Source organism: Phoenix dactylifera, chromosome 2, assembly GCF_009389715.1.
Source record: "Phoenix dactylifera cultivar Barhee BC4 chromosome 2, palm_55x_up_171113_PBpolish2nd_filt_p, whole genome shotgun sequence".
NCBI lineage: Eukaryota > Viridiplantae > Streptophyta > Magnoliopsida > Arecales > Arecaceae > Phoenix > Phoenix dactylifera.
The window spans coordinates 26,907,851-27,029,491 of record NC_052393.1 but is presented as its reverse complement, the minus strand read 5'-3'; the positions used below and the strand labels follow the sequence as shown (position 1 = coordinate 27,029,491).

Genomic DNA, 121,641 nt, shown 5'->3' with positions numbered 1-121,641 from the left:
TCATATCATGTGGTCCACTTTACTCTCTGAATCTTACTTTTGTCTTGTTAGATGTATGAATATGGCATGTATAGTGTAGATTTTAATGGCAAGTCCTGATAATGATCAGAAAGATAGTTTCTTCTTTCATCTTTTAGCAAATGGTGCAATTTTAATGAGGTTCTGCTAGATATTCTGGTTGGCATCTTGAGGCCTTATGACTTGATTGTGACATGGTTGATTGAACATGTATGATATCTGGTCATATTTCTGATCAAGCGCCACACATGCTTTTTTCTTCTGAATCTTGTGTACTTGGATTTCAGTATTGCTGTTGATTATTGTTCATCTTGGTTTTTCCTAGTCTTCTCCTTGTATCTTTTTATTGTTATTTGGTATGGTTCTTGATAATTAAACTCAAACTTGCTGAAAATTGTCATTTGAATTGCATTATCTTTTTAAATCCTTCTTGGATTTGGTTGCTAAGAGCACTATTTTGCTAACTAGTTATATATCATGGAGTAATGCTTAGTTTCTACTTTGTACTCTTCTTTCTATCTGCTAATCACAGCTGCATGCAGTAGAAGGAAGAGGTACTGGTGCCATGGACCTAGAGTTGTTAAAGGTAATGCTGGCCTCATGTTCTGTTTAGTCTCAGCTGCACAGTTATTTTCATTTTGGCAACAATGATTAATAGCTTTAATGGATTATTGATCAACTCACAGAATGATCAGTACTTACTATCTCATCATAATGCAACCGTCTTTAGGAAAGAGTGGATATCTGATTGGATTTATGGGCAGTGATGAGGCTCTTGCCACACGTTACATGGGAACTTGGTTTATAGATATAATTAAGGGTCATATCATCATTTTCTAGATGGTTATTTTAATTCCTCCCTTTTCCTGATGGGAAAATATTAGTGATTTGTAGGTCTGATATGGAGATTGGTTAAAGAGATAGGCCCAAGTAATTTCTTGCTCTTCAGTGGTTAAAGGACATTTACCAGGCTGAATCTTGGTTGAAGTTGTCCGGGTTGGGAAGCCATTTCAGGTATTTAGGTCAAACCATTTCAAAAATCTTGAGCAATGTTGGATATAACCTGCAAAATTCTTAGAAATTCTTAATTGGATTTAATGACATGATCGTATGTCTCTGTTGATAGTATTATGAGCAAAGAGAAAGAAAATAGAAAAGTAGGAAAAGAAGGGATATTTGATCATTTCGAGGGGGCTGGGAACTCCAGAATCTTTTAGGCCAATTTCATTAAATCGTCACTGGGACGTTACATTAATTAGTTTTCCTACATTGATTACTCCTTAACTAATTAGCCAACCTATGGCTCATGAACTTACTGGAAAAGGAAAAATAAAACAGGAAACATGAGATAACCCATCTTCAATGGATTTGGAATCTTGAAAAACTTCTACCACAAATGAACCCTAAATTAGGAGACCATAACAAAAGACATTCATTCCTCCTCCCTCTAAAACAACTTTGTTCTTGAGGACGAACCTTTTCCTAGTGCATCTCAACCAAGGTGTGCAAAACTGACCGGAATCGTCCTGTTCGAGGCATATTATTCGATCCAGTATGGAGCTGGGTCGGTTTCACGTGTCTCTTTGAGGCAACACAAAAACATGCCAAAACCAACCTGAAGTGGAGCCGCGTAGTTCTGCACATTTTGGGTGGTATTGTCCCGGGTTGGCTAGGTTGAACCTATCATGGCTTATAAAACCCTCTTGTCCCATGTCAATCTCCCCTTTCTCTCCTCTCTTCTCTTTCTCTTTCTCGCTCTCATCGCTAGTTTTCTCATCATTGGCTTTCGCCTCTAGACTTTGCGCAGATTACTCCGCCTTTGAACTTCTCACTGATGACCTTGGAGACTTTCTTGCAGCGTTCTACTCTTACTTTGCTACTAATCTGCCTTGAGACCCCCATTTGACAGCTCACATTTGATGCTCGTGGGCTCATGGCCACCATGGGCTCCACCATATCCACCACCACCATCTCCAGTTGCCACCAGTAGGATGCAGGAGCCTTTCCCTCCCTCCCTTTCTCTCTCTAGATATAGGGCAAAACCTTAGATTGGGTGCCTTGGCATTTGGTTGATATTGGCATGATATGGCATCTCACCGACTTGGTACTAGATCAGTATGGATCAGGGTACTAGTTTTGTGAACCTTGATCCCAATCATCATTCTAATTAAAGGCGTACTCTGTTAGTCTTGCAGCTGAAACTGTCACCATCCTAGCACAAGATTTACGAGTCTTTACTTCATGATGGATATCATGATGACATTTTGTTACAAACATGTTTACCATAAATTCTATCATTTAGTGAATATTAGCTAATTTGCTATGCACATATTTATACTGTAGAACTCAAATTGAACAATAAGATCCTCAAATCACCACCTTTGTGTTAATTCACACATATGTGCATGAGATCCTTTTACTATTCTTATGATGCTATTGTTTTAGGTTCCTTCTTATCGGGGTTTTGGTCTTGCAGATCTTCCTTTTATCCTTCAAGTTGCTTTTTAATAGTAGTGATTAATGTTGAAGCTGGTTTCTAGCAATCCTTGAGAATTGCTCAAAGCCTCGAATAACTGTGGCACGAAGAGTTGACAGAAGGGTGTCCTTAAATTGATTGAGCTTTTGATCAAACTCTGCCTTAGGTCTTGCTTCAAGTCTAGCATCAAGCTGTGATTGCGGATCATCCATAATTTGGTGAGTATTTTTATACTTGTGGTGTAGACTTGAGATGTGCATAGGGACTACCAGCTTAACAAGACCTTAGGTCCCTATTAGTAGTATTATGAATAAAAAGAAAGAAAATAGAACAAATAGAAAAAGAAGGGATAATCAATCATTTCAAGGGGATTAGGACCTCCAAAATCCTTTAAACCAATTTCATTGAATTGATTGCTTGGATAGGTGATTCGTATCACGCTATATATTTATATACTCATAAAGACATGTACCACAGGAACAAAGAAAATCGAATAGCCAGTCAATTACTCATATACTAGTTAGGCAACCCATGACTTGTAAACTTACTAGAAAAGGAAAAAGAAAATAGGAAACATGCCACAGCCAACTCCTAATGGATTTGCACTCCTTTTCAACCCAACTTCTATGGCATCAACCCTAAATTGGGAAACCAGAATAAGATATGTATTATTTAATTTCTTTCATCCTGAATGGCTGCTTTAAAAACAGGTGTAGTTCTGCAAATGGTCCTGATTGTGGGTGTACAATCTAATTTGTACAGGTATAGATGAGGGTTTAGCTTGACCTGACCTATTTGCATTGCCTAATTATTCAGTGTTTTGAATTAATTCTATGGCAAGTCTGTCTATTATTTAGCATTTGTGATTAATGCTTTTCTTTTTTAAACATGTGACTTTTGCATCATCAATGCCGCTTCTGAGCTTGAGTGGATTTAAGGTCTGCAAAGTACATAGGATTGCAACTCTAGCCCTCAGGACTGCCCCCAAATTTCAAGATATATAGACAGAGAAGCTAGCAACCATATTTGCCTTTTTAATCTTAAACTTTTTTCTTCGCTACTTCAAATAATAAATCCACCCTCTCAACGTCACCTTGTTCTTCGGTTCTTCAAATGATTCTCTTTTGCTCCTCAGTGGTAGTCTTGCTGTTGCTTGCTCTTTGTATTTTGCATATTGGCATTAGCCTCTGCCCGAAGATTGTTAGTTCAATTTCCAATTTGAGGCATGCAAAATTTTTATTGTTCATTTTCTGAATTTTTCTGTTTGGATGATTTTGCATTCATGTTAGCTTTTGCAATCACTACATCTAAGGTCTATTTCTTTAAAGCAACTCTCTGCATGTAGAAGAATTTAAAGTGATTACCAAGATTTTCATTTCGTTTTTATAATAATTTTAAGTTAAGATGAACTGGAGTTCTCTTTCTGGATGTGATAGAGGATGGGTTTTCAGTGCATACGTGATTATTTTTTGGATAAGGTATTGCACCATGATTGCCATAGAGACAGGTTTTGTGTTTAGATGCCACATAGTGGAAGTATTTAGCTTGATGTTTCATCATGATGTTTGACTGTTTGGAATTCTGGTTTCCTGTGTTCTCTTTATGTCTGTATGTTGCAGTGTTTTGGAGCATCATCTATTTTCCATTTGTCTCAACTGGCAACCTTTGGCTGCTGTAATTAGATCTAATAAAGGCATATGAAAGAACAGTAAATGCTGTGATCAGGCTTAGAAAGGTGAACAAATAGCTAGCTGTTTGAAAACTTTTTATAACCTGAGTTTGATGGCCAAAAGATTTGAATTATCCCCAGGAGGGAGGTGTTGAAAGAGAATGAAACCCAGAACCGCCAAGAGTTTCTGCAGAGTTACAAGACAGTTGCATTAGGAGTGAAAGCTCCCGTTGGATCCTAGTACTATGTTGTTTTGCCTGTTTGGAAACTTGTTCCCTGTGTGATTTCTTCATTTGTATATGCTACAGTATCTTGGAGCATGGTCTATCTTGTCATTGCTCATAACCTTTGACCGCTGTACATGCACTTTTAAGACAAAGTGAGCATTAGATCTAATGAAAGCACATGCAAGAATAACAGTAAAAGTTATGTGAATATAGTGTTTGCATTTGGCAGTGTTCCTGTTTGCATTAACGTTGGAACTATTATGCTAGATGGCCATATTGAAGTCTAATTTGGAAATTAAAATCTTACCTGCTTTTCTCAGTGTAATTAGAATAACATGCATTCTCAAATGAACTTCCTCTGGAATTGTTGTCTTTCTTTTTTTCTATTTGGCTTCAGGTCATCTTGATTGTATACTTTCTAGATAATAGTATTTCAGCTCACTGTCACCATGCTGATTAGAGGACAATGATGTCCTCGAGATGAAATGAGATGGTATAAAGGAACAAAGAGAAAGGTGAACAATGGTCATCCAGGAGGCACAAAGTAACAGCTCAACAGCCTACCATAGCAAATGTACAAACGTGGGACTGTGACCATCCATCCCACAACAAAGCCTGGTAAAGCATATTCAAGAACAGGGGAAAGCAACAGTGACCACCTCCCCCTCCCAGAGGTGGTCAATACTCACTAACCATTTAATGGATCTTCCACCAAGAAAGAAAAAAGCCATTTACTGGACCTGTTAAGTCATTATTATCAGGCATTGCCTTATTCAACATGTAGTAGGAGTAAGTTCCTCCCAACTAAAACTAAAGTTTACCAAGGTTTTGTATTGTTGCAATGTCCATTACTGTGGTTTTAGATGACCTATTTTCTTGGCTATGTACGTAAGGGGTCTTTGATGATGCTTGTTATGTAGTTGCCATTCTTTCAGAGACAATATCAACAGAAGCCATCATTTGACATTGAATTTTCATATATTTAATATACGGTTTTTTTTAATGGAATATCTTCATGTAATAATGATTTATCATGTAAATAATGGTTTATCAAATAGCACCCTTACACTGTTACTTTATCATTATTTTCTTCTCTAATAGCTGCTAATGCCCAGGATTTTGGAAACAATCAAGCCAACTAAACAGGTCAACCTTTGTGGAGGGGTCTGGATGGGGATATTGGTGTCACTTAACCTTTTTTAGGAATGGTAATTCAAATCGTGCCATATGAACCAATATAGAAGTGATCGAACCATCTTGAACTGATAAGTTACTCAGTATTTTATGCACATAGGGGTGTTATTGTGTCTAGTCAAGTCAGGGTTAAAGTAAACACATACCAAACCTCTTGGGATTTCAGGTCTACATTTTATTCCATACCACTTCCATTAAAGGCTTAGGCCAGCTTTGGGTCAGATAATGAGAATAGCATAAAACCTATTAAGTCATCATTTAGGGCACGATCATTGTCAAAACTAGGTTCCTACTAGTACTAAACTCGAACAAATTTATCAATCTCATATTCGACGAGTTCATGAATAAAACATCCAATTATATTCTCCAATATTAAATCATGAACAGCAAGTACTTGATAATTAATTATGAAAAATAAAACAAATATTTATCTCAAAGTCACACTACAAACACCCAAACTCATTCTAGCATGCGTGTATTTTTTTTTCTTTTTACCCCATTAAATTATAGAATAAAGTTTTATACGGCAAGAGTTTTATAATTGAAGGATATATAAAAAAAAACTAATCAGTCAGGAAAGAGCAATCTATTAGCAATTTAACTGGTTGAACAGTGTATTAACTAACCATGAAACGCTGAAAATATATATTAGATATCAAGTTTTATAATACAAAATCAATATATATCCTTTGGTGCTTGTTCTATGCATAATAGAAAATCAATAAATATTAGATATCAAGTTTTGTAGCAACGGACATGCTAATTCAGCAAAGGAGAATACCAAGTTTTATGCCATCACCAGCCCTAGTCCTTAGATCGAACAGTTACTTGAACATGATAGCAGTAAGAAGGAGCGACTTATTATTTTTTCAGATCTTACCATGCAAAACAGATCAAGGCCGAAGACAACCTAAAAGACATTGGATTCATCGGAAGAAGCCATGCCCGAAACTCAAGCCGCCGCCAAAAGAAGGATGCATGGCTTCCTCATTCTTAATGGCAAAGGCCCCGGGAAGACCGACGGCGCCGCCGCCCATCGGATACTGCTGCTGCTGCTTGCGAACCAAGGCCTCATGCAGCAGCTGATCAGCAGTCTTTGCGACATTGTTCCTCAGCTCCAGCAGCTTCTTCTCGTACTCCTCCAGCTCCTCCAGGCCGAGGGAGTCCACGTTGTTGTCCCACCAGCAGGGCCGGCCGCCCTGCTCCCCCTTCATGGCCTCCTCGAGGGCGTCGCGCCGCTTCCTCTCGGCATCCACCAGGCCATGCAGCTCCATGTACTGGCGGTTAAGCTCGCGCACGACCGCCCCGCGGCGCGACTCCGCCGCGGGCCCGCCGCTGCTGCCATGGTGGGGGTTGCCGGTGAGGAAGCGGTCGAAGACCACGTCGACGGAGGGGTGGCCGAAGGAGAAGGCCTTCCCGGCGGGGGAGAATACGACCACGCCGATCTCGGCGCCGCAGAGGATCGAGAGCTCGCTAGCCTTCTTGAAGAGACCGGTGCGGCGTTTGGAGAAGCACACTTGGCGGGCCTCTTCGTTCTGGATCCGCTTGATCTCGATCTTCTGGCGGCCCATGCTCGGCTTCCTCCTCACCATTGATGCGTTCAAGCAGCAACACCGCGCTCTTCTCTGCGGCGTGGTCGCGTGGAGGAGTTGGAACTTATAGAATGGTATTCTTTGGAAGGCCTTTCCATCTTTGGAAGGGGAATCGACCTGTAATTCAAATCACGTTTAACGTAAATCATATTAATAGTTTCCCTTTTTATTTATAAATTCTTCTGATGTTTCCTTTTTAAGGTGATATACTCGTTTTGGACCCAAACCTAACTGTGTATGAATTGTTGCTGCCTCCAGTTTTCATTGCTGAATTTTGTATTCCCATATATAATTTTACTTTCTGAATCAGATCAATTTTCCTTGCCTTATGTGCTTCCTGTGCTGAATAATTGACTATCAAATTAAAAGGGCAGACTCCACCAAGGTTGACATAAGCCCAATCTTTCTCTCTCTGATTTTAATGCGATTGAAATCCTTGTCTCTCTGATTTTGTGGATGCCTCCAGCAATTTGGGTGGTAGGATATCCTTGTCTTGCAGGCAAATAAGACTATCATGCATGATTCCCAAACGTACGACGTTTCTCATGGGTGCTCTGGGTTGGGTCTGGGTTTACTGAATTCAGACCAGATTCGACCCATTTGAAATTTGGGTAATTTTGGGTTTTCAATTTTATAACCTAACCCGACCTGAATCTGTAAAATTATTTGGACTTATGGGCTGTAGCCTGCGGAGGTGCAATCTGAAGCCATGGATGGGTTGACCCGACCCGACCCGAATGATCTGTTAAGTCAAAAACTGTAGCAGTGGACCAGTCTGACCTAACCCGATCTTCTATTGAGTTGGTCTGGGTTCGAAATTAGATTTGCTTTGCATCTTAAAGGCTACTCTCTCTCTCTCTCTCTCTCTCTCCCCCTCTCTCCCCATTCAATCTCCTACTATTCTCCTTGAACATTTCAACCATTATTTTCCTAACAAGATAAATAGAGTCATGGTTATAACATTATTAAATCCTAGTTTCTATAGATATTCAAGTTACCAAATCGTAGACTAAGAATATTGTTGCCGATGTAGGCTTTGCACTCTGTCTACGTTGTTGTCAGTCAATCACATACACGAAAGAATGTTCATGAAAAGCATCAGTACGAGGTAGTGATAGCCAATAACCGTATATGTGGCCAATCAAGCTTGCTCCTGAACTGCAACAGTTCAACGGTGTTGAGTCAATACATTCTAATGTTCCTGTCACTAATGAACAACGTATTTTTCAAGGCTCTGATATCAAATTTAGATATGCCTACGATGCTCAATTTGACATCTCGCCAGCTCATGAGGTTTTCATTTTATTTTATGTTTTTTGATCAGGTTTTTATTTGCTTGGTGGGATTAGTTATTCATGAGATCAGACTAGCTCTATGATGAAAGAAAATATTATATTTTTTTCCAAAATGTGAAAGTTGAGATATGCTTTATCTGATAAATAAAGTTTTTTTTCCTTTTTTTAAAAACTGATAAATGTAGTTACTATGTAGATTTGATCAGTAAAAACGAATAGCATTTCAACCTCTTTTGCCGGATAACAATATATTATAGTGTTGCAACCCGCCATCAACGGCTATATATTATTAATGGTTATCTTAATATCATTATCCACATCAAGTTTCTTTGATTCATCATACAAACCTTCTAATATTGGACCAAGGATGTGTCATGAGAATGGAGATTCTTAGCATATTCATCCATTTCTTAGTTAAGAAATGATACGTACGTTAATTCCATCAATTATTATGTCCCAGAAAAATGCAAAAATTCCATTAATATTGGATCTACTCAATCCTAATTAATGCATTAAAAAACTTTACTTATCGGTGAATCCAGTCCTAATATAAGAACATATCAAAATCTTTGAAATTATATCATTTCAGTAACATCAGATTATTTGATTAATTTCAAAATCTTCTTCAACTTCCCCGTCTCTATATAAGGCCGGACCCCCAACTTCCTCACCGCAACGAGCCAAAGCTAGTCAACATGGGAGCCACCCTCAACATCTTCTTAGCCATTGTTCTTCTTTCCGTCGTCAATGGAGGTAAACAAATATTCTCTTCTCTCGCCAACCAGACCCAAATTTATACCTGTTTGATCTCATTCTATCTTCTAACTTGTTTGCGGTCGACGTAGGCTGCGGAGCGCCATGCGGCGGCGTACGAGACATCACCGTGAATCTGGCGAGGACCGGCGGTGTCGTCGAGGGGCAGCCGGAGTATGAGGTGACAGTAAGCAACAATTGTGAGTGTGCTCAGTCTAAGGTGTTCGTGAAGTGCTATGGCCTCAGCAGTGTCTTGCCGGTGGATCCTCAGGCCATCAAACCGGTGGATGGCGAGCGTTGTATCGTCGGAGGGGGCCGGCCGATCGCCGGAGGGGGTCGCATTAAGTTCAAGTATGCATGGATGACACCCCAGGACTTCCCTGTGGTTAGCTCTCAGGTTCTCTGCTAATAAGGATTCCAAGGCATCCTGTGCTTCTAATTGGGATGCTAAGTTATGAGATTCTGGTCTGTTGTTTTGGTGCCATGGTCATGAAATAAGAACTTGTTCTGCTTTGTTTGATGGTTGTCAGCTTTCACGTTATTAATGATGAGTCGGTTTATTTGTGAACAAATTATGGCTGGTTTGTTTATAATCCATATGATGACCCAAATGGCAGAGAGCAAAGCGATTCTTCAAAACTGATTCACTAAAATTTAATTAATAAGTTCTGACCGAATTTGTTATTGATTTGAGGAACTTGTACATTGTTCAGTATTACTATGTCTCATAAGTTTTCTGGTTGAAGACGACTTTGGGAAACTATTGTCTGAGGAAAAAACTTAAATACAAGGGAACATGGAATGGTAGGATGGAATAGAATAGATGAAAAACCTAACTTGCATTCTGCCAAAATGGGAACATGGATGCGATAACAGAATTCCAATGGCAATTTCAGCATTCTTATTGTCTTGCTAGTCTGGCATGCTAGAGGATAAGTGCTCTGTTTTACCCTTTATTAATACTTTATGCCATATGAAATGTTAAAATATTTACAGAAGAAGAAAAAAACAAAAAGAGAGAGAGAGAGAGAAAAAAAAATATTTTATTTCTTTATCAACATATTCGGTACATTTCAAAGGTTATATATACTCGTATATAGACTATGTATAAGAAAAATAATATAGACTAATATGGGATCATGCTAATAAAGAAAAATAATACTTGCTAATGCAAGTTGTTATGTGATCCCTAAAGCCACTCTAACAAGATGTGTCAATCTGATTAGGATCCATAACCGAGTTTGTAAGCTGGGTTGACCTTCCTATATGAATGCTTTCGGTCAAAATCAATGTGTTTGCTATATTTTGCATGATATGGCATACTATATGGATGCTAACATTGTACCTTCATCATTCATGCTTACAAAGTAACATAAAGAACATAGCTCGTTTTAATTATTCTTGCAAATTATTGTTCTCCTTCTTGGGCAATTTAACATGACACAGTTGTTAGCAACACAAAATCTCATGAAATTGCCATTGATTTATTTAAACTATCTCATTCTTTTTGCATTTCATGGATTACCTTATATTGAATGGATCCAAAAAAGTACAAAACAAAAGATAGTGGGATATTGGAAAAAATATTAGAATAATTAGTAAAATAAGATGGATATGTTTTTCTTGTAATGCCTATGTCATGAGCTCTTGGACATACCTTCGACAACACAACTAAAATGCTCTTGAATGTCCCATTAAAAGTTAACAGTTTGACTAACGCTCTGTTTAGTTACAGGTTAAAGTATTGAATAAAAATAAACCACAGAAGGGTAAGCATAGATTTTTCATATTATTGGGTGTAAATGTAATTTATCCATAATCTCACAAAAGTTTTGTAATTTATTCATATGTTGTTGCAACAATACGAGTTTTATCTTAGGGTGCATGACCCAATCAAAATTCATACACAAGCCATATGTCTAGAACCAGCTTTTGCAAAACATCAATCAGCGAGTCATGGGCCTAGACTGCAAGTTGAATTCTCCAAGAGTTCACATTATTGTGATCATAATGAGTTTGCTCCACATTTTCACAGATGAAGGAACATAATAAAGCTTGCTACATCTACATCCGAATTTGGTAAGGGCATGAGTACTAGTAAAGTTACTCTGGATGAAAGAACACAAGAACCCCATCCACCGAGACAGGATGTGTCGACTTAAATGCATCACTGCCAACCCATGACCTGCATAAATGATTATAACCAAAAGAAAATCTTACAAGTTTTTACAACAGCATCATTTATAAATCGACATTCATTGAGAAGATCATAAAAGACAAATGTCCAAGAAATAACCCATAGAGCTGAAATAATAACTTTCAATGTGAATTAACTAAGAAAATGTAAAAGTTGCAGCTAAGATTACAAAAAAGTACCGAATTAATCTCGAACGATTTGTAGCACATGTGCCTTCCCTATGAGATTGTTCAATGACAAACTGCAACTATGCAGATGTGTGTCATCAAGATTCTAGTCAGGAGTTTGGGTTGAGGGCATTGGAAAATATAAACTGAGAGCCTTTTTCTTGCTTTGCTTATATGACTACTTTATGAGCTGGCTACTCTATTGCATGATCCTCCTAAAGGTCATATACTGGATGCTTAAAATTCTCCCTGTCAAAAAATAATGTAGTTGGGGAGTTCAAGAAGCCCAATGATCAACTATGCATCATTTACCTCTCACTCCTTTCTGATTGACCAAATTATATATTACTAAAAGAAATCCAGATGATTCAGACTTTCTCATAGTGGATTTTTCATAAAACAATCAGGGTTAGTAACCAAGACCACTGCGACTAACATATCTGTTAATCTAGTTGGACAATGTTGCAGCTGCATTCCAGAACTTCAACATTCATCAAATCACCTGACATAATCATCAAGCATGTCACAACTGGGGGTTGGCCTTTTGAATTCCTGTTTCCCAATCGTCCCTGTCAAGGACAACTGGTGTTATTCTAGGTCTTCTCCTCTTTCTAGATCTTTTGACATGATCCTGAGCATTTCCAAAGTTCTAAAAGGCAGTACACATACGCGGCTGGTTGACAGAGTGCATAGAACCTAAGAAACATGCAGCTATTTCCACTATTTCTCCAGACCAAAAGGAGAAACAAGAGGCTCTAATTAATAAATATAAGAGTTCCTGTAAAGAGAGGGAAGAGTGAGGTGGGAAAGGGCGATGGCTGTTTGTGAGCCCCAGTCTGCTGGTGCTATACCAAAGACTTCATCCAACTATGGCCAGACAAGAGGCATATATAGTAATAGATTTTACATCAAGTTTAAGAGTTATGTGAAATACGTATAATGAAGGTATATGAAATGAGAATGTTGAATGTACAAAAACTTTATACAATGGTTAGTTACCTAGAGTTCTCTTTGTATATAAGTACTAGGTTTAACAGGCATGTTTGTTTGTTCTTTTGTAGACTCATCCTTATCTCCCGTTTAAATAGTTACATTGTTCCTAACAAGTTTATCACTTGGGAATATCTGAAAGTCCTTGAAGTCGAAGCAAGCCAAAGAACTCACAGTCCCAAGCATGACAAGTCATATCTAAGCGACCGTGATCTATTTCATTTTTCGGCTCTATTATACAAAACAATAGAAGAGAGCTGAATATACGTAACAGTATTAGAGATGGTAAGAAGAAGTGGAAAGGTGCATCTAGGATTTTATGCAATCAGCTCATACTTTGGAGATACAAAGAAAAATTTTATAGAACAATAAGGTCTGCAATCCTATATGATTCAAAATGTGATTCAAGATTACAAATGTGGTAGTAATAAAAATGTTAAGATGGATACATGTTAAACTAAAAATGTTAAATTGAGAAATGGATTAATATATTAAACTATGGGAGTTGCATAAATTAAAGACAAAGTGATAGAAAATTGATTGTGTTATAAGCATGTATAATAAATTTCAAGAGGCTCTAATAGAAGGGATATTTTAATCTATGTGCAAAGATACATGAAAAAAAAGGGGAAAACCTAAAGTAACATTGATGGAGGTTATGAGAAAAGATTAAAAAAGCTCGAACAAAATTAGAGGTAGCCCTCAATAGACTACTCAGTGAATGAGGATCTATAAAGCCAATCCCAAAATAGTGGCATAAGGATGAATGGTTATGGTTACATATCAATGTCTATGTTCACACATGCATGTGCATGCATCCCGACAAATTTTTTACCTGCAAATACACAGAATATGATTTTTCAGTTTTTACAAGAAAGTGAATCATCATATCATTTATACTTTACAGGACCGTACTAATGCCCCTCCTAATTGATTTTGTAAGTCATAATATAATACTACTGGAGGTATAAGAAACAAGTCAACAATCTTATGACTCACAGCCATATAGAGAAGACCAAGATTGATGGTCACATTGTACAAAAACTAGTAAAAAAGATCAAGTGTTTGATCTTCATAACTACGATCAGGGATGGTGTCAAAGAAAGGACAACAGATAGCTAATTGGTCAAGATAAACATAAACCTAAATTGCGAAAAACCTAGCACTGCAAATTCCATTAAGGTATATTTTGATGGATGAAAGATGTACGAGGCTTGAAGTAGTGATACTAATATCTGTACTGATTGGGGACCAGTTTGGAACTATAAGAGTCTGTGTTATATCATGCCAATACAGAACATAGTAGTTGGCGCTAGCATAGCAAAGGTGAAACCAGCTACCGTACATCAATATGGTACCGTACTAAAAGGTGTATCGAGGACTGGTCCCTTACTGATATAGACTGGTATTTAAATCCATTGATGAACCAAAATTTTGACTTGACATATGCAAAATAGATGTATCAACTTAGATATTGACTGAAACAGTATTTTCTATACCCCATGATTGGCAACATCATAGAGTTCGTTTAGAAACCTTCTGATATTTCAACATAATCTTCTATTTATTGGTGTCCATGGAACAATATATATGCTAGTTTAATATCAACATATGAGTAAAAGGTTTTAGTGTAATGAAAAAAATTCAGAAAGCTTATTTGAAAAATGAAATAATTCCAGCTTCTGCATAGTCCATTCCCTAGTGAATTTCAATATCCATAATTATTGAGCTTCAATGCTGCTCTTCAATGGATGGAAAAATGCAGGCACATATAATCTTCCCTAACCAATCTTTTTCAACTAGCCTTTTAAACTGATTATTTTCTCCAACTTTGTTCAACAAGTGTTTCTTCTTGCTGTTTGGTTAATACCACTTACCTTTCTACATAAAAGGATCTGCTACAAGCAGACATATATTCTAGAACCTATTGATAATTTTTTGTATAAAATGTAATCAGACCCTTAAAAAGCCTTTTATCTGGGTTCCCCACTTTTAGCTCATGTAAGCATATATAGAGGGGCTATTGCCCCTATACTAGATGATTACTAATTGCAAAAAAACGACACCTTACACCTCAAGTTTCAAGATCAACAAAATCAATAGCAAAGACTTTAGTACAAAAGAAGTATGCTAGCAAATTTACATTATTTTCTTTCTTAGAGTTCTGCAGTCTAGCTACCTTTACATGCTGTTCATTATGAAAACTAGTAGTTGTGGTTCTGAGAGAAGACCAGAAACAACCTCTGTACCTAGTGAGTAGTTAACTCTCCTTAAACTTAGCCACTGTAGGATGTCTTAGCTAGAGTAGCCTGAATATATCACCAAAGAGTATTTATGAGTTTAGTACTTTCTACCAATTTTTCCCAAGATCAGATATAGTTGACTCTCCTTAAAATTAGCTGTTGTAGGATGTATTGGCTAGAGTAGCCTGAATATATCACCATAAAGTACTTATGAGTTTATTACTTTCTTCCACATACATAACTTTAGATCTCTTGTCTTTCTTCCTCATACATTATGTTAATTACAAGCTATCCTATATTTGAATATATTTTACAACAATTTCCCTCAATGAAGCACATGGGATAAATAAAGTACACGAACAAATTTTCTTTTTTTATTATAAAAAAGAGGCTGAGAATAGTTATATAATAAATTTCAATAAAAAGTTAAATAGACAAAGAAGATGAGCATGTGATTCATAGATAACCAGTCTACCATGAAACCTCTACATGAAGTAGCAAGAGTGGGCAAAGAATAAGACAAGAAGAAATAATGATATTATCCGAACAGAACTCACTAAATATCATGACTGGAAAGGTCTTGAAGGAGCAGCTACTGAGCAGTCTCAGCCGCAGGAGGAGGAGGAAGGATATGGACCATATGGTTGACAACAATGGGAGGGCGGAGAGCTCGGTGCTTCTCCTCCTGCTGTTTTCGGGCATTGTGCATCGCCTCCGTCTCCACCACCACCAACCTCTTGACCTATAACACCACAATCAAAGAAAACAAATCAGAAAATTTTCAAAAAAAAAAGAAAATTGAAGCATAACATATCAAATAGAATGGAGTAAGTTGACCGCGATCGATAACATTCCTTACTAATTTTCTTTAAATCAATCTCATCCCCCATACTCAGACATGACCCCCAAAAAAAAAAAAAAAAAAGCTCGGCTGGACATCTATTTTATTGGGAAAAGTTTGGGTTTTTGAAATGGAGAGAAGATGAGGAGGGGAAAAAAAGAAGAGAAGACCTGGTTGAGCATGCCGAGGAGGGAAGGGGTGGTGCGATGGACGACGGTGCGGTTGCAGCGACGGAGGCGCATGGCCTCGAGGGTGCGGCGGTGGAGGCGGCGGGTACCCGGGAGACCACGCACCAGCGTGATGTACAGCCGCGGGCTCCACTCGATCGGAACCTGCGCCTTGAACGCATTGAACGCGCTCCTGCTCATCTCCTCGTTTCTCTTCTTTTCTTGACTCTCCCCTCCGCCTGCTGCAGAATTCCGGCGCTGCCGAACCTTCGCACGAGCCGAGCAGCACCCAGGGTTATTTTGGAAACGGGAAGCGGATCCGGGGCCCGCCCGGTCCGGCCCGGCCCGGTCTTCAGATCTACTTCCAAGGCCCCGATACTTACTCGGGCTTCAGAGTTTGGCCCAGTCCTCAGATTTCTCCCTTTTCTTTTTTTAATTTGCAAATTATGAAAAAAAAATACTTGCAAAGATTAAATATTTGAAAAAAAATTGATAGGGTCGATGAACTTATGTTTATAATTATTCTGATAGGGAGTGTTGAGCTACGGGTTGGGCTAAGGCATACCTATATTATATATTATATATTTTGTTTTTTTTTTAATTTCAAAGGTTATATTTACTCTGACTATCTCTAATACATCCAGATTACCCAAAAAAGCTATGATAAATTTGGAAATTATTATTTTCATTTATAGTTTTCTTTGGTCTGAACATATGCAAGGGGTGGCAATGATTGAATCGACCGGAACAAACCAACCCTATTTGATCAAGTTTGGGTCAAGGGCTTTTAGTTCAAGTTAGGTATGAGCCACTTTTTTTTTTTGTTGCAAATTAACACAGTTCAGGTTTTGGGTTAAAGCTTTGACCTTACTTATATCATAAGAATAGACTTATATATGGATTAGGATAATTTAGATTGGGTCGAGTCATGATCTGAAATAAGAACTTCGAGTGACTTTTCTACTTTATACTAGTTGTTTAAATTGTCTGCAAAATAAGACACTAATACGAATTCGTGTTAATATTATGTAAAATATGTTAGGTTTCATGTATCAGGATTGAGCATCATGAGATAGATTAGGTTACAGATCAAATAATTGTTAACCATGGATGTACGTGGGTAAAGAGGTCTTGACCAAAAGTTGGGTTGGTCCGATAAAGTTCAAGGTTGGGTTAACATTTTGCATATTATTTTCTTAACTTGATCCATCTTGAACCTGACTTGTCTGTCTCCATTTGCTGCCCGTATGCAAAGTGGAGTATTTATTTATTTCCATCATTACTAATTTCTGCCTAATGATATTTTTAATTTTGCATTAAAAAAGAAAAGCAACAATGCTAGTTATATGTAGTCAGATTACGGATTTCTAAGATTACAAAAGTCATTTACGAGTACACCAGCAGTAAATAAAAGAAATACTTTTTGGCAACTTTTGTTTAACAATCATGATAATATTGTAATCGTCATATATAATTGAAGAAATTGATGTAACAATCTAATCAACATATTATCTATATATCTACTAAATAATAGTTCTACATGTGCTTTATATTATAATTGTGGTGGTAGTATTAGAATGAAATTATAACAATAATAGTCTAATGATATATATTATACCACCCATTATTATTGAATTTCAATTTATCATTGCAAAATTAACATTATTATGCCGTTATATCAAGAATTTTGCTTCAATACATTGTGTCATAATAATAAAATACTAATAGTTATTTTTTAATATTAACTACAATTTGATTGTAATATTTATTTGACCAGGGTTAAAGTCTGTAGGGAAGAAAGACATGGCACATTGATTGTTTCCGGGGAGGCGAGGAATTTTCTCCATAATTTCTCCCTCGCAGACGTTCTCTCACCTCTCCCTTGCATTGACCAGGAGGAGGGATGGGCAGATGTGGTGACCAAGGGACAGGAGGGAGAGAAGACGTTTTCTCCGTTTCTCTCTACGTACCCCAAGGATAAGGAGAGAAGTCCACGTTTGCACTCCTGTTTGCTTATTGATGGGGAAACATAAATCAAAATCTTTACTACCACTAATTTATTCCACACATATTACTTTTGTGTGGCTAGTTTCTTTTCACCATATTTTTTTTTTCCAAAGAGTTTAAATGTTACTCCCACGTACACTGTTTTACGGGCTAATAAATAGACCTTGAAACCATGGTCAATGGAAGCTATTCGCTAATGGAAATGCAAAGCTAGCTTCCATTTGATTTCTTTCTTTCTTTCTTTCTTTCTTTGAGGTGGAGAGAAGCAAAGGATCGACACAGATGAACCACGTTTCAATGCAACACAATCTTGCCGGCCAGTCGGGATTGACGAAGGCTAAGCTCAGTCATGGCGAGGCCGAGCCCCCGGCATGCCCGAAGCCTCGTAGGCCAGGTCTGGCTGTGCAGGAGTTCCTATATCCCCTCAACTGTAAGCACAGGTCTCTCTCTCTCTCTCTCCGCATTTGAATTTAGGATGGCAACGTTCCTTTCTCCTTCTTTCTGGATAAAACTTTGAGAAGACTTTTAAATGCATCTTAGGTATGAGATCTAGATCCTCTTCTAGTCTGGGATTCACTTGCACCATATGTTCTACTCTGCAATCAGCTGCTGATATTGGCTAATTCAACAACAATGGGTGGTTGGATTGCACAACACACAAACCGGATAAATTTGGAGCTCTCCTTAATCAAACATGAAGTAGGCACTGCCAAAGCAAAATTTTGCATGCAGCCATGCATATCTTGATGAACATATACTATTAGACATGTATGCACACATATGTATGTAAATATTGGCATCATATATCCATCATCTACGAATTTATTTAGCTATATCTTAACATATGCACTGGCGCATGGCATGTGTAATAGGATGGGAGTCAGTGTAAACATGGAGCATGTGGATCAGTGAACTTTGGAATACGGATTATATATGGTAGAATAGATACACACATACATATATTTACATATTCATGCTAGCTAGAATGGATTTGCATGGTTATCTAAATCTGGTTTTTTTGTTATTTCCTTCATCCAGCCATTCCAGCCACCAAGGGAGCAGTGATGTTCTAGGCATGATATCAAGCAAGGTTAGAGCTTGGACCTTGATTTTGCTTGACAGAATAGCCATTAAAGGGTGGTTGGGTCCTTTCACTACTGCTTTGAAGACTATAGAAAAAGCGACAGTAAAACATCTTAGCATGCTATATCATGTAGTAACAACATATGTGATGATGAGTAAAATGCTATGGTCAAAGTTCGGTTTTTAAATTATCTTACATCAAATGGAACCATATTGTATATGAATTTGGTAACCTGGAAAGAATGTCAATATAAATCTATTAGGACTTGGTTGAACCTTCATCAATTTCATGAGTAGCTAAATGAATGTTGCAAGTTGCAACAAAATAATATGAATGGTGAAGAGGTTGAAACTGTAATTCCTTATAAAAATGATACTACTAGACTTAATTCTTATCTCAGTTCAACCATCTCTATTTCCTGGTATAAATGAGTCTATGGATCATTTACTGGAAACCACATATCTCAAGACATGTAATGATAATCATGAAATCCTGCACATACCTGTCTGAAGCCTGCAATAACATATATCAGAAAGTTGACCGGCATCAAGCTGCCCGTCTGTTTGCTAAAACATAAGCCTGGATTAACAGAGAAAAATCAATATTTTGTATATGGAAGAATAAATTTCAGATTAATTCTTCCATTATCTGAAAGGCCATCAGATCTGCTAAAGTTGTGAAATCGTTGTCACATACTTACATGGATAATAAGTTAAAGTTAGATGGCATAATGAAGGTAGAATATGGTTATGATGACTATATTACATGAGGCATAAAGCAGTATAATGAAAAATGCCATTTTGAAATTTGATAATTAAGCATAGGTTTCAGTGGGTTGTGAGTTATATATATATATATATATATATATATATATATATATATATATATATATATATATATATATATATATATATATATATATGTTTATGGATGTTAGCATAGATGTATATAAGATTTTGGCTTAAAATCTTGGGCAGCGAAATATGATGTGATTTGCTGCAGAATGATGCAGGAAGAGAAGCTATGAGCACAGGATGCCCACCTTCATGTTATTGTGGATCTCCTCCAACCAGATCAGATAACCCATTGGTGCATGATGTTCAATTTGTCCATCAGGTGAAAGAACGGATAAAGTTGTTTGACAAGTTCAGTTATAGCTCTACTTCTCCGATATGAGGCTCAGAGTTTGGAATTCAATGACAGGCTTGCTCCATAAACTGGTTATCAACTGGAGCTTCTGCTGTAACATCCATAACTTGATACTACAGCAGACAAAAGTTGAACTCTCTAAGAGATCAGCCAATGAATCTTTGCATAATAAAATATACCTAAATTTGGAGAAGTAATAATCATTAACCTGACGAATAGTCTTTTCCCTTCTTTAAACTTATATGGGGCCAATTTTGGCCAAAGGGCTCTGTCTATATGCAGGAATGGCAATAATATTTGTTGGAGTTTGTGTGCCTATGCATTAAAAATGCATCTCAAAAACACTTGTGAATAATATGATGATGTTCAAATGAGGTCATGCAAATAATACTCTGAAGTGATACAACTAGCATGGTCAATTAGCTGATTAGAATATTTCAGCACTTTGTTGCTGATACAACACAGTGCTTAGATGGTTTAACTTTTTTTTTTTTCAGATCACCTTCGGTTGATGCCATTTTATACTTTTGCCTGCAAAGAGAGATTATCCTCTGAACTAGGGGTAATTTATACTTTTGCCAAGTTAAGCTTAATTATGCATAAAAACAATATCAGAATAAAGTGATTGACATCCACATCTTATGAAACTAACTACCACTAAAAAGCTTATTGCATTTGATAACTGACTTCTATTTGACAGGTGATACAACCTATAATTTTCTGAGAATTAATAAATTCTATCAACATTACTCATAAACATTGTTTGCTGCTTCATGTTGGCAAGCCTTATCAACAACCCCTGTATAACAAATCAGTCATTTGACCCCTCTGTACCCTGAAAATTTATATTTTTCTTTCAGCCAACCTGCGTTATTCAGTATATATATCAGAAACTCAGTTGTCATCCAACTTACTGCCTAATTCTATCAAGCTGATACATCAGATATATCTATATCTTAAATTTGAACAATTAACCAAAGCCATATCAAGCTGCCTATCCAGTAAGTTACAGTTGGTCTTGCATGGGCTATTTCCATGGTCTTTAAAGCAGTCTGTTAATCATTTTAGAGCACTTAAAATATTGACCACCATTTATTACTATGGATAATACACTATATATGAACCATAGGGCGCACTCTATCTTATAACTTCCTAATAGGTTGTATTGCCATAGATTGGCATGAAAATTACTATACTGCTTTCTATTACTACTCCCTGATATTTTTTAACTTTTAAATCTCCATGTCAATTCTAAGAAAGAATATCTTAAATCAAGAGCACGACACAATTACACTTTTACTTTTTGAAAATGATAGCTAACAGAAAGTGTTCTAACATATGATTAAAGATAATATATCATCTGAATCTTGAATTTTGTAATAAAATTTCTTGGCATGCATTGCTGCATGCTTTTGGTATGCTAGCAAGTTAAAATACTTAAACTTAATTGAATAAAAATAATAAATATATAATGCAAAAATGCAAATGAAAGATCAATTGCATATCAACTAAAAAATGGAAATATATAAACTACAAAATAGAGAATAAGAAAAAATACACAAGTTGTGAGCATTGATCATCAATGTGAATTAAATAAAGAAACAAAATCAAAAGTAAAATTGAATATAAATATAAAAATAGAATGGAAATGCAAATTACATGATAAGAACTAAAATATAAGACTAATGACCCATCAAAGGATAACTGCAAAAATAAAGTAGGGAAGCTAATTAAAGAAAACTATGAAACATGAATATAAAAGTTAATATAAATATTAAATATAAAATAAAACTTACATATGTAGAATATAATATTATATTGAGTTACTCTACGCTCTTTCCAAAAGGACTAAGATCTCAGTTCTACAAACTTAAAGTCGATAATGGACAATCTAAAATAAGAATTGATATTGTTGATCATATCTATATCATAAAAATTAACTACCAAGGAACCAAAAATTATATCATTTGGAAGTCCGACCTATACACCAAATAGGCACAATCATAAAAAGTTAATAGTTTCAGAATGGTAACCTATATCATAGGGCATGTAAATTAAAAATTGATACCATCGATCATAATCTACATATCATAAAATTAATGTACCAAAATTTGGATGATTCCAATTTATAAATAGTACAGAAGATCATATTGAGCCATTGAAACATTATATCTTTAGACTATTTAATGCATTGGATTGACTTAATTTTTGGTTTAAAATAACTTTTGCAATATAGATCATAATCAATTGAGTGGATCCTCCAAATCAAGTCTCCATCATCGATTTTGGATTGGCATGATTGAATTCTCAATCCTTCCCAAAGAAAAGTAAACGAACTTATATTATGACTTATATAATTAAATAAAAATAATAATGAGTATAAATAAACTAAAAGTGTCTAATAAAAATATATGAAAATAAATAAATATGAAAGTATCAATAAGACTCAATAAAAGGAGGGGCTATATGTATATTTACGACAAGAGTTTCTATATGATATTAATGATGGGAGAGTTTCTAATTCACCTAGTATTAATAATAGGAGTTTTTTTTTGATCGTTTAAATTCATTGCTTAATATGTAATAAAAATTTTATTATTAAATTTATCAATTTATTAAAATTTATTATATTACTATTTTGCATTTAAAAAAAAATTGAAAAAAGAGAAAGAAATTGTTTCACGTAGATTATATACTAGTATATACTATTTATGAGATTCACTTATGGTTACCAAAGAGTGGGGAGATTGAAAAATGACAGAACCTTGGAAGAGTAATCTATATATTATTTCCTTTCCCACCTCACTCGTACACTCTCTCTTCATCTACCTAAATAGTCTTTTCAACGGGCTTTGCACCTCCCTAGTCAAAAAATTATGATATGCTCGACCGTCTCATGCCTTGTTCTTTCTTCCATTTTCCACTTTGCGGTCCCTACTGAGCCGAGCCGTATCTATCGGGCGGACGGCCCTCTAAGTCCGCGACGACCTCTTCTTCCGCCCGATTCATATTTTTCTGCCACTTTTTTCTCCACCTCTAGCTTGCTTTCCTTATAAAAACCATCGCAGCCCTTTATCTACATATATTAGTCAGTAGAGGAAGAGAGTGAGACAGAGATGGAGCGAGCTGTGGTTCCTTCTCTACTGTTGTTTTTCTTGTTATTGTCGTTTCTCCTCTTTGGTTGGTCTCATGTTGCTGAGGCGCAGCTGCCAATCCCAGCCAAGATTGATGGGTTTGTCTACGAGAGAGCTCCGGTCTGGGGGGACTCGGTGGTGGTGGAGGCCTTCTTCGATCCTCTGTGCCCGGATAGCCGGGACTCATGGCCTCCTCTCAAGAAGGCTCTCAAGCACTACTCCTCTCGGCTCTCTGTCGTAGTCCACCCCTTTGCTCTACCGTGAGTCTCTCTCTTTCTCTGTGTCTGCGCGTGTGTTGGGTTCATGTGATGCTCCTCGTTGCAGTTGTCTTCATTGTATGGTGCTGCCTCCACTGTTTCGCTTTCTTTATTTTATATATTTTCCTTTTCCTTTCTTTTTGTGTGACGTCCAGGTGTGCATGTCCTGGATGGCCTTAGTTTTCAAGAGAGTTGGTTTTGTGGGATTCTGCATCAATCGATGTTATTTTAACTATTCTTTTGGCTTTCTCCTGCATGAATATTCTCTTCTTTTAGGGGAAGGGAAGAGGGGAGAATTAGAAAAAGGAGGAAGAGAAGAAAAAGTCCCTTTCCTTTCTTTCTGAATCTGTTCACTTTCATCTCTAACCAAACAAGTCTTTCTCACTCTCTCCTCTCTTTCTTCCTTCCTAATCACTCAATCTGAACATGATGTCTTTCATTATGCATGGAGAGCGAGTGAAACCTTTTTTTATTAAAGAAAGGGTGAGTGAAACTTCATCTAAAATATGCAGGTTGGTGATTTTGGACTAAGTATTCTATATCACAAAAAAGAAAAGAAATTAGGAACCACATCCACCAAATTACTAAAAGTTCTTCGGTTGTTCTTAATGTTTCCTTTGGTTGAATAATTACTAGTGCTATTCTCCCATAAACAAGTTAATTAATAATCCTTTTATTATTCAAAAAGTTTATGTTTTGTTAATGAATTATTCCTGACATATTAAGAAGCATTTGTGGATGACAAATTCGTGCACCTGTAAGTAGTTGTTGGTTGTGGTGTTTGTCGTTGTTGTTTATTGTCTTTACCTTTTCCATACTTTTTCTACATGATTAAATGTACAAATGTATTAATGACCTTTGATGTTTTATTTTTTGTTCATTTCTTTCTAATTTTTAATTATGTAAATTCTTTCAAGCTTTTTGATGATTCTCAATATTTTCTGAACCCAAAATTTTGCCACCTAGCTGCAGTATTTCAAAATGATAAACCAATAGCTACGATTCTAAAGAGATTTATTTATGTGAGATAGACTAGGCTATACCCGAGTGGATCTTGCTCATATCTAGTTAGGTCTAGCTGAGATGATTGTGATCCCACATCGATGATCCGAGCTGTTGGAAACTTTTTATATCTATTTATATTAGCAACTTTTTATTTTTTCAAAGAGTTTTCCTTGTACATGCAACTTTTCCAACTATTATGAGCTCTGTACTTCACAACTGAGCATTAACACTTGTTCCCCTGATTAAGTCTGACCTATGTTTGTATATATTGAGCAGTCATGATGCGCCTAATAAGTTTATCTTGCAAATTTTGCTGTTTCTGTGATCATTTTAACAAGCAATAGATGCGACAAAAAATGGTTTTGCTGTTTGTGCTCAAAGAATCCCCTGTACTGCATTCTATTCTTGATGACTTTTTTTTCTTCTGGAAAACTGCAGTTACCACAATAATGCTTTTATTGCATGTCGTGCACTTCATATTGCAAACAAGCTGAATACATCCTCAACATTTCCCTTACTGGAGCTTTTCTTCAAGCATCAGGTAGAAGTTCTCATTTAAAACATTTATATCGATTACATAGTATAGACTGTATATTTGCGGTTTATTATTCACATTTTTTAAGTGTTCCTCTATCACTCAAGAGAAATTTTGATGTTCCTTTGATCTATCTTTTTTGATTCTATAAGCGAACTGTCTATGGTTTATAATGCGTTCTATCTACTAGTGGAGATCTGCATAGTTTCAAGTGTGTCTACCATTTCAGACTACTAACATAGTTACACCAAAGTAGCAAATTTTGGGGTTCAATTTTGTTTTCCTCATAATTTTTATGCTTGCAGAGTTAGGTAAATATTTTGTGCTGCTGAAATTTCAGCATGGTCCACAAAACCAGCAGAAGCACATTTATAAATTTTGGTAGCTGCATTCATGTTGAAACCTTCTAAAAAGGATCATTTTTTAGTAGGTTTTGTCATACAAGACACATAATGAGGGATTTGTAGATGCTTTCTGGTTAACTTATTGCAAATCAGATTTGAAAATGGAAACGCAAATATCTGAACAATAGTAGGGTCTGATTTTATAGTTTTGCAATAAGAATCAACCACAGTTCGACGATTAAGTTACATAATCAAGTTTTCTGTCTTTCAAACTTGTTGAAGAAGTATCATGTGAATCTTTTAAACACTAATCGGCATTTTTTGCCGGGTTTGTGGTTAATAGTTTATGAAGATTTTAGCATCAAGATTTTTTTTTTGAATGGCACATTTCTCAAGGAACATTTTGCTCTGTAAAGAAACAAAAAGAAAAAAAAACACATGCATTAGCTATGCAAGCATTTTAAGTCAAAGGAATAGACATTAGAAAAGAATCTATGATGATAAAAGAAATTCTTTTTTTATTATTTGAGTTGTTAGGTGCTTCCTGGAAGATATAATATGGCTACATTCAGGAGACCATCAAAACTTTTAATACATTTCACTTGCCCAAGTAAAGAGAGTCAGATAAGGTGCAAGTCTAGTCCCCTAAGTAAGTGGAGGCCTTAAAAGCTCATGAAGCATTAGAACTGTGTCATGCATTTCCTATTTAGTTGTGTACCTCTATCAAATCTGGACCTTTTTGAAATGCTTTCTTTGTTGGTCTCTCTAGTTCCGACTATCCAAAATGATCTCCATATCTGATAGTCTTTGGGATTCGTTCAGCATGCCTGTATCACTAAAATTAGCTCCTATCACTTCTTCCAGATTGTGTATTACTCAAAAGTTTCCACCAGATACTTGTTTCTAATTGTTTTCCTTGTAGTTTTACTGCAGCCCTACCTCAACATTTCTTTTGTTCAAACAGCTATCATTTGTGCTTGGAGGCTCTCTTTGCACTTTTAAACAATTGCGGCACCTAATTATTACAAGAAGGAGGTGGGGTCCCCTCCTCCTTATAATGATTAAAAATCAAATCATCCCATTTCTATTCAGTTCTGATTGTATGAGATCCATTATGCAGTACTTTTAGTTTCTGTTGTGCTTTAGGTTCTAGCAGGGCTATGAAATGGTTTTGTAGGCATTCCTTGGCCTTTGTATGCCCAACGCGATCATAGCTTAATGAGATCAGCCTCATCCATCTTATGCACTTCCATTATGATCGATGCTGCTTGCACCATAGCATTGGATTTTTAATTGGTGGATTGCACCATTCAACACCCTTCACTTGACATCTTCACTATGTGAAGGAATTTTACAAGTTCAGGCATATTGATTTTTGTATTGTTTATTCAGTGAAACTCCACAGTTGACAATTTCTGAATTTTCTTTTTCTGTGAAGCAAAACTTGATTTTTATTTTTAATTGATTTCTTCCTATTGGCATACCTCGATTTATTATTACTTCTACTTGCTCTCTAAATTGCTGTTATGTCTATTGTGCAGGAGTAATAATAATTAAATTGCTCTATTTGTCTGTAACAAATTGAAGTTTACTGCTCCTGATTAGTTTCAGAACTACGTTTTATCATGAAACTGCTTGCTTTGTTGACATAGCTGTTGTCAGAAAAATTATCAATCTTTCATTCCTTCCTTGCTATTTGGATGAGGTCTTATGCTTGTTGCGAACTACAAAATGCAATAGTGAACTTAATGATCGGTATTTGTCAAACAATCAAGGTAATTTCATATATTATAGATCAAACATAATTTTATATTTACTGTTTGCAAGATTCACTTGACTCCCTTCTCTCTCTAAAACAAAAAAAAATTCAGTCGTGTCAATGATCAATTGTATGGCTAGTTTCTTTTGTGAAACCCTCCAGGCTTGCCAAAAGCATAAAACCAGTATATTCTTAACTGACGGCAGGAATAGATTTTAATCCGCCATTGAAATCCCCATACTGAATTATTCTCATCTTCGAACAGGAGAAATATTACAACACACCAACTTATAACATGTCAAGAGCTTCCATAATCCATCACATATCTAAGCTCGCCGCGAGCGCAGCAGGGAAGAACTCACTCTCTGCAATTCAGGCTGGTTTTAATGATTCACGGACTGATGCCGCAGCGAGGATTTCCTTCAAGGTGAAAGACCATAAACTTCTTACAAATGTTTCATTATGTGTTCTGAATCCTATGCATCTAATATCTATGTTGGCTTATGTTTTCCAGTATGGGTGTTCAAGAGGCGTGACCGGTACACCCTCTTTCTTTGTCAATGGAATGCCACTTTACGGCTCTGGCTCAGCACTAGACTACAAGGTATGGAAGGGCATTATTGATCCATTGTTGGGGAAGCAGTAGCAAGGGGAAAAGACATCTGCTTTTCTGATACTGGTTGAAAGGCCAATAAAGGTCAAAGCCCCACACCTGGCCTTATAATTAATTAGATTTTAAGCTTGATAAATGCTCAATAATTGAATCATTGGCAACTTTTTGTAATCATTCAGAGATTTTATTTATGTATAAGTTCAGCATGTTTGAAGCTTTTTAAAAAAGAAATAGAATTAATATATTTGAGAATTGAAACAAATCTAATTGTAGTTAATTTTAGAATTTTTTCATATTTTTAATGACTTAGCTAATCGGGGTTATTTTTGGAATTAAAAATTTGGAAATTAAGCTCCTTATATATGGTTTAAGGATTGATGTTTGGTGCTTGTGCTTTAGCAGATCTACACCTAGCCTTAGTCTCCTGTATGTCATTATATGTGTGGTATTGAATTGGTATCCAACATGTATTAGATAGATTTTAGGGATCTTAGAGTTTCGATGCTATTCGGGATCTTGTACTTATTCTATGATCTCTGAGAGCTATGTTATAAGAGCATTCCTAGTATTAAACTGTGGGGAGAGAATGAAATTGAGAAAATTCCAGCATAGGATTGTACACAACAAAATTGAATGGTTAATCCACCATCAAGTTCAGGTTTGTTTTATGCATCTATGACATGCCCTTTTTGTTTCTCGACTAAATATACGCTCAAGACCATGACTGAGCCAAGAGTGAGAATACCAATAATAATTCATGCTACTCACATTTTACAAGGTTCCTATCCCTCCTCACTCTAAAATCCTAACTCTAAGCTTCCCCACCCACCCCCTCACCCACTCAAAAAAATTTCTAAATTCTCCATCCCATCCTTTCTCATTTGACAGAAGTTCCTTTTTCTTTGTTTGTTTTTTTTTTTTGACGGAAGAAGAAGGCTAGGCCACCTGAATTTATTAAGAATGAGAAAAAATGTTCAAGGATAGAGGAATGTACAGGGAAAAAAGTATGACAATAGTTACGATAGTTTCTACAGAATAATGAAACAGCTGATTTAGAGAGAGTTTATTAGAGGAGCAAAAATACTAAAAAACAGATAAAAGGATTTGAAGCAGGCTTAATAAGGTTACAGAACACCAGCTTCAAAGATAATAGCAAGAGGATGAAATCGCCAGCTGCAGCAAGGCAAACCACATTTGCTAGCAGTAATCTTAATTACCAACGCAGCAAAACACATCACAAAGCATAGCATCAAGTGAAGCAGCCTAGATCCTTCCATCTTGACGGGTCTAGTTCCAACCCTTACAGCTACGAGGGATCCTTCCTACACTTTCTAGTTTATTCTCCATCGAAGCCACTAAGTAGGCTTGATGTGTTATTAAATTGTAATATTTTTATTTTTATTATTTTAATTTAATTTTAAATATATATAGTTTCTTTCAAGTTGCTTCATGGCATGAGCTGGAGTATGTCATGTACTTCTTTGCAGTTGATAAGTAACGTTTCAAGCCGCCCGATCCAACCAATTTCAATTAAGGCTTAAGATGCATTTAGTTCAGAAAGACTAATCAAAACATTCCAAAAAGAACTTGGGGCTCGTTTGGTTCGCGGGAAAAGAAGGGGGGAAAGTGTGGTCAACGGGAAAGTAATGAGATGCCTCTTGTTTGGTTGGAGTTTTCAAAGGAGAGAGAAGGGAAAGTTGTATTCCCATGGAAATGTGATTCCCACATTTCATGAGAAAGTCTTTCCCATGAGAAACATGGAAAAGTTACTTTTCCATGAGGCGGGAATCACTCCATTTTTACTTTTTCCCAAAAAGTTCCTTCAGCATTAAAGAAGCATTAAAGAGGCATTAAAAACCTAATTTTTATTAAGGGCATAATAGGAATTATATATAACTTTCCTAGGAAAGTGGATGGCCAACCAAACATAAGCATCTTGGAAATTTGTCACCTTCCCATGGTCAACCAAACATGCCAAAAGTACTTTCCTAGGCATCCTCTTCCCAGAAATTTGTTTCCCAGGAATCATATTCCTATGAAGGAAAATATTTCCCGCGAACCAAACGAGCCCTTGAAGTTTGAAACTCCATAGCAAACCTAGGCCAATGCTTCAACATGCTCTCCATCAATCTCAAGTTCCATCAGCGCATTTTAAGATGCGGTAGATGCGCATTTTAAGCAGGCAGCTTTGAGGTCCTCAGCAACCAATTGTAGCCTACCCTTCGTAGACTCGTAGTATTGTCTTTTGCTCGGTATAGTCCCATCAACTTACACTTAATGAATGTACAATAAAATAGTAATTTTTATATAAACTCTAGAATAGAGCCATTACACAATGTTGAACTTGACCAAAGGGGATGTCGATATTTACCAAAAAAAGGGGATGTCGATACCAGCTGGAAGCGGGGCGGCGGCTTAGTTTCCTGTGTGAACTTTTATATACCCCTCGTTGATCGCTCCACATTATTAGTGGCTCCCATCCTTTTTTCCGTACCCGAGCTCCGTTCGTTGTATCCATCCCTACTCTTCCATTTCCTTTACTCATTATTAGTAAAGTCCAAACAATGAGTGGGCCTATCAAAACCAATCACATATCTGCCAATTGAAACAGAAGCTCTGATTGGAAGTTTGGAACAAAATCATCATGATTAAATATCCCATCACGTAGAAACTTTCCCATTCACAAAATCTATATGCGAGAAAAATAAAACCCATTGTCAGAAACGAGAAGCAAACACCCCTCTTGTAAATAAACCAACAAAAAAAACCCAAATTTTAAAAAAAAAAAAAGAAAAAGAAAATCCATTTTGACTAGTCTAATTCATTCTACGAAACTGGCCCACTAATTTAACTCGTAAAGCACACAGAGAGAGCGACCGACAGAAAGTAACCGTTCCACACCACGAGGACCAACGCTTTTCTTTTCTCCACAGTTATATGGAGGCTAAGCTTTGAGCTTTTCAATATTTCTCATCAAATAATTATACTATTACGGTTCCATTGCCTGCTCAATTGCACATTCCCTTTTCTATCTCTAGCTTTGTGCATGCATGATAGCAGCTAGCCTCCAGATCCATTAATATTGACTCCGCAGTCTTCTCAGAAGCTTAAAGGTGGAGGAACTCTCTCCAATCCTATCAATTCAGCCAACCCTACCACAAAAGAAAAGAAATAAAACCCCCTCCATTTTCCTTCTCCGCTCTCTATCTCTATCCTCCTACTTCTCCCAACAGCTTCTTGTGGATGTGATTCTCCACCATCTCTAAGGCCCATCATCCTTAAGAAACAAAAGGAGAAGAAGAGGAAGAAAGATCAAAGGGGAAAAAATTAACATCGTTTTTTCCTTAGTTCCGGTCTATCTTGATCCCCCCCAACTCGAATCAGTTGAGTCACTTCCCTTTCTTTCTTTCCCTTCCTTCCAAACACCTGCTGTGGATGGAGAGGTCGATATTAGTGAGGCCGAAGGTGTGGCCTGCACAGAGAGATTGAAGAAGACACACAAAAAAGGGAGAAACGGTGCTGCTGGAGCCTGCTTCGGGTGAGAATTATATGTTTTTATGTATAATTTATTTTATGATTGGAATAACAGAGCTCTTATCCACACATGGCACCCTTTTTCACAAATTTTCTGCAACGTTCACCCGTTGACTTGCCGGTTGACTGCAAAGGCTTCTCTAATCCTCCATGTTCAGACCACACATGATGGCCAGCACTTTTATCCACTTACTCCATGTTCAGACTTCAGACCACACATGATGGCACTCTTATTCACAATTTTTCTTGCATCTTTTGCCTGTTGATTTGCCCATTGACTTCAATGACTTCTCTCCAGTACCAAGTGCTCCTTGATTTTGCCTCCGCCTTCTAACAAGAAGAGCCCTGCTGCCACCGCAACCGACATTAATCCTGCTAGGGAAGGGAGTAGCCAGAGAGGCCAGAGACATGATTTCCGGGCCGTTGCTGATTCTTGAGCTGCTGCTATTACTGGCGGCAGCATCGTTCGGTACATACACGTCGGGGGCAGAGAACTCATCATCTCCGCTGACTTGTGCCAACGTTCCCTACCCCTTCGGCTTATCCGGTAAAGCTATGAAAGGCTTCGAAATAGGCTGCAATGGCACTTCTCCAATTTTGCAGCTGGGCAACGATACTTACAAGATTGAAGACATCTCGCTGCTGCAAGGCAATCTGAGCATCTACGTTGGTGCTATTGGTCAGAGCTGCGAAGGGAATTTCAAACAAGAATCCGGCTGGATCGACCTGAAGGGAACCCCCTACACGATATCGGACACAGAGAGCTCGGGGAACATGTTGACGATTATTGGTTGTGCGGCTGAGGTACTTCTCCAAGGGCCTTCTGGTACCTCGTCTTGTGCTGCCTTCTGTGACTCCACTGTTGACGCTCTGAACGGTGGATCTTGCTTGGACCTCTTGGGCTGTTGTCAGGCCTCTATCCCTAAAGGTCTCAAGAGCTTCAACATGTTATTGGAAAGCGTTGCTGATGTCCGAAGCAAGTACCGCACAATCAATATTAGCAACGTAAGGATAGGGTGCAGCCGGGCCTTCTTTGTTAAGGAAAGCAAGTTCACATACTCCATGGAGATGCTGCCAGATGTTATGTCCGGCATATTCTCACATGATCTTTACCTAATGGTGTTCGATTGGGCTATTGGGAATAAGACATGTGAAGAAGCGAGAAGAAATATGGAAACCTATGCTTGCAGGAACAACAGTTATTGTTACAATTCAACCAATGGGTTTGGGTATCGCTGCAATTGTAGCCAAGGATACTACGGAAATCCTTACATTGAAAATGGATGTACAGGTATAACCAATACTTTTGAACTTGGAATCTGTTTCCAAATAGACGGGGGATGCAATTATGGAGCTATGACGATCCACTTCACTATAGATTATAACCCAGTTTGCAACCAGATCTTGTTAATTTACCTTTATTTTTACTCCACCTTAATATATATTTTTGTCACCTCAATTTTTTTGTTGACTTTAATATATTTTTGCTCTTGCAAGATATTAACGAGTGCGAGGATCCAGAGGGCAATCCTTGCGTGGGAAGATGCATCAACGAGCCAGGAAGCTTTTCTTGCCCCTGTCCGCATAATAAACATGGTGATGGTAGAAAGCAGGGAAGCGGCTGCACGAAGAAGGAAAATGAGACACCCTCCTCACTGGATGTTGCATTGGGTAACATATTCAAATTCTCTTATAATTACTAAATAGGAAGTTACGCCCAAAGGCTAGAGTTATATGTTTTTATTTATGATTTATTTGGTCGGATGTTGACTGTTGGAAATACTACTAGCAAACACATGTCGGTTTGCCATGTTGGTCCACTCCCCCATGTGGGATCTATGTGATAACCTTGTCATAAACTTGGTGATTGCTAGACTTGTGCATCTGCCAAGTCGGGCCAAATTCAACCTAGTCCAGGCCTAATTAATCTGATATGATCCTTAAAGAGACCAAATGAAGCATTTATTTTTCTTTCTTTTAGGTCTTTTGCATATATATTCTTGTAAATATGCCTTACTGCATATTTACCTTCTGAAAAACACTATTTACATACATACTTGTAAAATTATTCTATCTTTACAATAACATCCATTCTGCAAGATTTTTAATCAACGACGTTGATATAAAAATTTTCATTTTAAGTGTAAAATGCTAATATTATCTATTTACATCAATACCTGTAAAAAAATTTGACATTCAATTATGTTGTAAAGAACTATTATTTTTGAATAATTTTTTCAAGAATCTGAATACAAAAAGGGCAATCAAATCTATTTTATACTGAAAAAAATTATTTATTGGTACTATCAACAAAAAAAATCTAACTAGAAGGTACCATTACAAAAACAAAATAATTTAAGAGTTATATATGAAAATAGAAATAAGAATAAATATGCAATAAGCCGTATTTGCAAGGGCGTGTATAATTCTTTCTTTCTTTTTTTTATATCTTTTTTTCGTTGTTGTTGTTGTCGTTGTTGTTGTTGTTTTTGTTGTGTGGGGTGGGGGCAGTTGGTAGGAGAGGAATGGTGGTTGGTGAGGTGGCATTTCCTTTCTGATGTTGCCCTATGAATTTATTAGTTATAGTGTCTGATGTTGCCCTATGAAAGCATCATATGCGTTTTGTAATGACCTGCTATTTAACTCTGGAATAAATTAATTCTTGCATTATGTAGCTGAAAATTCCAACAGGTCATAAAATGGGTCCCTCCAAAAAAAACAAGAAAATTTGAAAGGGTCGAGCCATGCGCTCAATATTCCAGCCCATGGGAAGTGGAACTTGAAGAAGGAGGATTGCATCTTTCTTTCTTTTTTGTTTTTCTCCTATCTAGGATGTAGAGATATTAGGATTTGGGGGGGGGGGGGGGGGGGCATGTGGAGGAAGGCATTTTTACTTTTTTATTATGTCGAGGCCTGACTTCAAGCTTTGGGTAGTAGTATAAAACTGACATCAAAACCTTTTCCATTATACATTATTAATATAAAGACTAGTTTTAGCATATGTGATGCATATGCCTTTTCATAAAGAGAGAGAAAGGTAGGGGAGAGAGAGCAGAAAACAAGGGATCAGAAAGGACTTGTAAATAAATATTCTACTAGATGTTTTCCAGTGAACTGCTCTTCCAAACAATCTATCTAAAGGGAGAAAGCACTCCTGCCTTAAAAAAATTACACTAGTCTTTTATAGAGACCAAGAACTATTTCATCTCCATAAGACCCTATCTTTTTGATTGGTCAGTTGACCAAGACATAGAATATAAGATAATTTCGCTGCCTTCTGCTCCTTTTCCACGAGCAAATATCTAAAGCTTATCCCAATTTCGTCAAGCCAGCCTCCATAGAAGCATAATCCTAGTTCGTGCTATTCTAATTTAGCCAATTGGATGAGCCAGGGAATCAAGACATGCAGCCGATGATCCCCCAACCAACCATCTTGCTAAAAGTCTTCCTTCCTTTGCCCTACTGTTCTATTTCAAAGGAACAGAGAGAAGTACAAAAACAGTATAGAAAAAGAAAGAGAAAATTCAGTTGGGTAAGGTACTTCCAGGAAGCTTTTGTAAAGACAATAATTTCTCCTCCTTGAGGTGTAAAAGGACTCTTGGAAACTCTATCCCCAGGATAAAATACTCAACTCAAAGATGATATAAGATTGCACTTCTTAATTACCTTTAATCAAGAACCGTATCCTGAAAGATATAGTATAGAAGGAAACTTATAGAAAAGGAAAATTATAGAAATAGAAAGTCAAAAGAATAAATTTATGTTCTGTTTCTCATGTTTTGATAGAATTATAAGAGTTCAAATATTGCATACGTACCTTTTCAGAAATGATTCAACCCTGCAATTTTTTTTTTATAACATTTTAGAGGTTTCCTAACTGCTAATTACTGCCCAAGAGTGTAATTTTTTTAAAATTTCGGATAATAGACTTCTTATTAGAAGTAATTATCTAATGAAGTTTTATCATTTTAAAAACAAATATTATTAGAAAACACTGTAAAAAAATCCTCCACTTATTTGCAAATAATAATATTACTAGCATAAAAAAGATAGAGAGAAAACAAACTTGGATTTAGTATATTGCAGGCCTTAGGTGGATTACCTTTGAACTTAAGGTTTGAACAAAACTTATGAGTCTTGAACAACTAAGAGAATTAAACCTTGACCTTAATTAATCAAAACTCACATATTAGTATTCACAATATACATTGGATTCTTATTATTGAGGTAGCACATTATGGGATATGTGCTTTATTTAGGTTTAGCAAGTCTACTAGGGTCTTACTTGTAGCCCCTTGGAAGCAGCTCTAACCTCCATACTTATAAAAGCAAAATTTATCAAGGATGTGCACAACCTTACTCTTCACCTGACACAAGCTTTGAGCTTTGTTAAGGACATTATTCAATCTATTTTGTTATGGATAAAACAGTGGATTCATATAGAAATGGAACTTTATATAGTTTCATGACACCACTATTCCAAAGATAAAAATGCACTGAAAATGCAACCTATAAGTTAATATTTCATAGGTAGTAACTTTTCTAAATTCCTTTTAACTCTAAACAGCCATCTTCTAGTGTAGAAGGAAAGTTATAGAAATTAAAAGTTAGGGGAAGAAAGAAAGTTATTTTCTATTTGTCATGTTCTGATGGATCTATAAGAGTTCAAACGATGTGTATGTATATTGTCAGAACGATGTAATCTTTGCATAATTTTTGTAAACATTATAGAAGTTTCGTAACAACTAATAACTATATAAGGGATTTAAAGTTTTTAAAATTTCAGATAATGGACTTTTATTATAAGTAACCACCTAACAAATTAGTTTTATCATTTTTAAAAAATATTATTATTATTAGGAAATACTGTATGATATGCCCACCTTATATTGGTTTTGGATTATGATGTGCATGGGACGTGCATTCAAATACTAAAAGATAAAACCTAATCAAAAGGGCCATGATTGAGTAGAGTTCCAATAGGAAGTGCCTGACAAACAAATTATCTTATTTTTCCAAAAGTTGTCAATTTTTTGTATTTCTTCTCGAAAAGAAGTTTAATGAGATGTAGAGATGTTCTAAATATGTTATTAATCCTTAGAGGAATAGAATTTAATTGGTCCTACAGAATTGTGATGTATCATTTGCTTCAAATCTAACATGTGATGATCAAGATAATGCCATGCGGAAGTATTTATTGATTTATGTTTTTTTCTTTTTGAACAAACGAGCTTACAATTAGAGTGGTAAAATTTCTAGCATTGTTTTAAATTTCAAACCTTAGCAATAAAAGCATCTCTTGCGCTTACCGGAAAGAACTATCATCAACTGATATTTTTGGAAACTAAAGTTTCTATTGCTTATATGCAGGTGTGGGGTTAAGCGTCTCGTTTATTCTAGTCATTGGAAGTTTGTTGTCATACTGGGTCTCAAAGAAAAGAAAACTAATAAAGATGAAAGAAAAGTTCTTTCAACAAAATGGAGGCTTGTTTCTGCAGCAGCAAAACTTAAGTCAAGGTTCTAATGCGGCACTGAAAATCTTCAGTCTAAAAGAACTAGAAAAGGCAACCAACAACTTCAGTGAGAACCAAATCCTTGGTCACGGTGGTTATGGTACTGTATTCAAAGGTGTTTTGCCAAGCCAGAATGTTGTCGCCATCAAGAAGCCCAAATTTGTTGACCAGAGCCAGATCGAGCAATTTATCAATGAGATCTTCATCCTTTCTCAAATCAATCATAGAAATGTTGTCAGACTCTTGGGCTGCTGTTTAGAGACCCAAGTTCCATTACTTGTGTACGAGTTCATATCCAACGGAACTCTGTTCCACCATATCCATGGTGAGAGTCATGATTACTCAATGCCATGGAAAGTTCGTTTAAGGATAGCTACAGAAGCTGCTGAAGCATTGGCATATCTACACTCAACTGCTTCAGTACCAATCATTCACAGAGATATTAAGTCCGCAAACATACTGTTAGATGAGAATTATACAGCTAAAGTATCAGATTTTGGAGCCTCAAGGTCAGTCCCATTTGATCAAACACATGTAACCACCCTCGTGCAAGGGACATTTGGATACTTAGATCCAGAATACTTCCACACAAGCAAGCTAACAGAGAAGAGCGATGTCTATAGCTTTGGGGTAGTTCTTGTAGAGCTATTAACCAGAGAGATTCCAGTCTCTTTTGCTAGGTCAGAAGATCAGAGGAATTTAGCTACGTATTTTACGTTGATGTTTGATGAGCAATGCCTTCTTCAGCTAGTAGAGCCTCAAATTGTAGAGGAAGCTGGAATAGAGCAACTCTTTATTGTTGCACAACTTGCGAGGAGGTGCTTAAATTTGAAAGGAGAAGAGAGGCCAACTATGAAAGAAGTTTCCATGGAGTTAGAAGGGCTAAGGAGGTTCCATAAGCAACAGCTGGCTCCCCAAAATCTGGATGAAGTGGAACACTTGCCAGGTGAGATTGGACCTTCAAATGGATGTGCTGAGGAGGAAAGTGGATAATATGATTTAGAAATATGTTAGCTTCCATGGATCTTCCAAGGTGATGAATTTATGAGAAACTGTTTTCTTTGTAGAGAGTTGTTGAGATATTTTCTATGTTATTGATACTCTCTACTTTCCTAAGCAGATGATCAAATTATTCTTTGAACTTTGCATTTTGCTATTATCTCTAATTTACGTCTTGTACTACTAAAGCTCTATGTAATAAACTAGTGATCTTGCTATATACTTATTGATGTAATTATCTCATATTGTACTATTGAATTTTAAATTTATCCATGACATACTGTTGCAGACTGCAAGGATGGAAAGTGATTTGAACTGGATCTTTGTTTTCGATCCAAAGGGATAGAAATCATCAATGCCTTTCCAAATGATGAGTTTTGCTTAGTACCATTGAATCAATCTGTTTCGATGATGAGTGAGGTGTCATCCATGGTAGCAGATCCATGAGTGAGGAATACAAATGGATTGGAGAAGGTTAAGCTTTGTGTGCCTTGCTTTGGTCTTCCATGAGGGAGATACTATAAGTCCAGGGGCGGCCCAATACATCTGGGGGCCCAAGGCGAATTCAGTAAATGGGGCCTCTTTTTTTTAAATAATAATTTTTTTAATAAATATAAAATACTTAAAAAAATGTTATGGAAATAGATTGCTGTCAAGTACACTATTTCAACAAAGATGCATTAATCTAATAAAGGTCGACAAAAAGCCTCTTCAGTTTAATATAATTCTTGAATGAAAATATTAAAAAAAATACTTAAAAAAAAAGGGCCATGGAACTGTTCTTGGCAATAGTGTTTACCATGTGAAGCAAGAGCAGAATAGGAAAAAGGCCATCCCATGGCGCTTCACGGTCAAAAAATTTGTCCAAGAGAAAGTAGGGTTATTATGGAAAATTCACTCCATCTAATTAATAAAAGTCCCATCCCACCGTCTTCCCTTCAAGTGAGTACCCAAGCAGCCCCTGCAACATCACGGAACAGCAGCCATTCAACCCCCCCTCCCTCCTTCTCTTTCTCTACCCTCCTTTTCTTTTGCTAAAGACCATCTCCCCCTTCAAGTGAGCACCGAAGCTGCAACTGCAACATCACGGCACAACAGCCATTCAACCCCCTCCCTCCTTTTCTCTCTCTACCACCCAAGAGGGGAGAAGAAACCGAGAGGAGAAAATTAAAAGAATCTCCACCCTCCAAGAAGTCCATCTCCAATCCCCCTATCTTTCTTCCTGATGGCCCAGCTGGATCAGGAGTAATGTGAGGGAAGGAAAACCAAGACCAAAACCAAAAAAGAGAAGGGATGAAAGATAAGAGTGGCTTCAGGTGTGTATGAAGCCAACCAAATCCCTCCTCTCTCTCTCTCTCTCTCTCTCTCCACCCAAAACAAAACTACTGTCCCCAACTTCCCCGATTGCCCCCTGCAGGCCAGGAAACCCTCCACCTCCCTTCCATCAAGGGGGAAGACTCGTAGCTAGCTTCTGCTCCCGGAGGCCTTCCATTGGCCCGGGGCCTTAGGCGACCGCCTCAGTCGCCTAGGGCTCGGGCCGGCCCTGTATAAGTCAATCTTTCCACATGCAGTAATCAGACATAAGATACAGCGGAGCATGGCTGACTCGGGTCCAGATTGACCTCCTCAGATCCTCATGTTTTTGTTGTGGGCCCGCCAAAATCCAGATAGATCTGCCTAACCGTTCTTCTGGTCAAGCTGAAATAAATGAGCAGTTAGCAAATGACAGCATTTAGAACACAAGAGGAGAGTGAGCAAACAGAAATCAAGCTCCAAAAATCAGACATGGGTGCTGCTAAGAAAAATCTCTTTTGGAAAACTGCAGCATGGAAAGTTTCAGCTGGTTGAGATTTCTCTGTTCTGGACCAAATTCCTCCAAAGTAGAAACAGAGAGGCTGGGGCTCCAACATTTATGCTGTCTTCAATTGTTCTAGATGTAGAGGCAGGATGATCGTGCCAGCAGCAATACAGAAAGGGAACCAATCTTCTGAAAAACAGAAGAGAATCATGGAGAAATTGTGAACAAGAGGGAAACTCTTACAGAAACAGAGATCTTCATGGGATCAAAAGTGATCATCCTAGAGAGTAGCAGCAATACAGAAGAGAATCATCATAGCTGAGAACCATAGGATGGGAACATCGTAGAGACAGGTCTCCAACCAGAAAGCTTGCTGAAAATCTGACAGCTTAGAAGACAATTGATGACGAGGAGAGCTTTTTGATTTTGTCCCAAATCTTGACAGATTCAGAAAGAAGCTTATGGACGCAAAGAGAGGACCAATCCTTGAATAAACAAAGCCTCTTCAGAGCTGTAGCGGAAATGGATGCATTTTTGTTGAGAAAAAACTCTCCTATTCCTTTCTTTCCAGCACACCCATGCGATAGCAGCAAATACCAAGGGAACTGAAAACAATAAAATCGGAGTTATCTTTTATGCAAGAACGATGTAATTTGCTGGAAGACGAAAATAGGAGACTTTGAGGAAGGATTTGAGAACGGTGTTAGACTCGGAGAAGATGACCTGGTACTCCTTTTTGATCACTTCTATTACTTCCTGTATAAAATAATTAGATACAACTTAATATGTTCTTCTGGACTTTCCCGAAAGTATTAGATGTTCATGGAAAGGCTTCGTGAAATAATTTTTAGAGGTTACACAGTATTTCAAAAGTCTTACTCCATATAAATGTGTCTCATGTTTCTTTATTTTCCACCTTGCATGAGAGAAAGAAGGGGAAGAAAGAGATGCTTTAAAGTTTCATGGAAGAATATTTATAAAAAATTAAATTTTAAACTATTCCAGGAAAAAGTAGACTAAGGGTCATTGAGCCTTGGAATGTGGATCTCCCCCAGTTTTTCTTGAGAGTCCTCTCTCCTATATGCATATTAATAAATGTATAGAGACCATAGGTCAAGATGAAAGATAGCTCACCTGAAGGAAATAGCATTGTGTTCCTAGGAAGATTTTTGGGTCGGGAAAACTATTGAAGCTCTTTTATAGAGGAAATGCTTTTGTTATAGAATACTATGAGAAGTACATGGGAAGTAGCAACTAGCAAGCTTTCTGACCTCTTTGCAACTGGTTATTAACTGTCCAAGAAGCACTAGCCATACTAGAAGTGCCACCTACATAGCTAGATGGAAAGCCCCAAGTAAATTCAAGCAATTTCTAGGTACGTATTCAGGCCACAACAATCTATATCCACAAAATAACAAATAAGATATAGGGGGCTAAGGCCAAAGATCTGAGCTGGTATCTAGACTCTACAACTAGCCAGAAACAGGTAAGTGGTCAACAGGGTGGAAAATGTTGATTTAGAGAGGGACCGTAATTTGAAAAAGAGGTTTGACTTGGTGGGCAACAGGGTGTTTAACCTCCAGGTAACCAACCCAGGAGAGTGAAATTTTAGGAATGATGATAGGCATAGCAGGGACAGAAGTGGCTTAATACATTTAGGAGCCTAAGGCGAACTCATTAAGAGATGCATTTTTTCTTTCTGTTTTGTCTTTGAGACCTTTCCTGTAGTGGACCAGCCTAAGACGAACTCACTAAGAGGTTTTTTTTCTTTCTGTTTTGTCTTTAAGACCTTCCCTACGGTGGACCTTCTTTGGGCCGGAGCCTTAGGCAACCGCCTCAGTTGCCTAAGGATTGCGCCGGCCTTGAGCAGGAAGGGGACCTCAATGTGGAAGATGTAGTAGTTTCCCATGTTGAGAACATCTGTCGTTGGTTCTGGAGGGCTTATTTTGAGTGCGGTTAACAAGACCATAAAGCAGCAGAATGCCTCCGATATGGTCGAACATCTCAAATTGCACCAAAGCCACCATCCCCGCAAGCTCCTGTATGAGTTAGGCAAACTTCTTAACCTGGTCAGGCTAGGAGGGATGCAAAGCCTTGAACTCAGGCTCTTGTCTACGCTTGGACTCAGTAGGATGCATAGTCATCTACTGCAGCAGTGACAAGTATCCTAATCGATTATTGTATTTATTAATTTCTAAGTGTATACATGGTGTTTGCACCACGTCTTGATCATTTGCCATGAGGCACTTTGGAGGCCATTAGGAAGTGGATATAATTGGCCAATATATGGCATTGTAAGGAGGACAATAGGTCCTGCTCATTAACAATTAAAAGGGGGTCGAGAAAGAATACAGAGAAAGTATGAGCCTACGGCTGAGGAAGATAAAGTTACAAGTAAATAATTTGCATTGGAATATCCTGAATTCATTACACCAAAATAGGTGCAGACAGGAAATGAAATGTTGAAAGGATCCTCTTCAAGTTGAAAACAAAAGCAATCGTCGTCAAAAGTGGGCCAATGTCTGTAACTAATTGGATTAAAGTGGGGTATGTTTACAAAATGGTTATAGAACGGAAGAATGAGGGGTATAAAGAAGACAAACTGCATAAGAAATGGGTGTTTTGCTAGAACAATGAATCTCTTTTTTTTCCATTGTTGCTTCTTTGTCTCTTTTAGCTCACCAGATATCAAATCTGTTTATCAAAGTGCTTCTCTGATTGCTCAAGACATCTCTTTTCAACCGAGGAACAATCAAATCTCATTTCGTTCCATTTTTTGTAAAATAGTTAAGGATATTCCATTAATAATGCCAAAAGGGGTGGAGGGGATACGTATTTAGTAGTTTAGGTAGCATTCTGATTATCAAAAGTTCTTAACAATTTACAACAATTGAACTTGCATCTTCTCCTCTTGATTTTGGTAATAAGCCAGTGGCAAGCCCATGCAATTATCCAACCTAGCTAACGTTTGTTATCCCATCTCAACAGAAAAGAGAAAAGTAAGTTTTTGGCATGCCCAATAGGACCAATCACTCAAAATGATGTCAAAGGAGAGAAGTAATGTAAATAAGTTTGGCACATAATTCAGCTTCTCGATGTGGCGGATCTTGCTCCTGACCCTGTCTAGCCCTACTCCTAGTGGCCAAGTGGTCCGTATCGAGTTTAAGGATCCTCCTAGATGATGACTCTCCTTGTTTAGGAAATTTAGTTTCTGCTAAATCAGAACTAGAGGTGGAAAAATGTTTGCTTCTCATCTCACGGTTGAACCACCTGGCTTTACTTGAGATGATTTCTAGTGCTGCCCTTCTTTGCTCTTGGGTCTTAGCTAACCACTTGCTCTGCTCTTGCATTTAGACTTTGTGGTAGGGATGCTCCTTGTCATCCTTCCTCGTCAATGATGACTAAAGCCTGTGAAACAACGGTATTATTTGTAAGGACCCGGTTCTTTGACCAGCCCATGAGCCAGCACAAATCTTAGGGCAAGATCGGAAAAAAAATTTGCATCTCAGGCGTCTTGCACATGAGACGGAAAAAGCAACTCCTAGAAGGAGTCTGTCGTCTTCCTCAACTTCGTCGGACATGGGGAGAGCCCTAGATTCAATCCATAAAAGGAACCCCTCTTCCCTCTAATCATCTCGCCCAAACACCATTCAACTGCCGGCAAAACCCCTCGAATTTCTCTTGATTTTCTATTGGGATCTCTCGGCGAGCCACAGTCACTACTGCACTAGAGCTAGGTAATCAACCACCATTCCTCTTCTATGAATTTTGAGTAGGAAGGGCGATGCCATTTTTTTTTTTGTTTTATGATACCACCTCTTTTTTCCCCTTTTTTTGGCCATCTTAGCCACTAGAGCTTGTCACCGACGCCTTCCCTCGACTTCCCGTCATGGTTGCAAACCATAGCCGGAGTTTTGGTCGCTAGGAAGCCATCATTATTGGATTTGGACTAAAGTCTGTTTTAGTCATTTTCAGTTGATTCTTCCACCATTGGTCGTCTGTTGCCGCCGGCCGCCATTCATGGTGGCCCACCCGTTGGTCCTCTGGCCAATAGACACCACCACAGCCTTCGGCCCTATGGTTTTGGTGCGAATAGAGGGAAAGAAGTTTTCCTATGAAAACAAAACAAAACAAAACAGAGAGCGAAAGTTCAGTCTCTCTCATTTTTTTTTCTCTCTTTTCTCTCTCTTCCCCAATTTATCTCTTTTATTCTCTGTCTACAAAGTTTATTTTACCTGGACTTTTTTTCTACTCTCTCTAGAGCAGTTAGATCCGGCAGAGACTCTTCACAGTAATTTTGAATCGACCCTAGTGAATGGCCCTGATCCAGAGTCATCGAATGACATGCTAGCTTACCCTAGCCCTTTCCAAATACTGTTAGTTTTGATTATCCTCGATCTCTATTGAACCATTTGTGCCCTAATCCGAGCATGATTCGATAAAATCACCTTGATTGGACTGACCGGGATGCTGAGCACTCCTGCTTGGTCAGCCTTGTATGGGTGTTGAAATTTAGAATTTTTATTTTTAAAAAATTATGATAAAATTTTAATAAAAAATATAATCTTTGAATATTAGGCTCTAGAAATTTTTTTTGGAATTGATTGGATCTATTAGTTGGATTGCATTTGCAAGGTAAGTAATGTAACCCATTTTCTATATTTATCAGCAAATTATATAATATTTATATTATTGAGTTTTGAGTCGCATTATTCGTGATTTATGAACTTGAATTATAGTATTCATTTGTTGAATATCTCTCATTATGGATATTATTGATGCATGATCGTAGGTATTGATTTTATTATGGATTATTTTTAATTAACTTGATATCGAATGATTTTGCATTTTTTGATTTGGAGCATCAAACTGATTTATGGAAAGAGAATTTGATTTAATATGATTTTACAGCCTGACAATGTATTGATATCCCGCTAGTGGGGGTTATGTGCTAGTACATCGATACCATGCCAATAGAGGTTATGCACTGGTATATGGATATCTCGCTAGTAGGGGATGGGCTCGTATATCGATAACCTATCAGTGGGGGTTATACGCTAGTACTTCGAGACTATAATAGTAGAAGTTATATATTGGCATAACGATACCCTACCAGTGGGGGTTATACGTTGGCATTTTGATGATTTTTGAGTCATATTTTGGCCTAGTCATAGGGTATAAATGTAGTTATAGTTCATAGCTATCGGGATGATCTTAATGTTTTATAAAAATTAATTTATGATCAAAATTTGAAATGTAAAATGACTGGATAGTGTATCAATTTGATTTTGAAATGAATAAAATTTGAAATTTGAAATGACTTAATAGTGTATCGATTTGGTTTTGAAATAATGTACTTTGCACACTTAATTTTAGCATATTATTATTATTATTATTATTTTGCTTAATTTATCTAGTTAAAGTGTTTATTGTTTACTGAGTTGTCTAGCTCATTATACAATTTCTTACTATTTTTTACAAGAACTGGATGGATTTGAGAATTTATCATAGGAGAGCGATTAGAGACAAAATTTTGACATTTTTATTTAGACTATATTTTATTTTAAAGTTAATGAAAGATTTTGGAATATCATTAGTTTTATAAGACTTTTAATTTTGTTATTTAATTTAGAATTTGAATATTATTATTTAAATTTATGCTGCTGCTTGTATATGATATCATGTTGAGATGTCTTGTATGCTTGTGGAGAGAGTTCTCTATAAGTATGTAGCAGTTACTGAGACCCCAACTCACGATCTCGGATCGGGGGCGTGACAATATATGGTCAATAATTTTGTCGCTTTCAATATACACAACCCATTAAACTAATCCATCAACAATTGTATTTTGGTTTCAGAAATAGGCTAGAACTTAGTCTCGAGAGCATCCGAAATTTCTTTTGAGGTTTTGTAATCCTCATAGAGAGGAATGAGATGGACTTGTATTGAATTTAAAATTGTAACACTGGCAAGACTATCACTATCCTCTTGCCCTTCTTTCAATTTAATGGCCACAGTATCTTTATAATTGGCTAATGAAGGCTTTAGGGTAGTAAAGCCGAACAAGATCTTATCATATATCAAATTGTAGATGATTCTTCTTTGCCAAATATGATAATTATTATCATCAAGTTTGTCTATCATAAAACTATCAAAACTATTCATTTTATGCTCCACAAGAAATAACTCAAAATATATAGCATGCCTATGTTTACTAGTGACTAAAAAAATTAAAATAAACTAACTCATAGATTTTAGTTGTTAGATGAAATCAAACAAGTAGAGGTTCGATTCACTTTGATGCTTCGAATTCTCAATCCTTCGTCTTCTTCATCATGAATCTTGCTTTGAAACCACTATTAATAGTTTGAGTTGGAGAATAAACCCTTGTGTGATTGTAATTAGATTGATGACTACACAAGAATGGTTGGAAATACAAACTTTTTTGAAAAGAAATAAAGAGGAAGAAGGAAAGAGAATGATAGTATATAAAATAGTTGTGTTGATAAAAAGAAAAGCAAGTAGCTTGGGATCTAATCTGGCATATTTACATACTATTAATAGTCATTTATGAAAAAAATTGCTTCCCTTCACCGTCATATCTCTCCTTGAATAGTTACATATAAAGAGGTTCTTCTCTCCACCATCATATCCCTCCAATCATGTCTTTCAATCATATCTTTTCATAATATCTTTTTATTTCAATTTCTAATCCAACCATTTACATGGAAAGCGCTACATGAGTTTTCCATCTCATAACATCCGTGTTTATGATATTTGGATGCAATCACCTCAACTATATGCTAATTATACTATGATCTTGCACTGTATTGCTAAATAAGATACATAATTAATGTGTGCTCTATTATTGCTCTAGTTTTTTTGTCTTGTCGCATAACTATGAGATCTAGACCAAACTGATTGGCTCAATTAACTTCTCAGTTACAACTTTTCTTTGTTAATGTATTAAAAAGTCAAGAGGATGAACAATCTGATCTTGTTCGTATGAAATATACTTCACCATATTGGTCCAACTTTAGATCCTCCCTGTCATGTCCTTAAAAATAAAAAATAATTTTTTATGATTAAAAATAAAATATGTAACAATCCACGGCCGGACCCACCGGCGTCGGCGCTGTGAGGTGGACTTGTGGGACCCACCGTTTTCTACTTTGAGTAATCAGGGATCACCACCGGCCACCGGACTCGAAAAAGGCGGGGATCATTAATTAGAAGCGTCGTCTATAGGCGGCATGCGACGCCCGACGACGACGTCGACGACGCCGCGCCACGAAACCGACGCGTTCTCCGACCCGAGCTCCGTTTTAAACCCCCTCCATCGATCCATCGATGCCTCTCTATCTAGGGTTTCTCCCCCAAACTTGATCTCCTTTCCTCATGGCCGCTGCTTTCTCCTCCTCTTCTATTCTCTTGGTCTTCTTCTTCTTGATCTGCGGCGGTGGCACCGTGGCCGCCCTGGGCTTGTCGTTCCACCACCGCTTCTCCGACCTGGTCCGCCGGTGGGCGGAATCCAGGGCCAAGAACCTCCCCGGCGGGTGGCCGGAGAAGGACACCGTCGAGTACTACGCTGCCCTCGCCGGCCACGACCGTGGCCAGGCCCTCTCCGGCGCCGCCCCGGCGCTCACCTTCTCCGACGGCAATGCCACCCTCCAGATCAGCTCGCTGGGCTTGTAAGACCTCGCCCTTGATTCGCCTTTTACTCGATTCTTTCCGGGTTAGGGTTCGTACGTTTTTTGGAGTTCTTTAGTAAGAATTCGATCGGTTGATTTGGGAATAGCTTGCATTACGCCATGGTCTCGGTGGGGACGCCGAGTCTGACGTTCATGGTGGCGCTTGACACGGGGAGCGACCTCTTTTGGGTGCCCTGCGATTGTAGCAGCTGTGCGCCCGCCACCTCAGGCAGCTTTGGAAACGTATGAGTTCTTTATCCCCTGAATTATTTTTCTTTTCTTCCTTTAATTTGAACAAATCTAGTTTTTGTTTTGCTGCCTTCTTTTTGTTTTGTTTTGTTTTGTTTAATCATCAAAGGGAAGGAAAGGGGTTTGGGGGATTTCATTGGGGGAAGCTCGGATGGTTCTTGTTGTTGTGGGTCTATATGCCATGGTGCCTGTGGGAGAATGCTGAATGCCTTTGACAAGCAAAAACTGCTCTTTGGTTGTGGAACTGTAACAGTTAGATGCCAAAGGGAATAGCGAGAAACCATTTGTAGTTGTAATAATGGATGATTTATGTCTTAGTTATTTCCACCTAAACTAGATCAAACAACCATTCATGTACGTTTTCATTTTTCTTTTAAATTTCTCCATATTGGAGTTGCTGTAGTAGATTCAATTTGACAGTAGAAGAATGGTCGTGGGCAAATGGTCATATCCATGCACATGCACACACATGCACACAAATGCAGAAATATTCTGTAACAAGGTAAAACTCTTATTTTAACTTTAATAATTTTCTAATAGGTGCAAAGGCTTGCTGATAACCAGAGGTGTTATAAATTTGCATTACTTGTGTTTGGAAAGTTCAATGCCCTGGTTTAATACCAACAATCCATTTTTTCTCTTTTGTTTTGTTAATAAGTTTTCAGTTAATAAAGTGTTGGTGTTGCTTTTTTTTGAGAATCTCTGAAAGGGAATTAGGGTGGCTAAGAAGCTAAGTGATCTTCATCATGGAGCATAGAAGGCTACAGTCCCTAATGAATTTCCTACTTTTCTCCATCATATATTTTGAACAGTATCAACATGTGTGTGAGGTGGCTCTTACTGGTTCATACCTTTTCTCTATCATAAATTGCCTTGATTTGTAAAAGTATGAAGACACATTACATAAAGGGGGACTTAGTGTACGAGACTCTCACCATTGCAGGATCTGGGGATGTCTAATATACACAGCCTTACTCCTATGTCGGGATAGGCTGTTTCCGTGTTTCGAACCCATGACACTTAGGTCATAATTGAGCAATCTTATCATTACACCAATACTCACCCTCATGAAGACATTACTTCTTGCACCATATTTTATGGTTTAAGAAGGATGTTTCTATATATGATGAGCACTACTTGAGTGTGTCTGAGATGTTTTTGAGGACTAATGCAAGTGTGTTGTGTTGTTGAGACTCGAAAGATCTAGATTAGCAAATATTTTTTGTCTTTGTTTTACCCTCTTTTCCTTCTTCCATATTCATGGTCGGATGATACTTACTTTCCTTTTCTCTTGGATTTTTATGAACTATTACCATTGGGTACGGCGCCTCCCTCAGAAAAAAAATGATGATGATGATGATGATGATGAAAGCAATTTAACCTTTTTTACAGAGCTGCTTTCTGTTTAATATGTTATTCAGAGGTTTGCTTTATGGACTTGTGAAGCAGTCCTACATGATTCCTGTCATAATTGACCTGAAATTTTTATCATTCTACAGTTGTTTGGAACTATATGATCATGATGAGAGAAGGTTGAATGCTGTCCATGTATAATTTTCACTGTGACTGTGGCATTCACTATTTTTGCAACTAATGGACTTGAAACACCAGCTCAAAAAAATATAATTTCACCATTTCAATTATTAGTTAATTAAAAATCCTTTATGAAATTCACACTCTTGAATACCATGGATATGCATCATGATGAAATTAAGAATATGGGGAATGCTGGCATTCTCATCCAGAAATAGAATGGTCTTGAGCCTAGTTTGCAACCGGCTGTTCATATAGTGGGACATGATTTCATATCATGCTGCTGGATATTTTATCTGATGGCACAAACCTCTAAGTGGAATGAATGTTGGATGATAATATCTGACATCTGTCTCATCATGCTGTGTGTTTAATAATTTCCCAGTAAATAATGTCATACTATGTCATAAGCATGCATGTTGTAAGCATTTACTTGGAATATTGGTATTAATCTGATCATCTCCATATTAAATTTCATTCCATTTGTCCCAGTCATTGTTATACTCATGAATACAATGATATATAAGTAAATCTGCTAAAAATGGAGGATGGGATAATTATTTGTATGATGGATAAAGCATGAAATTTTACACAATGATGTAGGGATATTACACTTTATGAATCGATATGTTTTTAAATGTCTGGGAACTTGCAATATGTCTTATCTTCCCTCAAAAGAAACAAAGGTATCCAAACCTGATTGCCTAAGAAACTTGTTTTAGAGAGGTATTCTACATGATCTTCTGCCTTTTTGCTACCTGGGATTGCTGTCCTTCAGAATCCTTTGCTTTGAACCCTAATAACATATATGTGTCAATTCCTTAAGGAAAGAGGAACAAAGGATTTTAGCCCTTTTAAGTTTTATCATTTCTCACAGATTGGAAAATGGGAATCACTTGCTCACCTATCTGCAAGCAGGCAGGTTGAGTGGTGCAAGCCTCTTTTTGGGAACTTCAGTTTTATGCGTAAAACCTGAAGATACATATAGAAAAAAAATTGCATGCTGCAGGTTTTTTCATTGCACAAGCAATCATTGCTAAAGGAAAAATCATGAAATTAGTTAACATTTTTAATTATGGTGATGTGGCTAATATGAACCCTAATAAGTGTAGTAGGAATACTTTTCTGTTCTACAACTTTTATTTTATATTTTTTTACTCTACTAAAGTAGGGAGAGGGTGAGCCTTGGTGCAATGGTAAGGTTGCTACTAATACAACCTCTCTGCATATAGGGTCAAAAAACAAAGTTGGTTGGAATTACCACATAGCTATCCATTTACAGTCATGTCAAAAATTGTTCATTACAATCTTGGTGATCAGACATGTTTCCATCTTCTGAATCTGATTTTCCTTAATTCTTTTCTTGAGCAGTTTCACTCCTGTAGTTCAGTACTTTGTATAGAAGTTGTCATAACAATATCATTTTTTAAATGTATCACCAAGTGATTTCTTTTGTCCCTTTTTTTTGGCTATGCATGTCTTCTAATGAACCATCATGTCAACAGGATTTCGAGTTCAGTATCTACAGTCCTAATATGTCATTGACAAGCCAGAGGGTTCTTTGCAATAGCAGTTTGTGTGAACTTCAAAGAGAATGCACTGTCGCAACAAGACATTGTCCATACAAGATTGCTTATGTTTCTGCTGATACATCATCATCAGGAATTTTAGTCGAGGATGTTTTATACTTGACAGCGGAAGATCCTCGTCTTGAAGTTGTTGAGGCACGGATAGTGTTTGGGTAATGAACATTTTACATATATTTTATCCATTAAATTTTATTAGGTAAACCTATCTTGCATCTCAGTTTTATCTCACTGCATCCCGTGAAATTGTCAATTGGGTTTTTCAGTTGTGGACAGGTTCAGACTGGTTCCTTTCTGGATGTTGCAGCTCCAGATGGTCTTTTTGGGCTGGGCATGGAGAAGATATCAGTTCCCAGTATTTTATCAAGCAGAGGCCTCACATCTGATTCCTTCTCCATGTGCTTTGGACGTGATGGTGTTGGCAGAATCAGTTTTGGAGACAATGGTAGCTCGGACCAAGAAGAAACCCCATTCAACCTAAACCATTTGCAGTGAGTGGATCTCTGTTTTGCCTACTTCAGATTCAATTCAGTTCTTGATTGGGGTCAGCATAATTTATTTTTTTGTTCTTCTTAATTTTCTAAATGTTTGCATTTTGTCTGTTTTTCTTTGGAAATATTTGCCTGCCAGCCCCACATACAATATCAGCATAACAGGAGTTAGTGTTGGAAGTAGTTCCATAGATGCAGATTTTAGTTCTCTTTTTGACACTGGTACCTCATTCACATACTTGGCCGATCCAGCTTACACATATCTATCTGAAAGTGTAAGATACAAAACTAACAAAATTTGATCTGATATTCTGAAAAGATAAATTTGATGATAGGTTTTGCTTTTCAGTTCAATGCACAGGTGCAAGATAGACGGCAAATTCCTGATTCCAGAATCCCTTTTGAGTATTGTTATCATAAGAGGTCTTTTTTCTCCAAAGAACTTTTTTTTTTATAGTTTTTTGTACGACATGATTACTTGTAGAAACTTGTTTTTAAAATTATTTTTCAAACAGCAGTATCTAATACAAATGTTACTGGCAGTTCTAATGCTACTAAGATTCAGATTCCTGATCTAAGTCTGATAACAAAAGGTGGAAGCCATTTTCCTGTTAGTGAACCAGTAATTGTCATCTCTATTCAGGTAAAGCTCTGTTTCCATTTATGACGTATTACTAACTTTTGACTCGTCAATTAATTCCTTTTTTAAAATTTTGGTTCTGTGCAGCAGCATGAATATGTGTATTGTTTGGGTATTGTGAAGAGCAGCAAACTAAATATAATTGGACGTGAGTTCTGGCATTAAAATTTCAGTTAATATTATGCATGTTGGTTCACATTGTTGTAAATCTATACATTCACGTTTCTCTTCTATATGTTAGAGCAATAGCATCAGCCCTAAGGTCGATGATCCTTTGATGTGCTCTACATGGTCACTACTATCTGAGAAAGACCCTTTATTTTGTTGGATTGACATGTCGAGGGCCTCCTTGCAGGTGGTTAAACTACCTATATGTAATGTAATACCTAGAGATGTATCAAAACTTATACTTTTGGTTGAGAGGTCAACTTGCGTAGAGCAATTCAACATGTCATTCCAAAGATCCAAAATGTTTTTTCTTTCTTATCTACAGAGGAAGAGAATCGTGATTTAGTTTCTAAATCATGCCATGCTTATTCTAGCATGTAAATAAATATTCTGTAGTAATAGTTGAACAAGGAAGTCTTTATGGTTCTTAATCAGGCGATATAATGACATGCAGAAAATTTCATGACTGGCCTTCGCATTGTATTTGATAGAGAGAGGAATATCCTTGGTTGGAAGAGGTTCAACTGTAAGTATAATTTCAACAAAATAGCATCAGGAATCAGTTATGGACATATTTCAATGATAATTTCTTTTCAAGTACAGGTTACGAATCTGAGGACTCCAACCCCCTCCCGGTGAATCCAAAGAATTCTTCTGCTCTCTCGCCTCCTGTACCGAAAAATTACACTCCAGAGGCCATGAAGGGGAATGGGACTCAGGTCACGGTGCCGACACCTCCTCTCAGCCATTCTTCCCATTTGGACTCCATGAGTAGAATTCTGATATTGCTTTTGCTTTCCTTGACCATTCTTTGATCATTCTTTATATGGGCTGATCCCAGCTCCATATCTAGGTTGTTAGTTGTCCAATTTGTCATACATTTGTTAATAAGACTGGCCGAGATCCATTGTACACCTTGTGGTAGCATAAGCCTGGCATTTCATGCAATTTTTTGTATTTTTCTGTATATATTGTTCTAAATGGCAGATTACTTCACAGTCAAATTTAGATATATGGCTAACTTAAGGCCACTGTTTTTTCCCTTTCTTAAAACATATGAAAAATAAGCATATATATATATATATATATATATATATATATATATATATATATATATATATATATATATATATATATATATTATATAATTTGAAATTTTGATGAATTCCCTTGATGGGTTCTCTGTTGTCAGTTGCTTGTAGATGTTCAGGTGACTTAAGATGGCAAACGCATATGATAAGGGAATACAGCCATCGCATGGTTTATTCGTGAGCTACACCAAGTAGTAGATTTATGGGATCATGCAATGTGTGATTGCTACTTGTGTTCTTCTTTCAGATATGCCACATGATTGTCCGACCTAGTTTAATGCAATAAATACCTGTAGTGCCTTAAAATAATCACTGAAAAAACCAAGGACATAAATAAACCTTAACTGTGGAACCAGTTTAGGTTTAATGTGTAGTTAATGTGAACATAAATAAACCTAAATTGTGTGGTTTAATGTTCTCTTTTTTTTGGGTTGTGCTCGTATTTCTTTTACCCTATTATGCTTCCAAACAGTTTGTTTTTACTGTCAACCTTCTGGTTGAAATATAGCACTAATCCACAGACTAATTCCAAGAAATTGGTCAGCTTCTTGAAGTTGAGGTTGGTGGATTATGTGCATAATACCATGAGATAATAAGGACTGTATTTGCTACCATTAGGAAAGCCATAAAGCTGCCCAGTTGAGTAATGGAGATAAAAGGTCTGAAACGGTCTCAGATGTACTCTCAGTATAAGTAGACTCCCTCCCGGCTGCTCAAGAGGCTTTTTTCCCTTAGAGAGGGCGTTGTTTTTTTTTTTTTTTTTTTTTTTTTTTTTTTTTTTTGTGCTAAAACCGATGATTCATACTATTCGGGTACGAATGCACCTAGAAGAGTCAGCATACAAAATCTTCCGGATAGCACCAGGTAAATCACCCTCACCAACCCATAGTGAGCCGCCTGAGTGGCACGCAACATACGCCGCCACCCAGTCTGCCGCACCATTGGCCTCCCGATATACATGCCCAGCTCGAAAGAGTACCCCCTCCCTCACCATCAACCATATATCCCGGAGCAGTGGGTGAACTGCCCTATCGCTATAAGAGCCCTTCCGGACCCAACTGATCACAGTGACTAAGTCTCCCTTCAGGATGATGGAGCTCGCCCGAAGAACGGATCGCGCATATCGCAATCCCATCCAAGCTGCCCGCAGCTCTGTCCCTGGAACCGAGATGTCGAAGATCTGACAGCCTCCTGCTGCCACCAAGCAGGAATCCGGGCCCCTGATGACAAACCCAGCACCTCCCCTCCTACCACCATCCTGGACTGAGCCATCAAAATTGATCTTGAGGAAGCTCGGGGGTGGGGGCTCCCAGGTGAAAAACACCTCATGAGGAGCTGCCGAAGCAGAGTGGGGGCCCCAGATGTCCCGAGCTATCAAAGGTCCAAGGTCTGAGTCTACATGGAGGAACTCCGCTGCCTGTGCCCGAGCCCGCTCCATCACAAACCACGGGGACAGACTGATATCACCAAAAACACGACCATTTCTGGCCAACTAAACCTAATAAGCTGTACATGCCACTCTAACGGCCAAATACCGCATCGGTGGGGATCTAGACCAGCCCCGAACCTCCTCCAGGAAGCCGTCCCTCCGGCACCAGACGCCCTCCGAGAACCCAGACAACCTCCAAGTCCTCCTCGCCCAACCACACTGGAAGAGTACATGATCCACTGACTCGTCCACCTCGCAGAGCGTGCACAAGGAGGAAATGCCGACCCCCCGTCGACTCAACTCTGAGCTAGTCGGCAGGCGATCCCAGGCCACCTTCCAGAGAAACAGTGCCACCCTCTGGTGTAGGCCAAACCTCCATACCCAACCACAGTCCCTACCCAGCTCAGACTCCTGCAGAAGAACCCGAGAAACATCACCAACACTGACTCTGGTCCTACAAGTGGTACTCCAGACACTGACTCAGAGAGGGCGTTTAGTTGGGGAGGAGGAGCTTGCTCACAGTCAAGATTGCTGAGCCTCATCACTAATGTCTGCTCGTCAGAAATGGCCATAGTAGTACCTGGGTTTCGTTCCAAACTGTGTAGTTATAAAACTGCTTTTGCTCAAATGCTCTGCAGACATTCTTCCTATTCCTACCCAACATTGACAGTATACTTGAAATTGAATGTCACCTTTTCTCATATCTGCTTTGGACCAACTTTCTCTGCCTTGTGGTTCCATTGTTCATGAATTATGACACACTCTCCTGGTATAGCTTATGCAGCATGGTAGTGATCATGACGAGATTACTTCAACTGGAAGGTCTAACAATCGAGTAGAAGAACTAATGCCATCTCCACTGCAATCGTGGCAAACTATTCTTGCCCAAGATGTCATATGTCCATAAGGATATGGCACCAACCCCCTTATCATGGAATGAGTGAATTGATACCAGACATATATTGATAGGTATCATATATTTAGTTTGGATTAGATTGACAATATCTTAATTAAGCCAAGAGATTCACAACCACACATGTGCAAGTGTGTGAAAAAGCATGTACTTATTGGACGCACACGAGGAATCCACCATATTCTTTCAGCAATGCTCATCAAGCTTTAGAAACAATCATCTCTGAATTAACAAAAAAAATGCTTCCTCAGGTAGCCAGGCTTCTTGATGAGGATATTCTCTTCGTGGATCAAGGACTAGGCCAGATTGATAGCGAGATCATTACAAGCTTTACATGGATTAGAAAAATATTACAAGCTTTAAGATGGTGTACTCCATCATATTATCAACTATGAAATATCCAACACACATATAATACATGCATCTATCTTCATCCTTAATATGTATTTCTGTAATCAAACAAAGTGTTTAGATCTGCTCTTCAAAGCAAATCAGATATCTAGTTCTTTTGACATCCTAAAGACTCCCTCCTTTTCTTCTTCCTTTTAAAAAGAAATCTTACTTTCTTATACAAAAAGAAAAAAAATCTTCCAATACTCGTAAGATTCCATAGAAAAGAAAAACTGCTAACCCGAGAAAAATGTGAGCTTTCTTATTCTTTACATTCTCAAAGATATCATGATAGCCAATACAGGCCATTTATTAGATTTGGAATACACACTAAACATTAAATTTTGGTTAAAAATTTTGAGGATTGATAGTCAAGTGCACATTAACTTTATAACAGTAATATGTTTATTTTATGACCTTTTCTCTTTGGTGGGATTTATCAATGTTTCAAATTATAACTGAGAATTTCCTGAAGAAAAACCAAAGAAAATTTGAAGCTTGTACTATTTCTCAAGAATTTTCTTTACCATGAAAAAACCCAATCTAAGAAAATCGAAGTATCTCAACCAAAGTAATTGGCAATGTACGTTTTAAAAATCTGACTGCCCTTAATCAAGCATACATGAACTGAGTAGCCCTTGATCCATTTCTGTTTAACTGCATTTTAAATATTGTGGAATAGCCTAGCTGCCCAGGTGCTTCCACCTCTGATAAACTTGTCTTCTGTCTGACACAATCTTCAATGATCAGAATTTCTTGTTTTTAAAACTTTCGTCAGAAATACAACAACAAATAATTCATAGGAATCAGGAAAGAATTGAACATGGAGAATAGGTACAAGCAAAACAATTGTATATAAGGAACTTCAGTCATGAAATATAGGAAAAACTAAAAATAAAGACATAGTCTAGTTAGCATCAAGCAAAACAATTGTACATAGAACATGGAAAATAGTAATTTCCATACACTTGTACCTATTTCTGTATATTTCCGTAGTTTTCATCAGTAGAAGAGAACAATCCCAGTTTACGGGTTGATGAAGTACAAGGAGCTTCACCATCACCACAATCATTCTCATCACCTAACTCACTCTCTGTTTTTCCCAGTGGAGATGAAAAGTCCAAGCACATACCATGTATGACTTGCTCTTCGTAGGATGCTGATATGTCCTGAGAGGTCAATTGGTGATACTCAACAAGTTGATGAAGGCACTGGTTCTCTCTCATTAAGTTAGCATTCTCATTTGCCAATCTGGACTTCTCAGCCAGGAGGGCCTCCAATTGAAGTCTCACCTAAAAAATGTTGTAAGGATAAAGGAATCAAATAAAAGATGCTCCAATTCATGCTACTTCATGCTTAGTCATGGATATCATGAGCAATGCTTGCCCAGCTATATGCTTAGATGCAAGAGTACTTCCAAAATAAGACCTAACAAGGATATTTAACTCCACAAAATTTGGTACCTAGCAAATTAGCAGTCACCATAGGAGTGCTTTTGCTTACCCTGACTACTGACAAGTCAGATTTAGCAGTAAAATTTTAAACTTCTGGTAGCAGAGTTACTTTAAGCTCCTTGCAATAGGAGGTTGTGACTTTAACTAAAGATTTATTTTTAGAACTGCAAAGAGTAAATTATTGATTGTATTGATGACATGCTTTTAGTTTCTTTTTTTTTTATTTGTTGGTAAATTAAAACATCTATAAATTGAAATTGAGAGATTCTGCATGAAGTTTTGAGTCGGCATTAATACATTAGAGGTATGCAGGAGTTACATTCATTATGCATAAACTAACAAATAAAGATGTCATTGGCATGTGCATGGAAGATTTGAGGAGCTGGAGGATTGAGAACTTCTCGTTTCTGTCATTCTATTACTTATAATTTAGTCAATTTGCAGAATACGATCTAGGATCTACCAAAAATGACATATATCTGTATATATAACCCTCCCTCTTTCTTAAAGAGATGTGCTCTGAACAGTTACAGTTGTCATAATTTCGAGGTGAACTTTATCCCCTGCTTAATTTCATCCTTGATATAGCGAACAGGTCTATATCAAGGAACAAGTGTTTATAAAGCCTAGCTTATTGGTTACACTTAACATATGATTTAGTTTCCTGAAAGCCTTTTACCCTTGATTTAGTTTCTTGATACACAGTTGTCATAATTTCGAGGCGAACTTTATCCCCTCCTTAATTTCATCTTTGATATAGCAAACAAGTCTATATCAAGGAACAAGTGTTTATACTTAACATATGATTTAGTTTTCTGAAAGCTTTTTACCCTTTAGTTCCATCCTTCATAAAGCAAACATGTCATGTTTAAGGAGAAACTTTAGTCCCACCCTGTTTTCATCCTTGATAAAGCCTAGCTTATTAGTTACACTTAACATATGATTTAGTTTCCTGAAAGCCCTTTACCCTTGATTTAGTTTCTTGATACACAGTTGTCAACTTGTCATAATTTCGAGGTGAACTTTATCCCCTCCTTAATTTCATCTTTGATATAGCAAACAAGTCTATATTAAGGAACAAGTGTTTACACTTAACATATGATTTAGTTTCCTGAAAGCCTTTTACCCTTTAGTTCCATCCTTCATAAAGCAAACATGTCATGTTTCCGAGAAACTTTAGTCCCACCCTGTTTTCATCCTTGATATAGCAAACCATATCTATAGCCTACTGCTTGCACTTCCACTTTCACTTGGAGGAAGTTACATTTTTCAATGCTAGTTGTTTACATTTTTTGACGTGGGTCTTTCTTCCATCATTTCTGCCAAATGTCTGATGATGCTCCCACCATTACTCTCACAAAAAATGAAACAAAAACATTTGTATGCAGCTTTTACTGGAAATAAATAGTTAAGTATGTATATAAATTGAAGATTGAATTCTAGAAGCACAAGAAGTCCTAGGGTAGTTGATAGTCTTAACTATTCTATATATACACTTTGGTAACAATTTACAGCATTGAGAGTAATACATACAGCAAAAAGTACAGCTGACCGAACCTAATTGCAGGCTAGAACTAATGAGATACTCAAGAAAATTTGTTAACCTCAAAGAGAGCGTACCATTTCATTCTAATATTGGAGGGTTCCTTATTAAAGCTAAGATGGTTGTTTTTTCTTTTTTGGGCTCCATAAAGCAAGTTTAGTATTTAACTAAACAAAATTTAAGATCCAGCAATGCTGATAGTGATTTTAGTTTCTAACATGTTGAACGCTCTCTCTCTCTCTCTCTCTCTCTCTAACACACACACACACACACACACAAATATTTTGTTAACCTCACAAAGACCATGCCATTTCGTTCCAATATTGGATGGGTCCTTTGTTAAAGCTAGCATGGTTGTTTTTTTCTTCTTTTGGCTCCATAAAGCAAGTTTAGTATCTAACTAAATCAGATTTAAGATCCAGCAATACTGATAGTAATTTCAGTTTCTAAGATGCATAGCATGTTGAATGCTCTCTCTCTCTCTCTCTCTCTCTCTCTCTCACGCGCACACACACACACAAACATGAAACTAAAATTAGCCTCTAATAAGGATTGAAACATGCACCTAGCACAGGAGCAAGCATGCCCTTAGGAGTGGAGTGCAAACCATTGGATAAGAGTACTGTTGGCTCCTCTCAGTAGTTAAATGTTACAGTTGAAAAATGCTATTGAGCAACACACCATTCCCCGTTCTAATGTTGCACATGTTGGATGTTCCAAATTCCACATGTCACCCACCTACCCTTGTGAACTTCTCCAGTCTCCAACTGCCATATGGGACAGAAAACTGTGCGGGAGTGGAGCAATGATAGGTTGTTCATTATTCTAGTATTATTTGCTGTCTATCTTGTCGGGAAAGGAAAAAGAAGTGCATTAAGGAGGGAAGAAAAGTAGTAAATGGAGCCAGAGAATCAAAAATCACTCTCTAGGATATGTACTAGATGAAGGTTAGTGATTTATAGAACAAGTGGCTCAAAAAAAAAAAAAAAAAAAAACATAATAATGATAAGGTCGTAAAAGAAAGGGCTTTGATGCCTTTTAAGAATATAGTAGGTTACCCTTGGAAGGCGAATAAGAAGGTGTTAACATACTGCTTCCTTGTTTCAGAATTTCAAGCAAAAAGTGTGTGATTATATTGTCATGAAGTAGAAAGGACTGAAGCACATAACATGTTTATAATGATAAGAATTATGATGTGTAAAGGAGGTCTCATACATCCAATGAAGGTAAAGGATTTAAATATGGGCAACATGTGCAATAAATATCTGCAAAGGGCCAAATGAAATAGTGATTCTTATTTTTGGTACAAACAAGGATTTAAATAGTCCTGGTTTGGTACCATATCGTTTTGTTTTGACAGAAAAAAATATACACGTAAAGAAGTGGAATACTGGTTCCCTCTTGAATCAGACTATATTGGTTAGCACTGATTGTGCATAAATAGATTTGTACCAACCATTCCGGTAGCATATTGATTACTTTTTATTATTGAATGATACCGACTAGCTTGGGCTGCCCCTACCACACTGGTACCATACCATTTCGGACAAAACTAATACATAGGGGTGGCAATCAGGTCGAGTTGGACCAGATATGGGTTGGGTTGGATACAAGGTGGATCAAAAATCTTTATATCGAACCTGACCTATTTACTAAATGGGTCAAAAATCCAAACATGAACCTAACAAGTTTATTAATAGCAAATTGATAGGCGGTCAATCAGGTTGAGTTGGACCAGATATGGGTTGGGTCGGATACAAGGTGGATTAAAAATCTTCATACCGAACCTAACCTGTTTACTAAATGGGTCAAAAATCCAAACCCGAACCTAACCATTTTATTAATAGCAAATTGATAGGCGGTCCCTTCGTTGACCGGACTATAACTTTTAATCCAAGTTGATTGGGATTTTAATACCTGCTCCAAGTTTTAAAGTTTCTTTAATTCATAATCCCTAGCACTTGTACACACTTATTCTCCAATATGTACACCGTTCCAAATAACTATGTACACATAGATACAAGTATATGTAAGGACAATATAACTGTATGCAGGGAGAATATAACTATGTATAAAAACTAGTATAAGTGTGTACGATATAAGTTTACATATGTGAAATCCTATATAAGCGTAAGACTAAAAATTAAATGATAATAGTAAGGGACCGCATGTTAAAGTCCAATCAAAGAAAGGACTATGTATTCAGTTTTCCTTTTATTAAATAGGTAACCTAACCTAACTTATAATGGGTTGAAATTGAATCAAGTTAAAAGGTTAACTATTGCCCCCTACTGATCCATGGCTAAATATAGTATTTTAAACCCATGGTTACAAGCAAGGTTCGCCGAACCGGTACCAAAACTCGTACCAGTCAGTGATTGGTTCAGTATGGCATTTGGTTCGGTACCATACCGACACACGGTATGGAAAAATTAGGGCCAAACGGATCCGATTCCTTACTAGTTTGGTTCGGTACGGGGTGAAGTTCGGTCCATTCAGCATACCTTGGTTACAAGGTTACAAAAGTTCTACAAGAATTGACTTGGCTATGAATTGTAGAGAATCTTTTGGAAAAACTAGCTATATTAATGATATGGTCCTTAATGTAAGAGCAAGTGGCAATAATTTCAAGGGTTCATCTCAAAAAGAAATAAATTACAATTCGTGCACAAGCTTGGATACTCTTCCTTTTAGAGGTTGTAAGACCTAATAACTGATGATTGATGAGCTCATACTATACTAAGGTTGGCAATCTCAGTAAGGGACCCTATACCGGTACCATGCTGGTGTCAATATACTAGGTACGTAGGTTAGTTCGATGTATCGAGACTCGGTATGCCTCCCAAACCGAGTCTTGATTCGATATTCATATGGTACTGTACACATGGTATGGAGCAGTATGTACTAATATGACAAACCTTAACTATACAATCTTTCTGACGCATATCATGGTTTTAGATATCATGGAATGGTGTCATCCTAGTTTCTTTTTGGTGGAATGGAAAATCTCGTGTCCCGACACTCAAGATGGTGGATGTCCCTTCTCATCTTGGTCCATTTGTTGACTTGTCCCTTCCCGATAGTTGGGATGGTTTGCAGAATGGGGGATATCTCATGTCCCGACACTCAAGATAGTTGATGTCCCTTCTCATCTTGTCCCGACACTTGGGATGGTGGGTGCCCTACTATTCCATCCCTATTTAAAATCATGCACAATATTAGCAAGGTATAGGTGTACAAGGCTACATATATTTATATCATGTGTGCTGGCCCATACTCTTGCTTATAGACTTAATGCATATTAATTAAGGCCAATATGTAGTGTATGGCCATTTTGACTTGTACTTTCCAATTTTAAATGACCCAAAGCTCTTCGGTCGAAATAAAATAAAATCATGTTGATTTTAATCCTTTTCTCCTTATTAAGACAACCAACACCCTTTGTTATGCATTTACAATTCATTCCATTCATTGACAAAATAAAATAAAGCCTTATGTTTTCAAGAGAAAAAGGAAAAATTCTTAACTCATGAGAGGAAAACAAATTACATTAGTCAATTCTATATTAATAAAACTTAGAGTTGTTTGAGAAATTAATGCGAACCTTTTGGACCCACAATGATATTTTAGTTACACCAAAATGCTGTTAAATCCTTAAAGTTGCAAGTCCCACATGCAGAAAATTTAGTTTTCTTCTCATTGTTAGGGAGCTAACCTTTGCATTCCTATCTATATAATGTTCCTTGAAAGATTTATAGCATCATCGCTAAGGTTTTTTGGCTGATATAACTGCCATAATTTCTTTTCCCCAAATTATGAAGAAAAACTAGGTGGACTTGTTTTGTAAGGGATCTCTAGTTTTCTTTATTCTTTGATAAAATCTAATAAATAATAAATATTTTTTGGAATAATTGTGGAAACACTACCAATTAAAATTATCCTAGCCAAACTCATGAGAAACACTTTCCATGGTTGGAATGGCAACTTCTCCTAAGTGCAGATGAGATGAGAACTAATTAGAGAAAAGTATGTCGAATCGGGTTGAATTGTCTAGTTCATCCAGTATCAAACCGAACATGTGTGGAACTGGATTGGTTCGGCCCTAATTTTCGAAAACTCTTCCAAACTACCCTGAATCGAGACACTAGTTTGAACCAGTCCGGGTCCCCTCCTTTCTATTTGAATGATAAAAAGGGCTTGACAAGGCTTTCCAAGCCGTTCTTCTTTTTTCTTTTCAAACTACCCCACCCCTCCTTCGCCAAAAATACGGTGATTTTGATGATTAAAAGAGGATCCAACCCAAAACAAGGTATGATGATGGCTCTCCTCTACCTCATGTCCTTCCTTTTTTTCAACATTGAAAAATACTGAAAAAATTCCAAAATAAGAGGTCATGCAAAAAATTTCAATTTTGGCATGATTTCATGATATGTTGTAGATTTATGGATGATATGCATAATGTGACTAAAATCTTTAATTTATACTAAATTTATAATTTTAAAATTAAAAATATATTTTTGGATTAAAAATTTAAAAATAAAATAAAATCTAAAAAATAACTATAAAATTAGAAGCTTATTTAAGGACATGTAAGCTACTCTTGACCTAAATTTGGTGCCCATTTATTCAAGTGTTAATACGATCATGCGTATAGTGGTTGAGGCCTAAATTTGAAAAATAAAATAAAAAATAAGTAGCTTTTGATGTATGCCCACGAGTCTAGACGTATTAGGTTTCTAGTCATATGCTGGATCCTATTACCTATAGCCACAAGCAGTCTATGCCCATATGGATATGGATATGGTACGTTCGAGATATTACCTTCCAAGGGCTACTACCCTAAGTAGTTTTAGAGCATCTTACAGATAAAATTTTGCTGCTGGCATATTCTGATGAGCTCCTCCATAGCTGTATTATCAGTCAGAGGATACCTTTTAGAACCAAAGCTTTAGTAAAAAATCCAAGACATGTTATAACCTGGAGCACATTTCCTATGAGATGAGCATACTCCAACGCCGCTTGGTTAGAGAGGTGGATTAATGTGCCTCTTGATTATGCTAATGATTCAAATATCTATGAGGGATACGCCACTTGACGAGATTCTAGATATTGTATGTATGTTGTATTTTAAATATGTGCAATTGATTGTATCATTTTATGTTTATATCTCACTAATTGATTTTAGAATATTTCATGTTGCTTCTTCTAGCATGTAAAGCATTTTAGAAACAAAAATTATACTTAAAATTATTTTATATTTTGTATCGCTCTAAAACATCAAGAAGTATCATTAGACATCAAATTACACTTAAAATTATTCAAAAAATTAGAAAAATGATTATTGTTGATTGAAGCTTAAAAGAGATTTAAAAAAATTGGCGTGCAACTGGTTGTCGACTGGTATGGATCTCGGTACCAGTTCGGTGGATGCCTTCTAAGAATAAATTAAATAAAATAAGATAAAATAAAATAGAAGAAAGTAAAAGAACTAGAAAATAAAATAAAAAGAAAAGCAAAAATTAGCATCAAGTTAGTGGTGAATATCATTGTTAAGGACTTGATCTTAATATACTTCTTCAAGAACTATGATAGGATTTTTGTGAAGTTGCTAACACCAATTATATGGGTCATCTAGTCAATAAAAATTCTGTTCCCTAAAATAAATGTTTCAGCTAATCCACACTCCTTTATTAGGTCTTTTCCTTCTCTCCATTATTTAATAAAAAGAAAATTAGATATTCTCTATCTAAAAATGAAGTTAATTGCTTCTTTTGTGTTAATATTTTCAAAAATTTTCACTTAACAAAAGTTTACCTTTTATAATGAAAAACAATGAGGAAAAAGGTGTCATACAACCTTATAAAGGCTGACTTTTAGACTTTCAAAATCTTGTTACTTTTCTAAGACTTAGAAACAACCTATGATTATTTTCAAAATCATTAGAACTTTGTTAAGCAAGAGTACCATTTCTAACTAACTCCAAACATACAACACAAAGCTAAACAATCATGATTGCCCAACAATTTTCAAGGAGATCACGGACTTTAATTGTGTCATGAGGCATCATACAAAGAAGAGAGTAAAGCCTACTTGTCAAAATTTTTACACTTTATTCTAATGACTAGCATGCATTATCAGGCGGTTTTAATTTGACAAGGAAACTTTCTCAAAATAGAAGATCCCTAATCAGTCATGATTTCCCAACAATTTTCAAGTAGATCACGGACTTTAATTGTGTCATGACTCATGAGTTATCATACAAAAAAGAAAGTAAAAGCTACTTGTCAAAATTTTTACACTTTATTCTATTGGCTAACATGCATTGTCAGGTGGTTTTATTCTGACAAGGAAACTTTCTCAAAATATTAGTTTTCATGATCCTTTTGTCCATTTCTCTTAACATATGAATTTGCATCTATATATTGAAAAAATAAAAAAGTTCATGCTAGATCTTGCCTGAAACATTTTTAAAAACTCGGAACAATATCTATTCATACTAATATCCTTGAGTCCATAAGAATTTTGAGGAAGCCAACGTTTCTAGTTAGACTACCATGAAAGCCAAAATCGAGTTGAGAACTGTTTGCAGATTCAAAAGTTAAGGAACAGATATTCTAGAGATAAGTTCAGATCCACCACCAAAATAAAGTTGAAAGAACTTGACTCCATAGATGATATACATATCGGTAATTCCTCTTCCACATTATTCTAGCAAATCCATTAAAACAGAGTTTGGATAGACTAGTTCTTTAAAGCTGCACTACCACATGAGGAAAAGCAAGACGTCCCTCCTTGGATTTTGAAAGCAAAAAGAGAACCATAAAATTTCCTGATTGCAAAGGACCAGGACCGAGATGCTAAACAATTACGGGGGATCAGATTTGCCTATTTGACAATTATCTACTCTCAAAAGCAACTCCAGGATCATCCTTAAATCCCTTCCAAGTTTAACAATTATTAGATTGATAATTATTTTTTAAAGCAATTTCCTCAAAATTATGCTAATCAACCAAAATGGTGTCTCTTTTCGGCAATCCAATCAAGGATTTCTCCAAAACTGAGCCACATTCTTTCCTGTTTATGGTACTTCCTCTTTCAATCACTATCTAAACAAAAACAACAAAATAAATATAGAGTTTGACAAAATCAATAAGCGGAGTATTCTTCAAGTTCCCTTGTACTTCTCATACGCTTCTATAACAAAGCATCTCCTCTCTATAAAAGAGCTTCAAAAGTATTCCTGACCCAGAAGTCTTCCCAAGAACACAACACTATTTCCTTCAGGAGAAGCTATCTTTTTTCTTGAACTACGGACTATATTCATCTATAACTATACATATAGGAAAGAGGACAGATTCTCTCTCTCTCTCTCTCTCTATGAAGAAAAAAGCAGGGAAATCCACATTTTAAGGCTCCAAAATTTCACTTTCTTCTGCAATGGTTTTTAAAGTTTAATTTTTTAAATGTTTTTCTTTCTTCACCTTCTTTCTCTCATTGAAAGTGAAACAAAAAGAAACATGAGACACATTTATATGGAGATATGACTTTTGAAATACTGTGTAACCTCTATGAATTATTTCATGGAGTCTTTCCATGAACATATTAAGCTGTATCTAATTATTTTATAAAGAAGCAAGAGAAGTGATAAAAAAGGAGTACCAGGTCATCTTCTTCTGGTCTAACACCTTTCTCAAATCCTTCTCGAAGTCTCCTATTTTCCTCTTCCAGCAAATTACTTCGTTCTTGCACAAAAGATAACTCTGATTTTATCGTTTTCAGTTCCTTGCAAGGGAAGTTGCTTTTGTTGCCAAGGACATTGCAAGCTGCAAAAGGCAAGACATGGAGACAGATGAACAATAATAGAATAAGATATATTTCTCGAGGTAAACCAGACAAATAAAGGAGTTCTAGAAGCTTTATAACTGACAGTTTTGGCTTTCATCAGCTTCTCGCTTTTCACAACATTTGAAGAGGCCTGCTTATCTCCCTTGTCAGGGAAATTCCCCCGAACCCTCCAATCCATTCTTGTCAGAAGATTTATCAGAACCAGTTTCCTCATGATGATCAGAGCCAATCACCTCATTCTTGTCCAGAAGCTCAGTGGAACCACAATGCCTCTTTGATTTTGGCTCCTCATCTTCGATCCTTTGGCTTTCTCTTTGTAAAACTTTTGTTAAAGGGGGTCTAGCCAAGTCAGTTAATCCCTGTTATAGGAACATGGTAATATTACAGCACTGTTAAGGAAAGAAGCCCATATATTTCATTAGCAAACTGGGAAAGGCAGAATGGCAAATTGTCTCCCTTGTTCTCTCTGCAATCTTAGAAATTAAAATGAGAAAATACAGCAATTTGCTGACATTGATCGCTAGACAACAATAAAAATCACCAGCAGAATTAAACTAGGTTTATGAGTAGATCATAAGCACCAATTGCATGCTTATTCTACTCAATAAGATGCACTGAGGAAATCGAGAATTTAGCTTCTCACACAAAATGGGAGAAGTGAAATTTCATGAGCTGAGCAAGTTGGTGACAATTTGAAAACTACATCTAGTTCATTTTGCAACCTTAGAAAAGGAACCAGTGTTGCGCATCATTGAAGATCTTATCTCATATTCTGATTTGATGTGCTTATCAGACTGAATAATCCCAAAGATCTAGTGATTTTGAGCTTAAAAGTTATCAATGTGGCCTCCTGTTCAAACAATTAGGTTGTAATTTTAAGCCCTAGCGTAGTAATACCTCCCAATAATACTGAAACCAGTCTGAGAACGTCAATCACTCTTCCATAGTGCATCTCCAATGAAAATCTAAGATCTGTGGCAGAAGCACGATGAAAAATCCAAATGATGCCAAATCAAATTTGTATGGAAAACTAGTTCACTCATAAGGGTCAATCAACAGTCTCAAAAAATTATCAAGACCAACTCGGATTGGCTTTTTTTTTCTTTTTTGAAGAAACCCGGATTGTTAGACATTCTCAAATCACTTATAGCACAAATCGTACCCCAATTCAATAGGTAAAAGATGAAAAGTTAAACTAAATATAATAAAAGTATGATATATTAAGCCCTAAGCAAAGCATAACTCGGTCCACCAAAACATCAAAAACCTGCTGTGAAAAAAGACCTGTTTGGAAAAGGTCCTTCTTATCCACGGTAAATTAGACCAAACACCCATGCTTAATTAGCTTATGGAGTTACCTGCTGGGCTGCGCTCAAAGTATTTGAAAGCTTGGACAGAGACGAAGCCACGGAGTCCAGACCTTTGATCAGAAGAAGCGAGTCTTCTCTGAACCTCTTCCCTCGCTCCGATTTCAGCCCACACTGAAAAATTACCAGGAAAAGATCAAAAATCTGATTTTTCTTCCAGGACAGTTGAGAAGGGAGGATCGAGGAGATCATACAGCAGAGGAAGCGAGCTCGATCTGTTGTTTGGGCTTCCGTTCCTCGAGAACGGAATCCACGCGGTCGTGGAGCTTGCTCCAGAACCTCTGATCAGAGGATGGGCTGATAAAAGTAGCTGAATCCATGGGAAGAGATAGGGCGACAGATTGCAACGGCTAGTGAACGCAAGTGTAGCGTGAGGAGAGGAGAGATTTTTAAATAAGGGAAGGCCGACTGGTTCTAACGGTCGGATTTCTAGGAACGTTGACGAGAAATATCAAACAACTGCCGGACACTGATTTATGAGGATCAAAATACCAACTTTGTCCCTGATGGCTCAAGTGAAAAAAAAAAAAATCATAAGCAACAAATTTTATTTTCTAATTTCTACGACCAAATGTGCATCCTTAGCAATTCAACCAATTCAACGTGAAGGGGAAAAGAACCACTAAAGCTAATAGGGCTGCAGACTGGATGGCTGTTTATGTAGCCAGTCACTCTAGTAGTATCCTGTGGGCTGGAGATGGAGAGTTGCCTCTGGTTTGTTGTTTGAATTTATTAGGTGCATCCATACTCGTTAGATATGATCCACCCGCCTTAACAACAACAACAACAACAACAATAACAAAAAACACTAAAAAGAGGATTGGCAGATGGTCCACCATACTGGTTGGACTGGAAGAGGTCAATGCTTCAAAAGAGATGCCTTTATTTCCTTTTATCCAGGGATAAAGCAAACTTTACCTTGTTTGGGCTGGATCATTTGGATTTAGATCCTCTCTAACCAGTATAGTGACCAGAGAGGTCTAGTCTCTAAGCATGAGGGGCTAACAACTTTGCATGTGGGGCATGAATTTGAAACAATGTCTCCCACTCCCACATGATCAGGGTCCGTCCAACTTTTAATTGAATGTGCGATAGCCTAATGTTAGACATCGGGCCATTGTCCGATCAGTGTATCAGATAGACGGGTTCATGATCTGAATCATTTGGCAATGGCATTGCCAATTTGTGTCCTCATTACATGTTGCTTGTGTTGCACATTACAAATTTATATACGTCTAGTCCATAATGTGAACATTGGCAACGAGTGAAGTGGATCCTTCAGTACTTGAAGGGTCCATAGAATTTTAGCATATGTTTTGGAGACTCGGTTTTGGATGTTATTGGTTATTTTGGTGCAGATCATGCCGGTTGTAGGTCGAATACTGGGTACATTTTCACAGTTTGTGATGGTGCAGTAAGTTGGATATCGAGGTTGGAAATCATTGTTAAATTATCATGTGTTGAAACTAAGTATGTTGCCTTGACCAAAGTGATAGAAAATGATTTGGTTAAGGACTTGATCAGCTTGGAGTGATATAACAGAGACATGTTGTGCATTCTGATAAATAAAATGCCATCCATCTTGCAAAGAGTGCAGCTTATCACACCGGGAGAAGGCACATATGTATCTGATACCATTTCATTTGGTTGGTTTTGAAGCACCAGGACTTTGAAGTGAATAAAATATACACGAAAGAAGAAACTTGTTGGTATTTGACAAAGGTTGTGCTTTTCATTGAAGTTATTTTCTAAATGGTGCATTAAATTATGTAAAATTTATGTTTGATCCGATAAGATAATGCATAATTATTTACTAAGCTACGAAGCTTACTCTTCTCTTTGTTTTTTTCAAATAAATAAGACTATTAAGAGTGGAGAGGGATAAACCAAGTGGAGGTCGAGATATAAGCTTCAAAGTATTGCAGCAGGCTAATAATAAATCTAGCTTATGACTATGACATTATAGGTTATGTAGTTTTGAATATTTAAATGCTAGATTTAGACGCTTTGTGCTCTCGCCTTTTTGCTTAATAAATAGAAAAATTTTGGACCACTATTAGTATTGTACTTAATAAGATAAATTTTTATGTAGACTTTTTATTGTGGGCTTCATGTTTTTATAGGTAATACCCTGTGGTAGCGCGGCCTTATCGTGTTCCAAAATAGCCCTTCAGCATTAAAGAGGCATTAAAGACCTAATTTTTATTAAGGGTATAATAAGAATTACACATAATTTTTTTAGAAAAGTAGATGATCAACCAAACATAAGCACTCTGAAAATCTGTCACTTTCCCCATTGTCAACCAAACATACCAAAAATACTTTTCCAGACATGCTCTTTCCAGGAATCTGCTTCTCAGAAATCATATTCCTAAGAGGAAAAATGCTTTCCGCGAACCAAACGAGCCCGGAATGGTGAAGAGGATTCAAAGTCTTTAGGAACTTCTAGTTAAATCATGCCAATGGGTTGAAGCTTGGCCAAGCGGATGGAATTGAACTGCAAAATATTTTTATGGGCATAATTGGGCTATGCCTCACCAAACAATAAAGTAGACCCACCAGGGGAACATAACGAGGGGATTGTTCTCTGCTACTGACGTAGCAAATTGTCTTGCTCTTGCTTCTAGCCCACTTGAAATTGTCCACTGCCAAATAATTCCTTGTTGATATTCAACTACGTTGTCTTCTTGATTGACCTGCCAGATGTTGACGAGTGCAGTGATCAGAAAAACAACCCTTGCAAGGAAGAATGCATCAACATATATACCAGCGAGTGTTTCTTTCACCAGTCCATCATCAGGAACAACTGGTTTTAGGACTTCATAGTTCTACCGATGACGTTCCCATGAAATTTCGGAACTTTGAAACTTAATCCAAAACCATTACTTAAATAGGTGAATTCAATGCGATTACCTATTTAGGATCAATGCATGGGGGCAATTATTCTTGGCATACTAAGTTACTTCAATATATTGAGTGGAGATAAGCTCGGGCGTCAACTAGCACATTAGAATGGGTCGTGGCTGGACACGAATATGCCAAAATGTTCAATTTGCAAAACCAGACTTTCTCTGCCGCATCTATATATTTTTGACAGTGGCAATCTTAGGCTGGACAGAGACACATATATATAGCTGTGAGAAGGGGCAATTTTTCAAGATTCTAGTTAAATCTATTACTATAATTAAGAAGGCTCTCTACACTGATTTAGAGAATTGCAACTTGTTGATTTTAGTAGTCACCCATGAGATTTATTCCACTAATTGTAGTAGTTCATATTTATATAAAATTTATAAAAAATTGTTAACACTTTCACGTGCATAACCCAATAAATATGACATATTATGTATTTACCCTCCAAAAATCACTTTTTGTATATATAGCTGTTAGATCATCTTATTTTTGCAACACATCTCCTATTGGATTTTTGACTAATAGTATTAAAAATTATCATTTTAAATCTAAAAGATATTGTTACCCTTTTGCATTAATACTCTTAAAATTTTAAATTTAATTTATATTATAAAGAGCCATTTTTGTATATCTTTTTAGGGGTACTGATGTGAAATAATAATGAATTCATTTTATACTTAAAAGCAACTATCTATTGATATTATGAGTCAACAATCTTATGGAAGGGGTATCCCTGCAAAAATAGAAAGATTTGAGGATATATTTTCAAACGGTGAATATTGAAGGGTAAATAGATAGTAAGTCATATCTGCAAGTGCATATATGTAAAATCCTAAATTATTTAAGTGTATTACATTGGTATATTTTATTTGGTCTATGGCATTCATGTTATCAAATGGTCCATATTTAACCTTTTAATCATTTAACCTAAACTATCCTATAGATCGAAGTACGTGCAAATATGTAATTAACCTTCAACAAGCACTAAGAACTCTAGAAGCAAACCATAGTATTTACCACTTACAACTCATACAAGTAGGATAAATTTTACTAAGAACTGTAGTATTTAGTACATGTCACCAAATAGTATGTCATGGATAAATTTAAATATTCAGTAGTACAAAATGAGATAATTACATCAATAAGTATATAGCTAGATCACTAGTTTTTATCACATAGATCTCCGGTTGTACAATATGTAATTTAGAGATAGCAGCAAAATGCAAAGTTCGAAGAATAATTTCATCAATATCTGCTTAGAAAAGTAGGGAGCATCAATAGCATAGAAAATATCTCAACAACTCTCTATAAAAGAGCAGTTTCTCATAAATTCATCATCTTAGGAGATCCATGGAAGCTAACATATCACCTTCTAAAATATATTGTCTGCTTGCCTCTGCAGTGCATCCATTTGAAGGTCCAATTTCACCTAGCAAGTGTGTTATTTCTGAATGATTTTGGGAAGCCAGCTGCTGCTTATGAAACTTGTTCTTTAGCCCTTCTAACTCGATGGCAACTTCTTTCATGGTTGGCCTTTCTTCTCCTTTCAAATTTAAGCACCTCCTGGCAAGTTGTGCAAACACAAAGAGTTGTTGTATTCCAGCTTCCTCTACAATTTGAGGCTCTACTAGCTGAAGAAGGTGTTGCTCATCAAACATCAATGTAAAATATGTAGCAAGATTTCTCTGCCCTTCCGACCTTGAAAAAGATACTGGCATCTCTCTAGTTAATAGCTCCACAAGAACTACCCCAAAGCTATAGATATCACTCTTCTCTGTTAGCTTGCTTGTGTGGAAGTACTCTGGATCTAAGTATCCAATTGTCCCTTGCACGAGGGTGGTTATATGTGTTTGATCAAATGGGACCGACCTCGAGGCTCCAAAGTCTGATACTTTAGCTGTATAATTCTCATCTAACATTATGTTTGAGGATTTGACATCTCTATGAATGATTGGTGCTGAAGCAGCTGAGTGCAGATATGCCAATGCCCCGGCAGTTTCTGCAGCTATTCTTAAACGAACTTTCCATGGCATTGAGAAATCATGACTCTCACCATGGATATGGTGGAACAGGGTTCCATTGGATATGAACTCATACACAAGTAATGGAACTTGGGTCTCTAAACAGCAGCCCAAGAGTCTAACAACATTTCTATGATTGATTTGAGAAAGGATGATGATCTCATTGATAAATTGATTGATCTGGCTCTGGTCAACAAATTTGGCCTTCTTGATGGCGACAACATTCTGGCTTGGCAAAATACCTCTAAATACAGTACCATAACCACCATGACCAAGGATTTGGTTCTCACTGAAGTTGTTGGTTGCCTTTTCTAGTTCCTCTATACTGAAGATCTTCACTGTTGCATTAGAACCTTGACTTACGCTTTGCTGCTGCAGAAACATGCCTCCATTTTGTTGAAAGAACTTGGCTTTCATCTTTATTAGTTTTCTTTTCTTTGAGACCCTTAATGACAACAAACTTCCAATGACTAGAATAAACAAGACGCCAAACCCCACACCTGCATATAAGCAACAGGAACTTTAGTTTCAAAAAATCTCAGTTGATGATAGTTCTTTCCGGTATGCGTAGGAGATGCTTTTATTGCTAAGCTTTGAAATTTTAAACAATGCTAAAAATTTTACCACTCCGATTGTAAGCTTGATAAAAAAAAAACAAATCAACAAATACTTATGCATGGCATTATCTTGATCATCAAAAATTAGATTTGAAGAAAATGATGCATCACATTTCCGTAGGACTAATTAAATTCTATTCCCGTAAGGATTAATAAAATATTTAAAACATATCATTAGTAATAACATAATTGTGCCTCTCAGTAAAAAATAATTTTTCAAGATTTTTTTATGAGAAAAATATAATCATAGAGTTGGGACATGCTATGCAAGCAGCTTGGCATGACAACCATCATATCCCTTATACAAGGATATGGTAGTAAAACTAAACAAGAACCACAAGCAATCTTAATAAAGAAATTCTTTTTCTCCCCCCAACCCCTAGCGCATGAAAGAAAAATAAAATATGGGATTAGTTAGATCCTTTGAATTACCTTTTTAAATATTAGATAATGATTAGACTAGTTTTCGAGAAGAAATACGAAAAATTGACAACTTTTAAAAATATAAGATAATTTGTTTGTCAGGCACTTCCTTTTGACACTATACTCAATCATAGCCTTGTTGATTAGGTTTTATCTTTTATTATTTGAATGCAGATCCCATGCACATCATAATCCAAAACCAAGATAAGGTGGGCATATCATACAATATTTTCTAATAATAATGATTATTTTTAAAAATGATAAAACTTTGCTTGGTAGTTACTTCTAATAAAAGTCTATTATTTGAAATTTTAAAAACTATTAATCCCTTATATAGTTATTAGCTGTTACGAAACTTCTATATATAATGTTCAAAAAAATTATGCAAAGATTACATCATTCTGACAATATATGTAAACATCGTTTGAACTCTTATAGATCCATCAGAACATGAGAAATAGATAATAAATTTCTTTCTTCCTCTAACTTTTAATTTCTATAACTTTTCTTCTACACTGGAATATAACTGCTTAGAGTTCAAAGGAAATTTAGATAAGTTATTACCTATGAAATATTAACTTATAGGTTGCATTTTTAGTGCATTTTTATCTTTCGAAGTAGTGTTATGAAACTATATAAAGTTCCTTGTCCGTATGATCCACTGTTTTATCTTTAACAAAATAGGTCAAATAATGTCCTTAACAAAACTCTTAGCTTGTGTGAGGTGAAGAGTAAGGTTGTGCACACCCTTGATAAATTTGGCTTTTGAGTATGGAAGTTAGGGCTGCTTCTAAGGGGCTACGAGTAAGACCTAAGTAGACTTGCTAAACCTACATAAAACACATAGCCCATAATGTGCTACCTTAGTAACAAGAATCCAATGTATATTGTGAACACTAATATGTGAGTTTTGATTAAATAAGATCAAGGTTTAATCCTTTTAGTTGTTCAAGACTCATAATTTTTGTTCAAACCTTAAGTTCAAAGGTAATCCACCTAAGGCCTGCACCATACTAAATCCAAGTTTGTTTTCTCTCTACCTTTTTTATGAAAGCAATATTATTATTTGCAAAAAAGTGGAGGATTTTTGTACGGCGTTTTCTAATAACGATTGTTTTAAAAAATATAAAACTCATTATATAGTTACTTCTAATAAGAAGTCTATTATCTGAAAGTTTAAAAATTTCTACACTCTTAGGTAGTAATTAGAGGTTAGGAAACTTTTATAATGTTAAAAACAAAAATATGCAGGGTTGCATCATTTCTGAAATGATACGTATGCAATATTTGAACTCTTATAATTCTATCAAATTATGAGAAACAAAAAATAAATTTATTCTTTTGAACTTTCTATTTCTATAAATTTATCCCCCCCCCCCCCCTCCTCTCACTCTATGCATGTGAATAATGGGTGGAGCACTGCTCTTGAAAATCTATATATATATACAAAATGAGTGAAAATTAAAAACGGCTTCATACGGCAAGCATAAATCTTGAAGCCAAGAATCACTTCCTCTTCTCTCCTTGTCTCTCTCTGTGTGCCTCCGCTACCAACTACCCCACACCCCCCACAAAAAAAAATAAATTCATTCATACCCTTGCAAATACGGCTTATTGCATATTTATTTTTATTTCTATTTACATATATAACCCTTAAAGTATCTTATTTTTTAACGGTACCTTCTCATTAGATTTTTTTTGTTGATGGTACCAATAAATAATTATTTTCAGTATAAAATAGATTTAAGTGCCCTATTTGTATTCAGATTCTTAAAAAAATTATGCAAAAATAATATCTCTTTACAACATAATTGAATATCATAATTTTTTATAGATATTGATGTATAAAGACAATATTGGTATTTTACACTTAAAATGGAAATTTTTATATCAACGTCGTTGATTAAAAATCTCGCAGAATGGATGTTTTTGTAAGGACAGAATAATTTTACGAGTATGTATGCAAATAGTATTTTTCAGAAGGTAAATATTTAGTAAGACATATTTACAAATATATATATATATGCAAAAGACCCAAAAGAAAGAAAAATAAATACTTAATTTGGTCACTTTGAGGATCAGATCAGATTAGTTTGGTCTGGGCTAGGCTGAATATGGCCCGACTTGGCAGATGCACAAGTTTAGCAATTACCAAGTTTATGACAAGGTTATTACACAGAACCCACACAGGGGAGCGGACCAACATGGCAAACCGGCATGCATTAGCTAGGAGTATTTCTAACAGTTAAAACTGACCAAATAAACTATAAATAAAAACACATAACTCTAGCCTGCATAGTTTTCTATTTAGTAACAAGAGAATTTGAACATGTTACCCAAAGCAACCTCCAGTGGCACCATATTCATGCAACCACTTCCCTGCTTTCTACCATCACCACGTTGTCCATGTGGGCAAGCACAAGAAACACTTCCTGGCTTGTTGATGCAGTGTCCCACACAAGGATTGAGCTTTGGATCCTCGCACTCATTAATATCTTGCAAGAGTAAAAACGTGTTGAAGTCCACAAGAAATGGGTTAACAAGAATATATTAAGGTGGAGTAAGAGTAAATGTAAATTATCAAGATGTTGCAAACTGGGTTATAATGTTTTTGTATCCGTCGTCCATTTGGAAATAGATTCCAAGTTCAAAACGTGGCATGTATTTATCCCAGAGGGTTGACTTGGATACTTCTCAAAAAAATAAATAAAAGAAGTAAAAGAAAAGAGAAAAAAGAGCTTGTAGGGTCTGCCAAACACGTAATATACCGGAGTATGCTTTCTAAGGAAATTGCCATTGGTGAAAAATAGAGTTGGGAGTACTATGAAAAAACTAGTATATATCCATATGTTTATATATATATATATATATATATATATATAATGTTTCATGAAAATGTAAACTGATATGTACCTTTGCATCCAATGTAATTAAGGATTTCCATGGTATCCATCACTGCAATTGCAGCTATATCCGACCCCATTAGTTGAATCGTAACAGTAGCTGTTCTCCTTGCAAGCATAGGTTTGCTTCTTCTTTCTTGCTTCTTCACACGGCTCATTCCCAATAGCCCAATCCAACACCATTAGGTAACGATCATGTAAGAATCTTCCGGACATAACATCATGCAGCATCTTCTTCGAGAATGTGAGGCTACTTTGCTTAACCAAGAAGGTCTCGCTGCAATTGCTTGAGGCTTGGCCCATGCTTTCGATCGTCACGTTGAATCTCTTGAGACCTGTAGTGATGATGGGGAACTGACAACAGCCCGAGTCATTGCAAGAGCCATTGACAACATTGGGATTGGAATCGTCGCACGAGGCTGTACAACCGTCCGAGGAGGAGCTAGAAATCTCATGGATATGGACCATTTTATCGCAACCGAACATCGTCAGCATGTTCTGTGTGTCCGATATCGTATAGGGAGTTCCCTCCAGGTCGATCCAGCTGGGTACTTGAGTGGAACTCGTGAAGCAGCCTTGAGCAATAGCACCAGCGTAGATGCTCAGATTTCCTTGCTGCAGCGAGATGTCTTCAATCTTGCAAGCATGGTTGCCCAGCTGCAAAATTGGAGAAGTGCCATTGCAGGTTATTTCGAAGCCTTTCATAGCTTTACCGGATATGCCGAAGGGATAGGGAACGCTGGTACAGGTCAGTGGAGATGATGACTTCTTTGCCTCCAACATGTATGCGCCGAGCGATACCGCCAAGCATAACAGCAGCAGCTCAAGAAGCAGCAACAGCCCGGAAATCATATCTCTTTGGCCTCTCTGCCTACTCCCTTCCCCGGCAAGATTAAAGCCAGTTAATTTAGCCCCACTTCAGTCGCAGCAGGGCTCTTCTTGTCAGCATGCAGAGAAAAAATCAAGGAGAGCCTGGTAGATAAGAGCACAGCTTTTCCAAGCATCAAATCAAACTCGATGGCGACCATCTTGACTACTTCGCATGGAAGACTAAGGAAAGGCAAAAATATTTGTGGCCGCACAAAGCTTATCCTTCTCCAGTCCGCTGTATTCCTCACTCATGGATCTGCTACCATGGATGATGACACCTCCCTCATCATCGAAACAGATTGATCCAACGGTAACTAAGCAAAGCTTATCATGTGGATAAGAGCACAGCTTTTCCAAGCATCAAATTAAACTCGATGGCGACCATCTTGACTACTTCTCATGGAAGACTAAGGAAAGGCAAAAATATTTGTGGCCGCACAAAGCTTATCCTTCTCCAGTCCACTGTATTCCTCACTCATGGATTTGCTACCATGGATGACACCTCACTCATCATCGAAACAGAACGATGGATCCAACGGTACTGAGCAAACCTTATCATTTTGCAAAGGTATTGATGTTTTCTATCCCTTTGGATCGAAAACAAAGTTCACCTTCTCAGGGGCGGCCCAATGCATTTGAGGGCTAAAGTAAGCTCACTAATTAGAAATGCCTTTTTCTTAAAAAAAATAATGAAAAAATTTTAATAAGTAAAAAAGACTTTAAAAATTTATTTAAAAATAATTCGTCTAGCTTTTTGAGATGCAAAATTAATGATCAAACTTTTGTACTCAAAATTCATTAAAATACTATTTTCAATCGATAATATAGATAATCTATTTAATTTTTCTTGTGACATAGTTGACCACAAATAAGATTTTATCAACTTTAATTTTGAAAAAATGCTTTCAGCCGAAGCAATTGTTACAGGTATTGTTAACAATATTGTGTAAGCAATGCATGCATTTGGAAAAAAATTTGTTTTTTAATAAAACTTAAAGTATCAATAGGAGTACTAGTTTCTATTTGTAAAACTTCTTTCAAAATTTTTAACTCTTAAAACAGATCAAGATCATCAATATCAGAATATTCATCATGTTTTAAAAAAAATTTTAAGATTAAGATAACACTTTTTCAAAACTTTCTTATCTTCTCTTTCTAAACAGGATGGCTCTATGAATGATGCAGACCAAACATGGTAATCTTTATTTGACCTCTATCTTCATAAATTTGTTATGCTCTTTTTCTCATAAGAAAAGGACCCAATCTTTCCATCTCTAGAATCTTTTATATAAATCTTCAAGGATTCTTTCCAATGATCAAGATAGCCTTGCAGGTATTCCAGGAAGTTCTGTTAGCAAATACACAAGGCAATATGTTCCTCTGGGTGCTCTTATTTTCATTAGGCTATCAGGAGATTTTCTGCCACAAGAACAATTGAGCAGGAAGCATGGAAATCCATAAATAGGAAATCAGCAACGGCTACTTGTGACGGGAAAAGGTAAAACTTATTCTCAAGCAACCCTACATCCACAAATAGAACAATTGCCAATGCTGCAAGCAAATCCAAGCCTCGAGCAACAGCTACACATTATCCATCATAGCAAAAGGAACAAGCACACACCATGCTTAAGGAGCTTGATAGATGCGGCCCATATGCTTATCTAGACACGTAGACAGACAAAAAGAAAGAAAAAGCAAAATACTATTATGAATCTGATTGTCAATCTCATTTTATTTCGTTCTTTTTATGTCATCTTCTAACTCTATTTCGGATACTTGTTCTGTTGCTAATTTCTGAATTAAACTTGATGGGGTGTTTTATTTGTTTGTAACAATAAATCTATCTAGAGCTTCTTTTTGAGATTGAATGAGTTTTTCGATTTTTCCTTTCTTTTTGAGTTTTTCATACCCACATTCATATTTTTTAATTAGACATTTGAATTTAAATATAATATTATCAAATAAAGTAATTAAGATAGTTGCTACAAACAAATCAAAATATAAAAGAGTTGAAAATGATAAAAATTCAAACTTGCGGTTGTGCCTGTCCCGATCGATCCGTCAATGAAGCGGAGCCTGCCACCTGTGGAAGTTGTCGCTGTCTCGCCAGAGGCCCGGGGCCAGAGATTGTCACCTGATATAAAATTATTGAAAAAAATTAGGAACGAAAGATTGCACTATTCAATTTCGGCAACTTTATTATAACTTTTGAATGATAAAACAGAAATTGAGAGAGGAAAAGGAAAAATAATAAAAACACCAACTAGAGTAGGAAAAAGGAATAACTTAACCATTAAGCTCATGCGTGCCAGCCAAAACTAAATATTTTTATTATCTTGTGCGTACCATCGTCACTGGGGTTCATTCTTTGACTTTAATTCAATAACTTAAGGTAGAATTTTATTTGTAATAGCTATGCATTTCCACATGCTATCATCTTTCAATACTATCATGAGAAAGCCCACGTCCACAAAAAGAAATAAGAGGTCGCCTTTCAGCTAATTAAGAATGGAGTTCCATATGGGGTTCATTGCTAGGGCTCAAGCATGGATGAAAATAGGATTCAGCAAGCCACAATAGCTCTAACTTTGGGGGCTCATGAAGTGCTATAAAATAGCAAAAGCGTTGCAATACATTTATCTGGCTATTATAATTTTATTTTCTTTTGAAGGTCTTTCCATTTTCTTGCCAGTGTCATTATAAGGGTGTCATTTTCTGAAATAATGAAAATTCCTACTGCACTGTTATACAATAGTCATATAATGATTACTATGTGTTGGGGGAAAATAAATCGTCCCAAAGCACGTGAGCAGGCCGCCAGCACATGGCCGGAGGCGCCCGACCTGGAAGGCGCCCGACCTGGAAGGCGCCCGACCTTGAAGGCGCCCGACCTAGAAGGCACCCGATCTCGGAAGGCATCCGGTCCCAGAAGCTGGACCTCGCCGACTGCCCGCTGCGGTCACATCCTCCTACGGCCCGATTTGGGACCACGCCTTGAGCGGCTTACTCAACAATTAATGTGCATGGTCTCTGCAGACCTCCGACTTACTCAACAATTAATGCGCATGATCTCTGCAGACCTCTGACTTACTCAACAATTAATGTGCATGATCTCTGCAGACCTCCGGCTTACTCAACCATTAATACGCGTGGCACCTGTTGTCTACGGATCTCCAGTCCTCCACGGCAAATTAGCTCGGCTGCCTCCAGTCAGCCGTGACAACTTTCTGATTCCGACCTCATCCCCTACGGTAAGGCATTAATTCACATGATCGTGCACCAACTCATGCGACGTGCTCAGTTGTACGGCAACCTGGTTCCGTCGCATCACAGGTAACCCAGCGCTGCTCTATAAAAGGAGAACCCCTCTACCTTGAAGGGGGCTGGACACAAAAAAACTCTGGACATATTTTTCTTCGATATATCTTTTCCTCCTCTGACTTAGGCATCGGAGGGCCGGCGCCGGAAACCCCGGCCACTGGCTTTTTGCAGGCCCCGCGGAGGATGTCGCCTGCCGACGGATTGCCACCCACTGCCAGACGACGGAGCTCCTCCCTTCTCACCCAGTGGTCACCCCCGAGTCCAATTTTCAGCAACACTATGAATTGAAATCCCAGAGAAATTGTAAAGGTATTATGATGACATTTATGTATCTTAGAGATTATAATCATATGAAACAGAGGTTAGTACTTCATATCTTTAGAAACTAAAGTATTTATTTTTTTGGAAAAAACAAAAAAATAGGCTGTTTAAATACTAGCTAAAGAGTCAGAGAGTTTTAACATAAGTCATGAAAAGTTGAGATCAAATTCACTAAGGTCCACTGGATGTACTACTGTCGGACTAAAATATCCTTAATATTAATTTTCACTATATAAGAAGTATGTAGGTAGGTCAAACAAAGATAGAAGCTATCGAAACTGATTTAAAGATGATGCAGGACGGATGTAGGGATTGGAATGCAGAGAAAAAGAGAAGAGGAAGAGGGGAAGAAGAAGGGAAAGAGGAGAGGAGGAGGAGGAAGAAGAAGACTAATTTTCATGCATTAATTCCTTCCAAATAAACAAATGCATGCCCTATATATATATAGGGCCACCAAATAACAAATAAGTCCCAACGAAAAAAAAACAATTCAAAAGAGGTCCACAAGACAATATGCAAATTAATCCTACCTACATAAAATAAATAATAAAAAGAAAAACATCAATCAATCAATCCAGCCACAATGAAAGTGGCTGGACCGTCTTCCTGCGATAACCATAATCCCGCAAAGCAATCAGTCCAGTATTCGTGTCCGCACCAACTCCCCCCGGGTAAGAAGAAGTCGACCCCGACGAATGACTCTGGTAGTACTCCAAAAGATCTGGGTCAATGCGCTGTAACTCCGCACGTGTAATCCAAGTAGTATCAGACTCCGGGCGTCCTCGCCAACGAACCAGAAAACGCTGAACACCCCCATCACTGGTAGAAACAGTCTGCTCATCTAAAATGGCAACAATATGTTCTTTTTGTGCTGGTGGTAAAGCTAGATTGGTCAGGGATGGTATGGAATCAAGAATAGGAGTATCATCAAGCTCAAGTGATGGCGGAGCGAAAGGATCAGTAGGAATAGAAAGGGGGCCCTTGTAAGCAACCATATCCTCAATATTAAAAGTGGAGCTAATACCAAAATCAGAGGGAAGATCAAGAACGTAAGCATTAGTACCCACTCGTTGCAATACCCGAAAGGGCCCAGCACTACGAGCCTGCAGTTTCTTGACGGTTCCAGAGGGAAACCGCTCAGGCTGAATACGTATCATAACATAATCCCCAGTTTGAAATGTTTTATCACGCTTATGAGAATCAGCTTGTAGCTTATATTGAGCATTACTCATATGAATGCGCTTGCTAATTTCCTGATGCAGATTATTGCTAATTTCCTCATTTTTGCCATGCTATAACTTGGACAACCTATGCAAGTTCCATTTTTGTTTCAATATTATTGATTGTTTCAAACAAAAGAACTACACAACCAAGATAACATTAACCTGTTTATTACAAGAAAGAACATTGATTGTCCAAATTAAAACATGATCACCGGTGAGAAGAGAAAAATACAATACAAATTTCACCATCCAAAACGGAAGCTCTAGTTATCTGATAATGTAAGCAAGCAAGTGAGACGATATAATTATCAAAAAGAAAATGAAAATCTCCAGTAACACTCGAATAAAACCAAAATCCAATCATGCTATCAATCACAAGCATATCTCATCTTCTGCTGCTGTAGCAATTTGTCTTGCTCTTGTTTCTAGTCCACGTTAAAATTTTTCTCTGCCAAATAATTCCTTGTTGATATTGACTACGTTGTCTTCTTGATTGACCTGCCAAATGTCGACGAGTGCAGTGATCAAAAAACCAACCCTTGCAAGGAAGAATGCATCAACATATATACCAGCGAGTATTTCTTTCACCTGTCCATCAGGAACAGCTGGTGATGGTAGAAAGCAGAGAAGCGGCTGCAAGAATATCTTTCGTCTAGGGTAATATATTCCAAGTTAGTCTTATTAGAAATTTGCCCAAGATGGAGGACGATCTTACTGATTATTTAAGGATGAAATGTCTTGCAGAAAGTTATGGACATCATGGCTGATTGTGAGAAACAAACTGACACATTAACTGACTAGACTGCATGAGTCAGAGGATTTAGTTCTTAAATGGCAAGAAACCTTGTTGAGTCCCATGTTTAAATTTCTAAGGCTGATATATAATGATCTAAAAGGATCACTAGACTTAACATACTTAACATGGACTACTTTTACTACTATGGAGATGATTGGACAAAGTTCGGAGGTGAGATTCGTTATATTGGAAAACTAAATCGCATGTTAAAAGTTCAGAGACCATAACTTGGCCATACAACGCTTGATTGAGATGATCTTTTTTTTTTAATTAGAAACATTTTCAAGATCTCTTATGTGGGCTGTAATACACCAAGCCATAAAGACTAAATTCTGTCATTTGAATGTCAAAATGGGCTAGTCGAATTAAAAATTTTCTTTCTGAGAAAGATTTTGATTGGGCTTATCTTCCAATCCGAAAAAAATTATATATAGAGTCTAAAAGCAAAGTTGATGTAAAAGTCGAGTCTATCTCTTGTAGAATTTTAGTTTTTTACGATTGTTTCCACTAGTCACGGTCTAACTTAGGAATGCTTTATCCCTTTTCGACTAGAACAAGAATCTGACTTGAATTGTGTAATGATGGGTCTCACCAGCATAAATAGAGTCTACACCTCTCAGTTTAAGATGGATTAATAGAAGAAAAAGGGCCAAATCCTACTTTACCAATTTTTCTATTTTTTACTATTTTTTTAAGAAATTTGATGGAGCAAGTTAATAAAATTGGTCAAACCCCACAATTTATAACTGAGACATAATTGCTCGTCGAAAGCCAAATCCTATAAATCACTTCTCGTGCAAACCCTAGCAAAATTTTGATGCCACGTATACCACATTTCCTAGTAATCTTAAACCTTAAGCTCTGATACCATTTCCCTCGTGTCCCGAACCCAACACTTGGGTTAGCTATGTGATACGACTGGATACTCTCTAGAGCAAAGCCCTAGAAAATATGCAAGGTCTAAAAATTTATTACAACCTCAATATTATTGAACAATAATTTTCAATTCATAACAAATAACAAAACTGGTACAACTACAAAATTTAATCATCCAACTAGTTTTAGTGATAGTTTATCTATTCATCCTTTCACTAGTGATTCTAACCACAGCCAAGTATCAAGCATCTTGCAACTTTGAAAAAAAAAAGAAAAAAAAGGTAGTGTGAGCTTTAAACTCCAATAAGAATTTCTACACATCTACACCAACACAATAATATAAGTTTGAAAATAGCAAAAAATCATTACGCACATCATAAAATCATAAATCGACTATCAATATTGTTCAAATAAACAATATGCACAAGTACATCAAATATCAATAAAAATCTAACCACTCAAGAGTGATAAATCATAAGGTATCTCGGAAATCTTAAATAATTGTCTTCATGCAACTTTTCATTCCAATCTTTTTTAACTCAATTCGGATCTAAAATTAATTATCTTTTGAACTTTGAGCCAAATTTAAATGGTCCAATCATTCGTTTGTAAGGACACACAACACAAGGAGGAAAGAAATCGAAGGACACGTGTAGCAAATTAAGTCATTTTGGTTTGGAAAATGAATGGTTGATAAGGAATATGCAATTATCTTCCATCTAGTAAATATGCTGATTGCAATCCTTTTTCAATGAGTCTGGTTTTGCCATTGTACATGAAAGGATAAGAAAATCCTACTCAACCTTCTTATCATCTGGTTAAATAGGATGCATGCATGGTGAGGACCATGTAGGCCGGACTGGTAGCTTGGCAGCACCTGCAACTTGGCTATCGCCATGCCGTATAATTTCCTCCATCAAGTAAGTCAAGCATAGGATATCTCTGGCTTCATCCTCCACACTCGCAATCTCTCCAAGGAAATAAGTGGTGAAGGCAGCCTGGAAGACCTTGGTCCCCGCCTTCGCTCGGTTCAAACTGCAGCCACCGAGTCTTCGTGGAAAAATTAAGAGAATGATGTGTTAATAGAATATAGGAAACGGGTCAAGCTCTCCGTCTTTTTATTATTACCATGACAAAACCAAGACATGCAAGACGTGATGGATGCCGACGTCGCCCGTGATCGGAGAAGACTAATCAGAGATACGTAACCACATATAAATGATAGGTGTTTCGTAACTGTTGGGCCCGGTCCAGTCTGTTGGGCTTGGGCTGGCTGTTTGGGCCATGTGCCCGGAGGAAGACTTCTGGCTCCGGCAAGGAGCGGACTTTGAAGGCAACTAGGACTCCGGCAATGCCATGAGTTGGCATATAAAAGGCCCATCCGTCCTCCCTCTTGGCATCACCCCTCCTTCTTGATCAATTGCCGGTGATCGCGTCGAGTTCTCGTTCGATTTCAGCCAGAAGGATTTCACCTCGTCGCGTCGAGGGAGCTCGCCAGAGGTAAGGTAAGATTTTCCCACTCCTCTCTCTCTCTCCTCCTTTCTTTCGGTTTGGGCCATCGATTTTCTTTGAATTAAGATGGCAAGTTGCAAGAGGCAACCAAGTCCATCTCTGTTCATTCTTGTTTTGAGCAAATTCACTTTTGTCATCGCTATTGATGGAGTTAAGGTTGATGTCTTTGACCGATCGCCTCCTGCATTTTGCCTGGATGACGAGCAACAGAGAGAGTGGAGTGCATGAGATTGAATGAAGGATGGATCCGAGGAGATGGCCATGAATAGCTTGGAGGCACACCTGAACCTTGTTATGGATCTGGCCGGCAGTCTGAGGAGTAGTTCATAAAGGATGTCTCAAAACAAGCAATCCTTTCATTCGGCCTCTTTCTTTCTCCTCATCTCTCCTTCCATGAATCTAATGCAACGAAACTCCATGATCTGTCTGCCTTGTTTCTCCTTTTTCCTATCTTCCAAGGTGGAGTATGGAGGAAAAGAAGAGCCTGTGTAATCTGGATCTTGCAGTGGCTGCCTTCAACCCAAACAAACCCGGAAAAGACTCCTAGTTGGATGAACATAGCACCAGTTTTAGGACTTCGGGGTTCAACCTATGAAGTTCCCATGAGATTTCAGACTTCCAAAATTAATCCGAAACGATTATGTATTTAGGCTCAATGCAATGATATTACGTATTTAGGATCAATTATTCTTGACACACTAAGTTACTTCAATATATTAGAGTGGAGATAAGCTGGGGCTTCAACTAGCGCAATGGAGTGGTTCGTGGTTGCACCAATGGCGGACGCGAGTACAAAGGATAAGCCACTTTTGAGAAGATGCTCAGTTTGCAAAAGCAACCTTCCTCTACCATATTTGTATATTTTTGAAAGTGGTAGTAGAGACGCATAGTTTGAGAAGGGGCATTTTGCCCATATATTTAATTTTTATTCATTGGAGATTTATTATTTTTCTGAAGTCTAGTTAAATCGACTAGTATAATTAAAAAGGTTCTCTAAGTTGGGTGCACGAATTAGGGAATGGTTTTTCTTTAAGAGAATGGCAACTTGCTGATTTTAGTAGTCGACAATGACATCTATTCCATTAATTGTAGGAGTCCATATTTATATAAAATTTGTAATAAATTAGGCCTTTTATCTATATAACCCCATAAATATAACTTATTTTGTATTTACCTTTTAAAAATCACTATTTGCAAATAAACCTCTCATATCATCTTATTTTTGCAATAATAGATCTCCTATTCGATTTTTGACTAACAGTATTAAAAATATTATTTTAAATATAAAGGACATTATTACCCTTTTGCATTAATACTCTTAAAATTTAACATTTAATTTATATTGTCAAGAGCTATCTTTTTATCTTTAAAGGGTACTGATGCAAAATGATAAAAAATTTGATTATTACTTAAAGCAGTTATCTGTTAATACCATCTGTAAAAAAAAAAAATCTTACGAAAGGGTTACCCTTACAAAAATAGAAAGATTTGAGGATATATATAAAAATAGTGAATTTTGAAAGGTAAATAAATAGTAAGTCATATCTGCAAGGGTATATATGTAAAATCCTAAATAATTTAGGAGTATTAGTTCGGTATATTTTATTTGTTCTATGCTGTTCATGCTTTCAAACAGATTATATTTGACCCTTTAATCAATTTAACCAAAACTATCTAACAGAAGACAAGCAAATATGTAATTAATTTTCAACAAGCACTAAGAACTCTAGAAGCAACCAATAGTATTCAGCACTTACACTTCATCCAAGTATGACAAATTCAACTACTAGTATTCAGTACATGTCACCAAACAGTATGTCAGGGACAAATTTAAATAGTCAAGTGTACAATATGAAATAATTACATTAATAAATATAGCTAGATCGCTAGTTTTTATCACATAAATCTTCCATAGTACAATATATAAATTAGAGATAGCAGCAAAATGCAAAGTTCAAAGAGTAATTTGATCAACATCTGCTTAGTAAGGTAGAGAGCATCAATAGCATAGAAAATATCTCAACAGCTCTCTAGAAAGAGAGAAGTTTCTAATAAATTCATCACCTTGGGAGATCCATGGAAGCTAACATATTTCTAAATTATATTATTCAGCTTTCCTTAGCGCAACCAGTTGAAGGTCCAATCCCATCTAGCAAGTATTCCATTTACTCAAGATTTTGGAGAGCTAGCTGCTGCTTATGGAACCTCCTTAGTCGTTCTAACTCCATGGCAACTTCTTTCATGCTTGGTCTTTCTTCTCCTTTCAAATTTAAGCACCTCCTGGCAAGTTTTGCAACCACAAAGAGTTGCTCCATTCCAGATTCCTTTACAATCTGAGGCTCTACCAGCTGAAGGAGGCACTGCTCATCAAACATCGATGTAAAATAAAAAGCTAGATTTCTCTGATCTTCTGGCTTAGCAAAAAATACCGGAAGCTCTCTAGTTAACAGCTCTACAAGAACTACCACAAAGCTATAGACATCACTCTTCTCTGTTAGCTTGCTTGTGTGGAAGTACTCCGGATCTAAGTATCCAAATGTCCCTTGCACAAGGGTGGTTATATGTGTTTGATCAAATGGGACTGACCTCGAAGCTCCAAAATCTGATACTTTAGCTATATAATTCTCATCTAACAGTATGTTTGCAGACTTGACATCTCTGTGAATGATTGGTACTGAAACCGCTGAGTGCAGATACAACAACGCTTCAGCAGCAATCCTTAGACGGTCTTCCCATGGCATTAAGAAAACCTGACTCTCACCATGGATATGGTTGAATAGGGTTCCATTGGATATAAACTCGTACACAAGCAGTGGAACTTGGGTCTCTAAACAGCAACCCAAAAGTCTAACAACATTCTTGTGAGTTATTTGAGAAAGGATTGCAATCTCATTGATAAATTGCTCAATCTGGCTCTCATCAACTAATTTGGACTTCTTGATGGCGACAACTTTCTGGCTTGGCAAAACATCCTTGAATACAGTACCATATCCACCGTGACCAAGGATCTGGCTCTCATTGAAGTTGTTGGTTGCCTTTTCAAGTTCCTCTATACTGAAGATTTTCACTGTTGCATTAGAATCTTGATTTAAGATTTGTTGCTGCAGAAACAAGCCTCCATTTTGTTGAAAGAACTTCGCTTTCATTTTGATTAGTTTTCTTTTCTTTGAGACCCAGCATGACAACAAACTTCCAATGATTAGAATAAATAAGATGCTTAATCCCACACCTGCATATAAGCAATAGGAACTTTAGTTTTGAAAAATCTTAGTTTATGAAAGTTCTTTACAGTAAGTGCATGACATGGTTTTATTACTAATCTTTGAAAATTTAAATAATATTAGGAGTTTTACCATTATAATTGTCAGCTTGTTTGATCAGAAAGAAAACAAACCAACAAATACTTCTGCTTGATATTACCTTGATCATTTGAAGAAAATGTTACGTCACATTTCTATAGGACCTATTAAATTCTATTATTGTAAGGATTAAAAATATGCTTAAAACATCTCATTAGCAATAATATAACTATGCTGTTCAGTGAAAAATAATTTTTCAAAAAAAAAATTGAGAGAAAAATATAATCAAAGAGCTGAGGCATGCCATGTGTGCAGCTTTGGATGACAACACCATATCCATAGTATAAGGGTATGGTAGTAAAACTATACAAGAACCATAATCAATCTTAATAGCAAAATTCTTTTTCTCCCCCCATCCACCTCTCTTGAAAAAAAACAAAATATGGGATTAATTAGATACTTTAAATTACCTTTTTAAATATTAGATAATGATTAGACTTGTTCGAGAAGAAATATGAAAAATTGATAACTTTTAAAAAAATAAGATAATTTATTTGTCAAGCACTTTCTTTTGGAACTCTACTCAATCACAACCTTGTTGATTAGGTTTTAACCTTTATTATCTGAACACGGGTCCCATGCACATCATAATCCAAAACCAAGATAAGATGGGCATATCATACAATATCTCCTAATAATAATAAAAGTTTTAAATAATGATAAAACTTTGTTAGGTAGTTACTTCTAATAAAAGTCTATTATCAGAAATATTAAAAACTTTAAAACCCTTATGTAATTATTAGTTGTTACGAAACTTCTATAATGTTTTACAAAAATTACTCAAAGTTACATCATTTGAAAATATACAGACACATCGTTTGAAATCTCATAAATCCTTTAGAACATGAGCAATAGATAATAACTTTCTTTCTTCCTCTGAATTTCAATTTCTATAACTTTCCTTTTACACTAAAATATAACTGCTTAAAGTTCAAAGAAAATTTAGTTAAGTTACTACCTATGAAATATTAACTTAATTATAGGTTGCATTTTCAGTGAATTTTTATCTTTGGAATAGTAGTGGCATTAAACTATATAAAGTTCCATGTCTATGGGAATAAAATTCAAGAAAAATAAAATTGTACATCTCTAATTATCACAATGGAAACTCTATCAGATGCATCCTCATCCCCCCTCACTTTATATATGTGAATAATGGGTGGAGAACTACTCCTGATTATCTGTTCCCATTTACATAAACATAATGAGAGTAAATTGAAGCTGACCTCATGTGGCTAGCATAAATCTTGAAGCCAAAAATCACTTCCTCCTCTCCCTGACTCTCTTTGTGTTCCTTCTCTACCAACTGCCTCTAACCCCACAAAAAAAAAATAAAAATAAAAAATTCATACACACCCTTGCAAATACGGCTCATTGAATATTTATTCTTATTTCCATTTTCATATATAACCCTTAGATTATTTTGTTTTTGTAACGGTACCTTTTTGTTATATTTTTTTTGTTGATGGTACGAATAAATAATTATTTTCAGTATAAAATGGATTTAATTGCCCTTTTTGTATTAAGATTCTTGAAAAACCTATGCAAAAATAAGAGCTCTTTACAACATAATTGAATATCAAAATTTTTTATAGATATTGATGTAAAAAGACAATATTGGCATTTTATACTTAAAATGAAAATTTTTATATCAACAACGTTGATTAAAAAATCACAGAATGGATGTTATTGTAAAGACAAAATTATTTTAAGAGCATGTATGTAAATAGTGTTTTTCAAAAGGTAAATATACTACATGTTTACAAGAATATATACGCAAAAGACCCAAAAGAAAGAAAAATAAATGTTTAATTTGGTCTCTTTAAGGATCAGATCAGATTATTTAGGCCTGGGCTAGGTTGAATCTGGCCGACTTGGCAGATGCACAAGCCTAGCAATCACCAAGTTTATGACAAGATTATCACACAGATCCCACATAGGGGAGTGGACCAACATGGCAAACGAACATGAGTATTTCCAGCAGTTAACATCAGACCAAATAAAGCATAAATGAAAACATATAACTAGCCTCTGGGCATAGCTTCCCATTTAGTAATTATAAGAGAATTTAAATATGTTACCTAAAGCAACTCCTAGTGGCACCATATTCGTGCAGCCACTTCCCTGCTTTCGGCCATGCGGGCAGGTGCAGGAAACACTTCCTGGCTCGTTGATGCAGTGCCTCACACAAGGATTGAGCTCTGGATCCTCGCACTCATTAATATCTTGTAAAAGTAAAAACGTGTTGAAGTCCACAGGAAATGGGTTAACAAGCATATATTAAGGTAGAGTAAGAGTAAAGGTAAATTATTAAGATGTTGCAAACTGGGTTATAATGTTGTTGTTTTCATTATCTATTTGGAAATAGATTCCAAGTTCAAAACGTGGCATGCATTTATCCCAGACGTATGACTTGGATAGTTCTCAAAAAAATAATAATAAAAGTAAAAGAACAGAGAAAAAAGAGCTTGTAGGGTCTGCCAAACACCTTATATACCGGAGAATGCTTTCTAAGGAAGTAAACAAGAAAATTTGGGGTTGCCCTTGGTGAAGAATAGAGTTGGGAGTACTATGAAAAAACTAGTATATTTTTGTATATATCCATATGTATGTATGTATATATATAATGTTTCATGGAAATGTAAACTGATGCATACCTTCGCATCCTATGTAAGGATTTCCATAGTATCCTTGGCTGCAATTGCAGCGATATCCGACCCCATTAGTTAAATCGTGACAGTAGCTGTTCTCCTTGCAAGCGTAGGTTTCCTTCTTCTTTCTCGCTTTTTTGCTCCTTCCCAATAGCCCAGTCCAACACCACTTGAAAAGTTTGATTGTGGTATACACCACCCCACAGCTTCTCACTCGAGAATGTGAAGCTATTTTGGTTAACAAGGAAGGCCTGGCTGCCCGCGGTAGAATTGAAGACTGCGTTTATGAGATTACCAGGTTTTCCGAACGTGAGGTTGAAGCTCTTGAGACCTTTAGGGATGGAAGCCTGACAACAGCCCAAGCCAGAGCAACGTCCGCTCATGACAACACTGTGAACGGAGTCGCAGAAGGTAACACAACCGCTTGTCAAGTTACTACGGCTTCCTTTAATAATTGCCAGATCGTCGCAACCGACCATCGTCAGCATATTCTGTGTGTCCGATATCGTATAGGGGGTTCCCTCCAGGTTGATCCAGCCGGATCCTCGAATGAAGTTTCCTTCGCAGCCCCGAGCAATAGCACTAGCGTAGATGATCAGATTGCCTTGCAGCAACGAGATGGTTTCAATCTCGTAAGTATGCTTGCCTAGATGCAGAATTGGAGAATTGCCATTGCAGCTTATTTCGAAGCCTTTCAAAGCTTTACCGGATATGCCGAAGGGGTAGGGAACGCTCGTACAGGTCAGCGGAGATGATGAGTTCTCGGCCCCCGACGTGTATGTACCGAGCGATGCTGCCACCAGTAATAGAAGCAGCTCAAGAATCAGCAACAGCTCGGAAATCATGTCTCTGGCTACTCCCTTCCCCAGCAAGATTAGTGTCTGTTTAGCCCCACTTAAATGGCAGCAAGGCTAGCTCTAACAAGGCTCTTCTTGTGAGAAGGCAAGAGAGAGAATCAAGGAGCACTTAGTACTCTAAAAATGGAGGAGAGAAGTCATCGTAGTCAACGGGCAAATCAACGGGCAAGAAAAATTGTGGAAAAGGGCGCTGTGTGTGAAATCATCTCTCTGGCCCCTTTGGCTTCTCCCCTCCAATCAAACTCGACGGCGACCATGTTGACTTTCCATATTTCTGCAATGTGCCAACAACCTGGAAAAATTGGACAGCTGGTCTAATGAAAACAACAACTGAAAAAAAAAAATAAAAAAATAAAAAGCCCTTGTTATCATGCCCCATTCCAATGGTATCAACCGGACAGGAGCAAACAGCTGCAAATCATATAGGGTTTAGCTCTATAAGCACGTTCTCTACGTGCGATGGCCCGGTCAAAGCCCAGTCTGCTTGACCGGCCTGACTCGAGCTTGGCCCAGACCAAGCCCACATCCACGAAAAAAAGAATGGAGGAAGAAGAAGAGAGAAAAGAGGATCACAACCCCCAAACGGCCCGAGGGCCTTGCAGCGAACTGCCCAACGGCCAGCCGTTACGGCCGGTGAGGTGTTACTGCCGTTCGGCCTGCCGGTAAGTCCGACTCGATCGAGCTCCCACAGCCTCTTCCTCCTTCTTTCTTCACTTGTGCCGCCGGAAATCGGGGCCGTCGGACGCGATCGGAACAAGGTAAGGCCTCCCGTGCCCTTCCCATCTCCTCCCCTGCCTCCCCCTCCTTCCTATCAACCGGCAAAGGGCCACCGGGATAAGAGAAAAGAAGAAGAAGAAGAAGAAAGAATACCACTTACCGTGGTCAATCCACTGTGCCGCAGGCCTCGGCCGCAGTCTCCGCCGGCCCTCGGCCGCGCCGCCGCTGAGACGGAGGCCTCTTCCCTCTCCTGTTCCTCGGTGAGGCAGGCTCTGGCCTTCCCTTGGTGGTCACTCCACCTTGCTGAGGTCCTCGGCCGCAGCCGCCGCCGCCGCCGGTCCTCGGTCGGGGCCGCTGCCGGGCCGGAGGCTCTTCCTCCCCCTCCCCTGCTTCTCGGTGGGGTAGGTTTAGAAAATGGAGAGAGAGAGAGAAAAAAAAAGGGGAAAAGGGCGATGAAAAAAACAGAGAAGAAAAGAAGAAAAAGAAAAAAAGAAAAAAGAAAAAATAATAAATAAATAAATAAAATTAAGAGAGAGGTTTCGTTCTAGGTGCAACTATTCTTTTTTACTAGATTTTTAGGTCCAGATCCGACTTAGTTGTGAACTGAAGCCTACCCAAGTCTATTTCGGATGGCTTAGAGATTTTAATTAGGATTTAAATGGTGAATAATATGTAATTTATTTTAAAACAATTTTGATAGTGTTGCTGGTGGTCCAAACCGAGAACGATTGGCACAGCGGTGTGAACGGGGTTCCCTTTGAGTTGCTTTGGTTGCGCTCCGCCCTCCGCCGTGAAACCTGCAAGCAAGCCTCGCACCACCACCGGGGTAGTGGGGGCCCTCCGACGATCAAGTCAGAGGAGATCGAAGGAGAAGGAGAAGGAGAAGGTAGCAGGTGAGATGATACTCTGGAAGATATATCTTTTTCCCCCTTCCCCCCAGCCTCATATATATCAGGCTGGGGGGTTTTTCCGGGGATTCGTCATCGTGTGGCACGATGGGGCTGCCACTGACATGGCCGTTACAGGGCGTCGTGGGGCAGCGCTGGGTACAGCCATGGCAGGGCATAGTGGAGCTCCGCTTTGTACGGCTGTTACAGGGGATCGTGGGGCAGCGCCGGATACGGCCGTTGCAGGGAGTAGTGGAGCAGGGGGCCGCGGCGTGCCTCAGAGGAACAGTCTGTTGTTGTCGAGAGATTGCCGACTCGGGGTCGGATTGCTGGATCAAGGGGCAGCCGACTCGGGGTCGGGCTGCGGAGCCGAAGATATCCGACCCGAGGTCGGATTGCTGGATCAAGGGGCAGCCGACTCGGGGTCGGGCTGCGGAGCCGAAGATATCCGACCCGAGGTCGGATTGCTGGATCAAGGGGCAGCCGTAGTCTTCCTGGGCGCGCGTGCCGGTCACGTGGGGCATGGTGGCTAAGTTCCCCCGTAACAGATAGGTACAACGAAGTTGCTCAACTAAATCTAGGGATCTTTGGGAGAACATAAGTGAGTAATTTTTATACTCCTTATTGCTTTTTAAATGATCATATCTTTCGTGCATAAAAATTTGCTTGTGGAAATATCATGCTTTTCTTAAAATTATAGATCAACATATATGTTATGAAAATCATGCTTTATTATGAAAAATAGTTTTATGTATGTTTTGCTAAAAATAGCTATATTATGAATTTGATCTTATTATTTAGTAATTTTCATCTATTTATGTGTATGTTTTAACAAAAAGATATATATAAGCTCTCAAAAAGGCTCCTGATAGCTATGTATGGCTCCTAAAAGTGGGGTAGATCGTCGTTTAGTTTTATACGACCCTGCCAGCGGGTAATAGTAGTTAGCATACGATCCTGCCAGCGGATAATAATAGTTGGCATACCTGTCAGTGGGTAATAGTAGTCAGCATACAATCCTACCAACGGGTAATAGTAGTTGATGTTTGTCGATTACGACCTTGTCACGGGTATAATAGTGATCTCAGTATTTAGTCTGAGAGAAGTAATTTGATTAATGATAAATGATTCATAATTTTATGTCATACACCAGGAACTATGTTTTATGACTGATTTATGCATGCATGATTGGCTTTATGACTTATTTTAATATATTATACTATGAAATGCTTTGTTTTGTAATATTTGTTATTTTTTTAAATGATGCATTGACATGAAAAAACTTATGTTTGATCCTTACTGAGCTGTGACGCTCATATACCTTTGTTTTTATCTTTCTCTTTTCAAACGAATAGGATCAGTAGGGACGGAAGATGGTTCAGGCATGGAGTTCGCACTAGCAAACTTGGCAATTTGTAAAAATGTTTTAGTAGTGCATAGCTAATGATGAGTGAAGTTGAAGCCAATGCCTCGGAGGAGAATTGATCGTTCGACCGCTCTCCTCAAGCTCAACAGTCGTCTCCGGTAGTTGAGCTCGAGGTCCAATTGGGCCCGGACTATGAGGTATTTGTCCTCATATAAGAGGAAATGGATCTAGTCTGAGCCTAGCACTTCATTCCTTCCAAGTTCGTCTTTGAGCTCACTAGTCCTAGTGACCGGGTCACCAAACCTCCTCCCTCTCGACTCGGCCCGTACAATGAGACTCTTAGAGCCGAGCTGAAACTCCCCCTTTATCATTTCTTTGTCTAGCTGATGAGGGTCTATTGCCTTGTTCCAACCTAACTAGTCCCAAACTTCTGGCAGATCCTCATCAGCTTTCTTTCTCTTTGCCTTCTCTAGAACATCCTAGCCTCAGTTTCGCTTTTCTAGGGGCTTCACTCTCAAGAGGCATCCTCGAAACAACAACTTGTGGTACTTTTCTCCTCGAAAAGGCCACCAGTTGATTCAGGGTATTCCCTCTTTCATCCATGGATGGAAGGACACGTTTTTCTTTGTCTCCTCCGAGCAGCCATGATGGTTTGAAACTATATGGAGGATACCTCGAAAAAATATTAATCAGCCCCCGAGGTTGTCTGGAGATGATCAAAGGGCCTTGGACAGACTCCTCAAGTCTCGATCTGAGATTCCTGCCCTACAGGATTAGTCTGAGCCCGACTGATCCCCCGAGGTTTTTGTTGTTTGCTACTCTCTATTTTTTATGTTTCTGAGCGATTCTGGGATGTTCGCTAGTGTCACTACATCTGCGAGTGTTCACTTGGAGTGACCCGGTTGTTGTATCCTGGAGGCCGCCATTACCTGCTACACCGAGATTTATTCTTCGAGGGGTGCGATCTATTCTTAAGGATAGTGACAACACGCTTCAATCGATAAGTTTCTTACCATTTGTTCCTTTTCCTAACAAACTTTATGGGAATATTTCATAAATATCGAAAAGACATAGATTAATGCACAAATACAGATTATTTAAAAAGCCTAATATGCAAGAAAAACCCATAATTATATTGTTATTTGCGGTTTCACGCATTGAAACTTTTTTTTGAGCATTATTTCTTGCTTCTCACTTATGTATTGTTTTCTCATATATTTAGTATTAAACTTTCTCTTAATTTGAAAAATAATAGAAATCTTTGCTTGAACTCCAAAAGTTCATGGGTGGGAGAAGGGGCTTGGGGGTGGGGGAAGGGGAAGATGGGATTGCTCTTCCGTGACTCTACTCTTGCTTGCATATCAAGGCCCAGTAAAGATGAGATTTGATATAATCTCGAAAATTTGTCCAAACCCACAAAATATCCGTCTAGGACGGTCCAGGACAAGCCCAAATTGCTTAGGCCTCTCTCTCTCCCTCCCTCCCTCCCTCCCTCCCTCCCTTTTTATTTTTTGCTAGAGCGAATAAATTCAGCTAGAGCGAATAAATTCATACCTGACGAGTATAAATAGACCTAAAAAAGTCAAAAAACAAAATACTACAAAGTGCCTAGGGCACCTCCTTATCTCTAGCCTACAAGGTACTTTCAGAGTGACTGACCACATAAGCAGCCACCCAATTCATAGTCCCACTAGCTTTTTGGAAAACATGCTTAGTCTGAAAAATCCCTTCTCCCTCATTATAGCCTAAATGTCGTGGAGCAGTAAATAGTTACTGCCGTCACCCCTCTGCATCCCTTTTGGATGGGAAAGAAATAAGAAGAGATGCTTGGCGTTCATGCATCAAAGCTACTCCTTGTTATCTTTGTCGATGTGAATTTGCGGATCTTTTTATGAGCGACCGGGTGTATCCCTTTTTCCGGATGCATGGAAAGAACTGCCGAGGCATCCTTCCTTGGGGATGGGGAGCGTTTAAGCACGTGTCGGTGATTGGAAGGCGACTTTACTTGAAAATAGCTACACCGACATGGACGGTCGTCAGGGCCTTTACACCATTCATTGGATTTGGATCCCTCTTGCTCAAACAGGAAGGGATCAACTCCCATACATGCTACTCTACTCGAATAATATCTTGTGGCATTTGTGATGATTTGATGGAAATCGCGTGGCTTTTTTTTTTTTTTGGTAAATGAATAGCTGGAAAGGGTTGGGGCAGAATCCTATCCATGTAGCAGCCTCTACTAGGCCCTCTTCTACTAGAGAATATTTTAGTGCCGGTTGCAAGTTTCCGCGTGCCCTCTACAATCTGTGGAAAATCCCACTAGATCATCCACGTGTGAGTACGTCACTCCAGCGTCATCTCAATACTGATGGAAGAAAAGCATATCCATAGAGAGCCATCCGGGCATGGGGCATGCGGTCCCTGATTTAATCGATGCTCGCGTGTTTCGAACCCAGACAACTTGGATGGAGTCCAAGTGTCCAACCTCCTTACTATTAGATTTTGGCAGCATCAGGCTACCACGTTAGGATGCTCCTCAAAAAAAAATGATGTTCCCATAACACCCCTATCGTTCTTCTTTTTCCCAAAATAGCCCTCGTTTATATTTCGAAAGTTGCAGAGCAGGGCCCGAATTTAAGCGAGGCCCCGCCAAGGTGAGAGGTTAGGGTTAGCATTTATGATTTTTACCGAGGTAACCTCCTTTTGACGATTAGAGTTTCTTGGGAAATTTGCTAACTTCTTTTTTGTATATAGTTTTTGATATGGAATTTCTCTTAGTTTATTTGTTGTTTTTCCCCTTAAATTCTTAGTTTGTTACAACGAGATTTATTGCGGTTGGTTTATCTTCAATTCTATTAAGATTTTGATTCGTATGTCGATTTTGCCGAGGATTTGAGCGTCAGATTAGTCATAGTTCGACCCATTTCCCTCAGCTTCGTCAGGTACTGCTTCTTGATTTGGTTTAGGGATAGTGCTTAATTTGATATTTCTAGGATGGTTCTCTTTTGGGATTCTTGAGGAGGGGAAGAAGAAGCTAGCCATGAGGGTCCATCCGGCATCGTGGAGGTGGAACCTCCATGAGGGCTACGATGCCAGCCCGAGACTCTTTTCCGTCGTCGCTGCCGACGATTGGTAGAAGCTCCACTAGCTATTCAGGAGGGTCCTGGAGCTCCACTTAGGCTCCGACGCTAACGTCTTCGTAGAGGAGGGCCTTAAGGGCTTCTGCTTCATCGCGGCCATCGATGACCGCTGGGATGACGTCTGGGCCCCCGCCATTGAGATCTACCCTAGAGTGATGAAGGTGGTGGTCGGTATGGTAGGGGCGATGGTGAGGAGGGGTTTGATCTTGACCGATGGAGATCCCTACTGCCGCAATCCACCCGATCGTTGTCTAAATCCTTAAGGCTGAGGAGGGCATTGGAGTGAATGAGCTGACAATCAGGGAATGCTGAGAGAAGGGAATGTTTGAAGGTTTTCGGGGCCGATGTTGTCTAGTGATTGTGCATCAATATTATTATATATGTCTCTATCTCTTCCTTAGGCAGTTTTTTTTTTTTTTGGGGGGGGGGGGGGGGGGGGGTTTGGAGGCGGTGTTTTTTTGCATAGTCTTGCATCAAAATATGGAAAGATATTCGATGCCTTAAACTTTAGATCAATATCCTTGGATTTCTGTATTATATATTTGCTCATATGTTGTTTGTCGTAGGGATTGGATTGGGTTTGCTTGAATTAACATCATTTACTATTCAACAAGCTTCTCGATGTTGAATGGAAGTTTCTTTTAATTATCCTAATTTTGAAATAGATTTATCAATTGAGCTTTTTGAGTCATTATTTAAATTAAATTCATTTTTGTGTTATATTATTGTGTTTGTTTGAATTTTTGTTCATTCCTTGTATAAATGGTCTATGTTCTCAATTTTTTATGTATCACAGAGTTGTTATATTTCAGATGATAAGTACTTGCATATTAGCTGTAGGATTGATATCCTGACTAATTCATGGCTCAAAGACAATGTGCAAGAATTAGGTTTGACAATTTAGAACATGCTATTTCCATGTTTTTTTATTCTTGGGTTTATCCTGTATTGCTTCTTCCATTCTAGAATGCTTTATCTGCTCTTGTAGTCTCAGTTTGAATAATAATAATAATAACAGTAACCATATATGTTGAGGTGGGTTAATACTTTTTTGTTAGGGCATGTTTGAACTAGAAGGATGGCTTTGAGCACTGTAACTGTCTTTTGCACTGTTAACTTCCTCCAATACCTCTGAACGTGACTTTTATTAGAACAATGGGACTGATAGTTTTTTTCTGTTAATATTAACAAGATAACCATGGAACCAGTTAAACCTTGCCTTTCTTATTTTACCCCTACTGAAATGTGTTGATAGGAATAAAAGAGAGAAGGTCGTGTAAAAAACTTTTGGTATGGAACCAATGTTCTTTATGTGTTATAACTAAAATAAACTTTGAATTACTATATTTTAAGTAGGAGTAGTGGGTTAATTGTTGCTGATGTATCTTCAGGCCATGTAATATGGATAGTTGATTGAGGACCCTTGGTTATTTTTTTTCTTGTTAATTGTTAATACTATTCTTTTTCCTTGTTATAATTTGTGAGAGGCTAAGGACCGTTGGTTATTTCACCTGGGCCTTATAAGACCCATATGCCAGCTGTATTCAATTTCCACCTAGCACATGCAATCCACACTTAACAATTGCACCACTTAGGAACCCTAAACCTGATGGGTTGAGAGTTTAGGGATTAGTTTCAGGGTTCAAGATAATCACCCCATAGTTCTTTAATGCAGCTACTGATTCCAAATAACACAGTAAAAATTGGATGGAATGTAGGCAGTTGCCTGAGATCTGTTAGTAAATTCTATATGAATGTTCGCATATGCGCTGGAGCTGCATCTCTCTTTGCCTCTCTGTTTCTCAAAAAGACGAAAAGAGAAAGAATGTATAAAAAGAATCAAGTTGTTTTGTCCTTATGATGTGCATTTTTTGTTGCATTAGAATATGGATTCTTTTGCATGTATTTCACCTGTTGTTTTGTTCTGCTTTTGTTGAATGAGAAGAATCAAATTGAATGCTTGTTTTTCCTTCATTATATAATTTGCAATTGCTTTTCATATTAACAAATAATCTGGTTTTGGTGGCTTTCAAGAACTTGATTCTTCTTCAAGTTTTTTTGACAGATGCAAGCAATTGAACTGACTATGCGCGATATATATAGATTTTTTTTTCTTTTTTAATGTTTACTATGCATTTGATTTCACTGCAGCTGATATTTGAACATGGGTTCATTGAGAGGGGGATTGCTCAAGTGTATCAAAGAAGTGTCAAAGCACCCCAGGTTTCCAATTGGTAATTCTATCTTAACTTTAGGCAGTCTGCCTCGGACATTTGTAAAGTCTGGTATAAGTTTGTGATAGTAATTCTACATATGATTTGCTCTGCAAACACATGTTATAACCTCTAGTTGGGCATCCATTTAAAATGTAGAGTAAAATGTAAGAAATTTTTTGGAAAGCATGAGTCCCTGATTTTCTGCGTACTTGCAGGCATATGTAGAGGGTCACAGTCATGGCACTCCACCATGTCCTTTGACGAATATGAAGGGAAAAATGATATAGAAGATGATAGTTTTATTGATGACAACAGAGAGTTGGAACCCCAAGGTGTAGACCCCAAGAAGGGCTGGGGTTTCAGAGGTGTGCATAAGGTACTATTGCTAATTCAGAACTCTGATGAACTTAAGTCTTGCATGCAGTATTCTTTCTTTCTCCTTCTTTTCCCATCTGTATTAAGAAGCATATTCTAACCTGTCTTTTCTCTTCCAAATAGGCAATCATTTGTGGAAAAATTGGGCAGACACCTGTGCAGAAAATTTTGAGGAATGGGCGGACTGTAACGATATTTACTGTTGGAACAGGAGGTATGTATGATCAAAGAATTATTGGAGCTGAACAATTGCCAAGACCAGCTCAATGGCATCGAATCGTGGTTCATAATGAACAACTTGGTGCATATTCTGTTCAACAGTTGGTGAAGGAGTATGCTTTTATTTGCTCTAAGCAATTGACTTCTTCAATAACACATTTCTGGCATTAGTTTATTTGAATAAAAATAGTTTTGATCTGTGCTTTCTTTTTTTAAGTATTGGCTTTAACGAAAACCCTTTACAATTTTGGTGCCGCCATTCAGCTCTGCTGTTTTCATTGAGGGGGATATTGAAACTAGAGTCTACAATGACAGCATCAATGGTCAAGTTAAGAATGTACCTGAGATCTGTGTGCGTCGTGATGGTATGTTAAGCATGTTATACACCATTCACTAATTATGTTGTTTGTTATGAGTAACTATGTTAATTTCTTTTTTCACTTTGAAATTTTTGTTGTTGTTGTTGTTAGATGTTAAAGATGATGATGTCACTATAGGATGGTCTAGAAGAGTGCTTCATAGAGCTAGAGCAAGTTCATCTAACCTGATAATTAGATGAACTTCAACTTGTTTTAAACTTTCATCACAGACATAATGCAGTATCTTTTATTTAAACATGTAAGGATGAGAAGAAAAAAACTTTTCAGATTGTGCAAATGACAGTCTGATGATAAGTGAAGTATATGATGAGAAAAACTTGCCAACTACTTTAACTAAGAAGAATGGTTCATTTAGTGAAAAATAGGAAAGTGTGATATTCTTAGTTTCCAGTGGAACTCATTTATGATGGAAATTTCAACAGGAGAATGAATAAATAACATGGATTATCTGCTCCACCAATCTTTCGCCGTTGCGGTCTTTGGTTAGATTTGCAGTCTCAGCCTCTTTTTCACTGGGTGTGCGAAGCATATTTTAATTCAAAGAATATCATTAATCTACATACTATAATTGGAATTCTATCAACTTCAAACTGATATGGTGGCTCTCCTTTTCTTGATTGTGCGTGTCCATTTCTTTTGGCTTTCATTCTTTTGAATGCATGTGCTTTGACTAGACTGCTGGTTTGGATCATATTTTCACTTTAGATAAATTAGTAGCAATAAAGTAGTTGCTGAGAGAAGTTCATTAGGTGAAGTTCATTCCTAGAATCAGATGTAGTTGGTAGGCTAATTGATTGAGCTTTCCAAGAGCAAGAGGATCGAATGACCATTTTTCATTTGTGGAGAAGGAATGCAATATCACAATATGAAGCTGCAAATGTAAGTACTGGAAAGGAAGAAAATTATGAAAGGCAATCATGTAAGTTACTCTGAAGATTCAGCTGAAAAATATCAGACATGTTCCTTTGGTAATAGATTAGAGTTTCATCCTGAGATTCAGTTAGCTAAGATTCAAGTTTTTGCTCATAAATGATTAATTTATCAATAAAGCGAGCACATGGAGAATCTTGGGCAGCAAGGTATTTGCTTAGAATATTAAAGAAACAGTGGGATACTGATTTGGATATTTCATACGATAAGCAGATGTTATTGAACATTGCAACCATGGACTTTGATTATAGAAGACAGCTGGATGTGTATTTTGACTAACCAACATATAGCAGGTCTCCACATAATGAAGATGCAATTCCCTTAAATCAAGATTTTACATGTAGGATTAGGGAATGGCAGGTAGCTGTCTAAATGATCTAAGCATGAATGAGTTGCCTGCAGCTCTTGCTGAGCTCGAGCTTGAGTCAAGCTGGAAAGGATCTGATCAAGCTCCACTCATTTAATTCTGATTCAGCTTGAGCTTTGTAACTTAGCTGGGAACCACATCTCTTCTGGTTGGAGAAGTGATGAAATGACCCTAGCTTACAAGGTGCACTCACTGCAGGAGGGATGAAGGGGAGAGAAACATGCTAGTTTGAATTTGAAACACTGCTATCCTCCATCACAGATCATGAGCATTCGGTTGTCACTGACCGTAAATTGTGAGGCATTGGTGAGAGATCTAGAGATTGAAGACCTGAGTTTTACGGTGATTGCTGTCATCAATCTCAGCACCAATGCTGTTGTCAGTGAAGGAAGAGGAAGGTGTGGAAAGGAACTAGGAGACCTAATATTAAGGGCTTGGGAGATTGAGGTCGTAGAGTTGGGTTTTGCTTTAGGGTGTGACATTCATATATTAGAAGAGGAGGGTGAGAGGTGCAATGGTTGGACCTTGGAGGATGAGAAGATAAGAGATTATCTGTGAGGAAGGTTGTGGACTGGTTGTGCCAGCTCCATCAAAAGAAGGGTTGACCTTGGTGGTTTATCACAAAGTCCTAAATGATTAAAGCCATAGGGTTGAGAGTATAATGGTTGGTCCTGGTAACTGAGCAATGTATTCATTAGATTGAGATCTCAAGGTTGATATTTATTGTAATTTATAAAAAAAATATGCCAATCATTTTAAAAATGTCTGAGTATTTATTGTCTAGACATATTGAAGTGATACATATCATATGTTCTTTTTTTTTAAAAAAAAATTGAGCTATATTGATCTGATCATGAGTGAGCTGGGCCTAGCTATGTCAGTTTGTTTATATTTTGAGCTAAAAATCTTGGCTCGTGTTCACCTTTTTAATAGTAGGGTGAGCCAAAATAAAGCTGTATACAAGCTGCTCATAAAACAGTTCGTTCATTTGTGATAATTTTAGGTTTGATGGAAGAGCTAGTAAAATAATGAATTAGGGGGAACAGAGATTCTTTGGATGTGTTTGATTGGAGCACATGACAGCTTCTATAGTACAAAAGAAAAAACCATGCATTGCAAAAAGAAAAAAATGTGTTGGTAACTGATAGAAATGCATCTTAGATAACCAGAAGTCAAAAATGTCTCCAAAGAAACTAGGTGTTGGCTTGTGTTCATTAAGGCGCTTATTTTATTTCATAAGAATAATTGGTCTACATCACTTAACAGCAAATAAAACTGGAAATCATGTATTATGTAAATTCAAGTGCATCTCAATTCATCAAGGACCCAATTTAAGCTAAAAGCGAGAACATGTTATTTGGGTTTGAGTCCTTAATACCTATGGTAATCAAACTGAATCTAATTCCAGGAAAAGTGGATCCAACCATATTGATACCAAATAGACTTCAAAAGTGCTTTTGTTTTATGCATTTGCTGAAAACCAAGCAAGTGATGGAGTGCTTTTGTTCAAAATGCTTTAGTTGAAGTATCCACAAGAAGCTTTTTTCAGAAGACATGCCAAACATGTCTTTAAAGTTTGCAGATTTCTGCTTATAGGTATAGATCAATCATTATGGTATTGTCGAATTTATACATGCAAATGCTTGGACCACAACTATTATGTTTCTTGGAGCTAAATTTTATAATTTCAGCTTTTTTACAAATATTGCAAGCTATTACTGTTTGACAAACTTATAGATAATGAACTGTTTCTTTGTACTACAACATATTAGAAAATAGTTGGGCAATCTAGTAATAACTATAAAATGATGTAAATTTTGATAGTCATTACTTCCGTTCTGAAACACTGGCAATGCTAAGCCCAGATGAAAGGGTTGGATGTTTGATGTTAAGTTAACAGCCACTCATAAAAAGCATGCCAGGCTATGAAATGGATCCAAACTCTTTGTATTTGTGGATGTTAGGGTGTAGAAATAGCCATGTATAGGAGTTCTTAGTGAATGGGAATTCACAATGTTGATCCCAAATATTTTAGTACAAGGCTTGATGTCTATGGTTATGTCTATAGATACCCCATGCTGAAATGAATTGTTTTTGTTGCTTTCTGAGACTTACGCTCCTACGTTTTAGCCAAAACTAACATTCTATTTGGATGGTCAAAATTGTGTGAAAGTTGCTTGTGAGATTTCAATCTTGTTTGAGAATCCAATCATTCCAGCCTGTGATCTGCATTAACCTCAATGAACATACTTATCTCGTATCTGAAAAAGACGAGCATACCGTTCTGAGTCCAACTGAAGTCAAATTAGAACCTCTATTTTTTTTTTTTTGCTCCAACAACTTATGTTGTTGGTAATCTTGCAAAGAGACCATGGACAGAGGAATTAAAGTTCTATAGAGAGCCCTCCATAATATATCATATAGGGAGCTCTTTAAAAGCTGCCATATTTGTTGGGCTGGAGATATCAAAGTAGGCTTGGAAGGGAGGAAATGGGAGCTAACAATGGTCCTGTTAGTTATCTCTTCGCTCCACCGGAGTTAGGCCTCCAACCAAGACCATACCTTTTCCATCTTCCATGTAGCCATGCCCTCGGTTGGATCTGGCCAAACTTCTATCACAATGGCAATCAGTGTCGCCATCCAAGCGAGCAACATGGCTCACACTTTAAGTGACACCCAATCTTTGAATCGTCGCGAGCCACAAGCCACGGCTGCGGTGGTGGCTGTGGCGACACTAGTGGTTGCTTGGAAGTTGACCCGGAGATGGTCTCTAGCGGTTGATGCTTCCTTGGGCGCTTGGCCGGAAGATGATTGAGGAGGTGCAGCGGGACCTCATCCAGGACAAGGTGTCAACCCAATGAACATTGAGAACCCATGGGGAATAAAGAGGGGGTGGAATCATGAGACTGGGATCGGGGTATGAATAGTGGATTAATGCCTCGATTGGTGTGATCAGAAGAGGACAATAGGGTTGGTTTTTGTGGGTTGGATGGTCAGGGATGGGGTCATGCTCGAAGTCTAGGCTGCATCCTCAATGCTATGGCAACTTCGGCTGCTGGAGCGGCAAGGTTTTGGTCGGTAGCCAACATAAGGCACAGGAGATGGGATAGGTAGGGTCTTGGTTGGAGGCTTCACTCAAATGGGACATATAGAGACCTAACAAGATAATCATTAGTTCCCATATCTTCCCTTCTAAATCTGCATTGGGATTTCCAAATGGGATGATGTGGCATGTTTCAGAGGCCCTCTACATGATTCCCTCTATCATTATCATGGTCATTAAGCCTCTTCCCTACTATTTGGTATCCCCTTTATGGTTTCTCATTCTCGAAGAATTCTTATTTAAGGCAACCTTTGATGTTATCCCAACTTTCTGCATATCCTTCCTTGCAGCTTCCATCCATGTTATCTTAGGTCTTCTCCTCCACTGAATTTTTATTCACTGACATATTAGAAAACCCAATTTGGTTTTATCTACCTGAACTCACTTTGAACTTATTTTGAGTGAAGAACTATTTCTGTTTTACTCATTGACTAATTATCCTCACCATCATGAGTAACAACAAAGTGCATTGCAAAGTTTGCAATAAATCCTCCAAAAGTATCATCACTAGTTTTATTTTTCCTGCTTCTATTTTTCTTTGTGAATATTGCAAAAGATATCCCACTTTATTTTCTTTTTATTTTTTAATATTTTACAGAAATGGTGCAGTTTTAAAACTTTTTGGAAGCTTTTGCCTCTTGCCCTGGGAAGAAATACACTCTTGTCATTCCATTTAAAAATATGTGCATCCAGCACTCAACAAACATGCTCATTTAGTACAAAAATGTTTTGTCTCTATTAAAATATATGCATTCACTATGAAACTTTGTGCATTCAACCCCACTTTAGACATACAACTAGTCTGTGTCTGCAAGATCCAAGGCAAAAGTACTCAAAAATTTCAAAATTGGTCCATTCCTGCAAAAAGAAAATCGAGAAAAGACCTGAATATGCAAAAAGGAAAATAAATTATGCTGTTTTTGCGAGGTTGTTCTACATTTTGTTTCTACTTTGAAGGTTCTTCTCCAGTTACAAATTAGTTCTAGACCAAACATATTATCGGTTCTGAAATAAATAGATACATGTCCATTCCTCTAGCCATATTGGATGCTAAAATTGAATTTCTATTTCTTGATTGTTATCCTTCTCGTGCCATTGATAGCATAGATAACAAACATGGGCCCATAGATGACCCATTTCTTTCTTTCTTTCTCCCTTTTTCTTTTTTTTCTTTTTTTTTTTTTGCCGCCTTGGGGGGGGGAGTGGGGATCAAAATCAAATATCAATGAGATGAGCTTTCAGGTTTAGTTCATTGCATTAGTTTTTGTTTGTTATAATTAAATCAAACTATAAGATTTAAATCACAAAATGTAGAGCTTAAAAATGTTGGCTAGATGACTTTCAGGATGAAGCAAAAATGAACATTTGTTAACTAAGCTTTCCTTACTGTCATGTAAAATTTACAACTGCACATCCAACACTACTTGTTATGTGGGATCACTTCTGATGTCTCTGTCCTTCCCTGGACCACATCCAAATGTGCCCAGTAGCTCTCTCCTTAATCATGTATATCTTAGGCACTATTTGCTCTTACATAGTCACACATGCTTTGCAGATTGGTCAAAGAAAATGCAGGGGCTTGTCTATCTTTTGACAGCCAAAGTCTTTCCTCATCTCATCATTCTCGTGCATGTTTCCAATACTTGTGCCATGCCATCATTCTGAAAATGCATCAGATGTTCCCAATAATTAATTGAATTTAAGGTAACTGTGTATGGAAATGTGGTGGCTTCTAGGGTGCTGACTTTTTAATGGTTAAAGTGCTGCTAGCATCTTGCCATCATTTTATGCTCCGTCATGCTTGAAATGCAAGTGTATATAGCTTTTTTGGTCTCTGATGAGAAAGTATGCGTTTCAAGCATCTGACAAGAATGCCAGGATGCTGATTCTTTTTTTCTTTTTCTTTTAAAATGCCAAAAGCTGGTTGAAAATTGTATTATGCTTTGCTTGTGAAGAAAGTTCTACACTACATCTCTTAGCAGAAATCAACAATGGTTGAACTGCAATATTGTATAGCATTTTTCCTGAGAGGAAGGATGAATTTGTTGGAAGTACAGATGAAAAGGTTTGGACCTTGACAATCATATTACAAAAAATGAAATTTGTGTCCCATAATAGAGGCACAGAACAAGACTAATAGTCATCTTGGAAGACATGGGAAAATTCAGTGCTTATGTTTATATGCATAGATAATTTGCTCTTCTATCAGCAGTTAGAATTCATACATAGCTTCTCCTTGGTTTCAAGCTGCCATCATTATGTGAAGTTGATATATCAGGCAGTCTGAGTTCTCCAATTGTGTCATGCTTGCATTCAGGTATATCTGAAGAAAGAGTGATTTGATGTGAAATACCTGCTGTAGGGTCATGGGAGTTATCGAACTAGGTTTGAATTACTGAGATACAATAGCATTTGAAAGTTTGGGCCATAGCATGGCTGGCCAGAACATTTGGTATTTTGATGGTTTTTCACTAAACCTAGCTTACTTAGTGGGCAGTGGATATAAATAGTTGACATAGTTTATCTGAGTTCCTAGAAGTATTTCTTCCCTCTTTTCTATTTTCTGTCAAGGCTAAGGACGTGTGACATAAAGGTTCTCTAAAACAGCTCATCCTTTAGCACCCAGTATTTTCTTCCTGTTAAAAGTTAACCATCTTTTGTTGATTTTTATATTCCGAGAAGACAGAAAGCAAGCATTTTATTTAGTGGTTGTTTTTTAAAATTGTTTGGAAACAATAATTCAGTTACATTCTCTTTGCAGGCAAGGTTCGCTTGGTGAAGTCTGGGGATAGTGCTGCTAACATTTCCTTAGATGAGCTACGTAAGTTTCCTTGCTGTCCTATTATTATTGCTGTTTGGCCAATATTATTTTTTGTTCTTTTCTTTTTATTAATTAAAAGATGTTCATATCTGTTGGAAGAAATCTTTTTGGCAGATTTTTTATGGAAATAAACATTTCATGGGGTATTCTAGAATATTATTTTTCCTGCAATTTTTTTAAAAATATCTTGAGAAATAGGAATAATATGAAGGTAAGTTTCTTTCAATGAATCTATTGAAACAGCATAGACATTATTTTGAATATGTTTTCAAGTCTGATCAAGATATTTTTAAAATGATAATTATTTATTAATTTTGACATATTTAAAGACTTCAAAACCCCTTAATGCCACTATAATAGTATGAAGGTGAGCTTCTTTCAATGAATCTATAGAAACAGCATGACATTATTTATTTTTTTACTATTTTCAAGTATCGCTCTGATCAAAATATTTTTAAATTATAATTGTTTAATAATTTTGATATATTTAGATACATGAAAATTCCATCACTTCGGTTCTTCATATAACTTCTCTGTTGAGCATATTGAGAGAGAGAGGGAGGCAGAGCAAAATTGGGTGTATATTTGCTTTAATATTCATAAAGAAATCTGGGTGGGTTCCTGCTCTCCCCTTCTTTTAGAAAAAAAGGATTCAACTACTACTACTTCACTACTACCCTTTTCTTTGATAATTATGATAGCATTCAACTTTTGGTGGCAGGAGAAGGATTATTTTGAGAACTCAATGGCACAGTACCTGCCTTGCCTTTGGAGGAAGAACCCGAACAATCTAATGCATCACATGCAGGTTTTTCATGGAGCATCAAATTTTGTGATGTGTTGTTTCCTGTCTTTTGTTTTCTACATCGAGTATGTTGCTGCCTTGGCAATAGTTGCTGTATTCTCACTCCTATGGGCCTTGCAGCAGAAATGATGACTAAGCTGGGTTCTAGCAATCCAAGGCATATATGAATTCTTCGTCAAATTAAACAACAACTATAATGAGTTCATTTATAAGGGGTTGTAAGCCCATTTGCTTTTATTTTTACCAGCTGACTTCCGTATATGCCAATTGGGAGTCCAGGTACTCCAGATGCAGTCCACTGTAGTACCTGTAGTCAATTCTCTAGCTGTGGAAGCGTATGGATTAGAATGACTTTGATAACTAACTATAATGCCAAGCATCCTTGAAAGTGATCCGTGGCATTGGCTAAAACAATTAGAAAGTGGGACTGCCTCATGGTATGCATGCTAGTTCTTTGATTGACAAAATTAGGGATTTGGAAGGTTCTTTTAAGTTTTCTTGTAAGTCTATGCATGCATTTATTTAGCGGCTGTTTGAATATTGTTATAACTTACCTGATGATTATTTTCATATATAGTTGCTGCTGAGAATGGATTAGCAGTTGAAAGCAAGTATGCTTTTCATTATGGAAACTAGAGATCATATGACCTCCATAGAATGGTGATAATCCACCCAGTCAAAAGTTCATGTTATCCGAGAATAGCTTGTGCTTGCACCGGAACCGGCCTTTCGATGCTAATGAGGCTGCAGGTTGGTTAGCATCCCATGGACTGTGTCTGAAATGAGTAGTGGGATGTTACTTGAGATCCCAAATGGTCATATATGTGATCTCTCTCTCTCTCTCTCTCTCTCTCTCTCTCTCTCTCTCTTTTTAATTTATTTTTTACAGCAGCGGCTCTACACAATGGATGTAGATGCAGCCAACAAGTTATATCTCTTTCGTCAGCACATGACGAAATGCAATTTGAGTAACAATAAAACTTGAAAAACAAATTATCTTTCTTCAGTCAACGAAATGAAGATTCATACAAAACCACAAGTGCATGCAAAGCAACTTAGGTCAATATAATCATGTGACATCTAGCTAAGCCAAAGCTTCAAAGCTACGCTATGCTTCTTTTTGGCAATGTAGTGGTTATGATGGCAAGGATAGCAGCAATGGTAATTGTGATTTCAGCTACAATAATTGCTGTAGAAGCATTATCAATAATAATAGCAGCAACAGTAGTAATAATCTTGTGCTAAACCAAGAACAACAAATTGCAGCAGCCTGAACGTGAACATGGAATAACATCATCTACTTAGGCAACATCCCAAGATGGTGTACTTATGATAAGGTGATGAAAATCAACTCACATTTCTCTTCGTTTCCACCATCTCTCTTTCCCAAAAATGAGGCCTTGCCCTAAGCAATATTGGATATCAATGTATTAGCTAATGGATTCATTTGACAAGGCTTGTAGCAGTTACTGAATGTATATAATTATAAATAATCAATAAATTTGTTAATTCAAAAATTAAGTTGCTTTTATAAAATACTAGTAGTTTAGATAAAAAGCCTTGAAGAGGCTATCAATATGGATTCAAAAGACGAGCATACCTCTTCTTCCAAACAAAAATGCAACAAATATAGTAAATGTTTTAGATAAGATCATATCAATTTCATAATCACATAATAATACTATAAAATTGTAAATATTAAATTTTGATACACTAATGTAAATGAATAGTTAAATAAAGATAGTGATTTAAAAGGGCAACATGACAACTATACCTACATATATAAATAGACCAATAATAACTTGAATGGAGTTAAATTGCATCGCACCAGGTAAGACTACTAAAGATAAGACGTTTTCACCATAACAAGTCAATTTGTACCGACTAGTAGATGGTGATAACGTTGTAAGCATGACATGACTCTACAAAACTTTGGCTAATTAGCCCATGAACATATTATAACTTTACGCATTGATTATTAGTTTATATTTTGTATTTTATTAATATACTGTGTGTCATTTTATCTCGACTGATAGCTTTCTTCTCTCATGGGAAAATGTTATATAGTCTTTACATGCACCAACCATTTAATCATTATTTCCTAGTCATGAAATTGCAAATGCATTGTGCCTAATTAGGTTAAGTATGTATAGCAATTACACGAGTTAGGATGATATCGTGTGAACATTTGACTAATTGATTCAGTAGGAATACTGGACCCGTTGTGGATCATCGGGCAAGGGAGCGTAGCGCGGTCCCCAACAAAGGAGGTCAAGATGGGCGTGGCGAAGATGATGGCGAGAAGGATGGCACACTGTGGAGGAAAAGTGGTACAAGAACCCACTCACCCCTTAGGGCATTTTTATTGGAGGGAGTTAGGCTTTAGAAGAAAATAGAAATTATTTGCCACTGAATTTGGACCTCGAAGCGTTGCTCGAAATGACCTCGAGATCGGCGGAAACCGAGCTGAACAGATGGCCGGCGTCTTCGGGGATGGCTTGCAAAGAATCTGCTAACCGGAGAGTTTTTAGCAGGAGACCCTCTAATGCTTAAGAATAGAGAGGCAACAGTATGAAAGAGAGAAATTTCAGCAGAGAGTAGTTTTCTGTGATTGATATTGCATGATATCGCATACCTAAGGTCCCACAAACTACCTCTTTATATAGAAAAAAGTTAATTTTATTGTTAACTGGATTGACGTGATGTGCACCAGTCGCCAGGCAGCAGCTAGTAGTATGGCTCTACCATAGACGACGTACGGTACTGACCATGTGCCTAATGCAGAGCAGCCACTACGGCCAGTCGCTATCACGACGACTGATTGTTAGGACTGGCAGTCCTTATCGATATATGTTGATTGGCTCCTTAGTCGGAGATGAAGTTACTCACCTCAATTGGTTGGCTTCTCGGTCGAGGCTGAAGTTGTCGATCTTGATTTGTACCGAGGTTGTCGAGGTTGGTCTGGTTGAGATCAAAATGTCTTATATTTCTTTCATCACTTGTTTTCCACGTTTGAGACCGAGTTGCATTCCAGTTCAGGCGACGAAAGTTAAGTCGTCACCTCGTTCGAGGACAGGGCTCTTGTGAGGGGGAAATAAATGCGTCGATTGGTTTTTTCGAAGCGTCACCAAATATGGGCTGTCCCGGGGCGCCATTTATGCGGGGCTATCCTAAGGCATCATTACTGCAGCGATCCTGGTGAATCATTGGCACCGTACCCTGAGTTAATGTGTGGGTCAATATGTCCAGATAGCTGAATCGACACTCAATTAGGGTTGTTCGCGCCCCTATATAAGGATGGCCCCTTCCTTCAGTCTGTACTTCTTGCTGCATTTTTCCCCCACCCGAGTACTCAAGTGTTCAGGCTCCTGGATGGTGCTTGGCAAAATTCTCACTTTCTGGCTCTAATGTCCTTCATGCTCATGCACTCCTAGTGGGTACTCATTTTTTGGCTGCTTGACCTCTTTCTCTCGTCGTCGTCTTCTTCTTCTTGCCTCTTAGTTTCTCTCTGATTTTCACCATGAGTGAAGTTGAAGCCAATGCCTCATAGGGGAATTGGTCGTTTGACCGCTCTCCTCAAGCTCGGCAGTCGTCTCCAGTAGTTAAGCTCGAGCTCCGATTAGGCCCGGACTACAAGGTATCTGTCCTCACATAAGAGGAGATGGATCTAATCCGAGCCCAACACTTCATTCCTCTCAAGTTCGTCTTCGATCTCACTGGTCCCGGTGATCGGGTCACCAAACCTCCTCCCTCTTGGCTCGGCCTATACGAGGAGACTCTTAGGGCCGACCTGAAACTTCCCCTCCATCCTTTCTTTGTCTAGCTGATGAGGGTCTATTGCCTTGTTCCGAACCAACTAGTCCCGAACTCCTGGCAGATCCTTATCAGCTTTCTTTCTCTTTGCCTTCTCTGGAACTCCTGGCTGAATCCATATCTCCAACCTTGTTTGTGGTGTAACTTTGCATAGACCTAGATACTGTGCCATTATGATTATATGATTTTGATACCAGGCATTACATCTCGCAGGGTACGCCATCTGACTGAATTCTTCAGAATCCATATTGAACACAATAATCCCTTCAGTTCCCACCCAATGCAAGTTGCCATGCACTTCCCGGGAATGATCCACTGTACAAGATGTAGGATTATGAGTAGAAGCACTGATTCCTCTCCATGAATTTGTTCCCAGAGCATGCACCTCAAATCCAATTCCACACACCCTCGCTAGCAGTCTGTGCCCTCCGAGCGATGCGACCACCTCCCAATGGGTCACTCATCCTAGTAGCAGTGGGTCGCTCATCCTATTACTAGACTCAGGATAATTTGTGCATGGCACAGTGATCCACTCCTTCGTGCGAGGATTGCAAACATAGTACTGCCATGCTCGAAAACCTTCTGAACAAGCAAGCAGGGAAAATTCAGACTTGACAGGTTTCTGCACGGTTATCCAAGTTGATTCGCTTGTGTTGTTGCTGTTGATGAGATACAGATCAATGGCATCTTTCAGTGTATCCTCCTTGGGTTGGATGATGAGAGAACTCGTGGCTCGGAGAGCAAGGGAATAGATGGAGTCCGAGACCATGGAGTGGAATTGCTTGGAGACCCATCTGAACCGGAAGATGGATCTGGTTGGAAGCCAGAGGAGGATCAGCAAGAGGAAGTTGTTTGCCAAGGACAGCCCACGTTTGATCTCTTCCTGCTTGCTTGCTCCCTGTCTCGCTGCTGGATGCCTGACTTCTTCCATGGATCTAATCAAATCCAGTTGAAGTGATGGTGGAGAAGAGGGAGAGAGATGCTCCTTGTGAAGCTTTAAGGAATGGCAGTTCTACTAGGAAATAAGCTCTTAGGATCTTAAACAGTTAGGATGAATCTGATCTGTTCTAATTCAAAAAACAAACGGTCCCTTGTTTTGATCTCCTAATCCTTTCGGGTTCAAATATTATTCTGCCGAATCTTGATATTATCTTCTCTATGAGTTAGAAGATCTGGTGTGCCTCCTGTAAGCAGAACATGTATAAAATCCCAGAACTTTGTTTCTCTAGGTGACATCTCAAGCCATGCAATGTATCAGCCTAGATAAAAGTTGATCCTGAAACTTTATTATACCGGCCACCTGCAACCATAAGTGACCACCGGATCAGTGTATCATGGTCTTTCACAACCTTTTCAGCAGTGCATCTAAACAAGATTATCAAAAGCCAGTACATGACTCATCTTTTGATGATGGCTGCAACCAATAATAGCTGAGATGCCTGCCTCTGAATGCAAGTTCCATTGCCTTGCCTAACAGTAGTTGCTGCAAGACCAACAATTTTAACACATAGATTTGATTAAGCTAGAATAATGAAAAATCTAATCATTGCAATATCTGAATACAGGGTCTACTCAAGGATCTCCTGCGTTGCCATCAAGCCTTCTGTCTTATGTTGTACCTTTCAATTTTCTACTGAAGAAAGAAAAACAGTTAATGATATCATCTCATGATCACATGAACAAATAAACAAACAAACGGATCAAAGTTTATGTACAAAGGGCAGAAACTGAAACAGGAGTACAGGATATTCCCGCAGTTCCTCTTATTCAGAAAAAGAAGATTCTTCAACAGACAACTGATGTGAATAAATGATCCACATCACTGTCTTATGTTTCATATACTACAGACCATTTCTTCAAAGATGCCCCCAATACACACTTGAAGCAGCTAGCCATTGACAATAAATTAAACTGGTATCTATCAGGTATATATATCAAAAAAAGGTGGAACCAGCTAATATGCTAAATTTGCAGTTAGTACTTTACAGAGATCCAAGTCAGCCAACCAAAAGGACAAAATATCACTGTTATCTGGACAGTGGGTGCTCCTTTACCTCACCAAATACCAGGTCAGCAACATGTGCTGCACTCAGGAGCACCCTGCCTGTGAGAGACTAACTACACGTCTCCATCTCCATCAGAACAGAAACACATGATTGCCATGATATGTTGTAGACAGCCCATCAGGTTCATTTACCCAAGTCATTTGTCAAACAGAATCCCCTGATTAAGCTTACCACTTTCACCATCTACCTAATGTTTTTGCTGAAAAATTTAGATGTAAACTTTTATTGTACATGAGGCATTGGGAGCAGAGTGGCCAAGATTGCCAACTAAAACTAGCCTATATCCTTCACAGCTGGACCGGCCACCCGAACTCGATCAGCCAAAGATGACCTTCCTACTGCTTCACGAATCCTACTGAAGGCCACCTTCACAGGGACACAAGTGACCAGAGGCACTGTCTCCTCCGGTTGAATAAGACCTCCCAAAATACGGCTACCCCGAACAGGTTTTGCACCCCTGTACCCACCACCGGGCTTTGATTCAGTTCCAATAGAAGATAGAGGTCTAGTTTTCTGACTGGACAGAGTGACTCTTCTAGAACTCTTCTTGTGGGACTTCCCTGATGCTGGTCGGCGGGACTGAGAGAGACTCTTCTTTCCCAACTTGGCTTGTTGGTTGAAATGACCAGAATATTTCTTCAGTGATGGTTTGCTTTCTCTATCTGTACATCGAAGACCACTAGAATCTTCACCATCCAAGACTGATGGGTTAGAGCGAGGAACTCGTTGCATGGCAGTTCTTCTCGCAGTCCTCCAGACAGGTGGGGGTGCCGTTCTTTCATCCACACCAAACACATTTCTAGAAACAAGCGGATCAGTGGAACCATCTTCAAGCATTTCAATTTGGACAGGATGCCCTACAATTGGTTTGCCATTCAATCTGCTCATCAGAGAAACCAGAGGAACACGCTCACCTTGATAGCTTGCTTGAACCTTCAAATCCACGTCAAACAGCATAGGCCTCCTCCTGTCACTGAGACGAGAAGCATAAACTGGCTTATAACACTTGTCAGAATCTTCCCTGTATGCCCTTCGACCCACATGAGACGGGCCTCCAGATTTCCAGACTGATGGGGAAATCATATGAGCATCATTCTCCAAATCTTTGAAGCTAATGTGACTTCTCCCACGACCTCTAGCTGCTTTCAGAACTGAAGAATACCTTCGTTTACCATATCCAGTCAATTTTTCTGCACGACCCAGATCCTTACCAATCAAATCGACTTCATCACCAGCATAGTTAAACTCCTTATTATTGTAGAAACCATGTCCTGAAGTATGCTGGCTGGAAGCTCCAATTGTGCCCATTCTCAAACTGCTCCCCTTGGTTTCATATCTTCTCTCTCTTATAAAACCACTATGTTTATCTGAACTAACCACAGAAAGCTTTCCATCCATCACATCAATATGCCGCTTTGCTGTATGGCGAGTGTTGCGTTTCCCTTTCACACGCCATTTTCCTATATCAGCAGAAACATATGTAGTGTGCTCCTGAGGATGTACTTGAGGCACATGACTAGAAGGAGGCACCTCATTATTGTCCACATAAGTGAATTTTTCTGAAACTTGATTTGCCGAGGGCTCACAGCCCGTTGCTTCTGATGCCAATGACTTTGTAGTATCTGGGAACAAAACCAATACAAAACATGAGCTCACATGATAAAACCACTTGCAAGATCAAATAGCACAGGAGAAGAAATTCAAGAGGCATAAAATGGAATATTCAGACTATCAACAATGTAATAAGAGACAATGTCTGCTGAAGACAATTAAATGCAGAAGGACAATTATTAGCAATACTAAGATAAAATACAGAATTGAAATTAACACATCACAGAGGCTCCGCTAACTTCGAGTCTTGTAGATGCCAAAACTATATGGACCAATAAATTGCAAAATATAAGACAAGTTTGACATCCCAAATCTTGTTCTGGTTTCAGCTGGACCAAATGAATTTTGATTCAGCAGCTTTAATAGTTCCTCTACTTTAAGCAGTTCTTGTTGGAAATAATTAACTATGAAGGAGAATGTCAAAGAATGAAGTCTAAAAAATATATAAATGACCATCATATATTGTTTTAGGAGTCTCTACCTCTCTCTCACTCTTTCACTCTTTCCCAAATTACAACAACCACCTGGACCTCTGAAGTGATATTGCATATGTTGACTAAAGCCCATATGCACATCTCATCTTCTATACAGTTCACACCAAAGCGTGTGCCATTAAAAAAGGATCTTTTAGAAAATAATAAGTTGATGGCTATTGAAGCATTTGGTTCATCTCTTAAGCTATTTAAACCCTCCATTTCACCCAGGCTTGCTTTTTTTTCCCAATAACACACAAGCTCGCAAACATACAAACAAGGCTTGTTCACTATTTAACATTTAAAAACAATGCTTGTTTGTAAACTGCATCCACAAGTGCAATCAAGTTGCTAAAATATCATGTATTTGTAAGGCTGATAAATCTAAAAAGTATTGTGTTTGAAATGCCTGAAAAACCAAGTTTCAGAACCACAGCTATGCTCGAAGAATACATCACAGACAAAATAGTCACCACAATATGACAGATAAAATTTCTGCCTATCATCCTAGAGACTCTAGCAGCACAATCCAAAAGTTACTACAAACAAATTTGACAAACCATTTTCAACTACAATTACCGCCTAACATACCAAGTCACGTGAAGCTAAAAAATGAATCAAAATAATTGTTTTTTAATATTTTTCAGCGATCAGCTATAATTCCTGCCTAATCATGTTAAAGTATCCTGACTGATCATATCAATCAACTCTTACATAATTGCAAGAGAAACAAAAAAAGAAAAACCATCCTAGAGGTGCACATGCCATCAAACTGTACATGTTTGGCTTCTTTATTAAGTTCGGGTGCTAAATAAATCCTGTCTAATTGTTTTATTTTAATCAATTCTCACATCATTACACAAGCCAATAGATGTCCTAAAAGTGCATGCGGCGTCAAACTCTACATGTTTGGCTTCATAATTAAGGTGGGGTCACTATAATTAGTATGGTAGCAGAAGCATCTTTTCCTACAGCAAACACTGAGATTGTTATATTGTAGACTTAAACACCACTAAAAGCCACCCACAAGAGAGAATGGAAAAAGAAAAAAAAAAACTCAAACTCTATTAGAGAAGCAGGATAATAATACTTCATAATTAAGATATTAACTTGCTATGATGAAAAAAATATGATAACATAATGAAAAGCTGAAAATCATGTCAGTACCTCCTAAAAGATTTGCCTCATTGTCGATGTCAGTTTCCAAGTATGCCTTTCCAGAGAAATCAGACTCATCTACTTCCATCAACCCAGAAGATGCATATTCATCTGTTGAAGTGCCAGATTGCTGAAGGCAGTTTTCGATTCCAACCTGTGTTCCTGGCATTTTTTCAGGATATCCACCATGATCGAGAGAGTCATTTGAATCAGCAGGTAGGTAGATGCATCCGCTCCTCCTTGCCCGATGTATAACACCAGTGTGGTCCTTTTCTCCACGCATTGAAACAACACCACGATCACGGTCGGGCTGAAAAGAATGAGAGGGCAATTTTGTACTACTCTGTAAAACCTGATTAAGCGGTCGACGCCTATCTCGTTTTTTAACAAGTGACTCTTCAAACATGCCCCCATGTGATCTTGTCTTTTTATTGGTCAAGATATTTTTACTGCTACCACTATGACTCGCACCTCCTACTATATGCCCGGCATTAGAAATATCCATGTGATTATCAACAGACTCAGACGGCTTTCTCTTTGAGGGAGCTATTCGAAGGCCAAAATCCTGCAAACCTCTCATCCTAGGAACGTTTTCAGGAATATCCTCTTCCAACCCAACTTGGTTATCATTTTTTCCTTTGTTTATATACATGGAGTTGCCAATGTTCTCTTCCTCATGGGACAATCCTGCTCTTCCTGAAAGCATCTGAGTCTTGTGGCTTGTATGTTTACCATGCACTCCAGGTTCCTCATTTCTCATGGAAGTTTCTGAAGATGAGTTAAACTCTTTTTTCATGGTGCCTGAAGGTTTATTTGCCATACTGTTTGAGCTAACCCCTGACTTCTGCTGCTTCTTCTCAAGCTCTAGAGCATGAAGGATAGCATCCTCTCGGCGTGCATATTTCTCCCTTTTCTTTATAGGAACGCCCTGTGCAGCTTCAGCCCTTTCGATACAAGCACCAAACTCCCCACATCGAAATGCCTTGACACGTTTTGATTTTTCTAAGTTGTACCAGTCCCTGCAAAAAGGATGACAGCATGAAAAAGGATTTAGATGATGAAGATATTTCACATAAAGGTCTGCTTAAAGAAATTTTTTTCGAAACTTGAAGAAAAAAAAGGGTGGCAGTATTTGGATAGTCATTGGTCAAGACTGCTGGTACATTTAAGAAAAAAAATCATTTATATAAACAGAAATTAATAATAAAGAAATTAACCGCCAAGAATTGCATAGCTCTAAGGAACAGAAACTACATCTGCAAACGTATACAGGAATTTGAACAGAATAGAATTCAGTGAAAATGCACCTGACCAGAGAATTGAAAAGCCTAGTAGATTCAACTAAAATTCATTTCCACCACAAAAAAGGAAGCTAAAATGAAAATGGTGGCACTTAAATATCTTCCAGCTGATTTACATATAAAATATTTTCATTCTGATGTCAGTATCCCATTATAAATAAAAAAGGCAGTACAAATTTTCTTTTTCTTTCAAAACTGATTCAGCTATTACATGACATGTACTGAAAATTTTTGATCTCAAGCAAAGGAGACTGGATGCAATAAGGAAGTAGAAAAAGCAGATGAAAGAAGAAAGCTCAAGCAAAGGAGACTGGAAATAGATGTAAACCAATGTCAGAGATAACTTGGGTGGTAGTTTAAATGCCTTCAGCACATGCATGCTGTAGAAATTGTTCATAAAGTAATGAAAATGTAACAAGTTGAATGTTGTAAAGCCGGAACCAGTGAGTACTTAACTGCTGAAAAACATACGGAGCCCTAGAAATGCAAAGTAAAACATCACCATGAGCAATTCTCAGAAATCTTTACCTTAAACACTTAAAGTGCTACTACAGAAATGTTAACAAGAGGCCCTAAAAAATGCAAAGATAAACTTAACCACCAGCTGTCCCCCCAAATTTTCACCTGAAACACCTAGCTACCACAAGTTAAGCACGCCTGCAAACTATAGGTGCTCGGGTTTAGGCTAGTATCGCCTTTAGTCCAAAGGGTCAACATTTAACATGGTGACAATGATGCTGACATCATAAGATCGGGTAATTGCATGTATATATAACATGATCGCAAACTCGAGATGAGAATATAACAAAAGAAAAGAAACAAACAAAGCTACAAAGAAGTAAACAGCAAACCCGAGGTAACACAACAGAAAATCTAGTAATGCACATGATATCTGAAAACAAAATGCTACCACAAAACTGATATGATGCGCTCTCAGATTGGTTTCTCACTATCAGATTTACCCAATAATGCTTGTAAAGAGTCCTAGAGTAACTAAATACGCTTGCTCAAAAAAAAAGGCCTGAACATCACTTGGCTGCTAAAAACTCAAAAAGTCCCGCAAAATTGTATTTGCTGTCTTCATTATTTGAACCAAACTCAGATCTTAGTAGTCTTCCTCATAAGCATTACAGGTCATCTTAAAATTTAAACTAACTAGTGTTGGTCTGTCCAAGCATATATTAAACAGCTCTGAAATTGAACCATAGCCTTCATTAGCTCAGCATGACCTGCCTGCCAAACTCAACATTCAGCCCCTGACCCCGTTCCCCACCCCTTCC

The 121,641-nt window shown here is 37.6% G+C and overlaps 12 protein-coding genes and 1 pseudogene across 19 annotated transcripts in view; 6 read left to right on the top strand and 7 right to left on the bottom strand.

The window, feature by feature from the left end:
• Positions 1 to 6,484: 6,484 nt before the first annotated feature.
• Positions 6,485 to 7,162, bottom strand: LOC103708720 (agamous-like MADS-box protein AGL62). Its single transcript, XM_008793777.2, has one exon. It carries the CDS (start codon positions 7,153 to 7,155, stop codon positions 6,511 to 6,513), a length of 645 nt encoding a protein of 214 aa, XP_008791999.2. The 5' UTR covers positions 7,156 to 7,162; the 3' UTR covers positions 6,485 to 6,510.
• Positions 7,163 to 9,166: 2,004 nt separating this feature from the next.
• LOC103708719 lies at positions 9,167 to 9,633 on the top strand. Its single transcript, XM_008793776.1, has 2 exons — positions 9,167 to 9,224; positions 9,317 to 9,633. The coding sequence occupies exons 1-2, from the start codon at positions 9,167 to 9,169 to the stop codon at positions 9,631 to 9,633; spliced, it is 375 nt and encodes a 124-aa protein (XP_008791998.1).
• Positions 9,634 to 11,045: 1,412 nt separating this feature from the next.
• On the bottom strand, positions 11,046 to 16,171 carry LOC103708676. Its single transcript, XM_008793719.4, has 3 exons — positions 15,833 to 16,171; positions 15,379 to 15,563; positions 11,046 to 11,409 (listed from the first exon to the last, which is right to left on the bottom strand). The coding sequence occupies exons 1-2, from the start codon at positions 16,028 to 16,030 to the stop codon at positions 15,414 to 15,416; spliced, it is 348 nt and encodes a 115-aa protein (XP_008791941.1). The 5' UTR covers positions 16,031 to 16,171; the 3' UTR covers positions 11,046 to 11,409; positions 15,379 to 15,413.
• A 1,849-nt stretch (positions 16,172 to 18,020) lies between these two features.
• On the top strand, positions 18,021 to 20,448 carry LOC113462829. Of its 2 annotated transcripts, XM_026805254.2 has the most exons (4): positions 18,021 to 18,276; positions 18,875 to 18,926; positions 19,923 to 20,036; positions 20,124 to 20,448. In XM_026805254.2, the coding sequence occupies exons 1-4, from the start codon at positions 18,119 to 18,121 to the stop codon at positions 20,178 to 20,180; spliced, it is 381 nt and encodes a 126-aa protein (XP_026661055.2). In that variant the 5' UTR covers positions 18,021 to 18,118; the 3' UTR covers positions 20,181 to 20,448. The 2 variants fall into 2 exon arrangements, with proteins under 2 accessions (XP_026661055.2, XP_038979754.1); XM_039123826.1 differs by having other exon boundaries at positions 19,923 to 20,448.
• Positions 20,449 to 23,058: 2,610 nt separating this feature from the next.
• LOC103708675 lies at positions 23,059 to 27,978 on the top strand. The gene is made up of 4 exons (XM_008793717.3): positions 23,059 to 23,463; positions 24,904 to 25,006; positions 27,369 to 27,530; positions 27,618 to 27,978. The coding sequence occupies exons 1-4, from the start codon at positions 23,186 to 23,188 to the stop codon at positions 27,747 to 27,749; spliced, it is 675 nt and encodes a 224-aa protein (XP_008791939.2). The 5' UTR covers positions 23,059 to 23,185; the 3' UTR covers positions 27,750 to 27,978.
• A 2,517-nt stretch (positions 27,979 to 30,495) lies between these two features.
• On the top strand, positions 30,496 to 38,872 carry LOC103699897 (wall-associated receptor kinase 5-like). 3 transcript variants are annotated; one of them, XM_039123821.1, is made up of 5 exons: positions 30,496 to 31,254; positions 31,549 to 32,541; positions 32,748 to 32,921; positions 36,621 to 37,709; positions 38,052 to 38,872. In XM_039123821.1, the coding sequence occupies exons 2-5, from the start codon at positions 31,659 to 31,661 to the stop codon at positions 38,069 to 38,071; spliced, it is 2,166 nt and encodes a 721-aa protein (XP_038979749.1). In that variant the 5' UTR covers positions 30,496 to 31,254; positions 31,549 to 31,658; the 3' UTR covers positions 38,072 to 38,872. The 3 variants fall into 3 exon arrangements, with proteins under 3 accessions (XP_038979749.1, XP_038979747.1, XP_038979748.1); XM_039123819.1 differs by lacking the exon at positions 38,052 to 38,872 and having other exon boundaries at positions 30,497 to 31,254; positions 36,621 to 38,038; XM_039123820.1 differs by lacking the exons at positions 30,496 to 31,254; positions 38,052 to 38,872 and having other exon boundaries at positions 31,454 to 32,541; positions 36,621 to 38,038.
• A 7,889-nt stretch (positions 38,873 to 46,761) lies between these two features.
• Positions 46,762 to 52,960, top strand: LOC103714545 (aspartyl protease family protein 1-like). 2 transcript variants are annotated; one of them, XM_008801831.4, is made up of 10 exons: positions 46,762 to 47,251; positions 47,359 to 47,494; positions 50,539 to 50,774; positions 50,886 to 51,110; positions 51,250 to 51,385; positions 51,460 to 51,533; positions 51,654 to 51,753; positions 51,841 to 51,898; positions 52,373 to 52,444; positions 52,522 to 52,960. In XM_008801831.4, the coding sequence occupies exons 1-10, from the start codon at positions 46,959 to 46,961 to the stop codon at positions 52,731 to 52,733; spliced, it is 1,542 nt and encodes a 513-aa protein (XP_008800053.2). In that variant the 5' UTR covers positions 46,762 to 46,958; the 3' UTR covers positions 52,734 to 52,960. The 2 variants fall into 2 exon arrangements, with proteins under 2 accessions (XP_008800053.2, XP_008800052.2); XM_008801830.4 differs by having other exon boundaries at positions 51,838 to 51,898.
• Positions 52,961 to 56,534: 3,574 nt separating this feature from the next.
• On the bottom strand, positions 56,535 to 68,377 carry LOC103714544. The gene is given in 7 exon segments (XM_008801829.4): positions 56,535 to 57,033; positions 66,398 to 66,522; positions 66,525 to 66,561; positions 66,666 to 66,727; positions 66,729 to 66,942; positions 67,942 to 68,064; positions 68,145 to 68,377. Coding segments are annotated over 7 exon segments (1,005 nt in total). The 5' UTR covers positions 68,271 to 68,377; the 3' UTR covers positions 56,535 to 56,715.
• Positions 68,378 to 71,937: 3,560 nt separating this feature from the next.
• On the bottom strand, positions 71,938 to 77,924 carry LOC103714552 (annotated as a pseudogene).
• Positions 77,925 to 87,285: 9,361 nt separating this feature from the next.
• LOC108511561 (wall-associated receptor kinase-like 1) lies at positions 87,286 to 89,118 on the bottom strand. Its single transcript, XM_017844600.3, has one exon. It carries the CDS (start codon positions 88,890 to 88,892, stop codon positions 87,912 to 87,914), a length of 981 nt encoding a protein of 326 aa, XP_017700089.2. The 5' UTR covers positions 88,893 to 89,118; the 3' UTR covers positions 87,286 to 87,911.
• Positions 89,119 to 91,827: 2,709 nt separating this feature from the next.
• Positions 91,828 to 92,893, bottom strand: LOC120110021 (wall-associated receptor kinase 2-like). The gene has a single exon (XM_039123983.1). The coding sequence runs from the start codon at positions 92,599 to 92,601 to the stop codon at positions 91,828 to 91,830; it is 774 nt and encodes a 257-aa protein (XP_038979911.1). The 5' UTR covers positions 92,602 to 92,893.
• A 453-nt stretch (positions 92,894 to 93,346) lies between these two features.
• LOC103714527 (single-stranded DNA-binding protein, mitochondrial) lies at positions 93,347 to 110,182 on the top strand. 4 transcript variants are annotated; one of them, XM_039123818.1, is made up of 7 exons: positions 93,347 to 93,371; positions 100,875 to 100,957; positions 101,155 to 101,315; positions 101,438 to 101,646; positions 101,798 to 101,898; positions 109,075 to 109,134; positions 109,856 to 110,182. In XM_039123818.1, exons 2-7 carry the CDS (start codon positions 100,888 to 100,890, stop codon positions 109,870 to 109,872), a joined length of 618 nt encoding a protein of 205 aa, XP_038979746.1. In that variant the 5' UTR covers positions 93,347 to 93,371; positions 100,875 to 100,887; the 3' UTR covers positions 109,873 to 110,182. The 4 variants fall into 4 exon arrangements, with proteins under 4 accessions (XP_038979746.1, XP_026663250.1, XP_008800031.1 ...); XM_026807449.2 differs by lacking the exon at positions 93,347 to 93,371 and adding an exon at positions 94,785 to 94,818; XM_008801809.4 differs by lacking the exon at positions 93,347 to 93,371 and adding an exon at positions 98,159 to 98,275.
• A 5,254-nt stretch (positions 110,183 to 115,436) lies between these two features.
• The window catches only part of LOC103714526 (uncharacterized protein At1g51745-like), an 8,279-nt gene continuing 2,074 nt past the window's right edge, over positions 115,437 to 121,641 (bottom strand). Inside the window, exons 2-3 of the mRNA XM_008801808.4 lie at positions 119,070 to 120,079; positions 115,437 to 117,440 (exon numbers count right to left, since the gene is read on the bottom strand). Of these exons, the coding sequence (XP_008800030.1) occupies positions 116,092 to 117,440; positions 119,070 to 120,079 (2,359 nt within the window). The 3' untranslated portion in view covers positions 115,437 to 116,091. The remainder of the gene's footprint in view (positions 117,441 to 119,069; positions 120,080 to 121,641) is intronic.

Coding starts and splice junctions, on each gene's coding strand:
- LOC103708675 (XM_008793717.3), top strand. CDS start 23,186: ATGGAGCGAGCTGTGGTTCCTTCTCTACTGTTGTTTTTCTTGTTATTG. Junction 25,007..27,368: donor AGCTTTTCTTCAAGCATCAG/GTAGAAGTTCTC, acceptor ATCTTCGAACAG/GAGAAATATTACAACACACC. Junction 27,531..27,617: donor CAGCGAGGATTTCCTTCAAG/GTGAAAGACCAT, acceptor TATGTTTTCCAG/TATGGGTGTTCAAGAGGCGT.
- LOC103699897 (XM_039123819.1), top strand. CDS start 31,659: ATGATTTCCGGGCCGTTGCTGATTCTTGAGCTGCTGCTATTACTGGCG. Junction 32,542..32,747: donor CATTGAAAATGGATGTACAG/GTATAACCAATA, acceptor TGCTCTTGCAAG/ATATTAACGAGTGCGAGGAT. Junction 32,922..36,620: donor CTCACTGGATGTTGCATTGG/GTAACATATTCA, acceptor GCTTATATGCAG/GTGTGGGGTTAAGCGTCTCG.
- LOC103708720 (XM_008793777.2), bottom strand. CDS start 7,155: ATGGGCCGCCAGAAGATCGAGATCAAGCGGATCCAGAACGAAGAGGCC.
- LOC108511561 (XM_017844600.3), bottom strand. CDS start 88,892: ATGAAAGCGAAGTTCTTTCAACAAAATGGAGGCTTGTTTCTGCAGCAA.
- LOC103708719 (XM_008793776.1), top strand. CDS start 9,167: ATGGGAGCCACCCTCAACATCTTCTTAGCCATTGTTCTTCTTTCCGTC. Junction 9,225..9,316: donor TCTTTCCGTCGTCAATGGAG/GTAAACAAATAT, acceptor CGGTCGACGTAG/GCTGCGGAGCGCCATGCGGC.
- LOC103708676 (XM_008793719.4), bottom strand. CDS start 16,030: ATGAGCAGGAGCGCGTTCAATGCGTTCAAGGCGCAGGTTCCGATCGAG. Junction 15,564..15,832: donor TCCTCGGCATGCTCAACCAG/GTCTTCTCTTCT, acceptor GTGGTGTTATAG/GTCAAGAGGTTGGTGGTGGT.
- LOC120110021 (XM_039123983.1), bottom strand. CDS start 92,601: ATGATTTCCGAGCTGTTGCTGATTCTTGAGCTGCTTCTATTACTGGTG.
- LOC103714527 (XM_039123818.1), top strand. CDS start 100,888: ATGGGTTCATTGAGAGGGGGATTGCTCAAGTGTATCAAAGAAGTGTCA. Junction 101,316..101,437: donor GTTTCAGAGGTGTGCATAAG/GTACTATTGCTA, acceptor TCTTCCAAATAG/GCAATCATTTGTGGAAAAAT. Junction 101,899..109,074: donor GATCTGTGTGCGTCGTGATG/GTATGTTAAGCA, acceptor TTCTCTTTGCAG/GCAAGGTTCGCTTGGTGAAG.
- LOC113462829 (XM_039123826.1), top strand. CDS start 18,119: ATGAACCACGTTTCAATGCAACACAATCTTGCCGGCCAGTCGGGATTG. Junction 18,277..18,874: donor CCCCTCAACTGTAAGCACAG/GTCTCTCTCTCT, acceptor TCCTTCATCCAG/CCATTCCAGCCACCAAGGGA. Junction 18,927..19,922: donor TAGGCATGATATCAAGCAAG/GTTAGAGCTTGG, acceptor GATTTGCTGCAG/AATGATGCAGGAAGAGAAGC.
- LOC103714545 (XM_008801830.4), top strand. CDS start 46,959: ATGGCCGCTGCTTTCTCCTCCTCTTCTATTCTCTTGGTCTTCTTCTTC. Junction 51,386..51,459: donor ACACATATCTATCTGAAAGT/GTAAGATACAAA, acceptor TTTGCTTTTCAG/TTCAATGCACAGGTGCAAGA. Junction 51,899..52,372: donor CAAACTAAATATAATTGGAC/GTGAGTTCTGGC, acceptor AATGACATGCAG/AAAATTTCATGACTGGCCTT.